The sequence below is a fragment of the Gambusia affinis genome, linkage group LG12 (assembly GCF_019740435.1).
Source record: "Gambusia affinis linkage group LG12, SWU_Gaff_1.0, whole genome shotgun sequence".
NCBI classification, from domain to species: Eukaryota; Metazoa; Chordata; class Actinopteri; order Cyprinodontiformes; family Poeciliidae; genus Gambusia; species Gambusia affinis.
The window spans coordinates 1,948,329-2,069,352 of NC_057879.1; the positions used below are offsets into that span (position 1 = coordinate 1,948,329).

At 38.4% G+C, this 121,024-nt stretch overlaps 2 protein-coding genes across 3 annotated transcripts; both read left to right on the forward strand.

Moving 5' to 3' along the window:
- Positions 1-16,448: 16,448 nt before the first annotated feature.
- On the forward strand, positions 16,449-108,654 carry kcnn1a (potassium intermediate/small conductance calcium-activated channel, subfamily N, member 1a). 2 transcript variants are annotated; one of them, XM_044132983.1, is made up of 10 exons: positions 16,449-18,043; positions 54,233-54,706; positions 59,220-59,315; positions 60,886-61,304; positions 83,721-83,862; positions 85,037-85,147; positions 86,535-86,662; positions 87,093-87,101; positions 95,475-95,544; positions 99,084-108,654. In XM_044132983.1, exons 1-10 carry the CDS (start codon positions 16,766-16,768, stop codon positions 99,387-99,389), a joined length of 3,033 nt encoding a protein of 1,010 aa, XP_043988918.1. In that variant the 5' UTR covers positions 16,449-16,765; the 3' UTR covers positions 99,390-108,654. The 2 variants fall into 2 exon arrangements, with proteins under 2 accessions (XP_043988918.1, XP_043988919.1); XM_044132984.1 differs by lacking the exon at positions 87,093-87,101.
- A 4,787-nt stretch (positions 108,655-113,441) lies between these two features.
- On the forward strand, positions 113,442-119,059 carry ocel1 (occludin/ELL domain containing 1). The gene is made up of 6 exons (XM_044132987.1): positions 113,442-113,635; positions 115,171-116,290; positions 117,368-117,570; positions 117,666-117,837; positions 117,958-118,008; positions 118,322-119,059. The coding sequence occupies exons 2-6, from the start codon at positions 115,172-115,174 to the stop codon at positions 118,436-118,438; spliced, it is 1,662 nt and encodes a 553-aa protein (XP_043988922.1). The 5' UTR covers positions 113,442-113,635; position 115,171; the 3' UTR covers positions 118,439-119,059.
- The last annotated feature ends 1,965 nt before the right edge of the window (positions 119,060-121,024 follow it).

A 121,024-nucleotide genomic window follows, 5' to 3' on the forward strand; every position in this document is an offset into this window, starting at 1 on the left:
GCAGATATTTTTATGAATTTATGTAATACAGCTGTGGCATCTTCGCTTGACTGACAGGAAAGCAATTACAATGGATTGGCCAAAAAAAAAAAAAGTCTGTGCAACAGTCCAACAAGTAGCCACTGTGCTGGACACAGGGCAGACCCAGTCATATCACAAAGCATTTTCTCCCTTTGCCTCTCTGCCCAATGGCCAAGAAGGAGAGAAAACATAAAAAACATGCACAAAAACTGAGAAACGTTCTTTTTAAACAAATACTGTCAAATGCCAAAATTACAGCTGTGTTTGCTACAGCGGTAGGAATGACTGCTTTCAGAACATTTAATAGTATGAAATGAGTCTGCTAAAGCAAGCCAATCCTGGATAAATCTTGCAAATTGAGAAAATGTCAATAATATGCAATTATTACAGCTCTTTCCTTGTTTCAACTGTTTCTCTATGGCACTGATCTCCTGTTTCTTAAAAAAAAAGTAATCTCTGAAAACAGCTCCATTCTCTCTCCTTTCCATTTCTCCTCCTACTCACCACTGGTGGTTCGTTCTGTCCTCTATAGCACCGTGCTGCAGCTCTGTAGAGGACGGGAAGAACCCCGAAATGATTTTACTGTTGTTGACAATACAATGGAGAAAAGCATCATTTTACAAGGAGCTTCTCGCAACTGAAGCAACTCTAAACTGCTATGAACAAATAATATACATGAACAATGATAAATACAAAATTATCAGACCAGAGAAATGATCACATGTTTTGTTACATCCTATTTTAATTAATTGGCAGCCACAATAAAAACATTAACGTAGTTCATCTTACTAAGAATGAATCCATTGTGATTAATTCACAGCAACTCTGACTTTGTGTTAGTCTATCGCAAAATACATTTATGGTTGAAGTGCTTAAAAGTTTTGTACTGTAAGTTCTTCTGTAAGTTGCTGTATGTGAGATCAGCTCTTATCTTATGGGAAATAAATATTAGTTCAGCAGTAAACAGATTTACCTTGAGTTAAAGATACATTTGCTTTAGAGACAGAATGAATCTCTAAAATTCATTCTGTCTTATTTTATGTTAACAGTTGTTCCTCCTCATATTTAGGAAACTATAGTACAATAATGTTGTGTGGCTCAATAAAGAAAGTGTTTTATAAGCATACATGTTTAAAATTTACCTACACACATGGGCGTAAATCCCGGAGGGCTTTGGGGCAGGGGGAGTCCGGACCCCACCAATCATGGAAAAGTCAAGAATTGTGCCCCCAAAAAAATTCTTGAAGAAACGTTTTACATTTAAATAATATCAATATGAATAGGCAAAAGAAATAAAGAATGAATGAATCTGGCATTTATTTCAGAAAAATAAGTAATTAGTAAATACTTTAAACAAAAGACATGTAACACATTTTATTTACATTCACTGCTCAATAAGAAGAAACACATTAACAGTAAAGATCAGACTGCAGTTTGTTATTGTCTTACTTTGGCTGAATCTTGACTAGCTGCCTCATTAGCAAAACTGCTACGCTGCTTTCATAGACTTGAGCTTTTTTGTCAAAGGTAGCAAATATCTCATTCATATTTAAATATTTAACTTTTAGTTAATTAGAAGAGTTTGAAACGGGAGAGAGGGGCTGAGGAGTGGCCGACACTCCCACTGTGTGTGGGAGCTGAGAAAAGAAGAGAGAACGGATAGAAAGAAAAAAAAACAGAAAGCTGTGCCTTTATTTCTCACTGTCTTCAACGTAGAGCCTCTAAAACCACAAAATAAAATCTGAATAGTTTTCTGGATACACCCTGGTGCTGTAAGTGTTACGTTTAAATAATAATACCCCCCAGATATTCATTTCTATCTACCTGCTGGTTCTCAGTTATCCAGGTCATAGTAAAACTAAAAAAGGTTTAAAAATAAAGCAACTTAACTTATAATTTAAACAGCCCATAACTTGTGTTGGGAGCCATTACAATAAATCAATATTTATGAGTAATTTTATTGAGAGCAGTTACTCATGAAAGCTTTTTTATTTAGAACCTTACATTTTTGTAAAGATGTTGCAGAGATAAGATCAGTGAGGCTGAACAAAACTAATATCTGAGCAACATTTGAATTTTAGTTTTACTTCTCAACAGGTTGCTTACTTAGAAAAACACATTTGATGTGCATTACTAGTCATTTTGGTCCTGCAGCTTGAATGTGGTTTAAAAAGTTTTTAAAGTTAAAGGTGGCAAAGTTGCAATGAAATGTAACGTAAAATGTGGTTTAAAAAGTTTTGAAACTACATTTTACGTCACATTTTACTGTAACTTTGCCAAATCCCCCAAAATTTTTCTGTTGATGGTCCCCCCCAATAATGAGAGGGGATTTACGCCCTTGCCTACATAGGTCCTACTGCAAATATCCTGCAGCTATTGTTTTCTCTGAAGCAATTCAAACAAGATGTTCTATCATTCAGTTACGAGAAGTAATAAACAGTATTAACAAAATGGCTATTGAAAAAAATGGATATTGTTCTATAATGGGAAAGGAAAGTCAATACATGAATTCAATTTTATCTTCTGTAAATGGCAGCAGTGACTAAATTGCCAGTCAAGCAGTTATTTGTTGAAAAACACTCTGCGGCATAGGGATAACTTCCTGAAGGACTGGTGTGGACATGTTCTCACCAACTCTGGCATGAAGGGGACAGTCCCCACCAATATTTCCTGCACCTTTTGTTCTTTATGTACCTTCATCTATATACACGTCTTCAAAAAATTAACAGACAGGTAATGCTTTTTAAAATTCCTTTGTAAAACGTAAATGGCAAGTCTGCTCAGTGATCTAGAGCACAAGTTTCAAACTCCGGTTCTCAAGGTCTGGTGTCCAGGAGTTTTTAGATGTGCCACAGGAACAAAAACCTGGAATGAAATGGCTTAATTACCTTCTCCTTGTGTAGATAAGTTCTCCAGAGCCTTGTGAATGACCTAATTATTCTATTCAGGTGTGGTGCAGCAGAGGCACATCTAAAAGTTGCAGCCCTTGAGGACTGGATTGAACATCATCTGACTAACTGTGCATGCTGTGCACTGCAGTGCGCCACATGCGCTGTTGCTTTGCATTCAGTATGGAATATCGGTTCTTGGGGAAATGACACAATCAAGCAAAGAATCTGAGAAGGGGACGTAAAGTTTTGATACTGTCAACACTACGATAGCAAGACAACAAGGTCCAAAGGGATCACATTTCACAGGTCAGTAAAAAGCTTTAATAAAAAATAAATAAATAAATAAATAAATAAATAAATAAATTATATATATATATATATATATATATATATAAAGAAATCGGACAGTAGGTTAGTCATGATAGCTCAACTTTTATCACTTTAACGTACTCTTGCTGGGCAGTTCAGAGTATTTTGGTTCAATTAACACAAAAATAAGGCGACCCATATACATTTTCTGACAGATAATCAGAAGTGCAGGTGTATAAGATGGCTAATCAACCACCGCTAGTGTTCAGGCAATCACTTCCTAATGGTCGCTAAATGGAACTTCAGAAACATAAATCTGCAACTGACAGAATGTTCTGATTGGTGTTTGCACGTCCATTTTTGTGTGGTAAATGTTTTTGTGGGGTTTTTTTAGTGTTAATTCCTGATGGATTTGAACGTGATCTTTGCTCTGCGCTCCCAGGGCTGTTGTTTATTGGTCTGCATAAACCAATAAACGAGTCTGCGGGTGACCTTAAGCTGACAGACTGAGAGAAAAAAAACAACCCTGTTTTTCTACATTTGCCTCCTGGACAAATTGCATCATTTGTTCATAGAACGTAGCAATATTCAGAGCAATTATCAAATAGGATGAAATATTTCATAAAGCATAGGAGCCAAAGTTTGTTAAATTTTAAATTATGGATCCTATTAAGTATAATTAATTTATGGGCCACTATAAAGAGAAATTTGCTTTTTTCTATATATTTCTAGAACTGACATAAACCAAACTAGAGATTTATTAGCAGAGAGAATATACTGTATATTTTACATATCTGTGCTGGGGCTGCATGTGGAAATTAGCATTTTTGCTATAACCTGGAACAATGCATTTTTCCTTTTAAAAGGCTAATGAAATGTTCAACATTGACTCTATATAAATAAACAGAACGTAGCAGCTGCAGATCCTCAAAGTGATTCTTCTATCACCTGACAATAACCAGTTTGGGTGGGCAGTGCCCCCCAACATAACCAGGCCATCACCTTCATACGCAATTCCGCTCGATTCTCATTTGCCTTCATTGCTTTGTCTGGGCTTTCTCCCACTGATAAAGATTAACTTATACATAACATTTTTATTTCTGTTAGATGTTTTCATTTCACAACTTGTTCTAAGAGTTTTAACCAAAGATGCACTAAGGAAAACGGTATATGATTAATTTTTTAGTATTATAAAATCAAACTTGATAAAATCAGCTTCTTCTTCAGTCTGACATTATGAGATTGTCTTTTCTTATCTGACAGTTTTTAATGCAAAACTTAGGTAAAAATAAAAGTGTGTTTTAGGAATAGGCTACTCTTACATAACTGTAGCATTGCAGAAAGCTGCATCACAGCATAATATTGTCACTTATCATTTGAATTGCTAGCTGAGGCTTTGGCTGTACCAACAACTGCCTACAGTAAATGCCCTTCGTGAATATCACTTATAAACGAGGCAAGACAAGAATGGAGGATGGGTGAAAAGGAACAGCACTAAAGATTTGGGGATTACTGTCATTAATAACAAATCACTAAAATGCACAGGATTCACTTGAGGAAATGTTTTTAATTTTGCTGCACATAAAAGACATGATCACACTGACTTCTATGATTTTCAGCTTGATCTGCTTTGATCAGTGACATTTAAAAAAACACAAATCGACCTTCTGCCTGATTGCAACCCTCTTCATATCAAGACTCTTACTGAGGGAAACAATTCAAGGTGAATATTTTTAGTATTTTTAAGACAAAAATCACAGACGAAGGAATCACAGAGAAGAAGCTTAATGAAAGTAAAGGTGTCAAAGATGTCCGCAATTCACTGAGGCTGCACGAGACAAGGAGAAAAAAACAGAAAGCCTGAAATTTGCTGCTCTGTTTTATCCTTTGGAATATTTAGCTTCCCAGTCATGATAAATACTTAGTTGGTAAAATAAATGTTTAGCTTGCTAATTAAATATTTAGTTTGAAACTGTTACATTCATAAATCAATCTGAATAACATCATAAAAATGACTACAAAAAAGTAAGACAGTTTTTCCTCTAACAGCTGGCTAAATAACTTAAAGGTCTGTTAATTTTAGACAAATGGAACCCCATAGATGAAAGTAAGAGACTCTTTAAAAACCCTATGTTCTGTTAGTAGGCAAAGAAATACCTCTGACAATCCCGCATGAGTTAAAAATAAAGGAGTTTATAATAATTAAAAATTCACATTTTTCTTCTTTTTTTAGGGCATATGTAACAGGTGAGCTTACTCTTGTAAATTTCAGGTGATTTATGACTTATAATGTTTGTTCTTGTCAAGAGACCATCTATAGGCTACGTCCCCTATGCAGTCATTTTCCTCGCTCCCATTTGTGTCTGTAATTACACACCTCTGATTAAGTGCCTGAGTGAATAATGCAACCAGCCAGAGGAGTCCTCTGATGCCTGTGGTTTTTCTTCTACCCCTCCCCTTCCCTGCGGAATGCCATGCATGAGGCTCCCCCCGCTGTGTGACCTGTGGGGTGACGGGGAAACCTGCCATCCATGCGCCCGGACACCCTCAATGCCAGCTCCTCTAAAAATAGTGCGGAGGTGATAAATAATAAACCCTCTCCCCATATGCCATGCATCCCTCCACCTTCCTCCTGACTTCAACCCGTGGGCTGAATCGAATGACTTCATCTGCTGGGAACACGTTGTGAAGAAATGCACAGGATAATAATTAGTGGTTGTCATTTAAAAGACAAAAGCTGCGTAAGTGCAGATATGGCTGTGCATGTATTAACTCGCCTCGTCGTGACTTTAATATCATTTAGCAGTTTGGGATGTGAGAGACGTAAAATCAATGCTTTTAATAGCACTGCTGAGACAGGCCTGCATTAGAGGCTGCAGATATATACGTCTATCTTTATAAAAAGCCATTCTATGTTTATGACTCTAGGTTTACTGCTGAACAGCCTCCCTGATCAACACATTAGTTCCTTTAATAAAAGCTTCTCCCACCTTCTCCCCCCACTTAGCATGAGTTCTGCTCCAGCATCATTTTAAAGCACCTGTATAATTTAACACTCCATGCTAAAATGAAAGCAGGCAGTACCGTCCTGTGCAGAGAGGATGACACGACGCTCCCTTCTGTTTTTTCCTGGCTGTCTGGTCACGATTCAAAGCCCCCATAGCGGGGAGCTTTGTGTTGATACTGCTGCAGCTGAAGTCCGCATGGGAACCCCCAACCACCCCCCACTCCGTCCATCTCTTCTTCCTTCCTCATGCAAATCCCAACCACCACCCTACACCTCCATCTCCTCCTCTTCCCATCTCTTTCCATCTCTACCTCCTCTTCACCCCCCACCCCTCAACCACCCAGCTTCTCTCTCTTCCCGTCCTCTCCTCTCTCTCTCCTCCACCCACGCTCAGCTCTCCACGACCAAGAGGCTAAAAATAGCACTAGGAATCCCCGCATCAATTCACAAGCAGAAGGAGGAAAACGTCAGCTCGCACAAGGTCATAAACCTCTCTCTCTTTTTTTTTTTTTGTCAAAGCTCCTGGCAGCGGTTTTCCCCACATGTGCCAGATTCCATTTTGTCATCCTGAATTTCTAAAAAGGTCCAAAATGTATTGATCCTCCTGCAAAATTACATCAAAAACCCGCCTTGAAATGAGCCATAGTACTCCAAGGAGGGAAGAATTTGTCGAGCAATAGTGGAAAACACTCTCCATGTATAAATCTGAGGAGAAAGGAAGGTGCAGCCAGTAGCTGGAACAATAACTGTGCATCTGCCTCCAAATCTCAGAACGTTTTTTTTTTTTTTTTCCATATTCCACGCTGCAAGAGTCAGGAGACTGCAACAACTGGGAGAGCCCCTTTAAGTAGTGAGAGAATATTGATTATTTTGCTGTCATTTGTAATCGCCTTGATGTGTCTTTGCAATCAGAGAGCCTGTGGAAAATCCGTCAGATGAAAGGTACGTCTATTTATCATCCTTTTATATTGACCTTCATGTCATTATTTTGTTTTAAGTAACATCTCAGCTTTTGAGCAGGAAATGTTCTTGTGTGTTTCCGTCTTACGGAGTGATTTATGTGACATACCAGTTGGAGCTGTTGTGAAAAGATCCGGCTGGCGATGCCTAGTCCCTGGCTTACATGTGAATGATGTCAGTTGATCAGTTGAAAGGTGGAGTGGATTCAAGCTGAATTTTTGTGTAAAGCAGGCGTCTTTCATAAACTTCTTTTATAGGGCACAAAATGTGTGTGTGTGTGTGTGTGTGTGCTGGTGGTGTGTGGAGGAAGGAGGGGGGTCACTTGGTCACCTCCTTTGTGTTTGTTGCAGCTCTGATGATGAGACAGGCACCAAGTCTTTGAACCTTTGCATCACTGATGAGCTTTCTCCTCTCCAGCGCTCATCACCATATTGTACGGCTGGACAAACCGAGCCCTTCTCGTCAGAAGCCGGTCCCCCGTCCACCCACGCAGAGCGCACATGTGTTCACCAGTGAGCGCTGACGCACGAACACACGCCCTGTGGCACACATTTTGCACACACACAGTGCATCTAAGAACAGAGTCAAACATTTTTGCACCAGTGTGCCGGGGAACACGCACTCTGCCTCTCACCCACACAAGCACACTCGACTGCATCATAATTGGACTTTGTCTTTCTCTGTTCCCCTCCACTCTGTTTTTGTTATCCTCACCTTCCTCCATGATCTGCTCCTCAGTTTACCGAAGGAGAACTGGGATCCGTGTGAGAAAAGGTTCATGGTACACTTCTTCTTCAAATCTGTGGTGAAAAAAACCCCCAAAAAACCTTTTAGGTGTTTGTTGTTTGGGGTCAAATTAAAAATCGTCTAGTTTGATAACCACTAATCCTTCTGTCATCACCTCAGTAGACCTAGTACGATAAAAGACCATCATGACAATGATCACATATTTATTTTTTTTGTCTGGCAGTGTATATTTTCTTACAAAATGACAAAAATTTTAATTATGTTTATTATTATGCTATTATGTTTTGTAACTTTACTGTGACATTCTACAGAAAAACATAGAAGCACTGTTATTAGAGAGAGCTTTAGGGATGGGCTGGATCCTCTAAAGGGTGGCTGGGTCTAAACATATATGTATTAGAGCTGCACAATATATTGCGAATATCTCGTCATCGCAACATTAGCGTGTGTAATATTCATATGGCAAAGGACTGAATATTAAATAAATAAAGTAAATAAATTCATAATGTTCTGAACTTGCATTTCACATGTTAATGTAATATTTAGCCTGTTGGACAGAATCCCAAGGCAGCAGATGTTCACATTGGACACAATGGACACTGTCCAAAATGTTAAAGGTTAAAGGGCGATGAGAAATGAATAAAAGAATCACATATTGCAGTTGCTATTGTCACAAAATTTACCAATATTATTGCCATTGCAATCTATTCTACAGCCCTGATATATATTATTAATCAGCTGAGCCCCAAAAAAGTGTAAAAATGACTCTGACAGGCTGAGATCGCTCAGGTAAATTCAGAAAGTTTTGGGAGTTTTCCTGATAGTCTGTAGTCAATGTTCTTTCTGTTTAAATCAGAGACGGGCCCTGGTTATGGCAGAATGTATTAATAAAAGGGCCCAATAACAAACTGTGAAAATATTCATAAATAGCTGTCTCTGCATTTGATGCATACTTCATGAAATTAAATAATATTGAACATTTCACTTAGATGGAATACAGATGAAAAAATACTTATATATGAAACCTTTAGCAACTATTGGTTCTAAATATGTGACTCTCTGCAGAAACTTACAGGGGACCAGATTTGGCATTGAGAGTTGTGTCTTACAGTCTTAACTTAATCATCAGGTTCTGTTGGAGCTACAGGCCTGGGCTGCTGCAGATATAGGCCATACCCTGTGAAAGTGCTTCATTATGACTAGAGTACAAAGGATTATATTTTTCTTGGGAAGATCTAAGACATTGGTGATAGTGATGTGCTTTGCTGATTACATTTTAAGTGTCCACTGATGAACATTATTGTTGCTAAATGCCTGTCTACTATTGTATGGAAGACCAAAACTGACATAATAAAAAAGTATAAATACTGTATATATATTGTTTTTCCTTGTCCTTACACATGTGTTTCAGTCAAGAAATTTATATATTTTGTTTTTCCTTTCCTTTATACATGCACTGTCATCAGAAAATGTTTTTCCTAAGCATACATTTTTGTCAAGAAAAGTCTAGATTTTGTTGTGTTGTTTCCTTGTACAAGCATCTCCTATTCTTACTTTTCCTTGTGCATTGGATGCATTATCAAGAAAAGTTAAATGCAAATGAGGGGCGGTGTCATCAGGCTTCAGCTTCTGCTGATTGGTTGGTTAGATACCTGAGATACCTAGCAGGTTATCAGTGAGCTGGAGCTCTCAGCTCGGCAACTTCATTAGAAAATAGTGTTATAACTCCAGAATTTACTATGTTTCTTGTGGACCCCCTGCAGAACATATGTTTCAGTTAGCGCCTCTCAAACTCAGAGGTTCACCGTCGGGGTTTTCATAGTTTGGACAAAGCAGCCACTACCAAAGCAGAAAATATGCAACTTCATGATAAATTAAGTAACGTGGTAAATGACTTATGTGGAAACCATTGTAATATGAATATTATTATTGGTGGGGACTTCAACTTGACTCTCAATAATGCAGATAGATTTCCTCCAAATGCTAATACAAATCCAAACACAGTTCCATAAAACTTGATATCAACTTTTGTCCTGACTGATTTATGGAGACAAAAAAAATGAAAATTGAATTTACTTGGCAAAACGTGACAGACTCCTTTAAATCAAGAATTTATTTCTGGCTGATTTAATAGCTGATGAAATTAATTTGGATATTCTTTCAACTCTTTTAATCAGATCAGAAGCTTATTTTAATTGAAAAAAACTAAATTAAACCGGTACGGAAAAAATATAATTACAGCTTACTGGAAACTCAACTCTTCACTGTTAGTCATTAAAACAGCGGAAGAAAACGTTCAAGAAATAATAATAAAGTATTGGAATACAGCTTACAGTCAGAAGGAAGTTAGTAAAAATTGGGAACTCCTAAAATATGAACTTCCAAAAATGTTAATGAAAACTGGAGCTGAAATAGCTAAAAGAAAAAGGGAAATAGAATCAGAGGTAATCAAAGAAATTATCTTATTAAACAGTATTCTTCCAGAAAATATAACTGAAGAACAAAAGATTAGATTAAACCAGTTACAACTGAACCTAGACAATATTTACATTTCTAAAGGGAAAGGAGCTTCAGATTGAGATGGTTAGATGAAGGAGAAAAAAAACTCTTCTTAGTTTTTTTTAGATTAGAAAAAAGACACCAAATGTCTTACAGTATTATGAAACTTCATATCAATAACAATATCTGTTCAAATCTCTTCTTACTGAAAAGGCTTTTTACCAAGAACTTTGTCAGTCAAGATTTTTTGATGAAACTGTCCCAGAATTTATAAAATGCAACAAATTAGTAGAAATAGTAAACAGCAATGTGATTCCTTGATTACACTTGAAGACATCCAAAAGTCCATCAATAAACTAAAACTAAATAAGTCACCAGGGACTGATGGCCTCAATGCAAAATTTTATATAAAAAGGGTTTTCAGAACAGCTATCGCCATTTTTCCATTAAGTTTATCTTGAAAGTTTGAATTCTGGATTTTTGTGCAATTCTTTTAGTTTAACATTATTAGCCATGACTACTGGCGAGCATTGCTCAATAGCATTACTCATCTTTACAAATGTGTGATTTATTTGCAATGTTGACACGGATTGGAATTGATCTGCTCTGTTCTGACTTTATGGTGAAGGTTTGGTGTTGAACATATGATTGTGTGAGACTGGCTGCACTACTGAGGAAGCTGGAGAAGCTAATGGCCGCTCTCACTGCTCGCTCATGACAGAGGCTGCAGCCGAGCTGCGGAGTGCTGTCGGCATGAAAGACTCCAACAACACAAATGAAAAAATATATATCCCTAGTTGCCATTTTGAAAGAGAAAAAGTTACTAAAGGAGTTTCATTTTAAAATCTGGCTCTTGGAAAGCCAAACATGTCAACATTGATTGTATGCATGGATTTGTGCATTTCTTATTCAGTAGCATTATTTCATTGTTTTTCTCCTTGTTTTTACAATGGTTTAGTATCAACCTGTCAATGGGATTGGAGATGAAATTAGCCACATGGCTGTAATCTCATGTATTTACATGTAAATGTTCATTAGTTTAGTGTTAAAAAAAATTGAACTTAAACCTTTTAGAAATCTACAGCTGCATAATTACTATAAAGGTTGCTACAATGTGTCATGGTCCCTCTTGGCCCTCCTGATACCTTCATTTCCTCTGTTTCAGTTTAAGTTGAGCTTTTCTTGAAGTTCAGATTATCTTTGGAGATTTTCTTCATTTTTCCTCTTCTTTCAAAGGATATTGCTTTTAACATTTCTGCCATCTATCTTAGTAAAAGAGCTGAGTGTCAGAAAATTTAACTCAACATCTTCTGAGAGAGGCGATTTCATCCACGAAGTCTAATTGTTGTAATTTATGACTCCTCTGAGATGTTAGTGCACCCAGGATGCTCTTTGGACATCACATTTTCCAGGTCTTTAAATAGGACCTTATCCCATCTCATCTCCTCTTGGATGTAACCTGGCATGCTCTTGCATTATAGCAATTTGCCAGCCCACTATATCACTCCCTGTGCTTTGTCATTGTCCGTCACGGTAGCAGAAGTTAATTTATCAGTGTTGTCTGGCTTGCAGGACTCTCTTCCTATTTATGGGACTTTATGATGCAAACATATCAGCCAATGTCTAACAGTCATTCTCCCTGGATGTTCCTCTTCTTGAATGATGGCGAGGTTATGTAGTCATTTGAGAACATAAGCAAATCTAAGCAATGATCTTCGCTGCCTGAGATAAATTTCTTCAGTGGGCACAGTGCCCTGCCTCTGCCACTTCTGTGGCTGACAGCCTGGACCTCTCAAGCAAGCTACCTCATGTATCGTTTTTTTTTTTTACCGCCTGCCCTAGAAATGCATGCAGTGTAGCCAAAGCTGTGATGGATTACAACAAGAATCAGAAGAACTGAAGGTAGCTGATCATGAATATGAGCATTCACACAAACTGACCTGGGAACAGTTTTCTCTGGTCAGAGCTCTCCATCGTTGCTGCTCCACCAGACATGCTGTGCAGGGGGCGTTGCTCTGGTAGGTCATTTCTGTGTAAGATGAGAGCCATTGCAATGACATGAAGTAAACTGACAGACTAATTTAAGATGGCTGCTTTACACTTGGCAGTCTTGCATGACAAAGAGAGCTTCTCATGGGTAAATACTAAACTACTGCAATGGAACAAAAGCTTTTTTGTACTACTGTTTTCCAAAGACTGATTGGCCACACTTCCATAGCTTTTCAATATATTAAGTGACATACTCTGATGCAGTAAGGTATGTGTGTGTGTGGGCGTGTGTATGCGTCGGTGTGCGTGGGTGTGTGTGTACTTGTTTAGCTATTCTTCTTAGGACCATTTCTGGCATATTTACTGACCTTCTGAAGACTGATGGGACTCATGGTGACCAAAGTCTGGTCCCGATACAGTGGCCCCCATTATTTAGGTTTTGTGATTAGATTCAGAGGTAAGGCGTAAATTAGATTTTGGTTACAGTTAGGAATACAGTTGGAATGGTTAGGGTTATGTAAAATGTCTAGATTAGACATGAATACAGTTACCAAAGTGAACGGAGGTCAGTACAAAGTCCTGATACAGATATAAATACAAATGTATGTGTGAGTGCGCATGCATATTTGGGACTATTATCTTTCAAAAATAAGTTCTGATTGAAAAAGCAAGACAAATCAAACCAAGCAGTTATTTTCTCCAATATAAGACTATGTTGTTGCACTGCAAAATTTGCCTTAGTAGTCTTTCACACATTTTAGATTACCTCTTTACTGAATTTATGTCTGGACTTTGACTAAGCCATTCTTACACGTGATTATGTCCTATTTAGAATAAAAGTATCCTCACAGGATGATTCCCCCATTACCTTGGATTCTCTTCTGATCAGAGCAAATGTATATGTTTGCAAACAGGACTTTCTATTAACAATTTGTTTCTTCTGCCTCTTTTCCAAAAAGACCAGTTACTAAGTTGATCTTCCAGAGCTACTTGTTAAGATTAATCTTCTCCTCCTCAGTTTTAGGTTGTCTTGGCAGGTTAGTTGCTCCGTCCTCTTTCCATTTTCAATCAATGGACTGAACAGAGTGGTGTGAGATGTTGCTGTAAATGTCTTTCGGACTGTGGGCTGTGTCCCTGCTGTTTGTTTTTGAAAATTTATTTTCAAAAATAAATTTTCTTAAATTCGAAAAAGCTAAAAATTTTTGGTGCTAGGATGAAGTGTTTTTTTATTTGCTTATTTTGCAAAATTGCAATGGAAACACATTTTTTCACGAGTCAACTGATCAACAATGGGACATTACTATTGCAGAAAACCACAAAGAGGACGACAGGAAGTAGTTGGAGGATGATGGCGCAACATGTTTTGTTGTATAAACAAATTTCTTTTCATTATATTTCTTATTCAATGGAAACAGTGCAATTGTGAAATTGTGCTTTTCCAACATTAGTGGAATACTGATGAAGTTTTGCGCACATTTGTAAACTCAGCTTAGGAACTCCGGTGTGATAAACCACCAAGTTATGTTTCAACAAAGGAGACACAAGGGCCCTTTTTTCTCACAGAGTCGTTTAGGTTTGGATTTTTATCCCCCATAACAATACACATCTTCATTAAAAAACTGCATTTTGTTTAAAATTGGTTTGATGTTCCAAAGCACTGAATGGTGACAAACGTGCCAAAAAGAAAAAAAAAAAAAGGAATCAGGAAGGGAGCAAACATTTTTCACACCACACTAAGATGAGATAATCATTTGTAAGCCACTGTTTGCTCTGGTATTTATTTAGCACTACCAAAGTGAAGAGGTGGAGGACTGTTATTTTTCTGATTATATTTGTAAAATATATTTTAAAAAACATGCATCATTTATTCACTGCTCTGTGTTTGTGATGACAAAATGTGAAAATGTTGAATGCCTGGAAATACGTCTGCAAAACAGCATCTTCAAGTGAAATTAAATTTCTTTTAGATTGGAGGCTAATTTCTGAAACGGTGTAATTATTTTTGGGCCCCATATAACAAAGAATGTTGGGTTTTTTTTCTTCTTTTTTCCAGTGGAACTCTTGACGTGTTCTGTGATGGCGCACACGCCTGCTTTAGATGCAGCTCTCTGTCCACTTTCTGTCTCTTTCCTGGTCACACACAGATCCTCACACATCTCCCTGCTTCACCACAGCTGTCTTCTTTACACACGTATCCACTTCCTTGGTTCTGTGCAGAAGTAAACAACCTGCGACCCTGTTTCTCAGGAAGAAGAGAGAAAATAGGGTTTGCAAGCTTGCTCAGTCTGTTGGGTATTTAAAAGTTTAAGACATGTTAAGTTCAGTTGAATAATTCACATGGAAGATGCAACTTTGCTTTTTAAACTAGAAAATGAAACTCAATCTTGCAAAGAAACTCACACAGGTCACAATGAGCAATTGCTTAATGAAAATGATCAGGTTTCTTATGCATCACTGGCTGGGTTCTGCCGCACTTTATGTAGCCGTAAAACGGGCTGGACCTGAAGCCCCCTATGTTGGCAAAGTGTGCCATCGCTGCAGTCTTCAGACTCATCAAAACGCCAAAGAGCTGAGGCAGCTTTAGGGAAGGGATTATTACTTATTCAGAATAGCCAATGTATGATGTAGAAGTTGGCTCGTTTTTTTTTATCTCTGCTCTCCTGTCTCTTTGGCTCAGTCTCATCTCCTCCTCTTCTGTGCACTTTAATGTGGTTTGAGTTATTTATGCCTGTATGTTTCGATTCCAGCATATTCTTATGAAATTAACTAACAAACACAGAGAAAAACCATGTTTCTGACACGTCTTTTGGTTTTAATGCTTCAAAGTATGAGCAGTAACATCAATGGGCATCATTAACTGCTGTTAACATTTACACTAATTCATATTAGTGTAAATTTTATATTTATATATATATATATATATATATATATATATATATATATATATATATATATATATATATATATATATGTTTATATATATATATGATGATCTTAAGTTTAGCTGCCAGCCCCTTGAACATTTTCTGGAGGTACATAGAACTGATTTGATCAAACAGAGTCCACAGTGTGTTAGAATGGCTCAGTCAAAGTCTAGGTCTGAATTTAATTAAGAACCAGCAGCAGAGTTTGAAAAGTGCACTTCTCAGCAGCTCTGGATTCAATCTGACTTGGCTTTTGCTCTATTTGTTAAGGAGAATGGTAATATTCCAATCTCTATATTTGCTCATTTTAGCTGATGTCTGGCATTGAGGCAACAGGTGGTGTACACATGCACACTCACGGAAGAGTGGAGGGGGTGGGGGCGCTGAGTACAAATGGCACACTTTTTGGATTCCATGCATCACTTTCCACCTCATAAATAATATGCTCCCTTTGTGTTGGTCTATCACATAAAATCCAACAATCCAGTCTGTGGTCTGCAGATGTTTGCAGGGTTCTCTATTACAATGCCTGCATGGATTCTTCAAATAATATTCAAACTCTCATGCTTTAAATTATGAGCACAACTCGCCTTCCTTATTTTGTGACAAACTCTTTTAATTATTTAGCCCTTTCATACTTGCGTTACCTTATAGAATATGTTAATACCTAAAGTTTCTGAACTCACATTTCTGCTCATTTGGTGACGTTTATGCAGCTGCAATAAATAAATAAATAAATAAATAAATAAATAAATAAATAAATAAATAAATAAATAAATCAGATATCTACTAGCTTCTCTTTCTGACTGGCTGGTCATCGCCTGGTCAGACTGAAGCAGCTGTTTAATGTGGTACTCTTACAGGAATGTGCCAGGACCAGACCCTGACGTCCTGGCTTACCCTGGTGATTTGATTCATACCCTCATTCACCAATAAATGGAAATTGGATTTGCACGAGAACGTTCACTATTTTCTCAACAGCTCACACTTTGGTGACATATGATGTCATCGCAAATAGAAATGAAATCGCCTCTACATTGGAGCAAAGTGTCGTGTTAGAATCAGACAGGTGACACAGCGGCGGAAAGAATTTCTGACACTGGGTGGAAAAAGTGGAGATCCGCAGCAGACTGACCGTGAAAGCAGGCGTGAACCACTTTTTAGCACCTCACATTGCCTATTGTGGGAGCACCCCACCGGAGTGATCGATCCCTGCAACCTGTGCGCATGGCACGCATTGGACCGATATTGAGTCGAAGGCGGTGTTGTGGCTATACGGTGACGTCTTAAGGCAGGTCCTGGTCAAACCTACCAATGGTACTAGTCGGTCCTACTCTGCTGGGACTGATCGCAATGAATGGGTTTCGGAGCTCTGCACGGCAAAGGAGCACCCACAGCGCGACGAGGCGGATAAGGGGATGCGGCATCGGAACGCGGGAGCGGTCCATCAGCACCACACACCAGACGAAGAGCGAGGGAACAACGAGCAGAGCCGAGAGCAAGTCGCGCCCGTTTTTAGTCTGCCGCCCCCGCCCTCTTCTCACCACAGAGTCCGCACTCCAACCACCGCCGCTCAGCGCCAGAGCCTCCAGGAGCTCCCGTGTGTGAGCCAGCCCCCTCGGAGACCGGTTCACAGCGGCGACCCGCTGCCGCTGGCGAGCTGCGACAGCAGCCGGCGACCTTCACAGCGAGGCGGCGAACACAGCGCCGGTAAGCCGGTGCACCTGCGGCAGGATCCCATTCCCTGGGCCCCGGACGGCTCGCAGCAACCGCCGCCGCTGCAGTCAGAGAGGGAGGCTGCTTTTCCAAGCTGCCACTGCAGTTTCTCGGAACAAGAAGCGAGCCTTCCTCCAAATCAATCCCATCCTGTAGACTCTCTCCCCCCGCAGCCCTCCCCGCCTTTCCCACCACTTCTGCCGCCGCCACCAATATCTTCCTCCTCCTCTCTGCTCTTTTCCCGAAGATCTGGAAGGGGGGATCATTTCCGAAGGAGCGCCAATAATTACCAACAGGCGAACACCGTGGAACGCTGCAGGGGAGGAGGAGGAGCAGGAGGGCACCAAGACCACAGGCAGTTGTTGCAGCCACAGCAGCAGCAGCACTGTCATTTAGGACTCCAACAGAGGGACCCCTCCCCTGAAGGAAGCCGTGCAAACTCACAAAAAGGGCACTCTTTAGATGCACGCGAGTCAAACGAGGCTAAGAAAGCGTTCGAGTGTCAGATTCAGGATCTGCAGCAGCAACAGATCCCACAATTGCGAGCGCAGCAGCAGCTACTGGTGGGAAGCAGCCTGCCCGTCAACTACTGCGCAAGCGGCTCCGGAGAGCTATGTAGAACTCACCGGGCTCCTCTGCTGCAACAGCAGGAGCGGCAGCAGCTGCTGCAGCATCGGCAGCAGCAGCGGCTGCAGCATCAGCAGCAGCAGCAAGGCGCGCCGGGGCTCCGTCCCCAGCCTTCGCAGCAGCAGCACTGTGATAGAGAACGCAATAAGTGTGGACGGATCGCCGCGGAGGGCGGTCAGGCGCAGTCACACAGCCGCGTAACCCCCCCTGCAACACCGCACGCATACGCGGAGAACTCGTCTGCTTCTGGCAGCCACAGCAGCAAAGACAGCCCCAACTACGGCTCCAGCTATCACCTGTGGCCCGAGAGCCCGCATAAAGGAGAGGACAGGATCCGCATCGACCTCCATAAGGTACAGACCCTCCGCTCCCATCAGCTAATTAACCGATCCTGGCAACAAACAAACTGCTGTTGGCTTTTCATTTAATGACCACGCCTGTCATCTGATTTTGATAGAGCACAATATATTCTGGGTACAGTGAGCGGCGTGCGTGCGTGCGTGCGTTTATGCGATGGGCTTCACATTATTTTCAGCGTCGACAGAAACACACTGATGTAAGTATTTCACACGTGACCCAGCATGTTGTGTGGTATTTTGTTTCATTTGGTTAGGCGAGCACGCGAGCGCACACAAAAGAGCAATGGCGCTGTGTCGCGCGCACACACCTGTTCCGTGTTGCAGACTTGTTTTGGGGGGCCCGCTGACAGGAGCCTAATGAAGCTCCCCGGCAGCCGAATTACAGCGCGTTTGTTGCTCCCGCTGAACAGAGGGGGACCAGAGCGGAGGATGCTCCCGTTCTGCCTTCCCGACACAACACACAGAGGCTAGGTAAACCGACACAGGCCTGTACCTGCAGCAGAGCATGGCCAACTTATTCCACTGACGTTGGATATACAGAATGTTCTGCGTACTGAATATTGTGGTCAAAAGTCTTGATACACTTTCATTTATGGGAAAAAGTGCCCTGTGCGTATTTCATATTTCTGTTGTAATATACTTGCATGTTTCTAATCACCAAATTATTTAATATCAGATAAGGATGACCTGAGTAAAGATGTTGAATAAGAGACCAATGTGAAATGATCAGTTTCTCTGATTTTACATTTCATAGGTATATGTTAGAGTAAAATAAATATTGTTCCTTTTATTCTATGAGCTACTGACAACATGTCTCTGAAATTCCACGCAAAAGATTAGTATTTATTTGCAGAAAATGAGAAATGGTTAAAATAACGAAAAAGATGCAGCACTTTCAGACCTCAAATAATGCAAAGAAAACAAGTTCATATATATATATATATATATATATATATATATATATATATATATATATATATATATATATATATATATATATATATATATATATATATATATATATATATAGAATGTACTTTGTTGATCCCAAAGGGAAATTGCTAATTTGATGATAAGGTACTCCATCTGGTATTAAATAATAATACAAATATGACCATAATAACAATAATAATATATGCGTGTGTGTAAAGAAACAAAGGTTCTATGTGTGATGATATACATTTTACTTTCTGAGATGACTGGCAAGAAATATCAAACTCTTATACAGTATTCAAATTGCATAAAGAGTCAAGTCATATTAATAAAAAAGTCAAATCATGCTTTTGTTAAGAGTAAAGAGAGCTATCCAATTTGGCCTTGCCCCACGTGAAAGTCTTTTCCTTCATTGTTAATTAATTAGTCTTATTTCTTTGAGAAATTATTTTAACCCATATCTGATTCACCAGACCTGCAGAATCAAGAAATTACTTAAATAGAAACTTTATGACTGCATGAAAAACAACAAAAACCAAAATAAAACAACACATTGTGCCTATTTAAAGGTTCAGAATAGAATAGAATAGAATTATTACAATAACAGCAAAGTGACAGGCAATTAAAGCAAATAGATTGGAACAAAGATAGAATATAAAATGCATGAAAGCAGAATAAAGAATAAAAATACTGTACAGTAAGAGCAAAATTTCAGCATACACACCATGTAGTTATAAAAAAAAGTAGAAACCAATCTTAAGTGAATGTGCGACTGAGTTGGTTAATTTAAAAATGTATGAAATGTACATTTCCAGAACAGATTTCCAGGACCAGGAGCCCTTTGGGGCTCCTGCAAACCACAGCAGGAGCCATTATGCAGAAATGAAACATGTAGGCTGGAACCTGGTATAGTGGTAGGACTTCCCAGGAGCGGTCAGCCCACCAAGATCACTCGTAGAGTCACGACTGATCCAGGAGATCACTAAAGAACCCAGAGCTCCAACTAAAGCTACTAATACTGACTAAAAAGAATGCAGAACGTTTACCAAAACACATCTTGATGATCCTTTAGAGTTTTGGGTGTATATTCTGTGAACTGGTGACACAACAGCGTAATTTTTGGAAATTGTAAATCCTCTGAGATCTAACCTTTTAAAAAAGGATATCATCCCGGTAGTTCAACATGGTGGATCGTCTGGGGTTGCTTTGGTGCTTCAGAGGAGAATTTCTGACCATCAATCTTTGGAGCGACTTTGTTATAATTTAGACTTGAATCTGAAGATGTGGATTAATCTAAATGCTCAGAAACCCTTCTGCAAAGAAGAGTGAGTTAAAATTCTTCCACAGCAATGTGAAAATCTAGCAAGGATTGCAAATCCTTAGTAGCAGCTGTAGCACCAAGGGTGGCACAAGCAGGTATTAGGTTTAGAAAGAAAGTACTATTTTACACAGGGCCAGGTTGGTTTGGATAAGCTTCTCTACTCAATTAGATCAGAAACTGATACTGTTCCTACTCAAGCTCTCATCTAACATTCAAATCTGTCCAAATCTGGAACATTCAGGTGAAATATATAAGGGGAGAAATACATTTTCAAAAGTTACCTGAAAAAAAGGTTTTTAGGTTTATTATTAATAATAAGTCCTTTTCCTTCTAAACAACTGCACCTATCAGAAGAGTAGTTTATTTAGATTTAAATCTATTTATTTTCACTTCTTAGCCTTTGTTAAAGTCCCCTTTACTGGTCTGCTCAAAGTTTGTCTAGAAACTGAATTTTTAGATTGTTTAAACTTGATTAAAATGACCAGAAAGACATGCTTAGAATATATCACTAAGTGTGTAGCAAACCTATATTATGAGCTACATTACTTTGTATTGAATTCCTAAAAAATATTCACTTTTAGGTGACAATTGAATTTATTGAAATGAACCATCAGTATCCTAATTGGCTTAGAACAAAATGACCAGCGTTGGGTAGAGTAGCCAAAAATTGTAATAAAGTATGAGCAACATTAAAAAGTAGCCATCTAAGAAATTCTTCAAGTTAAAAAATATTTAATGAAAAATCTAACTGTTTAATACTTAAAAATGATGTCATCAGACAAAAATATAAAGTTTTGCGCAAAATTTGCTACTTTAAACACTAGAGTGGAAACATAACAAATTTAGGCAAGAAAAACACTTTCCTAAATATTTTTTTTCTATGTAAACATATAAAACACACTCGCACGCCCACACCCTCACACACACGCACACACACCCCTGCACACGCACCCACGCGCACGCACATACACATGTAATGAATCCAATAACAGTATATATTGATCTCCAAGTTGCACAAAAGCTCAGTAGATACAAAATAACATTAGCACAAAGCTTGTGTACAAAACGAGATATCTCACTTCAACTGAAACTGTAGGTGTGTGTCTGTGTCTCATGCAATTTTGATTAAAACAGGCTTGTACTTCACTTAGTGAAGTTACTCACAGCATAGGGTATCCATTAATTTTGATCAAGTAGGAGTAGTGATATTTTCACAGTAATTTTACTCAAGTAAAAGTAAAAAGTGGAGTGCAGTAAAACTAAACCTACAAGTAATTTTTTTTTCTTCACAAAAAGTTACTCCAGGAAATGTAGCTGACTTATTGTGACAAGTTCTAATCCACATATGAAGGTGAGACAGCATGTCTTAATTAGAACAGATTGATGTTAAAGGGGCAATCTTATATATTTTCCTGGCAAATAGTGCCATTTTATAGCACAATCCGGTATCTATGTTACCTTCAGTTATAAAAATCCTGTAAATATCAAATGTGACTTTAAAGAAATTTGACTTTGCATATTAATACATTGAAATTGGGCTTCTGTCTCTTTAAAAACTCCTGATCTTTCTGAAGCTCCACCTTAATTAAGTCATCACAAAACAGCTCACACCAGTTGAAACATCAGTTCTTGCCAAAGATATCAAAAAATATTTGCTTTGTTTCATGCAAGAAACTTCTGTTGTGGAAAATATGTGCTCTCTGTACAGCGCTATTCAAAATGGCAGCTACTGTCAAATATTTTTAACATTTTAGATGCATGTCAGTCAATTAGAAAATCATCTAAAAGTTCATTTGTAAAAGTTGTTGAATTCAAAGGGTGAAACTCAGTTTTTAGATTTTAAAAATTGGGACTGCTCTTTGAGTTGGAAGCTCTGAGGCTTGGAAACTGCCTCAGTTTCCACGCTTAGAGGAGGAGCTGGGTCTGGAAGGCAGGGCTAAGTCCACCCTTTTATTCGCACAGCTAATGGTTTCCATGGGAGTCTAAAGGATTTCTTAAAGATTCATCAAAGAATCAAGGCAACACATGTTTTTAATGAGGAAATAACATTATATTATGATGTGAAGCTCAAAAAAGTTGAGTTTACGTAATACTGCCCCTTTAATTGAAAACACAAATAACAGATAAAGTAAATAAAAGTGCAGAATTGTTAAGTGTCTGATCTATACAGCAGTGTAGCATTTGAGCATTAGCAGCCTGGTGGTTCTAGCTTGGAACATATCTCTAGACACGTTAGGACTACAACAACCCTGCCAATAAAAAACACCAATCTCAGTTATGTAGCTGCTGCCTTTAATTTAACTAACAATGACAAGAATTACAATGAGTCTCCTGAAACCTGATTCTCAAGAGCTAATACGGGAATAAAAGTTATGTCCTTAAACAATTTGAGCACAGTTAGAGGGCATAAGAAGCGTCCGAGACAAATGAACTGCTGTGTCGTTCAGAAACAGGAAAATAATACATGACTAAAGATCTGCATCATCCTTCAGGTGCTCTATCCAGGGTGGTAAGATTCCAGGGACGGGGCCTTTGATGCGCAACCAGTGAAGGTGCAGATGTGATATTTTAGGACTGGAAGTAGCAAATTCAAATAGCCAAACATTTGGGAATTACATTTTAACCTTCGAAAGCCTTTTTGTTAAACAAAAGCCTTTGAAAGCCTTTAGTTTGGGGTTGTTTATAATTTAAAACCGGCATTTTTGCTAGGTCTTATGTGTACAAAAAATAAAAAAACAGTTAATCTCTTGATATCCTTTTTCATTATGATGGCTGTCAAATTTGATATTAACCATTTTCATAGGGCTTTGGAGTTAGCTTGAATAGAAATGGGGTTTGTTCCAAACTCAGCAAGAACATTTCAGGCAAATGACTGAGTGACAGGAAGGTTCCAACCAGAGGTGGGGGCCAGTCACAATAAGTGCTTAACCCCCAAGTATCAGGTAAAGAAAAAGTAAGGAAAGTACTAACTCAAACTTTGATTATGAAGTCTTGGACAAGTTTGACCTCAGGCTGCATGTGACCTGTTGTGAATTGAATGGCAGTTAAACGGCTAGTTACAAATGCAAAACAAATAATGGGCAAATTGATCCATATTCAAAATAACTAGATTTCATTCTAAAACTATACATATAATTATCAAAATTATTTTTACTATTTACTTCACAGTTTACTCCCTCAGAGCATCAGTAAATGTTAATAAATTTAAAAGTATGATTAAATGCAGTTGTGATCAGTTTAGCGACACAAATCCCACTTCTCTATGTAGCTGCTGTCCTGAAAAAGCCGAATATGTTTTACAAGATTGTGCTTGTGGGGCGGTGACTGTAGTCACCTTCAGTCACAGCCGTACAGTTACCTGAAGAAGACTGAAAAGAAGTTGTGAATACTGTCTTCTCATCACTTTTATTGTTACTACTGTAAACATGGAGTTCAAAACCAGAAAAGAAAAACAAAAGGAAAAGCCAACATTAACTATTCATTGGTTTCTATTTTTGCTTTGGCTTATCAATCATTGTGCATGTTTAACTGTGGAAAGTTAGTTGTTTAGCCTGCAGGTATCAATTCCCCAGATTTATTTGATTTTGATCAAGTTATAATTTGTGCCAGAAAGAGGAAAAAAAATTATGCCAATTCTTTATCTGTTGTGTTAAACCTGGATTTAAGATGTAAAACTATAAGAAGGCTGGGAGTTAATACAGTTAACCTCAACTGATTTAATAAACTTAAGTGACACTTTGTGAAATATGTTGGATCCTCTGAATATCTATAGGTTTAAACAGGAAATCTATGTAATGGAAATAATTTGTCTTGTTAAAAAGGTGTTTTCTGCTGGTAACCCACCTGTGTGACATGATGGAGAGAAGTGGGGATTTTATTGAATTTTTATAGGGACATTTCCATTATGACTTCAGGGTGCTCTCTATCATAAAGCATTTTGCTCTGAGTCTATCACCCAGCACAACACCTGTGTACTTGTAGCAGCTCTGGCAATAATGTCAATGCGACCACTGACAGCACTCATGACACCGACTCCAGGCTGGCAGTAAAAGCATCGGTCCTTCATTAGTTGCTTCTGTCTGCATTTGAGAAACTACTATAGATGGCCTTTACATTTTCTGCATAAGATGCTCTGTTTGGGTGACTCGGGTGATGTTCCAAGTGTAGCTCTCTATGTTAGCGCTGACAGGGATGACCTCTCCACCACTGTGGGCTTCTTTGCAGTTATCATAGAAAAAAAGAGGAAAAAAATGTTGCAGCAATAAGTGGATCAAATATACATAGCTCTGTTGTATTGTGCCAGGTTACAGCTCCACTGTGACATTCTTTCTGTTTCATGTAAAACATCATGAATTTTCAAGTCAAACAGCTCAATGAGGTCATGAGATATTGGTGCGAAAGTCCAAGTCAAGTGCCAAGTTTTTAATGATATTAACAAGTTAAGTTCAAGATCTTTACATTTGTGATTTGGATGGATGGATAGATGGATGGACACATGATGGGGAGATTGATAATTAAAACTCTATGGGGACAACCTTTGGGAATCATTCTGGAAATTTTTTCTCCACCAGGAAAATAATCTAATTCCATACTTTTCCAAATGTATCTATGCTGTGTGGGAATTCTGTATTAGAAATTAAAATAAACGAAAGAGACATTAAAATGACAAAAACATCCCTGACCAAAATGGAATGAGATATTTAGTAAACAATCATTTGAATTACAGTTAACATTACTATATCAGTGTGCGGCATATTGCATGGAAAAGCACTGCTTTGATGATGTACTGGGAAAGGTGTTAGATTCCAAGTGCTGTGGATTGCTTCACTTCATGTAAATGAACTATTGGGTCATTCAGATGGACTTTCCCAGTCCTTGATGACCAGCATGATGTAGATGCTGGAGGCTGAAATTCCAAAGGAGGACACCGAGTGTTCTGAGTATGTCCTGGTCATCGGACATAGAGAAAAATGAGAAAAATTTGGGTTAATTATGACTGATATCAAAACTTTAATATTCAATAATCACCTTGCAATGTTTTCCTACAACTTTAAAGGCCTCATCTTTTCAATTGTAATTGGAAATAATTAGTGAATTAATGTTAGATTTAAGCAAAATGAAAACTACATTTGAGATAGAGTTGACACCATGAAGGTACTACATGTTTATTACATATCTGTATGCTCAGTCTTGCTGCAGTCGATTATTGATGAATCATCAGAGCCAAGTGACATTATTTTTAGAGAGCCACTGTTTATCTTCTCTGAGTGATCTGGTTGGTGAAACATGGCTAATTACCGATGGAAGCAGACGTAACGATGCTCATTTTTTATCAACAAACTTTCTTTCTGATTTTCCACTGACTGGGTTTTACTTTCTCTCACTTGACATTTTCTCCTGGTACAGTCAAAGTGAAGATTTTATATCATATTACAAGAGGGAAGGAAACAACCAGGTGGCCCTGATGAGGGTGCGTCATCTAAATAAGACCACTGGACAGCTTGTTAACTGCAGCTGTTTGCAGAGGCCCATGCGAACACCCTGATACTGCTCCTGGATTTGGGGGAATAAAAGCCGTATTCTGAAGCTGCTTTCTACCTGTTGCAATATAAAACATTGAGTGTAAATAAATGGATGTTGAAAACACAGCTTAATTTATCTGTTTTCTGTTATTTTAAATTTGTAGATATAAAATAATAGTACATCGAGATACTCATAGTGGAAATATGCATGTGACAATGTCTTAAGCCAACATTTTAATTAGAGATTCACTGCTCAGTCGATCCTCAGCTGGCATAATTGTCCAGTTTCTTTTTATTTTTTTTTAGGTCTGACGTGCTGATTAAAATTTCAGTTTTTTTAGGGACTATTGGATATAACAGAAAAAAACAGAGCTGTAGTTTCTTCAGTAGAGGTTCTAGTTCTAAATCATAAAATAACATAATAAAGAAATAATTTTTAGATCTTTTGCCTCTAAGCATCAAATTATATTTTGCTAACTTCCTCTGGTTTTTAATAAGCTAAGGAAATTTGTATCACAGTACAGGCTGTTGATTTGATACACTGAAAATAGTGAATGTTCCAGTCAGTTTTCAGTATTGGACATGATGATGATGATTTCTGGCAGATTGATTGGTGCACCTCTAATTTTAAAATCACACATGCCATTAGATTCTGTTTTCAAATTTTCCTCTCAGTCTGTTAATTGTATGGGATTTCAGAGGAAGACTTCATTCCGATCTCTAGTTTTTGTGAAGTTTTGACATGCTGATGCACATGGTGTTTAAGAGGAATAATAATTACTATTCAAAATATTATTTCAAATCTGCTGACATAAATGTATCTGATGAGCATTAGCTTGACCATCTGATATTAGCTTCCATGAATACTGAAGCTAGCATTAGTAATTTGAAACATTAGTTTTTCTGTATTTGTTCCTTACTTTAACTCAGACTTATATAACGTTGTCATTATACCTAAATCCAGTATGTTCTATGACAGTGACTGAAACCTTAAGATGATCAAATAGAACCATTTTTACTTTGAACCTTTTTGTTATCTGCTAAAGTGTGACCAGGGCCACCAATGTGATGGAACAACCTGGCATCCTGTAGTAAATGATTTTCTCTGACTTCCTTTTTAACACTTCACTGACACTAAAAATAGATAACATTGAGTTTTTTTGTTTTTTTTTTACCTGTAGTAAGAATTTCCACAATAAAAATTGTTGTCTTATAGCATTTAGCTTTGGTGCCTTTACTGATCAGGGAAAAATTGGATCATTGATTTTCCAACATCTTTCAGAGTGTAAATGCAAACAAGGTATCTTTGGTGAGATGAAATGATCATGTATAATAAAACAGAAAGAACTTGTTTGTAAAGATAAAGGATGGTTAAGTTATGACCTCATTTGAAACACTCAGTAGTTTTAAGGATTCAAATATAATTCAGACAGTGTTCAAATTTGTGAAATCTCTTTAGTGTTGAACAGTTGTGATGCTGTTTCTGAACTTCATATAGAAAGATTTCTTATCTTTTCAAACTAAGCAACTTAAATGAAAAGCTGTCTGCACCCAGAGATGTCTGCACAGCAGGGTGCTAATCATAACTGCGAAATTCTCAGAATCAGCAGGAGGACAAACATAAACTTTCTACACTGCTGATGAGAATCACACTGGCACAGTGATGTTTGTATTATAATTATTGCCTTTGCTTTACAGCTCTTCAGCGTAGAATTGGGACAGTAAATAGGACTATTTATTGTCAAACAGACATTACATAATCCTATTTTAATTTTAAAACCAGAATCAGAAAGTAGAAAATGCTTCAGAAACACATTCTGCCTTTTCCTCAGCTGTGTTGTGCTAAGCATACTGATAGGGTAATACATACTACCTATTGATGAATATTTTCCAGCATCATGATAACATCTCATTGACTTGCCTTTAATCAGGCAGCCTCTGCTCACCCCTCCCTTTTGAAATCTCTTAAACAAAGCACCTGTGACCGAACAAGTCTGACCTAGTGTATAACATTACATTATCCCACTGCACACCTCGAAACTCAATAGCAATAGTCCCTGAATAGATGGCAGTTAGTCAGATATTGTACCTACCTTAGGAACATTACTACTGCCTTTGTGGTATGCTGTGTAAGTACTCTAATACTTCACACTTACTGCCATGGCTGGGGTCCCTCCTCACAGAGGGCACTCTAGGTTATAAAGAGTACTAGATTCATTCTCATCTCACTTATTTTGGGGGAATGTGGTCGAAATAGAAAAATCACAAATAATTATATAGTTTAGTCCAGTTTGCATATACCCTTGACCGTTAATCACTTGGTCAGATTCTGAGAACTGGAGATAATTTAAAGGGGCGATATTACGTAGGATGGATGTTTTGAGATTTATTTAATATTGTGCATCTGCAGAGCTTATTAAAGGAGCTGGTTCTCAGTAAAACACTGGTAAAAACATTGTTAAAGGATTAATAGAGGATATAAAGCTTTATACCATGAGCTTTATATCACACGGTAATCATTTTGAGCATGCCTAATCACGCTTCTAAACAAAACTCTGTCTACTTCCACAAAACTCCTCCTTGGAACTGCAGATTGCAGCTGAGCTCCCGCCTCACAGAGCATCACTCCTCCCACCGTCTCTCTCTGCTCCTACAGACTAGCAGCATTAGCAATTAGCAAACACCTGCACAACAAAAACAAAATCTTACCAAGTAGTTTTGGCCTAGTTTCTAGTGCAAATATCTTAGTACACTTGAGATAAGACAGAACTAACATAAAAGTAACTTTGTAGATAGCTTTAGAAGCTTGTTTTAAATAAATAATTCCTTAATACTAATGAAGAAGTACTTGTTCCATTGGCAGATTATTTCATTTATAGGAAGGCATTTTTCCCATAAGTAAAATGATCTGTCAATGGAACAAGTGTGCATATTTTGCTGAAAAGTTACTTTTAAGTTAGTTTATCTTATTCCAAGTGTAATAAGATATTTGCACCAGAAACTAGACCAAAATTACTACTAAAAAAAGTTTTAAAAACATTAAATCTAGTGTTTTTACTTTTTTTCCCCCCACCAGGGGGTCTTTTGTGGGTTCTAGTGTCCCTTATTTGGAAGTAGGCTGACAGGAAGGGGGGAAGACATGCGACAAACGTCGGCTGGGTCCGGGATCGAACCTGCGACCGCTGCGTTGAGGACTGAAGGCCTCCAAATGTGGGTCGTGCTATCCCCTACGCCACCACAGCACGCCCAGCTTTAGTGTTTTTGCAGTGTGGTGCAACTGTGCATCTTCTGAACTCATCAGGAACAACTTCTTGATTCAATGCTCCTAAGAACAGTTGTAAACGGTTGCATCATGGAGGAGCATTGTTGTGATGTTATACTGAAGGCAGAATGCCAGACAGAGCAGGAGCTTCTTAAAGAGACAGAGGCCAATTTCAAGTCAAATTTCTTTTAAGTCAAATTTGATTATTTATCTGTACCATTTTTATAACAACTAAATTTAGCATAGTTACTTAATTGTGCTTTAAAATGTTCCTAGAAGATATGCAATACTACCCCTTTCAGTGCATGAAAAAGTTGAGGAAAATCTACAGACAACATTTTTTATATTTGTTAGAGCAATATCTGTCATGTTTCACCTTTCTGAAATAGGACATTTTTATTGTTCAGTTAAATATGTTGCGCTTCCATGAACATGTTTGTCCAGCTCTGTGTCTGTTTCATAGACATCACAGCAACATTCACATGAAAAAGAGCAGGCAACAGTTGAGCCCAAAATAATTCATACCTTTGACAGAATTAGGTTCAAAATTAAGGGCGAAAATAATTTCCAACACAACATTTTTAATAAAATACAAAATATAACAATAACAGCAAAAAAACAGCCTAGAATAATTAAAAACATATGATACTCCTTTCACTTTGATTTATAATCTTTTGATAGATGCCATTCTCATTTAATATCAGAGTGAAATAAGTTTTCATCTAAATCTCCAGCAATATGAATAATTTTGAGCTGCCCTGGGCTGTCGTCCCCCAAACCCTATCTTACCTTCTTGGCTGCTTCCAGCATTCCATTCTGATTGCATGCGGTCCGCCTGCTCACCCTGCCAGCTATACGGTGTTAAAGTAAACTTGATCCATTATCCCACATCAGCTTCTTTTTCACTCTTTGATCCAGATCAGGAACCTGCAGGTGAATTCTGTCTGCTCTATCAGCGGCCATTGGTCCCAGTGGACACCCTGACCGCTCCGTGGACATGCGATCCCATGGAGCACGATATATAATTCAATAAGTGTTCTGACACCATGTTATCTTTTAGATTGTGTAATAAGTTTTTTCTTTTTTTTTACTCACTCGGTGCAGCAGTGAGCTTTAGTCATCCATGATCCTTTTACAGGTCCACTGATCTCCCATTCATGAGCCTCTGAAGGTCCTGAGCACACTGGAAACACCTCACTAGTTCTTGGTTCCTGCAGTCATTGGTTGTTCTTCCTGGTCATCTGCTTAGTTCCTTAGTCTCCATGAGGCTGATTGTTTTCTACTGTAACCCCTGAGGCCTTCACAGAACAGCTGCATTTTAGACCTTACTACTTTCAAATTGGTACACTGGATTTTATTTCGGTGCATCAGAATTAAAGGAGCTGGGTTCAAATGTGTGCCACAGCTTTCAGATTTTTCTTTGCAGAATTGAAAAATTGTTGGCCTTCCAGGTCATAATTGTGTGGCCCCTTGATATTTGTAGAGGTCAGGGGCCACAGCCAGCCGCAAAGAGTGCCAATTTTACAGTTATAATTATAATTTGTTTGTCACTGTATACATTTACAATGAGATTAAAACCAGCTCCAAAACAGTGCAAACAATGTGGGAAATATATACTTTATAAACCTAAATCTGGTGATATTTACAATATTAAATCAGTTCAATTTATATATACACATGAGGTTCTACTTTTATTACTACTTTTTAAAGTACTTTTAACAGTTCAAACTCCAAATATACCATTAACAGCAGAAACCACAGAAGCTAACTTATGTCTGCCAATCAGCTTCATGGAAGATAAATGGCACTTCTGGAATTTGCTGCTTTGTAAGTGCCAACTAATGTTGTGTCAAGTAGCATTGTGCCCAGGTATGTCAGCTGCCCAAGGAAAAAAAAAGGCAAATAGCTGGATGTTCCATATATAATTTGGACTTCCATTCCTCAGAAAAATCTGCAAATATAGAACTGCAAGTAGTTGAGGGTCCACTGTGATTAGTTTTCATCTCTCACAAAAAAAATCACAGTAAAATACATGAAGTGTGGGATTGTAATGTATGTGAAAAAGTTCAATGGTCAATAAACTAACATCAACTAAAAATAAAATCGGATTAATCGCACTCTGGCACTGTGATTAATGACAATTAATCACTATATTTAACTTTGTAACCCTGAAATATAAATATGCACACAGTTGTGCTTCTTACAGCAATGGTGCCCTAGTTAAGCCCTTCCTCCTGCCACTTTCTAACCAATAAAAATGCAAGAAATTATCTGATTTATTTGTAGCATAAAGCAGATAATGTGGTCTGTCAGTATTCAACAGCAACTAATGGAAACTTACTTCATCACAGATGGATACAAGCAGTAGAAAACATGTTCAGACTGACAGTTAAGATACATTTTATCTCTAGTTCCTGGGTGCTCCACCCCTTCCTGATGTTTTCCAGGTTTTTATATTCATGAATGTTTAAAGGAAGTCATGTTGTATTAAATGTTCATTTACAAACATTCCTCTCTAATCATTCTCTATGGAACTTGTGTGACGAGGTGACAGTCTTTGGTCCTCAACCAGCTGAGTGACCACCATAACTCCTGCATGAGAAATGTAGCGTTACTACATGTAGAAGTGAACATGCAGGCTGGTGATGCAACACAAGAAAGTTGAAAAATGTTCAACTTTTGTTGCTGACTGCTGCCACAGAAAATTTGCTGCTGTTTGTCACTCATAGTGCGTCTGTCCCACAATGGAATGCTGTGAACGAGGTAACCCTCAGTGGGAGAGTCTTTTAGGTCATAATAGGTAGTTTGATTAATCTGTGCTTTGTAATATTAACGTGTTAAAATTTTCAAACTAATGTGTTAACACATTAATATTGTCAGCTCTCATTTAAACAGAAATGTATGTCTTTAGACCTGTTTCCAGGTGGTTCACCTGAAACATGGGAGAGTTTTTAAGATATTACTTTACATAAGGTAGAAAAAAACATCTTCTGTTTCTTAATTTGTCAGTTTGCTGCTTTATTGTTCTTGATCCACCCAAATCTTCTTTGATTGCATGTGCAGTTTTCCTTTCACTGAGATAATGTATTTTATCAGGATATTTTCTGTTTTTTCAGCTGGGCAATTTAAGGGAAATACCGAGATAATTTGCTTGTTGGCTCGCTGTAAAAAAATGGACTTCATCCGATCAGTAGCGTGTTTGTGTTGGCTGAGATAATGTTGAATGCTGTAGCTTGGAACAATTGATGCAGACAGATCTGCTTATGGCCTAATTGACTTGTGGGTTTGTGCCAGCAGTAACATTATGCTGATTTAAACTTTCTATCGGTCATCTCTGTGCTGTTGTTACACGGGCCTCCGTTTGTTTTTCTCTCATTAGGCGTCCTTGTTTCCATTGACTTCTGCACTGGAGTCTGTGAGCACAGCCAACACCTTCAAAGTAAACACATCTCACTGAACAATTAAATGTCAGAGCCCGGGTAGATCCCCAGCTCACATCCCCTGTATGTGACGAAGGAGTGGCCTTGCTGCAGATGCCTGATAAAGGCTAAGGTCTTTCCAGCCTGGAAGGTGCAGGAGTGTTTTGTTTTGCTGCAGCTGACGGCACACATGGATAGTAAGTATATGAACCTGAAGCTCTTTTGATAACCACTTGCTGTTCTGCTTGTTTTATTGTCTGCTGTTTGAAGAGCTACTCTGCACTCTTCTGAAATAGACTTGTGTTACCGTGTGTGTTGCCATGGAGAGATCAGGTTGGTGTTGTGTAGCAGTGTGTCTCCAGGGTGTTGAGCTTGGTCCGAAAATCATGTGCAGGAGATTATCTTTAGGATTTAGACTTTTATACATGTTTATGGTAGTGGGTGTTTAACTCGCACACTCCTGATCCACATTAGGATTCAAGTTTGAGCTTCAACATGCAAAGGGAAGCAAAAATAGCAGAAAACCAAACAGAGTGAGTCATTCAGTTTGGTTAAGTTGACTTAAATAGACCTCATGCACAACACGTCATTTCAAGATACAAGAAAAACGAGATCTAGACATTTATTCAGATCAGTCCAGTTATATAGACAGACATGTCAGTGTTTTCACACCCAATAGTATGGTGTGTTCTCCTTGTTACTGAACAGTGTCAAACCAACCAAATCCTTTGAGTAACCTGTTCCTCCCTTTGCCTGTGGTGGCGCTGGAACAAGAACCACAGAGGGAAATGACACAGATTCTGAACAAGACACTAAGGGCAATTTCCTCCTTCACAAAATGTAAACAAAAATGGAGTGACATCAGATTTTAGTGGTTGAAGAATTTCTCTTTTGTCTTTAGCAAAAGTGCCAGAAAAACCCTCTTCAACAAAATGGCTCAGTGTGAGCCATTTTCCTTGCTGAAGCTAGACCCACATGTTTTGTTTTGGTATTTACCCAGAATACTGAGCGCTGTAGTGCGCTTCGCGCTTTTGGAGCAGTCTCTGATCCGCTTGGCGTTCATGTATGCATGTGCAGTATGTGCAGTGCATGTATGCACTCAAACCAGATGTTTATCAGTCGATCAGAGGTCAATGGCTATTTGCTAAAGAAATCACTGTAGAAAACAAAACAACTACTGGCTGGTGGAAATGTTGCTTCAATAAGATTCATGTCGGGACATTGAGTTGGTCACTCCAAAATCTTCATTATGACTTGCTGGTCTGTTGTGGATCATTGTCCTGCTGCAGAAGCCAAGTTGGTTTCAGTTGAGGTAATGAACAGATGGCCGGACGTTCTCCTTCAGGATGAATCCATGGTTCCATTTATCACAGCAAGTCTCCCCAGTCCTGCAGCAGCAGGACAGTCACAGTTCATCATACTGCCACCACCATGCCTTACTATAGGTATGATGGTCTTTCTCTGAAATGCAGTGTGACTTTTACACCAGATGTAACAAGACACACACCTTTTAAAGAGTTAAGATTTTGTCTCATCAGTCCACAGAATGTTTTCCTAGAAGTGTTGAGGATCATCAAGTTGTTCTGAAAAAATTGAGATGAGCCTTAAAGTTCTTTGTTTCTCAGGAGTGTTTTTTGTCTTGGAACTCTGCCATGCAGTCTCTTTCTAATGGTGGAGACATGACCTCTGACCTTAACTGAGGCAAGTGAGGTCAGCAGTTATTTGGGGTCTTTTGTGATCTCTTGGATGAGTCATCACTGTGGGTTTTGGGAGTCAGTTGAGGTGGTATTTTGGCTGCATCAAAATTTAGTTTAAAAGTAGTTTTAAAATAATTTGCAGGCTCTTCCATCTTGTTTTTTGCTTTTAAATGTTGGAGCTCAGCCTACTACCTGGTTACAAACTACCAAGATGAAATGTGAACACCTGTAGTTTCTTTCCTCACCTTGAGCGTTTGATGATGAGTGTTTCACTCACAGGGGTAGGGCGGTGCCCTCACACACACTAATATTACCTCATGGGTTCAGGCAGTGCTCCACCTGGCTGATGTGCTTGCACAAGTTGAGGTGTATTAAATTACTTACTTTCCATCTGAACACAAAGAGTGGAAAGAGACCATGATGGGGGTTTCCTCAGCTGTCCAACCTGCTGACTTGCAGTCACAGCATATGTTCTCACTCTAGTAGTTTGTGGAATTTTTAGCTCAATTCTCTGACCTTTAGTAATGTTTCACTTTTCTAATTTGCATTGTAGCTAACATTGTAATCTTTCCTAACCTCTGTAGTACACCAAGTTTCCCACCACAGCTCTTAGCTTAATAAACGACCACCTTTTATTTATATGGTAATTCCTGCGAGACGGTGCCAGTAGATGTCGGGCATATAATGTATGACCACAATGCATATGCTTTATGGCTAATTAGGTTATTGATCTGAGGTTGCTTCTGCGTTGGGGCACAATCACAACACAAAGAGCATGAGAGAATGAATAATGGTGGCTGCACGAATATCTTTGTCGTTCATTGCTGAGCTGTGTGTAGGTGTGCACACATGCCACTTAAAACATTGTTGTTTGCAGCTGAGTGGCTGATTCTATTCAGCACCGTCTGCTCAATGGCTTAACATGCTTGTAAAAAAAAAACAGGAAGATGTGGAATCATAGTTTAGGCACACAACGCTTTGCTCGCTGCCTGAACATGTTTCCAAACCTGAACATTCAGGTTTGGAAAGCTTGACTCATTTTTGAGTTATTGCACAGAGCATCTGCTTTGCATGTACTGTATGAATAAGACATTTAGTCCTAGAGATCAGGAATGCACCAATCAGGATCTTTTCTTCCTGATACTGCTCAGTGTCAATGAAGATTAGACTTTTGCCAAAAGAAAGAGTAACAGTCCTATATTCTGTTAGAGTCAATAAAGGCAATGTCACATAAGGGATAATTCACTTCAATTAAGCTTATTTATATAGCAGCATTTCACAACAAATGTCATACATGCACATAGCCAAACTAGCTACTCAAACTTGCTAGTATCCACTTGAATTGTGGGAAATGATATGTATTTACCATTTGAAATGTAGACTATGGGATCTCAACTGAATACTGAATACAGTGTGTTCAGGTACGTGGCGGCCTTAAGGAAACCCAGGATATTAATTGGGTAATTGACTCCATATAAAAACTGAAGCTTTATAGTGTGTAAAATAAATGATTAATGCTCCCTTTTAAATGTATATGAAGCTGCAATCCCAATCTACTAGATATTTAAGGTGAAGAGTGCGAGTGAAAGAGTAGGATGATTGTTGTGTGGGTGTCTTTACACGGTGAATCTCACCACATTTCTCCTGCAGTCTAATCTTCTCTGACAAAACAATGCAATTGAAACTAAAATCTTCCTTGTGTGATTATTATGACATTTATTTCATTGCTGGTCTCGCATCAGTCTGTCAAATAGTTTACAAAAGACCCCGTTTTCCATGCCAGTCCTGGATAACACTTTAAAAAGTTGTGACTTCTCACGCTTCCTCATTTTTCTGCTGCTTCCTTTTAAGACTCAGTGCAAAGCTGCTGCCTCACTGTTCTTTACCTTGGCCTGTAAACGTGTTATGAAGATCTAAACATGAAGCATTCTTTGTGCAACATAAAGTCCTTTCACATTTTTGAAATATGGATTGAATTGTCATCCGTGCAGAAAGAATGTTTGCATACAGTACTGTGAAAAATATTTCTCCTGACAGATTTTTTTATTATTATTTTGGACTGTTTGTAACACCTGACTGATCATAATTTTAGTACTACACAAAGATACACTGAGTAAATGTTGGTGGGTTTTTGACGATGAACAGACTGTTAAAGGTCATACCAAAGGACCTTCAAGTCCCTGAAATCTCTAATTTTGTGTTTGTATTTTCTTTATCCAGTCAGAGACAGACTTTCTGAAAGGACAGCAGTCTGTGTCATCTGGCCGAGTCTGAACTGTTTCATAAAAACACTGCCGTAAAAAGTGCTAAACTACTAGGTTTTTCTCTAGCTGTGAAAATAATAGAAAAAAACAAGGGAGTGTGTCTTAGTTGGCTTTTGCTATGTGGAATGTAAATTACAGCCCACACCTGAATAACCTCTCACCATGTAGAAATTACAAAATTGAAGAAATAGATTTAAAATGTAAATAGTTTGAGCATCTGGTGACATTTTTAGGCTTTTGGTGACAGATTTAATAATATATATTAGCAGTGACGTGCAGTGACGTGCAAAGCTGGTGAGGCACTGACTTAATCATAATCAGATATATAAATGTAGACCACCTGCATGTTATTGATTACTTAAGGAAATTTCGTGCATGTGGACTACGCTGGAGGGCAAAAAGACAATTCTTTTACATGCCATCCATAGTTGCGCTCCCGCAGTATAATAATTCCATTAACTCAATGAAACCTGGAAATTTAGACATTAATTTCGTGCTATGCTCCACAGCAAAGGGAAAACCTGTTGAAGCACAACTAAAAACCACGTTGTGATTATTAATAAGTGATTGCTGTGGTACAAGGAGAAAACTAAATATATCACTGCACTTAACTTTACTGTATGGCTAGCTCGCTCTTACTTACTCTGCAATTGTGGAGTCACAATGTCTGGGATGATGAGCGCCCCCTGCCATGAGGCAAGAGAACTGCCTGTCTCACCTCAAATCTGTTCTCTGCCGTTTCTGATCGCTCCTCAGCACACAAAACAAGTTACACACACTGTTGGTGACAACACTGTACAGTATATACATAAGCTAAATGATGAAAAATCAGTTCATATATGAAATGTTTTTAACCATTTTATTGGCCATTTTATCCTCCTCCTCTATAGACAGGAGGAGGATGCTCCCATAGAATGGCAGCCAGTGCAGTTAGCGAGGCGCTGCGCAATCCCAGGTGAGGCTCAACTCGCTGCTGCTTTACCAGCTTTGCTTCTGAGTGTTTGAATGGGAAAATGGGAAAATGCGAAAATTAAGCGATTTTGAAGAAAGAATAATCACAATTGGTTAAGCTAAGTAAAAAATAAATACCATACAGTAAAAACCACACGGTGAAAATAGCAATATGAATTATTTTACCTTATTTTTCCATTATGACAGGTGACTTGCTTCCCCTGACCGTACGTCACTATATATTAGAGGTCACAAGGCTTTGTGGATTTAATCTTACATCAAAAGATATATCTATCAGGGGCGTGCTATGGTGGTGTAGGGGATAGCGCAACCCACATTTGGGGGCCTTGAGTCCTTGACGCGGCCGTCGCGGGTTCGATTCCCGGACCCGACTGACATTTGCCGCATGTCTTCCCCTATCTCCTTCCCCCTTTCCTGTCAGCCTACTGTCATATAAAGGACTCTAGAGCCCACAAAAGATGCTCAAAAAAAAAAAGATATATCTATCTATCTTGTGCACCCGTTATATCTACAGGCGCACAAGACAATGTGCACCTGCAATATCTACATTGGGTACTGCTAAACAGCACATAGTAACCTCACATGTGTCTGGTGATGCTAAATTCTAGTTAGAAATCGTAACAGAGACTGGTCAAAGCTTCAGATTGAAGACGTGTTGGAATACTTCACCTTTCTTCCTGCCCCAGTGCATTCCTCCGGTTTGTGATTCTGGTCTCTGTAATGTTTGAAACTGCATTTGTCTCAATTCCTGTACAGCGGTTCCAGCCTCCATCATCAGGCTAAAGGTTTTCTCCTTAATGGATGAGCGAGGCTCTGTTTCAGATCCCTGTTTGTCATTACAATTTCCTCTTTAACCCCTTCAAAAGCTGGGCTCGCTTCACCAGCTGTCTGGTTCCTTTTTCTTTGAGAGTCCATTTTCAATCACTTTTCTTCTCCCTAGCCACCTCTTCTTCTCTGACAGACTGGAAAAAAGCCTTTTAAATAGAATCAATTTATGCCAAAAGGCCCCAAGGATATTAGACTCTTAATTTCATAAGTAAAAAAGTAAAAAGTATAAAGAAAAAAAGGCACAGAGGGAAGGTGTCATAGCTCAAGGGTATTAGCTTAATACCTGCAACTTTTATCTTGGCTGTTTTACGGTGTGTTGTGAGTTCTGATTATGGGTTACCCACCTGGAAACAAGACAATGTGCAGTGCAGTAAGGTACAGAAATACATATGAGTGTGTTATGTTTTACCTTGTGTCTGCAAGGTGCAAATGGGCTTTGATTCATGTTTCCTTGTTTCTCTTCATTGGATAAAAGAGAGGTCATCTCATGCCAGATAAGGACTCAGATAGTTTGAGATAAGAAAACCAAACTCAGTGGAGCCTGCCATGTTGTGAGGTCTCTTGTTAGCTTCCAGAGCTCATGACATTCTGTATATTTTCACACTGCCTCTTGAAGATTTTCAGTAGTTTTCCCAGTAGAAAGACTGGTACTGTTCTTCCTAAAATAGGCATCAAATTTTGGAACAGGCAGTGGCAATTTACTCTAGTTAATAATGAATTATTTAAAAAAGCAAAAAACACATATGCTGTGACCCTGAAATCGTCTGGCTTCTCTTATCCTCTTGTCCTCCTTCTTCTGGTCTTGTTGGCTCGTGTCCTCCTTCCTCCATAAATCCAAAGCCGGACGTTTCTAGGCAACTCTCCAGTCAATCTTTACTGACTTTGTTGTGCTATCGATCTGTCCGGTGCTATAGGTTGTCCTGGCTTCTCTCGCTGCAATTGATATTTTTCCCCTTAGGGTGGAAAGAAAGCGCTTAGGCCAGAATTTATAGGGGGTTCATTTTCAAATGACTCACAATCACAGTTCAATGAAAATAGAAGTTGTCAGGTCGCTGGCATTTATATGCCTGATGCAGTCGTTGCTTTTCACAGCACTGAACACGAATCCATAGAAGGTAAAGATTGGTGGATTTTAAGGAGCTTTAAGGGCCATTTAACAGCTGTCACTCTGTGAGGAATGGAGTGATGTTTGGATGTTTAAATAGAGCTGAAGAGTGTAACCTGCAACATGCATCATCATATTTCTGAATTTTATTACAATTCACCGGCCACTTTATTAGGTACACCCTGTTAGTACACGGTTGGTTGGCTTTAGAAGTGATTTGATTCCTGTCCGTGCTGATTTGACACAGTGTCTGAAAAGTTCCTCATAGGTTCATATTGACATGATCGCATCACAGATGCCTCAGATTTGTTGGCTGTACATCCATGATGGGAATCTCCTGTTTCTATATTTTTATTGGGATGTGGTGACCGTGGAGACCAATGGAGCTCAATCAGGAATCTGTTTGTAGATTGTTTATGACACGATCCATTAAGATGGATAGACTGGTCTCTGCTCAGAAACTCCTGAGCAGAGACTTTGAAATGTTTCCAAGTTTCATGCCTCTGCTAAGGCATAGACGCACCATCTTCCTCAGATATATTTCCATCTCCCCTTTAGTTCATTAACTCCCCTCCCCACAAAAAGCAAAAACAAAAACGAAACACCTCAAACGAGCATAAAAACATTTTTGTGAAATTGAGGAAGTTATTTGGAATTTTGTCATTCCCATTAAACTTTTCTAATGCAATAATTCAAATGAGCAAAATTGATGAAAAGATGGCTTATGTTACTGCAGTGCTGTTGCCAAATGAGCCATTTTGATGCTAATGAGTATCTGTGAGTAAATATTGGTATCGACTATATTGAAACATTGGTTATTTTCACCCCTTTAACCAAAACCGCTTATCTCTTACTTCAGTGTAACTTTGTGTTTCTATCCCAATTCATGGTTGATCCTTGGTATACGAATAAGCAATATTTAACAAATGAAATGATAAAATTATTGATGTGAAGCCCTTTACCATATTGCTAGAGAAAACTATTGCTTACGTTGTACTCACATAGGAACACTTGAACATGCTTATAGTTTTGAATCCAAGTGTTTATCAGAACAAAGTAATTCTACATTAGATAATTTCTGTATGTGTGGAGTGACACACTGATTCTGAATGAAACTTTCCCTCATTCATCTCAGTTAATGCGTGAATGTGTCCAAGACAAGTTCTTCTTTGTGATCAAGTCATCAGCCCAAATCTAGCATTAATCAAGCAATCAGGCGTAATGGGATTCTACAGAAGCAAAGGGGCCAATACTGTTGATTAGAGGATGCTTTCAAGAGCTGATTAGCCAAACACTGAATGAACTCTTAGTTCTGTTTTATTTCTATGTAAATCTTAAGCAGGTTTATTGAAAAAACTTTCTCATAAACATCAACTCTGAAAATATAGGAGAGGTGAGTTTGTCATCCACAATGTCTAGATGTTTAGCAATAGAAATTATAATAAGTAATTCTTGTGGTGGGTCCAAGTCATTGTACTGAAAGACACAGGTGAGTCTGAAGTCATTACAACCAAGTCTCGAGTCCCATTCAAAGGCAGGAAGCTCTCATTTCATGTCCACAATTAAGGCATGCAAGCCTCACTTCATATATATATCATATATAACATAATATATGTTAAAGGTTTAGGACTTTAAACATATATTCTTAATCAAGTCACTTAATGAACATCTTATTTAACCAGAGTAATGATATTTTGATATTTAAAAATTAGTTTTGAAAGTGTGTTTTTTCTAAAACAGAAGAACCGGCAAGATGAAGCAATCTTCCAAAATGTCTTAAAATCTATGCTGCAGATTTTAAGACATAAAACATAAATATTAACTAAAGCAAAATGATGGTGGCCACGGTGATAGGAGTTTGTCCTGCAATCGGTGGGTTCCTCCTCTGTCGTGTCCTTGAGCAAGACACTTCACACACATGCACACGCATTCTGTGATCAAGTTAATTTCATTTAACATGATTATGGTGCTGCTATCTGCCATTTTGGATGCGCTGACTTGCTGTGTTCATATTGGAATCGGTGACTTTCCAGGCTGCATTGCTGAATTCATGAGAACAAGAAAAACCTTTTTTTTAAATCTGACATTATGCATTTAGTAATTCCTTTGTGATCTTTGATTCACCAATTTTTTCTTTAAACTTAAATATACAAAATTAGACATTGTTGCCAGTCTGCTTTGATTTTCAGCCTATGTTTTCCTGACTACGTTCACAAAATCTAACAGTCTAGCTGTTTGTTGAAAATCATGTTTTGCTTCTAACCACATTCTAACAGCTGTTTCCAAGCTGAAAAATAGTTTATGTCACTTGAAAACACAACTGAGCTTGGTTAAAATGTCTACGAAGGACATAAGCCTATTACCGAAGAGTATTTCTTTTAAAAGGTATTCGGATCATGGGCTTAAATACAGATTGAACGGAAACGTTGGTAGAACTGTATGTGTCTGTAGACTTCATGCTTATTAAACTTACGCACAGAACAGAGACATCAGATCCAGTAGTTTCATTCTGAAACAGTTGGGAATGCCAGGTGACTGTTGAGGAGGCACCTTTGGGAGATCAGTTAATGATCAACTATTTATTGAACTTCCATTCTGGATTTGTATCATACTGTTTGCTCTTGTTGTTTAATTTTCCAACATATGCTGGAAAGGCTCAACAAAGCATTCTCTGTCTGGTGACCTTCAGCCACTGTCTGTTGCTCCAGTAACTACCTGATAATACTATTGCTCCTCCATCTTTATCTGTCGATCCAAATCGAATCATTTTCATAAGTAGCAGTGGTCTGCATTTCTTCGAAATGCTAGTTTACTACTTCACTGTACTTATCAGTCAGTGGCTTAATTGTAATCTTTTTGTATTAACCTCCTAGAATGCTACTAATTCACATTTAACATTTAATGAGCTGCTGTATTGAGTAAACATGGTGTCAATATTTCCCATATTGTAAATTTGATCTCACAAGATTTAATATCTAATGTTGGTTATAAAATGTGACTGAATTACAGGATAAGTTTTCTTGTTGCTGTGGTTTACAGTTTGTCACTAAGCTTCCAGTTACTTTGTCAATAGATATTTATTTCTTTTTTTTGCATCTTATCGAAAGGGATCAAACAAGTTTGAGAACCAAGATGAACAGTATCCCACTGCATCCTGTTCAGCCTCCAAACATCAAGTTGAAAATAATAAGGTCCAAACCACACTGCTGCATTTGACTTTTCACTCCTCACATTTTGACCTGACCTACAGGCTCCAACTCAACGCTCTGTCAATGTACCACCGGACTCCAGAGAGTAGGTACCAAAAGACTCTCCACTGTAAGCACAGGCCTGTCAAGCAGTAAACAGAATGCTGTAGCCACTGTTTGAACAAGATTGCCTTTTCCCTTTGATTTCTTTCTGTACTTTTGAGGATTTAAGTACACTATTTTTTTGTGAGTAAAAGAGTTTAGTTTAGTTTATATTTTCCCCCAAAGTGGATGTGTTTTACTTTACCCCATAGTTTACTACCTGTCTCATTCATGACATTCCTGTCAAACTGCTGCATAGCTCAAAACAAAATAGACCCCAATTCTGTCTTGGTTGGACCATCAGAGATGCAGTCACTGGGAATCATAAGGCCACCTGAACTAATTTGCTTAATACAAGGCTTGTTGTGTCTCAACACTGGTCCTTAGAACCCACTGTCCTGGATGTTTAGATGTTTCCCTTCTGTTGTGATTAACAGCTTTTGCAGCTCATAAGGAATGCAGGAGATAATGCAGTCACTGGAACCAAGACACATCCAGTTGCAGAGAGGACGGAATTTGAGATTTCATTCATTTCAAACTCTTTCATTTCTCCCATCACAATGGATACTAGAAAGTTTGATGAGCTAGTTGGGCGCATGGCCCTTCAGGGCATCCACTGAACACCAGTTAGAGTGGCAGAGTGGCGGTCTTGCTGCTGCTTGTCCTTGAGACTGTTTGTGCCCACTCTCAACATCATCAGCCATCAGCTGGATGGCGCACACAGAATAGTTCCATGTGAACCCCATTTTCCACTGAGCAGTTCACTATGTGAGACAGAGTATGCAGTCATTTAAATCTACCACTGCTAGGACATGTCTGGCAGATGTTTGCATCGAGTTCTCATCTGTGGACTCTGGAGAGTAAACTACCCCTCGTATGTCCTTATGAAGGACAGAGGGCTTCATAAGGCCCCAGACCTGGGAAACACTGCTCTATTGGACTGAGCTGTAGTGATATGGAGTCTTTCAGAGTAGCGATACAATAATCTCACAATAAAATACAATATTCTGATCACGATATGATATGTATCACAATCGATATAATTAACAGCTGACAAAGTTGCATATCAATGAAAACATAAACAGAGCTGTAATGCCGGACCCTGTTGCATTTCATGTAAAAATCCAATCATTTTTGACTGTTTGAAGGTGCTGTATTTGTGTGCTTGCTTATTATTTGCATTATGATTGTCTTGCTTCAGCTTTTAGAAAGAGATGTCCACCTCCACACGGTGTAAGACTTAAACAATTTACTTCTTGTAAGAAAGCCCTGTTGTTGGTGTTGTTGCCCGGCAACGCGCGTCCATGGTGGATGGAGCTTCTGAATGAGCACAGGAGTGGAGTCACTAAATTTCCAGAAAAAGATTCTGCACCTATAACTCAATTATTATTAGATCTGATCAGAACTCCATGTGGATTACTGTTGCGAAATGCGAAAAGGCTATTAGTTCACTGCTAGTATAACAGAAAAAATACTGTCTTAGAAAAAAGTTGTGATGATTTATTTAACTTAAGAGATTTTGTCAACACTATGGATATTTCATCTACGTTCCATCTACGTAAACAGCCCATCCACTACTAGTGGATGGGCTGTTTTCCATGCATGACTCTGCCAAAAACACCTGGCATTTTACAGTTCTTTAGTGTTAATATAAAACATGGACATGGATTTCAACAGGCGTGATATGCAGGAAAAAAGAAAGCAGAGTATGAAAAAATTTTCAGTTTTCCTCCACAAGTCATGCGTGATGAATGCTGTGGTTGACTCATTTACATTGTTTTGAAATGCTTAATTTTTATTTTATTGTTTTATTCAAGTCAGCAAAGGTGTAATATTTCATAAAAAGAGTTATGCAGAAATCCTGTTAGCAGAAAATATGGACTGTGCACTATGGCATGTTGTGACCCATGGTTGTTTGTGTTTTTATTTCCTTTGTGTTTGTTTTCTGATAATTTTGGGTTTGGTTATTATTGTTAGAAAGGACTTGCCATACTCAGTTGTTTTCTCTGTGGTGTTTGTTGTTTTAGTCAGGATCTTGCTTTGTAGTTCAATTGTTTGGGGTTTAGACTCACTTAATTCTGTTCCTGTTTTCTGATTGTTTTAGTTTTGACTCCTATGTTAATGTTAGTTGTTTTCTCTTTGGTTTGTAGATCCTGGTTTAGTTCAGCTTCCTCTGTGTTGCTTGTGTTAATTTTTCCTCAGTTTTCCTGCTTTACCTTCTCATACAGTAGTTCTAAATCCCTCTGACTGAGCTCATCTGGATCAGTGGAGACAGTGATGTCACAGAAAACTATCCTGTCAGCATCCTGTCCTGACGCAGCAGAGCACTGTGAACAATGGCATTTGAACATTGATCTAAGACACACTCTATTCAGAAAATGGGGACATCAAAAGCAGCACACATTCTTCAAGGACACGACAGAATTTAATATTCCGCAAATTGTGCTTATGTCCTCATGCTTGGACACATATTTTGCAGAAAGCCAGCATACATGGCAGGATAGGAAGCAGCGTGAGAGCAGCTTGAGATCCCCCCCTCCCTAAAAATAACTGAACTCTAAGCTGTTCTGCAGGATGTGCTGCTTTAAGGGACTTATTCTCGTAATTCTGGTATTTTTTAGTATCTGCCATGGTTTGTAACCATGCCAGTGGGAAAGTCGTTTGTGTGGGAGCAGCTGACTGACCTTTCCAAAATCTGAGCAAGGTCTGGAATAAGACTCCAGATTGAAAATGAGTCGATGTTTAGAATGTAGGACACGAACAAAAAGGAAGAAAGATTGCTTGGCAATACACTGATGAGCTCAGAGCAGCAAAAATGATACAACAGAAATCAAAAGTAATAAAATTTTATGTTTTACCACAATATGCCAGCTAGAATACACATCTTGAGATCTCTGCACAACTGAGCATGAAGAGTAAAAAAGGAGATGTAACTGCTGTGTTAACAGCGAATGTTGGATCTGTCACAGAAACCTCATTTAGAAAACTTTGCAGATGGAATCTAGATGTAGGTGTGTTCTTCAGGTATCTGTGGGAAGCAGTATGACCTGGAGGGCAAAGAGGGGCTGAAGCTGATCAACTCCTTTAATGATTTCGATGGAGTTGCTGGTTCTACTCTAATTTTCGAGCTTTTCTTTTAGTTTTGTGAATCTTTCTGATATCTTCAGAAAGATCCATGGTGCTCACTTATGTGATTATTTGTCATACCCCTAAAAAAATTCAGTTAGTATTTTGTTGACCATTGTATAGCTTATTTCTTATCATATGTACTAAATGCCACTAATGAATACACTAGAAGAAGTTGTGGGAAAGTGTTTCAGTAAATAATATTTACTATGATATTTGCTACTCTTGTCAGATGTAACTTGTCTTCCAGTGCAGTGAGAAGAAGTCAGGCTGGTATCACTTCAAGCTTTAATCTGTTACCCATATTATCAGGATCAGTCCACCCTTTATGGCCCCAATTTACAAATCCGTTTTCTAACAATTTTAATTTGCTGGAAATTAAAATCAGGCAGTGTGCATTCCACAGGGAAAGTAAACCCCCCCTCATCTCCCTCCATCAGTTCTAACCCCAATCTCCCCAGGACCTAATTTATAAGACACACACTCATGCACGCATACATGGAATAACCTTGTTGGGTCCTAATTATAATAGCATGGAGTCTCTGTTGAACACTGTGTTATTTGTCCAAACTAAACTGGGTCCCACAGGCATATACCTATGTCCTTTTTTTTTCCTCCATGGAGGATTATTCTGGTTTTTAGCAACTTTTTCTTCATTATCTAAATCCGATGTTAAAGAAAAAGGGTAAGTGGAGGGAGAAGGGATGTAGAAGAGAGTTATTGTGTTTATTATGTATTGAGTAAAAAAAAACAAAAAATTGGATGCTTTACATCTAAACAATGCTAAATAGGGTCTTTATTACAACAGGTTGGCTGCTACATTTCTGGGATATGGGATGTGGTGTTTAATTCAAAACAAGCTAGTCAGACCTTTTGGAGTTGAAGATGGACTCAAAATTAAACGAAAATACTGCAAGTCTTTATAAGAGACTTCCTTAACCAGTGATACAGGGAACAGTCTGCATCTTTCATGCTAGACAACGCTCCATCACATGCATTGAAGTACTCCATCACAAAAGGCCTTAATGGTAAAAGAATAATGTCACGGCCTCCTTTTTCACTTGATCTAAATCTTTTTGAAAACACATGAGTCCTTCTTAAACAGGAGAGTTATGGTAGAGGAAAACAGTGCCGCTCTCTGAACAGCGTCTGGGATGCTGTGATTCCTGATGAACAAAAAATTGATCCTAAACAGATCATGAAATTGACAGACTCCCTGACTGGAAGGCTTGTGTATGTTATGGAGTTGAAGGATGGTTGTTTTAGTCACTGAGCTTTGTTTGAAATGTCACAAATCTTTATCAGTTTTGAGTTAGTTGGTTTTCAACAGACAAAAATGAACAAGCACAATGGAAGCATTTAATTTTTCTGGTTGCAAAAAGAAAATTCTGGACACTAATGACTTTCTTGAATTGTCCATGAAAATGCTAAATGTATTATTATTATTATTATTATTATTATTATTATTATTATTATTATTATTATTATTATTATTATTATTATTATTATTATTATTATTATTATTATTATTATTATTATTATTATTTATTGAGGTGTGAAGAAGTTATTAGAGAAGGTACCTTCTTTAAGGTATTAAAGAAATACCTTCTTTAGTAAGTGGAGGTATAGTAATATTATTAATATTACTTTAATAATATTAAGTTATTAAAGTTCCTTCTTTATAATAATAAGTTATTAAAGAAATACCTTCTTTAGTAATAATAATAATTAAACTAAAAATGTAGAAAAACATGTTTTTTGGAGACACCACTTTGAGCTGTTCCACACCACCGGCCCTTCTGACCAAACTACATTTCACATTAAAATTACATGAGAGTCCTGACATGTTGCTTATTGTAATCACAGGAAGTACAAATCTTCTGGACTATGCGATTGATTGAAACCAAGCATTACTTGTGCACCTCGCTGCACTTATTACAGTCTAATTAACTCCTGCACCTTTTTATTTCATTCCTCAACTGGATAAACTGCCTACTCCTCTGTTTAGGCTACAATAAGTAGATTGAAACAACTTTTTTTCATGCATTTCTATTTAGCTTTCCTCCTTGCTATGTGTATTGTAAGTTTATAAGCCCAACCCTACTCAACCATAAAACATATTTTATTTTGACCCAACCCAATTTCTGGTCAGGTTTTGGCCGGGTCCGGCTCAGCCTATAAAAATGAACTCTATTGGGAAGTTGTTGAGTTTTCTCTGCACTGGGCATTTTTCTGTGTTGTATTTGTTGCTGACTCGTGGCCAGGATTCCCTTGAAAGCCCTGGTAAAATAAAGTTTAAATGAAATAAAAAAAATAAAATAAGGAACATTTCTCGTTGAAAAGTGACACTAAAGTTCAATAAATTACCATCACTATTATTTTGAGCATCCAAAAAAGCACTATAAAAATTGATTGTATTTTTATTGTTATCATCACTACATCTCTGCTGAGAGCCATTCATAATAAGTTAGTAGATGTTCAATATAATATAGTTAAGCATCATACTTTATTATTTATTTTACAGCATTTTAACAATTCTTAATTACACATTCTGAACCATTTGATAGAAGATTTATTGCAGTTTGTTTTTTGACCAAGATAATCAACCTTTTGTTTTTGTCCATTTCTGTTTCTTTATTATTCATTTTACATTGGCTGTTTTACTCCTAATTGCACTGACTGAACAAATGAAAGTTGATTTGACATATTTGACCAAACCTGTGAATCTGTTGGTGTATTTAAGTGCGCTCCACCGGTGCAGAGTTACTAAATGCAATTATAATTATGTTTTGTTTTTTTTTATCTCTGAGTTTAAATAAAGAAACGTTTTAAGTAATTCTCTATCGGATCGGATTCAACCAATGCTCAGCGTCAGATATCAGTATCGGAAGTGAAAAGAGTGGATTGGTGCATCCCTATTCCAAATTTGTTAGGAAGCATTGCAAGACTACATGTAGGCAAAAAAAAAAAAGTGAAATCATGTATTTTCTTTTCAGAGGCCGATGTGATCAAATATTTTCTTATGCATGTGGAGCTTGTAGCCGTGTTTTCCTGCCGTCTTTACCAGCGTTGAGTAATAATCCACATGCTGGTCAGTGATGGACGGAGGAGCCCTGTAGCCTGCTGGCCTGTCACAGAAATCTGACAGCGTCTAGGGTGCAGGGACAAACTCGAAAGGGTAGCCTGGAGCTCTCAATCACTCCCGCCCTGGCAGAGACGCCCGCAGGGAGCTGTCTCCCTTCTTTCATTCATTCTCTTTTTCTCTTCTTTCACTCCATCGTTCATGTTTCCTCCATTTCCAGAACTGCCTCATTTAGTCGCGTTTCCTTCCTCTGTCTTCTTTTGTGGTCTTTTCTCGTTAACCCTGCTGAATCTGTCTCCATATCCACACACACCCATACACTTGCTTTCACTCACACACACACTTACGTGGCTTTTTCCTATTTATATCTTTTTAATCGCTGCACGCAGTCTGCATCACGATCCAACTCGGTCTGGATCCTGGCTTTAGCTAACACACATCTGGGCTTATTTGCACACAGAAATTTGTCTGTCACCTGGCACACACACACCCACACACGCGCACACACCCCTACGCAAGCACAGAAACACACTCACTGTGCTATAATGCACAATTCAATTTCATAAATATATATAAGGCTTCAAAAGTACCGCACTGTGGTGCGTCCCGAAATGAAAGACAGGTTTTCTGTTAGGTCTGAGCTGCCTGCAGAGTGAGACAGACAGAGAAAGCCAGGCAGAGGGTTGCCTTCATTTAAGCTGTTCTGCACTGAGGCTTTTCAATTTGATTATGAGTTTCCATTTCATAGGGCCTGGATGCTGTGTGCTATTTAGAATAAAATTGAGCCATTTCTTAGCTGGACGATCTGCCTCTGCGTCTCCTCTCTGGGGGCAGTCAAGGGCATGCTGGGCCCCCATGCCCACTCTGCCACACTCTTTAGTAGTGTTGTAGTGAACATGCCAAACAAATAAACTAAATAACCGAGCAGCTTTGGTGATTGGCCGAGTGGGCAGGAGAATGGAAGGGACTGAGTGTTTGTGAGTTTGGAAGGTGATGTGAGGATTCTTGCTTCAAGCCTGTGAATGTCTGAGGGACTGAACAAGGATCCAAATGAATTTCAGTAATTTTTTAATTCAATTCAAATATAATTAAAAGAATTATCACAAAGGGAAATTAAATATTCTTATAACTCAATCTGTCCAAGTTTCTTCAGCGTTGTTGTAGATGCTGATGTCTGTGAGCAGGAAGGATCTCCTGTAGTGGTCTGTCGTACAGCAGATCCGTTGACGCCTCTGATTGAAGACACTGTGTCTATGACAGTCTGGTGAAGGGATATTACTGTTTTGCAAGCTGCAACTGGACCTCAGTTAAAAAGGATGTGATGTCATTTCTACTGAGTTCTAGCTTCAAGGGCCTTGGCTTTGTCTTGCCATATTAGGCACATGGAACAGCCTGTGATAATGTGCAATGTTAGCTGACAAAAATCTGATGAATTATGAAAGTAGAAAAAGAAACTTAAGAGCATCACTACTTCGCATTTATGCTCACTCTTGAATGTAAACCTATTTTCTTAAAACAGGTTTTTGTGCCCAGAATTTCTCTATATTGTACCATCGAGGAATTATTTAGCGTAAAAGATTTGGCTGAGTCTTAACTTTGCTTTCATGCAGTCCAGGATCCATATTTCCACTTCAAACATCCAGGATACTAAAAATACTTTGAGCTGGGAGCAGGACTTCAGAGCTATTTAAATCACCAACAAGAATCACAGATTTTTTTTTAACATGACTGACATATTGTGACGAATCAAAGGAAGAAGTGATGCTTTAGTTTCTTGCAAATTAATGTAATCTGGACCCAAAACATAAAAGCTGTTAAATCGTAGGTCTGCGTTCCACAAAAAGAAAATCTATTTTCAGTTTTCTAAAAAAAGCAAAACCAATCTTTTATTTATTTATTTTTTTTGTTGAGAGTGTCAGCACACATCAGCGAATTATGGTCACAGACATTTCTGAGTCTGAAAACAATTTCTGAAGCTACACTTTCTCCTCAAATCTGTTAATGGCATTGGCATTGAAATGATTAAAGATGTAGGGAATTCTAATCTTTGTTGCTAAATGCTATGGTCGAATGAATTATAAAATCAGTCACAAGACAGTAAAGTTCAGATTCCCTCTGCAGGGAACTCTGCTGTTATCTTAATTTGTTGAACTGGTATCAAATTAGCTCTGATTAGCATACTCAGTGATCTAATTTAGTCCAGGCACAAAGAACAGCACCCTGATCTCCACTGCCATATCAGCATCTATCTGCACTGTTTCCTGTCATTCAAACTCAAAGTTCACTTACTCCACTGACTTCTGAAGCATAGAGGGCTTCTAATGGCACAGATTAAAAAGCAATTTAATACAGAAAAGGGGATTAGAAACACTATGGGCTGCACTAATCCTTAACCTTTAGTCCTGTTCTTATTCGCCACAATATGCGGAAGATGATAGCATCACAGGACAAGAGTTAGTGAATTTCCATTAGGGCTGCCCTTCTGTATTCCCACCAGCACTTTTAAAGGCATTAGGCACACTTTGTCAAGGCTAATAAAAAGGTCCAGCAGTGGTATTGCATCCCCTCAACTTGTTTTTTTTTTTTTTTAAGCCACTGTTCCGTGTGACGTTTTCATAACCCATTATGATAATCTGCCCGGGTCTCCAAAGGACCCGGGGCGACAGCCACTTAGATGCTGCTGGGGTGACCAATGGATGGAGTGTTTTACGTCTGCGCTACAAGACGATGCAGAAATGATATTGAGCTTAGAGACAAATTGTCCAGTTCTTGTACAGCCTAAGGAAGTCACTCTCTTAAAGGGGCAGTATTATGTAAAATCAACTTTTTAAGCTTTACATCAAGTTATAATGTCATTCCCTCATCAAAAACATATCAGTAGTGTTGCTTTAACACTTTCACGCATGCTTGAGAAATCATTTAGTCTCCTGTGGCAACCATTCAGCTGTCTAAAACCTCTCAGTGGACCTAGCCCCGCTTTCAAGCTGCAACTCTTCCTCCAAGCTGCAGGTTCCAAGCTTCCAGCTCCCACTCAACTCCTCCCTCAGCTCCTCCAGACTAGCCAGCAGGACTTCTCACACACCTGGTGGAACTACACATGTGCAGATGTGTAGTTCTGCACATGTGTAGAACTACACATCTTATGGTGCACATAACCTCGAACACACTATCCCCATCTAGAATGCTGGTAGTGGTGGTATCATGGTGTGGTAATGCTTTTCTTCAGCAGTGACAGACCAGATGGTAAGATTTGATTGGAAGACAGAAGACACCAGACACAAAAAAACAAACAAATAAACAAATCTAGTAGGGGCTGGAAAAGATGAGATTAGGTCAGAGGTTCAGGTTTAACAAGACAACAGACCTGAACATACAACATATGAATGGTTTGGATTAGCAGAAATGTTGTTGGGCTCAGTAAATGAGTTATAGCGGGTTAAAAGGAAGCTTTTCCGAAATTATTTCAACACTCACTTCAGTTAACTTTTATATCAAATTAGAAATGTATCTGCATATAAATTTTTCTGTCAATAATCATAATAAATATATGTAAATAGTCAATGTTTTCTTCTGCCCTTTGTTATTGCTGGCTGCTACAGCTCTCCACAGTAAAGAGTGCTTGTGTGAAAGGAAAAGGGGGTCATGCCAAGCATTAATCATTCATATCTGTATTTGTACAAAGCACAGATTCAATTTTCTGCACTTTGTATGGTCCACTTTTCGTTATGTGGTTTTATTTATACATCTAGAGCTATTCATAATTAATTTGTTTTTAAAAGTTCCTATTTTGATTTCATTCTGTAGAGGGAAGAGCTCGTCGAGACATCATGTGATACCATCCTAAAAGAAAAAAAAATCTCAAGAAACAGACATACAAATATTTACTATGTCACAATTTTGGATACTTCATAGTTTTGCAATAAAACCTTAATTTATAGTGCCTTTGAAAGGTATTCATATCTATTGAACTTTTACACATCTTGTAGAACTGAAACCCGAAAGTTCAGTGGATTTTTGGAATTTCTTTGTAATAAATCTACGTGTAATGTCAGATACTTTCAAAATATATGTAAAATGAAGCAGCCAGGAAGAGACCAAAATGGAACTTTTGTGACCAACCTGCAAAACACTATGAGGTAGAAAACTAATGTGTTATGTGTTCACATGATTGTGAACACATAACTGTCCTGCCCCCCCCCCCACTACATTATCACAGTGATTAGCACCACGTGATCAGCCTTAGCTGTCTTGCTATTTATGGTGCTAAAATAATAAACTACATTTAGCTTCCTGTCTAAAACTCCTGGAGCTTGGTCATCAAACTTGGGTGTTTGGTGTTAATATAACGACACAGCCTTACGGTGTTGTTAGCTAGCACATCTTGGCAGACAACACCCAAGACGTTGTCTGCCAGTAAGACATATTCAGATTCAGCCCATAGAAATCCAAAGTTTCAATATTCATGGTGACACTTCCTTCTTTTTTTTTTATTTGATCGACCCAGACCATATCTTATCACTCACCATAGCTTTAGTCTGTCCATCTGCACATGGAGATGGACAGACTAAAGCAACTTAACCAGCTTGGTGAAGTTGGTTAAATGTCTGCAGTTACTTTCTGGTTATTTTTTTCCCCTCATGAAAAGCACTTTGAAAAGCCCTGGTTTAGATCAAAACATACAGTACAGACCAAAAGTTTGGACACACCTTCTCATCGAATTCAATTAGAAAGTGTGTCCAGACTTTTGGTCTGTACTGTATTCATGTTAGAATGGGCCAGTCCAATCCAGACATAAATGTTACTGCTCAGAGCTGCTGTATATTGAGACTGAACCAGGGCTTTGTTCCAAAGACGTTTGGGCAAAAAAAAAAAAAAAAAAAAAGTAGTCTAAAGTTGTTCAAAGCTGGTACAGAAAAACCCTGGAAGACTTGAAGATGAAACAGAACTGAAAGCTAGATTAGTTCTAGAAGGTATTGACTGGATGGCACACTTTTGAGGTTTTAATCTGTAAAAATTATTTGGCATAATTTCCTTTTGCTTCACAGTTATACACAACTTTTTGATGGTATGGAGTACATTGTTTGTGGTTGTTGTATAACATGTCAAAAAATGAAAGGGGATTGGATTTTTGTAAGGCATTGTAGTACTGGTGGTTTTCAAAGGGGGTTTTTTTGTTTAAATTTGTGATTCTTCTCAACAATGAACCAAGTATTTATCTGTCTATGTCAGTTGCTGCTCAAACTCCTGCATCAGTGTCCTGTTTAAAAATTGAACCTGTGTGGGTTTCTTCAACCCACTGCTAGATTTTACACCTTGTTTGTTGTGAGAGTGCTTTATTTATTCTTGCTCTTTCTGTTTCCAGACCTCAACTGAGCAGAAGAAGCTGAGCCATGCTGGATCCAAGCCCTCCCTCTCTGAGAGCAGTGGCCGACTCCCTCAGATAGCCATGAACACCTGCAAGTACAATGGCGGAGTGGTAAGACCACTAGTAGGCAGCCTGGCGTCCTCGTCGCGCCGAAACCTTGCGGAGCTCGACTCGGAAACGCAACCCTTGCAGACGCTGCACAGCTCTGGCTTGGAGGTGGTGGTGTCCAAGGGCAACGGCGGAGAGGACCCCAGTAAGGCGTCCAACGAGAGCCTGGTAAGGGAGGGTAGCGGGCGAAGCGGCGGCAGGGCTCCACAGAAGAAGAACAAGGACATTGGCTACAAGCTCGGTCACCGGAGGGCGCTGTTCGAGAAGCGAAAGCGACTCAGTGACTACGCTCTCATCTTCGGGATGTTTGGGATTGTTGTCATGGTGACGGAGACAGAACTTTCATGGGGGGTTTACACTAAGGTGGGTTTTGTGTGTGTGTGTGTTTTTGTGAGTTAGAACAAAGTGTCTGATTTCTGTCATTTGTGTGGATACTGCCATTTTCAGCTTTGTGGAAAGAGATTATTAATGCGAAGTGTATTTTCTGATATCATATGCTTGCCCCACTCACTCTGAGTTAGAATTAATCCAGATAAGTTGGTCCAGGAAGCTGAAACCATGCTCAAGATGGAGCTCGACCAAAGAGTCCTTCTGCTGACCTAAAACAGCTCAGTCTGTATTTGTGTTCAGGATGCAACAGTCTCTGAGTTTGATGTGCTTCTTCTGTAGTGGGCGAATGGTAAATCAGCAGGACAAAATTACAAATCTGACTGAAACAAAACACACCATAAACTGTCCTGATAGCAACAAAGGTAAAGCAAAGATCAAGATTTAGAATATTTAATCTTATTTGATTCTAATCCTAGTTTAACCCTAAGAACTTCTCAGAAAAAGAATGGATCCAGAAGATCTGTCTGTCTTCAAAGAGTTCCATCTGTGTTCCTGTGTTTTAAACATTTAGTGAGTTTCTGGTCAGATAAATGACTTAATTGACAAGTAAGGCCATAAAATAGAAAATAAACAACATCTACACTTTTCATACTTTGTATTTTTGGAGTTGTCAGTCAATCTCAGTCGCTCTTGGACTAACCTTTAGCTTTCAGGACCAACTAGTTGAGCTAAATAATGTTGCCATTAGCAATATCTACTGTAAGAAATATATTGATGGATTTTTTTTCCCTTTAATAGAATTTCATTTCACAAATCCTAAACTATCCTAACAAAGGCTCTTTTATTTGAATAAGTATAGTGCTTTATCAGCTTTATAAGATCCCAGTGCAAAGCAGACAGAGTTAAAAGTTAGAAATTGTACGAAAAGGATTAAATAGTTTGAGACACATCTTCATTAATAATGCAACAAGTGTATGAAAATAGAATGGAAGGAAACATATTTAATGAGACAATCAACAACAGTCATGTGTGTTGAAGCAGTGCTAAAGGTGGCAGGCCACCGGCCCTCCAGGTCTGGATTTGAAGACCTCTGTTCTCTACTATTCTAATGTAAGTCATTCTTACTGCCTGTTGAAGAAATGATTTCAGTCAGAAGGATGCTGCCACCACCATGTTTTAGAAGTGTGGTGTGTTCAAGGTTTGACAGTCATTTAATTTGTGATGGAACTTAACTAAAGGCAGCTTGTAGATGCATTACATCACATTGATGGAGTTTTCACAGTATGTGAAATATGCTCTTTATCACTTGGTGCTGAACCTTGTTTGCAGTTTGAGTGTCCTGAAGTGTCTTTTGTTCTAAACTTAGGCCACAGTGGCATACAGGACACTGTCCTAAACAACCATCCAGCTACATGCAAAGTCATCATCCCAGCTCACAAATAGAACTACTTACATGACCATCAATGAACTGCTTGTGCATCAGTTATGTCCAAATAGAATTGTCACTGAACAGCTTTTCATGGTGTCTCTGTATTTTGATGAAAATGTCATAAAGCGAGACATAAACTGACTACGTCTTTGCTACTGTCTGGTTGTGTATGTGGTAGCGGAATGCCCCTGTTTCTAATACACCAGTGTTGTCCTGATATATTATAGTCATGTGAACATAGCATAAAATATTGACTCTATTAAATATTCAGTTCTTTAAAATGAAATTGCCATAAATGTACCTCTGCTTTTTTTCTTAATCTGTAAAAAAATGAATTGTATAATTACTGGCAAACACCAAAAGTTAACCTTGTTTTAGTCACTGAACAAAATATAGCAGCAAAAAAAGTGTAGGGTTTTCTAACTGAGGAAAAAGTTAGAACACCCTACACTTTTAAAAAAAAATTATCCAGTGTGGAAAGATGAGGTAACAACAATGAAAAATCCAGGAGCTTAAATACAGAAGAGTGTGATTACTAACAGGTGCAGCTGGAAGGGAAGGCATTTGGGTTGATACAGATTGAGACTTTTTCCAGCTGAACGTCTCGCTCTCTTTTGTTCTTGTACTGCTTGAACAAACAAAACAAACATCCTAGTATTTGTGTTAACGGTGACAAATTATACTTTCTCAAATCAACATTGTACATTTTAGAAATTGGAAAGTTCATGTTTCTAGCACTTTTTGTCTTTAGCTGAGAGGGACCAGTGGCTCAGCAAACCAAGGAAATGAGAACAAATAGCGAAAGGATGATCTCAGACATATACTTGGCCTTCAATATGAGCTGATAAATCATTCATATTTATTTACAGCAAATTGCAAATAATGAACTGTAACTTTAAAAAGCTACAGATGCATGTGGGTGTGCATGTGAAAGTTAGGGGGACTAATCCATAGTATGATTTATGGGGATCTAAGAAAATCAATAGATTTGTCTTGATTGTTACTGAGTGGAGCTCAGTCCATTCATCAAGCTGACCTCAGCCGAAATGGAAATGACCCGAATGGTCTTAGTAGAACTGTAAGTTCCCATACCAGACAGGTAGCAGGTTCTGTGGATGGTCCACTTCACAATCTCACATTGCAGAGTGAAAATCTGAGGTTCAGCTAAGGTTTTCTGAGCCCTGAAGCAGGGAAACTGGTAGGGAGACGGAAAGCACTGGGACTGAAAAATCCTTGAACCACTTGCAGGTGGATTAATTGGTTTACCCGATGTTATTTCACCGGGGATTTCTCAAAACAATTTCCAAATGTCTTGAGAACATGTCTCTGAACTGAGGGGCAAGGCAATCTAGTTGATGGCTAAAAATACATTTGGTTATATAGACCACCGAAGGACAGAGTGATGTAGAGCTGCTCTGACTGTCATCACACTGCTGATTATGCGCAATATTTTATCTCGTTTTTATCATTTGTCGCTTGTGCTGTTATTGTAAAAGCAATCTTAGGATCATTAGCCTGCAGTTGAGGGGCCCTTTTACACCAGGGCTGTTAAACTGATTTATCATCTGGCATTTTACCAAGTAGGAGGTGTGAGGACTACCGGTTCTCATTTCCAATGTACACAAATAAACAGCAGCGGCGCTCTAGCATCCAGCCAGTCTATTTATCACAAGCACAGCTCATGCTGGTGGCCCTGCGCTAATGTTAGCAATGACTTTTGGCTCCAACCACTATGTAAAAAGTCCCCCTCTTTATGTCATGTTTTGATTAATCTGTACTTTCATTTATGATGAACGGTGTCCAGATAACATCAGGCTGCACTTACACCTGCACCTGCATGGCTAAGCATCATCTTAAGTGTACTTTTTCTGCAGAACTACATTATCCACTTATACTATTAAGAGTTCTCTGTGCTTGTGTTAATAGTGTGTGTGTGTGCCTGCATGCGTGTGTCTGTGTGTTTCTTTTGTGATGAAAATTTTGTTTCATTTTTGCTTCTCATTTTATATTTTCATCCTAAACCAGAAATACAGGATATTTCAATAAATCTGAATATTATTGAAAACTTTATGTATTTTAATATCCCAGTTCAATAAGTGAAACACATTATATAGATTAAGTTTGCACACATTGATGTCTAAAAGGCTTTCTTTCTGTTAAGATGATCTTCAGCTTACATAAGACCAATAAAAAAATATATATATTCTCAATACAGAAATGTGGGTTTATTGAAAAGCATGTTTAATGTCCACTTATAGGTCCTTATGTTCAAAAGTTCATTTCAGTTTCACAAAGGAGCCAAATATCCAAATATATAGAACATGATTACTAATGCAGTTGGAACCAGATATTTAAATATGTCCTACAAAAAGGCATATTTTATTTTTCCCTGGTATTAAATCAGACTAAAATCTTTCTGTTCTGGGTTATTTAAGATCATCTATATTGCCAAGCAGCATAACTGTTTGAAATACATGTTTTTAGAGAATATCTTATTACTTTATATCAAAATTATTATCAATACAAAAACTCGTTCTGCATTGTCAGGAATTGAACTTCTGAACCACATGTATATAAGACATCTTTTTTTCTGAGTATTCTGGGATTTAGCTGAGAGAAATAATCTTGTACTACCAGCTGAACTAAAACCAGAAATATTTTGTCTAATTTAAAGTCACACAAACAAGATGTTTATGTGTCCTTGTGTATGTAAATATAAACAGCACATGTGGATTTCTGGTTTTAACTTGGTTGTAACAGAACCACGTTGACCTTTCATTACAAATAAGAGTTTCCACTACAAGCTTAGGTGGTGGAAGCAACACTTAAGATGATGCTTTGCTAACTTATGAAAATATATGACTTGGATTTCCTCACACTACATATTTGAACAAAGTGCAACAAAACTGTTGAGAGATCTGTTATTAAGGTTGTTTGTGACCTCCTTTTGTCTGAGGTCTATCCAACCTGGTCTATTATCTTTGTTAGAGACATGTTATTCAGAAATCACTGGTATTGTTATGATATTTAACAACGCACACTAAGTGATTTGTATTTTTATATGGTTTATGTTGATGATATTGGAGTAAAGTATTCTTTTCTGTGTTTTTATTGCAGGAATCCTCGTACTCATTTGCACTGAAATGCCTTATCAGCCTTTCCACTGTTATTTTGCTTGGTCTTATAATAATGTACCACGCCCGAGAAATCCAGGTGAGTCTATTAATAAAATATTAACTTCAGGGGCGGTTCTAGGTGAAGACCATTAGGGGCCAGTGCCCCTGCAGAACTGATCCCGGTCCCTGTTATGCCTCCTGTACTGAATAAATAATACTAAATCAGTTTCTTATGCTGGTATGCACAGGCACAGAAACTGTACGTAATTGTCCTTTGGAGCAAATTTATTTTTACCCTGAGAATTTTACTTTAACAATTAATTCAAATTTAAGTGTTGCATTTTTAGCTTCACTTGATAGGAGCAAAGATTTCATCTGCAGCTTGCAGCTCTGGAGTTGCAAGTGGCTCTTTGGTTCTGTGGCTCACTTAATATTTTAAAGAATGCAGTATTGCCCTGTTTTTATTGCTTCATTCTTTTTTTTGAGTACCCCAATGAAAGAACACACTGGTCCCTCTGGTAAATTTGGTCTAGAACCGCCGCTGATGAACTTATGTATGAGTCTGAATGTAGTTTTGAGATAGTAAGTATACAACTGTAAAAATAAATTGGATTTTGCAGAGTAACTGAAGGAGAAATAGTAAAACATTCTGTATTCATGATTAGATGTCCCCTGGTTTGAATCTCAGCTGTAACTCTGAGTATGCATACATAATCCAGTTTCCTCCAGAGCAGGGGTCTTCAAATCCAGGCCTCTAGGGCCAATGTCCTGCAGGTTTTAGATGTGTCCCTGGTCCAACACACCTAAATCAAGTGGCTCAATGACCTCCTTACTAGGCTGTCAGGTTGTCTAGAGTCCTGCTAATTACCTCATTATTTCACTCTGAGTTGAAGCTGAGACACATCTAAAAGTCACAGGACACTGGCCCTCAAGGCCTGGATCTGAAGAATGCTGCTCTATGCCAAACCAAAAAATATGTGTGTGAGGTTCATTCATTGATGTTAACAATGTGTGGCTTTCTGATTGTGTGTTTCCTTATTTGATTGACAACTGGACCAAAATGTACCGTGCCTTTGGCCCAATAACTGCTCCAGAGACTTGTTGTGGTGAACAGAGAGCTTAGCCAAAAAGCAAGACTACATTCCTGCCCTCATTTATGATCATTTATTGGGTTATGATAGAAAGAATGAGATAGCCGACACAAGCAGCCAAAATGAGCTTCGTCCGCAGCGTGGCTGGATTCTCCCTTAGAGAAGGCATCAGGGAGGGACTCAGTTTAGAGTCTCCACATCTGACTGAGTCAATTAAGATGTCTCTGTCATCTTTTCTGGATGCTTCAAAGCATATTTTGGGTAACTTCCTCTGCTAGGATACTCAGCTGGCGTGGGGACACATCAGGCTTCCCCCTTAGGATCTGAGGGAGGGAAGTCTGGGCTGAAACTGCTGCCCCAGCGACACCATTCTACATAAGCAGATTACGACTAGTATGAGGAAATTGAATTTTAGTTAAGTTTGATTAACTAAATCAAACTTAACTAAGCTGTCTGCATAATGATATGCAGACAGCTAAGTTACAGTTTATCAAATGAAACAATTGTAAGATGCTGTACAGTTTTTTTAAGTAAAAGAAAATACATTTAGCTAAAATGCACTTTGCTTCTTTTCAGCTGTTCATGGTCGACAATGGAGCAGATGATTGGAGGATAGCCATGACATATGAGCGAATCTTCTTCATTGTGCTGGAGCTTCTGGTGTGTGCCATTCACCCCATCCCAGGCCAGTACGTCTTCACTTGGACGGCGCGACTGGCCTTTACCTACACACCGTCTGTGGCTGACGCCGACGTGGACATCATCCTCTCTATACCCATGTTCCTGAGACTCTACCTGATTGGCAGGGTCATGTTACTCCACAGCAAGCTGTTCACGGACGCCTCGTCCCGCAGTATCGGCGCCCTCAACAAGATCAACTTCAACACGCGCTTTGTCATGAAAACCCTCATGACCATCTGTCCGGGAACAGTGTTGCTGGTGTTCAGTATATCCTCCTGGATCATTGCTGCATGGACTGTGCGTGTCTGTGAGAGGTAAACACAGGGCTGTGAATAATGGATGTTGCTAGGTGTAAACCAAGACACAAAATGGCTGATGCACAGTTGTGTTGATTTGTGGATTACTATATGCCTTCCTTCTTCCCTTCCTTCCACGTTCGTTCCTGTCGTGTCTCATTTTCGTCAGTCTTCTCTTGCTTTTTATCACTCACCTGCAGTGGTCCACATGGATGAAATCATTAGCATAGGTCACATAGAAACAAAGCTTACATGTTTGCAGGAAGGCATTCACTTATTCGCCCACATACGACAGCCCTGCTGAAGTGTTTAAAAACACCCTGACATCTGTCTCATTAGCTCAGCACTCACTCCACAACTTCCCACTCCTTGTTTTAGATGAATATTGCTATTTTAGATGGTTTGTCCATAATTCATGAGAGCCTAATTGTTTGTTTGCTGAATGGTTTGTTTTGGTAATGCAGAGCAGCCCCCAAAATCCCTTAACCTGCTTTCCTCCCCCCCAAAGCTGAGCATCTTGGTCCGTCTCGGGAGGGGTGGGGGGGTGGGTATTGGTGAGAGGGGCATCAGGGAATCTCAGTGAAAATGGAGGGGAATGGCAGAAAAAAAACCGGAAAGCTTTCCGTTCTCTTCCTCGCTTTACATTTGCATAGGGAAATGAGACACTAATGTCAGCTTTGATGTTTAAAGTCTGTTTTTGCATGATTGCTTCAGTGATGTTGTCAAGGAGATCTAATACAGCAAATTACCCCTTTCCGGTGGTGTAGTTACAGTAGTTCATATAGCATCACAGGGGAGGGTTTGAATTTGTCCAGGTCCTGACCACAGATGCTTAGTTTCTTCCTAAAGCTCTACTTCCCATCCTTCCCTCCGTTTCCTCTCTCCTAACGCCGTTCTTGTTAACCTAACACTAACCGTTTCTCTCTGCTAGCCTTAGCCTCAGCACTTCAGCTGTTAGCTGGTGGATTTTAATCCTGATACAGTATTTTACATTACAAACCAGCACAGAGGCAGGCAGACATTGTTCTAAGCTTCAATCCACAGTTATGAATAACGTGTGTAACCTTTACAGATTGCTTCAGTTTTTGTTTTCTGTCACACTAAAATGGTCCATATCGTCAAATAAATTTTAAAATCAGTACAAATAACCTGAGTAAACTACAGAATGCGGTTTTCAGAATGGCAATATAATGTTGTAAGCATAAAACCTGAACATATCCAAACCAACATAACTCTGTGAGCACATACAGTTGTCCCTGTTGCCAAATCATTAATTAAATCTGATCTTTTTGGTTCAGTTTCCGTCTCCCTCCCAGGCCGGATTTCTGCCAGAACTGTAGAATCTAGAAGTTACTTTAATACTATCCATCTGACAGCAAATCAGTAGTCTACAATACATTTAGAAAATGCAACATCATGTTCTCATCAAAACAAATTCAAGAACCGATCTGACATCTGTCTGGAAAATGGTAGCAAAGTCATTTCTTAGGCTTTCAGACTCCATCAAATACTGGGAACAGCATGAACCTTCCCAGGAGTGTCTGGCTGATCACAAGAGTCCCTGATGCCTGATCCAGGAGGACACAAAGGAGCCCTGAACAACAGCTGAACCACTCTAGGCCTCTCTTAGACAGGCAATGTGAGAGAAACTCAGGATTTTAGCAAAGCAAAACAGAGGGCTTAGCCAATATTTAGACTTAAATTCAGTCTAGACCAGGAGTGTCAAACTCCAGTCCTCAAGGGCCAGTGTCCTGCAACCTTTAGATGTGCCTTTGCTGCACCACACCTGAATAGACTAATTAGGTCATTAGCAAGGCTCTGAAGAACTGATCTACACAAAAAGGAGGTAATTAAGCCATTTCATTCCAGCATTTTTGTACCTGTGGCACATCTAAAAACTGCAGGACAGCGGCCCTTGAGGACTGGAGTTTGACACCTGTGGTCCAGACCCTCCAAAGTTAAAAATATTCCGCAAAGAGGAGTGGCAAAAAATTCATTTACTGCAATTTGATGGACATATTGTCTTGACATGTTTGAATACAGTTGTTGCAACCAAGGATGAAACAACTTGTTGTACGATTTAAGGTCAATTACTTTTTCTCACTGGGCCAGGTTGGTTTGGATAGCTTGTTTGCTTAATAAATACAATTGTGATTTGATAGCTGCATTTTATTATTTACTCCGGTTCCCCTTACCCAACATTAAGATTAGTTTCACAATGTTTCATATTAGTAAAGGATTCCATGTGCAGTTCTTGGCATGTAAGAAACTAAAAAAATCTAAATTCCTGACCAAAGGGCTGGGCGATATAGCAACCTGTATATATACATTCATATTTATATATTGACACAGTACATCATGTAAACCTGCCATTTCCTGGTTTCTTGCATTGTTCCTTTTAGACATGCACTAATATCATGGCAGCTTATGTTATATTATATTTTCAGGCACCACTTGACCACATCTGAGCTGATAACAAATAGACACAACTGATTTAACATAGTTTTAACTGCTGCAGTGACATCAGTAAAAACAGTCATATAAATAGTTTTAGTTAATCAGAGCTATCATAATTGTCTTAAAAATATATTTTATTTTATTGCCAAACACACTGTAACTGTGTAATGGAAGGAAAATGTGTGTTATGGGGCATGTTTGTACCAGTTCTGGATGTCTATAAACATTTAGCAAAGCAGCTCAAGCTCTGATTGGATGAGGGGCATCTGAACATCAGTTTTTGGCTCTTGCCATCTTAATTGTATTTAGTTCAGGGCTAACAAAGTTATTCTGACACATGAACATGCTTCATGTGCACTGCTTCAGTGTAATTCTCACTGTATGTTCAGGGTCGTTCTCCTGCTGAAAGGTGAACCTCTCCCCGAGTCTTTACTAGGGTTTCTCCCAGGATATTCCTGCATTTAGATCCATCCATCTTCCCATCATCCAGTGACCAGAGACACTGTCACTGGATGACTAGCTGTTAGTCAGTGGATGAGGTGGCTTTAGGGCAGTGGGGCCCAAAGTCGGTCCTCGAGGGCCGGCATCCTGCATGTTTTAGTTCTCTACCTTGTAGTACCAACAACCTTTTCAGCATGTCAGTGTTCTTCTTAGGCCTTCTAAAGAGCCATCATTTGATCCAGGTGCGTTAAACCAGGGAGAGAACTAAAACATGCAGGATGCCGGCCCTCGAGGACCGACTTTCGGCACCCCTGGTTTAGGGTGATATGCAGTATCCGTTTTCTGCCACACATAATTGTAGAATAACAGGATTAATCTGGTGTCTTTTAAACAGAACACCTTCTTCCACATGTTGGCTGTGTGGTTGGAATGGTTTGTGTGAACCTGCAAACAGGGCTTCTTTTAGCTTTCATTTTGTAATGATTTTCTTCTTGTCCCTTTTTTATAACTTTTCCCACAGATTTGTGAAATTTGAAAAACAATTTTTTCCTCTGTTGGGGTATTTTCTTATATGAGCTGTGGATCTTTGCATCTCCTCCAGAGATGGGATTGTTGGCTGCTTCTCTGGTTGTTGCTGTCAGTTTAGATGTACAGCCATGTTTTGGTAGGTTTGCAGCTTTGTCATAGTCTTTCTATGTTTCCATTTAAAGAATGGATTTGATAAATTACAGCCTGCTCACTTCTTCCTTGTATACAGTTTCACTGCCTGCATTTCCACTAACAATAAAATTGCGGAAATAAATTTGCTTTATGGAAACAGAGCAATTTCGGAAAATTGTATGTTTTTCGATAAAAAGGTTTTGCACTGGGAAAAGGTGGTTTTTCAGTTGTATCAAGATAGAGGTACTGTAAAAAACTGCAGTAGAAACACTTTTTTTACGTCATATGTTACCTGCTCTCTTGTAACGCCACAGCTTTTTCCAGTTAACAGATCCTGTTGTGATTGCTCAGGCTAATTAGCATACCGTAGTCATCAATGATGGCAGATAAACATTTTTTTTCTGTATTGGTAAGCTATTTCTCCACCATTAGCACCTTTAGCAGTGAGTAAGCAAGGATGATTAACAGCGCTGAGCCCTGTCTACTGGCTCTGATTGGTTGGAACTGTATGTTTGTTCAGACAACAATAATAGCTCATTGAGGAGGTGGGTGGGACTGAACTTTTCACAGATAATCTCACATAACATACTGTCACGACCAGGTGACAGTTTTAAGAAATACATATTTATATATAACATAGTCTTTAAAAGTTACATCCTGCACCTTTAATGAAAACACTGCAATTGCAAAATTGTGTTTTTTCGACATTAGCAGAGTATAGATAAAGATTTGCTTACATTTGTAATGGAAGTGCAGCTACTGTTGCTTCTCCACTAAATCCTGTTGTGCAGATGGACACCAACGTATACCTTGACTTCTCATCCCCTGATGGAAATAGTGTTTGACATGATGCAGCTTTTCCTAAAATACTCAGTTATCCTCTTTGTCTATAACTTTAAAGATGGCCGTACTGCTGAGTAATCTGTCCGGTCCCTCTGCTCAGCCTCTTGTCCATTTGTGATAGACCTAGCAACTCAAGTCATCTGAGTGTTTCTGCAGATGACAAGACTTGTACTGGAGGTCTGGAGCACACAGTGTAAAAATACATTTTGACAGGACAGTCCCCTGCTGACCTCTGGGTCAAACACACAGTCTGTAGTCTCACAAACTGTGGTCTGTTTGTCATGAAGTTATTTATTCAGGTGATTATGGCTGAATATTGATGTTTGTACTGATCTTGCCTCAGTTCGGGTTTTGCTGACCTTGTGAAAATGAATTTTCCCCTGTGGGACAACAAAAGTATTTGAATTTGAATCTGATTCCACCTGTGCCTTCCTGAGTTTCTTACACACTAAAGCAGGCTTGGTTGTGTTAAATGCACTGGAGAAATCAGGGAATATGAACTCACAGTACTGGCGTACGGTGACCTCTTTACAGTTTTAGGTTCTGAGTGGCTTGTTTATCTTCTCAGTTGGGCCAATGACATTCTCCCCATGATGTTATCGTGGTAGATGCTTGGACAACAGGGCTTGTAGTTGCTAAGCACTGATGAATGAGATTTCCTGGATACTGGAATGAAGATCCTGGGATTGCGCTTTCCTTGCGCAACCCAGGAAAGGTTGCGCTGAACTTGAAGGTGTGATGCAGGATCCCTAATAGCTGGTTCCCACATACCTTCAAGTACTGAGGGTCTGAAACCATCTGGCTGCAGGCTTGTTCTGGTTCCATCTCTCCAGCTTCCTCTCATGACTACTACACATCAAAATGGGGTGAGGTTAAGGAAGCACCAGTCTTCCCTGATATCAATGAAGAAAATAACTGAGCAGTAACCCTATAATTTCCCTGGCTTCTTCTCTTGGGTATCTTCTTTTTCTCATTAAGTCATTCTTTGAGGCCAGTGGCTATGCAGAGTTTTATATTTCAGAAAGTACCACAGAGGTCTGATGGGAATCATTTTGTCCATATAATCTTTAAATAGATGACTGCACACTAAGTCATGACATTGCTGTCATGTCCATGTGACACACAAGGTGCTCCAGTCTGTACCATCCCTGATGTTTTCAGAAAACAAATCCAACATTTTTTGTTTTTATTTTTCAGTCTGGTGGAGTAGTTGAGGAGCTGTTGAAATCATTGAAGGGAGAGAGGAATAGATAAAGATGTTCAGATATTGCTGCATATGCATCCGATGAGGTGTCTGTCCTTAACAACAACTGAGTGAATGATTTAATATGCACAGTTGGCATATTAAATCATCCACTACAGGATCTAAACATCTACAGAAATAATACTGGTGAATTCCTTAGGTAAATAAAATAGACATAATTTGCAGTTGTGTCAAAGTTCAGTACCTGGACTGCAGAAACAGCAGCAGCATGTTCTGGATTACACAAGGTGTTGATGTCAATCCCCGCAACTCTTATTTTTGCTTTGTCTCTTCAAATCTCTGTCTGCTTGTTCAGTCTTAACTTGTGAAAGTCAGGAAGCGATACTGGAGTTGGTTATTATGTGGTTGGCTGTTGCCGCTACATGTCTTCGAAACACACAACACTGCATTCCAGAGAGCCTGGCTGGGTATTTGTCAGCTCATCCTCCAATGTGTGAGAGCTCTCATGTCAGCCACTGTGATCAAGAAGGTTTTAACTTCCTGTTTTTCTTGATCCACTCTGCTCTTGCTCTTCATCTAAAACTCTTCCTATATAACCCATTATTGATTTAGGGTCCAGTTTAGTGCTATTAGAGCTTTTGAAAAAATGTATCTTCTCCCTTTTATTTCACATTATCACAAGGTGACAAAACATGCTAAATTGAGAAAAAAAAAATCATTCAGCGAAAGTAAAACTTTTAATTTCAAAAAGATTTAAATCGCTTGTTTTATAAGAGAAATACAGCAACAAGTTGCCACATTGCACCACAAAATTCTACTCCATTATAAATAAAACAATAGATAACCAAAATGGTTTAGAATCATTAGAAGTAAAATAATTTATTTCTGGTATTATAAGAGGAAAAAGAACAGGAGGGTAACAAATGCCTAGTCTTTATAACCTTGGCTTTGACCTTGAACATAAATAAGAATTTGGTTTTGGTCTATATCGTCCAGCCCTGTCTTCTACTGCACATCTAACTGTATGTCCTCCACCCAGAGTGAGCTCAGAAACCCAGACACTAATAAATTTATGCTTGAAAAGCACAGAGGTTCCAATAAAGCTAAAACAAATTGATTGGCTCAACTACGCAGTCATTCACACTGCTAGAGCACACTCCTAAACACCAGGGCATGTCGCCACTTTGTTTATTTCATTTTCCAGAATAAGATGGGTGGAGCTGTGTATGTATGTATTTTTGTGTTACTGTGAATGGTTATGAGCATGCATGTGCAGTTTTGTGAGTGGGCGTGTGCGTGTGTGTGTGTGTTTGTATAATGTTTTGTTGTACTTTCTATTTCCCCACTATGCTGCTCCATAGGGATACCATGTGAGTCCTTTTTCTCTGGCTGTAAAAAAAAAAAAAAAAAAAAAAAAAATGCATCATTTTCTTCACTGAGCTGGCGCCACTGCTGCCCTGACTGGGTGGGTGGAGGTATTAGAGGGGGGGACAGGGGTAGCCCTTCTAAAACACATGAACTGTCAAACCTAGCAGGCCAAAGCAGAATCAGGTAAGGCCTCTCATTGGCAGGAATGTGCCACTGCTCCTTCTAGAACCAGTAGACATATTCTACTGGCTCTAGAAGCACAGCAGAGGAGAAGTAACTGTGTGAGCAGCACTTTGAAGCAAGCGTCTCTTTGCTAACTGTTGTGCATGAGGCCAAAGAGAACCTGATGGAGGGGGGGGGAGTACTTTAAAGCAAAGTACATGTCACCTTCAGAAGTCTACCAGGGGGCAATCCATCTTTGTGCAATTTGTCTGCCTTTCTTGTTTTATGAAATTGGTATAGATCCATGTGACACAAAAATACTTTCGAGGAGCAACTGCAAAGATTTTTTGAGGAGAAAAGCCCTTTTTATTCTTTTTCCTCACACATTACCATCTCATTATGTCTCCCTCTCACAAAATTGATTGAATCGTGTTCTAATGGTTTTTCAAATACATTTGTTGCTCTTACCCAAATATATTTTGCCTATACAGAATACAGAAATACAGAAACAAAAATCCTATCCAGACTAACTTTATCTTGAATCAGAACAGTGAGCAGTTTGTCGGTCTTGTTTTTTAGACTATTTAAATTGTTTTGTATGATTTTCTTCACTGAGCTGGTGCCTCTGCTGCCCTGACTAGGAGGGTGGAGGTGGACACAACTATTTAAGTAGTTTTTTTGTGGCCCTGGTTTGAACATTGCAATGGTGATGTACAGATTGAGGTTTTACTGGTTGAAGTATTACAGGGTGGGCTTTAAATGAGGGCTTTGTGTTCCCTTGCAACTTAACGTATGTAGACACAACTGTAAAGCAGGAGACTCTTCAGAATGTGATGACTACTGTCCTTGTTTGTTTCACTGTTCCAAATGTCACTTCCCCTTCCTCATCTCCTTCGGTAAACATAAAAAAACAGCATGATAGTTTTCATGTTTACTGCCCAATTCCATTCTTTTAAACAAATCAAAAGCGAAAAGAAGAGGCGCTTGTTTCCTAAAAGTGCTTTGTGTGACTTGTATCCTCTGTTAAATGCATTGAGGCGCTGTCACATTGATCATGCTCCTGTGTTTATGAAAGGGCAGTATGCTGTGAGAGTGGACGAACACGGAGTCTAACTGGAAAATGCCTAGATGGGGGGAATGAAAGTCACACATCCAGAGGAATTGAAAGGGATGGAGAAGTAGAGGGAGTGTGGAGTTGGGAAAAAATATTTTAAATTTACTGTGAATGGATTTAACACTGTTCTTAGTCCATTCTTACTTCTTTCCTAATGCATAACATATTATAAACCTCATCTAAGTTCTTTTGGCTTTAACCTCCAAGTCCCTCTCTCCCTACTCCTCACTGACTGATTTATACATCCCCTACTCTATTCATCTAATGTGGCCTCATCTGCAGTTTCCCCTCATCCTCTCTTCCCTATTCCGATCTTGTCCCCTTACAGTCCTAACCTGCTTTAAACCACTGCATGTGTGCTTGTTCTGCCTCCCTTTAGCCATTTCCTAATTCTTTTTCCCTCCTTGTTTCGACTCTTTTACCTGAAACAAAACCTTCCATTCCTAGGCAGTGTGTGTGTTGCTTCTCACCTCACTGTCTGCAGCAACGTCAAAGTCTCAGAAAGTTTATCTGACTGTCGCTGAGAACAAGGCACCAGATCATCAAGCTCGAGTTACTCATCGGATACACACACACACACACACACACACCATATGTTACATGCATCATCGCACAATTGAAACATAGAATAAGCCAAATAGTCTGACCAGGGAAAACATCCACCATGATGCCCCTAGAAAAGATACAAGGTTTGCATACACCTTGGTTGATTGTGTGCATTTTTGTTATCTATTTTTATTTTTTATGGTGGTTCTCGGGCAGCTACATATTAGCATTATAGGTACCATCTGAAACCTACTCTCTCCAAAAAAAAAATCATATTTTTGTTGAAAGAGTAGAGAGGTTGGAGAGAAAGTGAGCTACACTCCATGATCTAACCAGCGATGTGGGTGGAAATGCAACACATTTCATGAATTGATGCTTGGGATGACTTCAGAGAGCTACACAGTGTTGGTACAGGCGATGGAGTGGTGGAGTTTCACTGTTACTGTGTCCCCTGAAGAAGAGAAGCCCAGAATCTGCACCAAATAGTGACAGTTTTAATAAAGGGGGCGCAGCTGCAGCTGGGGTTGAGGTCGGTCACGCTGTGTTGATTCTGCTGTGTTTTTTGGGTGCTACCTACAGGTAATTCAATGAGACCTTTGTAACAGAAAAACCGCAGGTTTGTTAACACTGGAGACGTATTTATGCACTCCAGGACCGAAGCGTTGACAATAAGAAGCTCATGAACTGCTTCCTGTGTAGTGGCCTTGCAGACTGAGGAGGACAGTCGCAGAATGACACATAGAGGCCTGCTTTAGGGGAAAATTAACAAGTCATGTTTTTAAGTCTCACTTAACTGACTTTGCTAAACAATGACTTTTATAAGATCTCAGAAAAAAGCAGAACTCAATTTTTCATTGAATTATTTTTAATTGGTTACCAACAGATAACGTCAGGTTTATCAACATAAAATGTAGCATCTTTATTTGAGGCGACCACTATAGGTGTGTGATACTTCATGTTTTGGTACTGATTCAATGCCAAGTAAATATTGGAGCAGTATCGCTGAGACCAATTATCGTATCGATACTGATACCGACATTTTTTGTCTACGTTTGACATATTACCAAGCTTCTGACCTTTAGGTGTTTTGTGTTTTTTCTTTTGAATTATTCTACTCACACCTACGACAGAATTTGGACAAAGCTGAAAGGTGTTAGTAACATACTAACATGACAAACAATATCAACAAGAAAATAAAACAAAGATGTGTCCATTTGTTTTCTAAATAAACAAAGTGACAGCTTTATTAAAGGGGGGGCAAATCAATAAAATATTTTGAGGTACTGTTGAGAAACTACAATACGAAAATAAAATAAAATTTCAAGATTAATTTTGATGCTAAAGTATCAATCTTACCACCTTCAGAATCAATCCGAAACTGATACCAACTCAACATTGATATTTTGGATCGATTCACTTGTGATTTATCAGTAATTTTACATAAGTTAGTAACTTCATCTGATCCTAGAATGAGATTACTATCAGTTTGATATTGATCAGTTTTCTATACTGGAACTATCTGAAAGTTCCGGAATTGTAGTAAGTTTACAAAACATGCAATCATAACTCTAATGTGCTCATAGAACTTAACAAAATTATACATATTTTTAATTTCTGTATCTATTTGGCACTGTCCGTACACCCTACACAACAGCAGAAATATTGTCATCAATAACCTACTACAGGACCAAAACATGATGAAAAAAAAAGGACTAACTTTGACCTTATTAGTATGCAACTATATACTAGAAAACTACTAGCTAACTAACACAATAGGGATAGCATGACTAAGGGGGTCTGAAGAGATGTCATATTATAAAATTTTGCTATATTAACGTCAGTTTTTTGGGAGCTTGGTATAAAATATGAATGGCTAAAAATTATACAACTGATCTGTAAGCAATGCAAGAATACTTTTAGTAACCAACAACACTAAAGATGACATCTGATATGGAGCTTCTCATGTGGGTTAAAATAATGGCGTATCGTGACTGCAATATAACTTATGAAATCAATTTTCTATGTAAAAAAAACACACAAAAAATGCTAATTTTAAAATGTCTTTTTGCTTTAGCACCACTTACAAGTGAACAATATAAATAACAATAGACAAGTTAAGGTGGGTCATTTGACACGGACCACAGATTCTTCAAAACACAATTTGTGTTTTCTGAAATCTTTGCTCCATTTAAAAATCTGTTCAGCAAAGAAACGAATGGGGATTCTGAGTTTTCCCAAAAAGAGTCAGCTCAGCTCTTTTCTTTGAGCACAATATTGTGGAAATTCTCATCTGTTGAGTTGGATGCTTTGTGCACTATGAAGTCCAGTACAGTTCTAAATTGTTGAGGACCAAACCATTTCGGTGTTGACAGTCTCCACATTATGGATACACTGTTACTGCTGCTAACACACTCACCCTGGAGCCTGATGCATGGCTGCATTGGCACTAACATATTACAAAGTTTGTACACATTTAAAACACATAGGGGTGTCTGATGCTCTGTCACAGTTAAGGATGATTTGGGCCACATCAAACACTCCAATCAAGACTAAATTTCATTTTTCTCATTCTGGGCAAATTTTTGCCAGAATTAGGGCAAGTTTTTTGTTTGCCGTTTTTGAGTTGGATTGTCATTACTGTCATTCTTAGTTAATCTGCTTATATTTATTGCAACTAGCAGACTTCCAGAGAGAATTGTGACACAGTTTTGTCCAAGTAATTTGTATAGTATTTATTGACTGGCACTTGAAAGACAAACAAAACCAACATTGTGTTTTACTAGTGAGAAATGAAAAACTGACATTTTTTTCCACTATTTTTTCTGACGATCTGCACAACATCAGTAAAATATAGAGCATAATAATAATAGTGTTGCTGAAGATAGTGATGACAATATTCTGACCCATTTTTTTCTTTAGTATTCCACAATTTCACCACCGGTTTGTGAGATTTATTTTATCAACCACTAAAATATGAATCGTGTGTGGACATGAGGACAAATAGAATCCACTCAACTGAGCAGCTACATAATCTATATGAATAGTGTGAATGTATGACATTTGCATAGCATCCTGCAAAATATTACATCTAAATATTCCTTTGGGATATTTCATGCAATGGCATTATGTTGACAACCAGTAAATCAGCTCTGATTAACAAACTAGTAATATTTACAGGTTCAGTCATGGAAAACATGAAGTACAGTGGGCTGCGGCCTGGCCACGCGTGGTTCAGTCGTCACGTATTGTTTTGTGGAACGTGACTCCAAATTATTTGTGGAAAACCCACACATACTTATTGAATTTCTCATAGAATGCATTTAATATATACAGAAAAAATGAAAACAAACAGCTTGGGAAGCTGAATTACCCAGATGCAATGGTGCTTGAAACTGATAGGTTGGTGTTTGCAAAGGAGCCAATTCAGGAGGGCCATTGATTTTCCTTAGTGTTGATTAGAAAATCAACACTAAGCAGATGTTACCTCCTATTGTAGAACCAAGATTGTTTCCACTCTGCGTTTTGATGCATAGTGAACTGTTTTAGGTGTTTGCACTATTAAAATAAACAGTTATAATCAAGTATTCGCATAATTTAGCTATTTGTAACCAGCTGTGGTCGCTAACATAATACCACTGTACAGCTCTTTACAGTCAGCTGTATGGCAGCATTTAGTGGTCATTAGATACTGACATTAATTAATTTCAACCTTAGATGAGCCATGTTATGTTAAGAACAAAAACAGCTAACCAAAAAAAGAAGTTGCCACTGTTTGACCCTAGCTGTTGCTTTCATCTTTGTAGAGACATTTTGGTCCATTGTTTTTAAACAAAAGTAGCTCACTTAATTGGGGAATAATGATATTCATTCACCCACTGTTACCTTGACATCCTACCACAGCATTTAGCACCAACTGAAGGCTGGACTTTAACAAGGCAACTCTTAGTATTCATTTCCATTTCCAAATATTCCTATATCTTCCTAAAATACATCACCAGCATCATACTGGACATGGTGTTGTTTGCTCAAAGTCAGCTCTCCTGGCTTAACCCTCTATGTTATGCATAATGATGCCAGTTGGGAAAAAAAATATTAGGGATGTTTTTTTACATAAACTAAACCAAGTAAACATAATAAAGACAAATTTTAAAAAATATATATTATTTTTTCATTCATTTTGTGTTGACGTTACCCTTTGGCAACACTGTACCATAGTGGAAATTAATAAAAACAAGAGAGTTTGGCTTATTATTGTAAAAACCTTTATTTAACAACTTAAGTCATAGTCTAAATAGTCTCCAGTAGCAATAATAGTTAACAATGAAACTCATTTGGAAGCTAAAAGCAATTTATTTTATTGGCATATTTCATTGATATAAGGGTTTTGATTTGATTTGAGAGTCTTAATTATTTTAAGACATCTTTACCATCTTTACCTTACTGCTTGCAGAAGCTGATGAAACAATTCCTCTCAGCTTCCAGTGGAAGAGGTGGACTTAGAAAACAAATAACTATCCTTAGTATGTTATGAAACTGCCAGTTTAATGCAACACACAAGTAATAATTGTACATTCACCCTCATTGTTGCTCCTGTCCTCACTGGTCTCCCTGTCCTCACTGGTCTCCCTGTCCTCACTGGTCTCCCTGTCCTCACTGGTCCTCCTGTCCTCACTGGTCTCCCTGTCCTCATTGTTCCTCCTGTCCTCACTGGTCTCCCTGTCCTCACTGGTCTCCCTGTTCTCCTGTCCTCATTGTTCCTCCTGTCCTCACTGGTCTCCCTGTCCTCATTGTTCCTCCTGTCCTCACTGGTCTCCCTGGTCTCACTGGTCCTCCTGTCCTCACTGGTCTCCCTGTCCTCATTGTTCCTCCTGTCCTCACTGGTCTCCCTGTCCTCATTGTTCCTCCTGTCCTCACTGGTCTCCCTGTCCTCACTGGTCTGCCTGTCCTCACTGGTCCTCCTGTCCTCACTGGTCCTCCTGTCCTCACTGGTCCTCCTGTCCTCACTGGTCTCCCTGTCCTCACTGGTCCTCCTGTCCTCACTGGTCCTCCTGTCCTCACTGGTCTCCCTGTCCTCACTGGTCCTCCTGTCCTCACTGGTCTCCCTGTCCTCACTGGTCCTCCTGTCCTCACTGGTCTCCCTGTCCTCATTGTTCCTCCTGTCATCACTGGTCTCCCTGTCCTCACTGGTCCTCCTGTCATCACTGGTCTCCCTGTCCTCATTGTTCCTCCTGTCCTCACTGGTCCTCCTGTCATCACTGGTCTCCCTGTCCTCACTGGTCCTCCTGTCCTCACTGGTCCTCCTGTCATCACTGGTATCCCTGTCCTCATTGTTCCTCCTGTCCTCACTGGTCCCCCTGTACTCACTGTTTCGCCTGTCCTGCCCATTCTTATTCTCTGGTTTATAGTCTTCATCATCCTCACTGTCTCATTGCAAAGTTGCAAGCTGCTAATTTTCTTCAACACTAAATCCTAATGCATCCTCACTTCAATAAAAAGGAACTTAGCTTGGTTTTCTTCCTAAGAAACTATAAAACATTGTTGCATTAATGATGTAAATGGAAGAAAGAGTATCAAATATTGTCATATGCAATATGAAAAAGACTCACAAAATGCATGATTATAGCAGACTCCAGAAGATCAATATGCCGGGCTAGCAATACAATGGTGACCTTAATGGTACAGTGTTGCCATACGGCAACATCAACATTTTAACAATTTAGCATCATTAAATTATCAAGTACAGCACAATTAATGACATTGTGCTGGTCATTTATTGTGGTAATAAATGAACTTACCTCATTTATTGTTGAGTATATATTTTTCCCCGGTCAAAAAATGTCATAAAAATCCTTTCTTTTATGATTTCTGAGGAGTCAAATGGTGAGGCCCCTTCCTGTGAAGAGGTCTGTAGAGAAGGGTGTCAAACGTCCCTCCAGAAAATTATGTGACAAATTTAAACATTATTACTTTTCTTAAGGTCTGATCTCTTTCAGTGCACTACATCGTAAAATTGAAGGTACTGTATGTGTGTGGAAGGGCTTCAAGTGATTTGTTGCCAAATTGCAACCCTGAAAGTGTTCATTTTTCTTGTTGTAAATGTGATTTTTATTTTTATTTTGCATTTAGAATACCTGAGCATACAACAGTCAGGTCTTAGAGTTTGGTAAGGTGCAGTTATGATGATCAGACTATTCAATTCCCTTGATTCATAAATCTAAAGCACATTTCTTGTATGCTGCAGGGCCCTTCTTAGTCAGAAGGCACTTGAAAATATACATACTGCTTGGAGTCCACTGGTCCAGTTAGCTATAATTTAGTACACATACAGACCAGTGATGGGCATTTAAGTGATTCAGCGAACAAGATGCTGGCTCAGCTAGAACGATCATGAGAGGGTATGGTGACGATATCCTGAGTGGAGCAGGAATATGTCTGCATGTCCAACAGTGAGTCCAAAAAATAATCATCCAGCACATAGGATGGACAGGTTGCACTGGCAGAAATTTGAAAAGGATTGTATCTTAGGCAGGTATGAGGCCGGTTGTTATCCAGCATGTGAGGTGGACTCTTTATGACACAGGAAATGTGTGGATGTCCAAAATGACCACAAAGGGTCATGCATAGGTACAGTGTGACCCCTTTCAAACTTCATTAAGTTCTGGTGATATTGTCTAAGAGGCATTCTGAGTGGACATCCAAATCATCCATTCTGGGGACTCAGCAGTTCACCTTCTATGGAAACGGAATGCATTCTTATAATCAAGCAAAACCTTGTAAATTAAAAGTTACAAGGCCTTCTATTAAATATTGCTTACATGCAAATTTTTTTTATAGCATTTAATCTAAAGCTCTTTTGGTCTTTATTTTGATAGTTTGTGTTTGAATGTATATATTGTGTATATTAGCTTTTCTGAAGAAGAGCTTATGATCTAAAGAGGAGATGGAAACACATTTGCTGAATAAGTTTTGACATAGCGAACGCTTCTTCCACTCGTGGGTCTGTGTCTAACCAGAGGCACGAGACTCTGAAAGATTTCCATGTCCAGACCTCCATCATGGAGGGTAGGACACTCTCCATTTTTCTGAGGTGTATGGTCCATGCTAGCTTCCAACTTCTACTTCCTGTCTATCACATACACAGCATCAACATCTGAGTCACGCTTAGCATAGCCTGGTTGATTTGCTCCTAATCACTAAATAGAAACAACTAACTCGCCTTTTTTTTATTTCTTTTTTATGAGAATTTGATCAAAATTCTTATGACATTTGGATGGACACACAGCTCTTGACTTCCCTTTTTCTGTTTTGCTAATGGAGTTCATTTAATTAATTCATTTAAAATAGTATTTCAGAGGGTTCATGATGTCACACATTGTAACCAAGTCCCTGATCCCCTTTGAAGAGAAAGGGGGCCATAGCATCACAGGACCAGCACCGTACTTACCAGTGGACATGGATCCGTTTTCTGGCAGCTCTGAAGTGTCTCTTGTTGAAAAGTTAAATCTTAGTCTGATCTGACCAAAGCACACAGCTGCCATTAAAGTTTCAGCATAACTTAAAAAACTCTACATACATGTTTGTGATGGTGGAACAAAAAGACAAAACATAACATCTTGCTCATTTTGTGAGGTGGTAAAGTAAATTTAGCTACTTTTTGAATTATTGAACAGCATGTTTTCTTTTCTGTCCCATTGTGAAGAAAGAGTAATAGCCATACACCTTTTTGTTTTTATACATAGAGTGCATCCAGAAAGTATTCACAGCACTTCTCTTTTACTTTTACCAAATTTTGCTATGTGGGAAAAGCAAAATTAGCAAAAATACAATTGAACAATCCTAAATGTAATAAATGAATTTATTCATAATTCTACCCCATTATGACAATACAGAAAAACATTTGAGATTTTTGCAAATTTATTAATAATGTGAAATTATTAATAAATTTGTAAACAGGAATTTCAGGAAAACAGGAACTCATGGATTATAAATATTAAGTTCCTAAAATCTCTGATCAACTTTAAAAAGGAAAGTATGAATTATAAATCAGAAAAGCTGTTCAGTGTTCTATAATCATCCCACAATCATTGTTTTGTAAAAAAACAACAACAAAAAAGTATTTTTGCGGTAGATTTTTTTTTCCATTCTGACTAACCAAGGTTTTTTTTTTTGCAATAAAAGATTCTTTTATTTTAGGGCCTTTTCACATCAACAGAGGTTGCTGGATTGTTAACTTTGGTCACTTAGGTGTCATATTTTCAGTCATCAACAGTTGGGAATTATTTATTAGTACCAGGCTTGACCGTAGATAATTTGAACAAGCAGTTAATTTTTTTTTGAGAAGAAATGCAGGTCATGTTTTTTCTTTCCTTCTTGTCATTTAGGTCCCACTACGTATCATGTGTTTTATGCAGAAATAGATAACTGATCGCCTTCTTTGAAGCACTTCATATGTGTCCTGAGAACAATGCAGTCAAAGTGGAGAACAAGCTCTAGGTTCCTGACATATCAGTTGCCCTGGAATAGGTTGAAAGTGGTGCCAGCTCTTCTCCATGCTAACCCGAAAACCTGCCACGGTATATTGAGAGCTTGAAAATATTGTTTCCATCACGTCCCTTCTATTTCCATGCTGCTGTCTCTCATTTACAAAGAAGAGAGCAGAGACATCCCCAGTTAGCGCTAATAATAAAAGAGGGAGAAATGACACCTTTAGCATTTCTCCCAGCATACTTCTGGGTTATGTTTACTGCAGAAAGAAGCCCACTGTACTGCACCATGTTCTCCAAGTTGAAAATGCGGCACATTTCAGCCTGCACTGAAGACATGACTCATTCTCCGCACGCCTTCATGCCAAGATGAATGAAGTTTGTATACTAGTCATTTGTAATTACAATATTTAGCCATCTGATCAAGTTTAGCCCCCTGGCAGCTATCAAAGGCCAGCTGGTGAAGTGTCGGAATGCAGGTAAAAGAGACAGGGTTGTCAAATTCAATGAGCATCTCCCTTCCATGTTTCACAAATGAGAGCGTGTCCTCAAAGACGCTTCATTCTCCCGTCCCAGTGCTACATTACGGGCCGGGGGTTTTCCCCTCGCACTCCTGCTCTCAATATACTGGCTTTAAAGCATGCAGGATGCAGACAACTTTTTATTCCTGCATGATACAAAATGGACTGCTTCTGTGCATGTCATCACACTAGAATCCTACAAGCCACACACTGCTGTAGGACAGAACAGCTATCAGGAATTCGTCCTCGTCCCCCCCCCCCCCTCCCCCCCCCCCGACTTTGAGCATGAACACGAGGAGTGGGAGTTTTATGCACTGCAGAAGGCATGAGTAGATGATTAAGAATATTTGGTGGCAATGAACTGTCTTGGAGGAGAAAATTGACTCAATAATTCCTGAAACAATGGTTGTTGTTTTTCTCTAATAGAAAAAAACTGAGCCCTTAGTTTTTCTCTTGTGTTTGGTGGATATCTGGTTGCAGATTTTTGATAGATTCACTTTGGAAAATGCAGTTAACTGATTGAACTAAAATCTTCCTGAGAAAAGACGCACTTATAACAACTTTAATTGTTGTTACTCAGTGTTTGGACATGTTTGAAAAGCCAATATGTTTATGCTAATTCTAGTTTCACTTTAACAGTTATATTATTTGTTGATATGAGAATTGTGTTTAAAGTATTCTTTAACTTTCTGTCAGAGGCCAAAGGTGAGTCATGCAGCATGTGAGAGAGACAAATTTGCCACAGACTAGTTCAGAACAGTCAAGTTCAATTATAAAGACCACCCATTGAAAAAAAGAAATTTACCAAAGATCAATTTCAAGCAAATTATTGTTTCTTTGTGTCTAGGTTTTTTCAGTGGACAAAAAAAATGTAAATTCCATTTTTTATGTCCAAATGAGTAAGTTGTCGTCATTGATCCTTAATTTCTGAGAAATAAAAAAACATCATTCCACAAATATTGATTGAAATGGTTAGTATTGGAGTTAATAATCAGATACAAAAATGTTTTGGAGAAACTTTTTGGTTTCTGAGACTATTACATGATTAAACAATCCCCGGGTCAAATTGACCCACAAACATTATTGCTGCACCTCAGAAACAAATATAACAGGAAGGTTAAACTAAATTTAGCTTGTAGTTTTGGTTAAACTACAAGCATGGTTAGCTTGTGCTTATTTCGTGGAGAATAAATGTTTACTATAAATCAGCAGTAGGTTTGTTTTTTTTAAAACTGTTTTTTACTTATTTGTTAAAACTATCACCATGTGGTGGCAAAATATGAGACTGATAATCTGTGAAAGAAATTACCTCTGCTGCCTTCTTTCTAAGGTCCTGCTGTCATCTGAAAAAACACAGCTCTGTCAGAAACAACCAATGAGAGGCAGGAGGAGGGCTTAGCGCTGTTAATCAGCCTCATTCACTCAAATACTCAAGTTAGTTAGCAAAGCCATGATGACAGCAGATGAACAGTTTTCCTGGAATGCTAAGTTGTTTCTCCACCAGTAACACATTTAGCAGTGCATACATGATGCTGATTGACAGCGCTAAGACCCTCCTCATTTTTGCAGATAGCAATAGTGGCACTGTGAGAAGGCAGAGGAGCTCAGTTTTCATACTAAACTGTCACAACATATTGACAGTTTTAACAAATTTGTAAAAACACATTTTTGTAAAGCTACATACTGCAGCTTTAACTCAGAGTTCTACAAAGCTACCAGTTTTTCCAAATCTAGCAATTGCTGTGACATAAATAAGTGAGACAATAAAATGAATAGAACAGAGCAGGTTTTATTTTCTGTTATTTCCTTAAAGAGTCCCTCTCTCTCACTCCCTGTGGATCTGTGAGTATGTTTGTGCTTCCTCTGACCTCATGCTTAAAGCCTCATCTAGAATCCACTTCCAACCTTTAGTCTTCTTCACCCAATAACAGTGTGTACCCTGAAGTCTTTGGTTGATAGTATGATCTCAACCAATCAGTCATGTGTCTGGGCTGATCAAATTGAAAATCACATTATGATGGGTTCACTGATTAGAAAAAATTGGTATTTTTAAGTTTCCAATCAATCGCTCATGTATCTGGGCTGATAAAATTCAAAACCAAAATCTATTTGTGTCACCAGAACTTTTACTGGTGCATCTTTGCCCTTAAAAAATCTCAGTAGTTAGAATTTATACAGTTTTTTTTCCCATTGGGAGTGTTAAAATAAAATAAAAAAATAAATAAATAAAAAACCTTCTTAACTTCTCCAAGACAGTCACATTGGTTATATTTCAGCAAGTTGAACAAAGGTGCACAAGGCATATTTGCCTCTGTAACAGACTTTTGCATTGCTGCAAAAGCTATCGGAATGCCATCCTCAATCTTGAGCTTCTTCGGTTCATTTTTTTTCTTTATTTATTTGTAACGTTATTTTTCATACACTTTGTTGGCCTTTGATTTGACATTTCAAACATTGCTGAAAGCTACTTTAATGTTTGCTGTGATCATTTGTATGTTCAAAGTTTTTTTTATTTCTTTCAGCACCTTAATCTCTGATGGAGCATTTGTCACACACTGTGACCAATCAGTCAACTGTTTGATTCATTGCAGTAATAGCACCATTTTAAATGCACTGACATGTATTTGTTTAGTTGCATTTATCAACATGAGTTTGAATTGATGTGTGGCACTTTGTACTATAATGTCTGGTAAAAGATGTTCTTACTTTTGAAAAATGTTCTTTGAAACTTAATTTCAATGGTATTTTGTAAAGGATTTGATTCTGCAGCCATTTTATGAATGTCCCTGGTGAAAAATTTAATTTTTTATCTTTCAAGACTAAGAATTTTTTTTTTGTTGATACTGTTTTCAAAGACTTTGAGCATATTGTGTATAAAAAAACCTATTTTCTTTTATTTTCCATATGTCACACTAGTTTCTCTGCAGAAGTTAATTTTCTCTGCCTGAAAATAAGTAAGTTCTTGTGCCAAACCAGTGCTTGAAACCAGAACCACTTCTGAAACCAATAACTGTGGTATAAAAAAAATAGTTCTATGTTGCACCACCTGCTGGGCCTAGGAAAAAGCATCAGAGCTGGAAACGGGTGCATTTATTCTAATTTAGGCCAAAAACAACCTAAATTAGGTTGTTTTTAATCTAATTTTATTTATTTTTTAAATTTTTGACTTAACAAATTAGGTCAAATTCTTTTTAGGTTTTTAAGAAAACGGCCACACCGTGTCCTGATTTCCTATTCGAAATCAGAAATTACAGCATATCAATCAAGCAAGACTTTTCTGGTTCTGTTGCCACCTGGCAACAAGCCACTTATCTGGTAAAAACCACACCGTCCTTATCAGTGTTTTCATAGAACATGCTGTTAATGTATACTATTTGAAGCAACATTCGCTAATTGGATTGTTGTGAGCAACTTAAGGTAATAACAATGAAGTTCTCAGAATAGTCTGGCTCCAAAAACTAAAGGAACATCTTAAAAATAGGTGATGTACATTTACATAATATATTAAGGCTAACAGAAGTGGAAATAAACTGTTTTTCACTGCAGCTATCAGCTATAACATCTTTGGGTGCTGTGCTAGCTGTAGTTAGAACTATGACAGATCCAGGATTCAACATTACATAAACTGTATGGTTTATGTGCGTTGAGGTTAAAATCCCAGTACTTACTAAAGGATATTGTCAGGTAGATGTCAGTGACATGAAAGAAACAGAAAGTTATTTATTTTCAATGTAGTAGTTCAGCGTCATAATGAAGGAACTGTATTCCACCATTAGGTATTCTTACAGAGGACTGAGCTTTGTCCTGCTGGGCCTCATGTCCTGGAGTTGTTCTAATAGAGATAAGAAGTCATTCATCGATTATCTAAAATACTTTGATGGAGTTCTCATGTCATCTGTAACTAAAGATGAAGGTTGTACAGATGACAACAAATATTTGCCTTTGATATTTGTTTTAATGTTTATATGCATTTGTGGACAAGTTCAAAATTTTCAACAAACTACAGGAGCATTATGGCGTCACTCTTTGTCCAGAGGTTCATATGGATCAAACCCGTTTGGAAGCCTTTCAGACCCAAAGATTTATTGGATGTTCTGTTGAATGGTCCACAGCCTCTTTATACATATACAACTAACATTTAAGGGTTTTTCCTCCAGATTCTGTTTCCTTCCTTTTTCTTTCTGTCACTGTGTCTCAGTTGGCACCTACAGAATCATGTTTAGCTAATTTGACCTCAAGTCTCCAGTTTGGTGTGCCTATACATATGGCATATTGAATTCCGAGGTTGAGGGTTGGTGGGAACCTACAACTTTTTGAGTCAGAACTCAAACTTCATGAGGCTTTCAGTGCAGACATAGAATGCACCATCAGAACCGGAACCTGGTTTAGCACAAGAACTTTGGTCTAAAATCCCCACAAACTACTGCTACCCATTAAGCTCCGTCAGTTTGAAGCTAACGCACCAAACTGTTTTAGAGCAGAGGTCTCCCACTGCATCATGCTCTTCCTCCGTAATTCCCTCCGGCCACAGGCCTTGTTTGACTCACAGAGCATCCTGTTCTTTAGCATGTTTGCATTCATGAAACTGTGGCTACCTTTTTCTGAGCACATCTCTCCTTGTCTTTATTGTTTCAGGTATCATGACAAACAGGAAGTGACCAGTAACTTCCTGGGAGCCATGTGGCTCATCTCGATCACCTTCCTTTCTATTGGCTACGGTGACATGGTACCACACACATATTGTGGGAAAGGCGTGTGTCTTCTTACAGGAATCATGGTAGGTTCATTTTGTTTTTATTGAAATATATCAGTAAAAAAGTGGAAGGAAAATTTTACTTTATTACATTTTTTGATCAATCAAAATAAAATCTTGGACTGAGATCCTTAATTCCTCTTTTACCTCGTCTTACACATGTGAATGCACTTTTACTCTCTTGGCATCTATTTTTACCTGTAGCTGTGGTTAATGGCGCCCTGCAGAGCTCACTCATCTGTTCTGTTATTTAGCTGTCTTTAGAAAGACTGAGGGTGGCCTGATAATTTGCTGCGCTGAAAGGTTAAACCAAGTTAAAAATGTACCAGTTACTGTTACTTCTGATTTCTTCTAAATTATTCATTTACTGAAACCAATCTGGCGTTAGGCCTGCACAAAGTAGTGGATCATTATGAAGTGGAAATGCAATGGGTGTTCAAAATCCGAAAAGTGTGATGTGTATTTGTTTTTTCAACCCCCATAAATAGTTTGTTGATGGTGCATTTTGTTCCCTCAGTTTGTAGCAGTGTGGCTTCAGCAGCTCCTTCTGCTGGAAAGGTTCTGTCCAGTATTCTTTGCTGAAGTTTCTCAATTTTCAAGACTTGTCTCAGATCCCCCGTTGGACTCAAGTCTGGACTTTGGCTAGGCTATTCTTAACTATGAATACACTTTGATGTAACCCATCCCATTGTAGCTCTGGCTGTGTGTTTAAGGTTGCCCTCACTCTGTAATGTGAACCTTTGCCCCAATTTCAGGTCTTTTACAACAGCTAATTAATCTTCCATCAGTTCTGACCAGCTTCTAAGTGCTGAAGGATCATGTGCAGTGCTAGTTTTCCAAAAAAACAAACAAACAAAAAAAAACATTTTGTATGTAGGCAAAACTGACAAGTTTCTTATCTGATCATAGTTTCCCCTATGTTGCTTGTGGAAAACTACAAAGGGGCTTCATTGAACAGTCTTATTTATTGTGGGACTAATGAAACATCGATGACTTCCAGTGGCAACTGGTTGCTAATGATTTAGTCAGAAGTATTAAAGCATAAAGAGAGTTGAAAGTGCTTGCATTTTCCACTTTTCAGATTTTTAGGGGCTGCCAGTGTTTTCATAACATTAAAGCAGATAGATATAGTTCATGTTACATTTTCAAATGTCACTAACCAAATGCTTTTGTGTTTGTCATTACATTTAAACAACAGGGAGCAGGTTGCACTGCACTGGTGGTAGCAGTGGTTGCCAGGAAGCTGGAGCTGACCAAGGCTGAGAAGCATGTCCACAACTTCATGATGGACACACAACTCTGCAAACGAGTGAGTTACATTTTCTACCTGCACTTACTGTAGTTTGGTGCAGATTGATTTACAAAGCCTATAAACAAAAGTCCCTCTGTAAACTTTTATCCCTTGACATTTCCTGTTTATTTTATATCCTTGTATTTCCATTCCACCTTTCTAAAATAATGGCCTAAATAATTTTTTCCAAAAGTTTTTGTTTTTTTTGCTGAAATGGCTTTTGGCAAAAACAACTTAGGTCATTATTTTTAGGAAGGTGGCAATATAGAAACTCCTGATAATGTTTTAGAGATCAGAAGATTTAACCAGTGAAACAGTTATAAACTGGAAACACAAGATGACATTCATCAATCAAATTCAGCCAAGTTTCTTTGTGCATCGCATTTCAGGAGCATGGCAGTTCAAAGTGCTTTAAATCATAAAAGCACAAAAATAGAAATTCATACAAAAAACATGCAGTCACCAAGTGAGAAACCAGTAACAGACATTATATGTTTAGTGCCATCACCAACATCCATCACTTGACCTGATAGCCAGAGTAAAAGCATTCAGCTGAACTCCTAGCCTGACCCTAAGATGTTAATGTCCAAAGGCCCTTCATATTTTAATATTACTCATATTCCATGTTGATATTTGGTGGTATCATAATGTTTTCTGTGGCTCCGTGGAAAGAGAAGTCATTCTGATTTGATTCCAGCTTCCCCTGCTTTTTGCCGGTTTGCCTTTGAGCAAGGCATTCAACTCAGTTCCCTCGTCATCGCATATTAGTGTGTGTGTATGTGTGTGTGTGAACATTGTGTTTCAGTGGTCATGACAATTACTATTCATAAAATACAAAACAATTAAATTATAGCAGTTACAGTATATTTTTTTATTTATAGTATTTACCTAATTTAGTTAAAAGTTTTCAAAAGTGACTTAAAAAACAAATCTCTCCTTGTATTTATGGAACAGAAACAAATTAATTTTTAATTTTAACAAGAAGTTCAGAAGCCTCCTATCAGGCAGCTGACCAGCAGTGCCCAGCAACAGATCAATACAGCTAAAGATTTCTCTTGTATTTTATAAAAAAATATTTTAAACCAGCAATGCAGAATGATGGAAAAATTCAACGGATCTGAGAAACACAACAGTAGACACGCCTTCTAACGACAGTGTGAGTTGCAGTGATTTGAATTCAGCAGATTTTCGCCGTGAAGCAGAACGTTAATTTGTACTTTTCCCATTTTCCAGCAGACACGAGAGTACGATGCTGACACTGTGTCAGATAGCTTCCACCAGTTTACCTTTATCTTGTATCTCCCATCTCCCACACGGTCCTGTTTAATCATTCAATCAGAAACTGATACACTGAAGAAGAGCCAGATCTGTGATATCAAATGTCTTTTTCACTCTCGTGCCCCAGGTAAAGAACACAGCTGCCAATGTACTCAGGGAAACATGGCTCATTTACAAACACACCAAGCTGGTGAAGAAGATCGATCACGCCAAGGTGCGGAAACACCAGCGCAAGTTTCTCCAAGCCATCCACCAGTAAGTCCTGCACTCCCGTTCGCTCATGAACGTTTTAAACTGACAATTAAAATCTCTCTGCAGAAAGTAAAAATAAGTTTCAATCTCACTTAAGGTTCAAATATTTAGACCTCATGTTTGATTATGTTGCTAACATGGTGAAGAAAGGTAGCCATAGCTATGTATTATCACCCTGTAGAGATGCTCATACTCACTTACATGTAAGCTTTGACAAATACACACGCACACACACGCACGCCCTCACATGCATACACCCACAGACACTCAAAGTATTGTGATGGTCCTCCGTATTTCCCTGCCCCCTCCCCCCTCCGACCCTCTTTTACCCTGCGCTTACAGCGACAAGTGTAATGGTTTCACTCGTTTTGTGAATGTTGTGAGGTTAAAACTCTGTACTGTGTTCTGTCCTTGTTTTGCTCTATCACCGCAGAGCTCAGAAGTAAGTTAAGTCTTCTATGTATCCTTCTCCTACTGTTTCCTCAACATCCTCCTCCTCCACTCTCCATGTCTGCGTTTGACATGCATGAGGAAAAGAATAATAATCTTGGATGCTGATTTTTTTTATTATTATTTATTTATTTATTTCAGTGTTCCATTTCCTCCCCTCTCCTTCCCATTCTCTCTTGAATGGAATGAGACAAAAAAAAAAGCATCAACATTTTGCCACCAACACTTTGTGTCAGTAATTAAGGGTTGTCTGGAGAGAATGTGTGAAAGAAAAAGCTTCTCGCAGAGAGTGAGCTTGGACCTTTTATTGGCCAAGATCATCCTCATCTACTGCGCAAGTATGACTAATATAGCTGCTCCCGGGGCTATATTAATCGTCATCAGCAGAACTCATCCCACACTCTTGATGGTTTTGTGATGACATTTATCCAAACTGTGCAACATACTGTAGTTGCATAAAAAAGCTGAACTGTTTGCTGTTGGTTTTTGTCTTTTTCCTCTCTAAAATAATCTCAAAGCAAACAATCTACAACACAACAATCAAACTGTGTGTAAAAGTCTTTATGTTACATGTTTTAGACCCTAGTCTGTGTTAGACTGACAATGTTATAACCACAAGGAAAAATATTATGGTTTCAAAGCTGCTAAAATTTCATGCTTGCAGGTTTCTGCTAGTGTTGCTCGTTTAAATTTAAGAGCTTTCTTGAGTTTTATACAAAGACACATTCAATATAATAGAACATTAATAAAAAGTTACACTATTTAGTACTGATCTTAAATGAATTTAAGATTGGAATATTAAATCAGAGCCAAAAAAATTATTTTTTTAATTCAGAAATGTATGTGTAATTTAAAGTATATTTAACAACTGCTTAAAGGTTGCTATTTTAGGCAAGGAAAGTTTCTTTGTATAGATCTTTTCAAGTTAAAGTGCTTTACATGCTGAGAACATAAAATAATACATTATAGTGACATAACAGAAAGCAAAATTGGACTATAGACTAAAATTTATTATGTTTCAGTTAATATTATGGATCCTTCAGACAAGCACAACTCTGAACAAAATAGGTTTTAACTGTAATTTGAAGGAATTTAGTTTTGACATCTGTGTTTTCAGCTGTTTATTCCAAATTAGTTGAGGATAAAAACTGAATACTGCTCCTCAATGTTTGGCTTTGATTCTGGGGACGCAGAGTAGTGTCGTGTTTGAATTGGACCCAAATGCAGAGCAGAGCTGCATTGAAACAGAATATTTTCATAAAATGAAATAACTTACATAACAAATTCAAATCTTGGAAAGTGGGAAGAAAACAGACTGGGTACCAGCAGAGTAACAAAAGGATCTAATAACAAACAACTAAGATCCAGGAGCTTACAGAGGAGCTGCGTTTCCATAGCACATGTGCACAAATCTTTTGGAGGGCGACGAGGAGGGGGTTGTTTGCTTTTTGTAGGTTTGTCACATCATAAAAGACCACCTGGATCTCTTGGATAAAACAAGAACAAACAAAGAAACAATTTAATCCATTATAATTCTCAATGAATAAATTATCTTCAATCAGATTTAAAATGTTTTAAGGCCTAAGCTTGTATCGTCGCAGGTGAGTTAAAACACAGGTCCAAAGTGAAATGGGATTGTTCCTCTGATCAGTGATCTGCATTCAGAGTGACCCCAGAAAACCCTTCCTGTTAGCTGCTTTCACTTTGTCAACAACAAGCACACGGAGAAAAATTCAGTTCACTTCCATTCAAAATACTGTATTGATCCCAAAGGGAAATTACGTGTTGTTGTAGCTCAAAGTAGTTAAAATTCTTCAAAGAATTGTTGTAGAAGGTAAGGATTGTTGGCAGGAAAGATCTCCTGTAGCAGTTTGTATTACAGCGAATCTGAAGAAGCCTCTGACTGAAAATGAAGCCTTCCCAAATGTTTTTCCACATTTTCTCAGAAAAAACCCCCATTTCTTTACTGGATAGTTTTTTAATTTATTTTTATTTATTTTTATAAAGAGTGACAGAACACACGTCAGTCACCATGGAGACCGCGGGCTGTTAGAATGAGATGTTTGTTGCTCTAATAGTGAGTTTGAAATCCGCTCACAAAAGAAAATATGTGCTAGCTTGTAGAATTTTGGCAGACCGTCACATCCAGTAATCATTTATTCAACAGGCATGCTAACTTGCATATTTTGCTGCCAGCATGTGTTTTAAAGCATCACTGTCTTCCAAAGAAATTGGTAAAGCTTCTCATTTATCAAACCCATGATTGTTTTTGTTTTTCAAAGACAGAAATGTTCCTGGAGACTTTTAACAAAGAAAAACTCTTAGGAGAATGTCTTTATGTTTAGACAGCTAATGCCGGGTTCACACATGAGAGTTTGAAATTGTCGGCTTCTATACAAGCCCTGACTGGCCACACATGGTGACAAAATATCTTAGCTGGAGCAGGTTTGGTGACACGGTGTGTGATTGCCAGCCACACGACATGAGCAACACACACAAACTGATTTAACTCAGTAACAGGAAATCTTGCAAAGATCAAATATGAGTTCTGAGTAAACAAATATGGCCGATTGAGAAGAAGCAATGCCGATAGTTTGTGAAATATATTTAAAAGAGAAAAAACAATATAACCGTCTGAGACGTCCACCTGATTTTCTGGTTACTTTGTCTTCTGTGTATCTTGGATTCCCCTCCGTGTTTCTGTCTCCTCGTTTTTGATTGGCTACACATCACATTGAATAAGCTGTGTATTTATTTGATGTCAGGGAACCCCACACATGCTGCTATATCATTCTAAGACAATCCAACAGATGAATTATTCCTGATTGTAGATCACAGCGCTCCCGATGTACTTCTGAGAGGACCAGATTACTCTTAATACACACAGCATCTAAGGAATCCCGCTTGAGACTATCTGAAGAGCCATCCTGATGAACAGGGCATCTTTAAGATTGAGAACATAGGGACAACAATCGGCATAAAAATCTTGCCGAATTAACTAGACATTATTGACAATGCAGAAGTGTTCCTTGAGTCTCAAAAGGAATTTAAAACTCAAAGATCTTGGCAGTTTTGAAACCATGACTACTGTACTGTCTTTTTGCTTTGAAAGCCAGGAGAAATTATGACATATATATTATCACAATAATGAGGATGTGTCCTATTGAGATAGAGTGTCTCTCTCCCTCTCTCTCTGCTCTAATATACTGAATGAATAAATGACCTTGAAAGGCCTACTGTCTCATAATTTGCCAAACAGGGAAATATGTCCTCTCATACATACAGATGATGGCTGGTTGTGATGTCACAACAAACAGACTAGCACATTTTTTTTAATCCAACTTTCCCAGACTCCACTGTGTCATAATGTATCTGATTAGTGACATAAAGCCACAGAATGGAAGGCATCACAAAACATGTCAGGTGTCTCATTGCAGCATATTCAGAATGTCTGTGTTGCTGCATTTTCAGGAGCGTTAACAGGCCGTTTGTTTCTGGTTAACTCCATCTTTTATCTGTGGCATCGCCTTCACGCACATCAGCTTGTGAACATACACACAAACACAGAACAAACTACTGCAGCTCATCCTCACTGTGCACAAAGATCAGTCATTCAACGCTTCCTGAGTGACCAGTGTGAATACATGAGAGCCTACCACTGAGTTGCCTGCAGCACTGACCAAGGGCATGCCATCTTTTTCCTTTTGTTCATGTCTTACTTTTGGATGAAAACGGATAAGAATGCTTTTGTTTTTTGTTTTTTTATTTCAAACTGGATTTAATGGTTTCTCTATGGAAGCATATTGCATTTTTCTGGGAAAACATTTGACCAGTTCAGTACTCAGACTCCTTTATGTCTTAAAACTAGGGGTGGGTGATTTGGCTAAAAATTATGACATCCAATTTATTCTGATAAAATCAAATCTAAATATATTTTCAGTCTAACTGTGTGATTCTTTGGACTCTAAGCCTGACATTAACTCTGCGTTAATGTGGAAAAAAGTAAATATGAGTCATAAAATTTTAATGAATGGTCCCATTTTATTACATCGCTGATTCCTAAGTTCTAAGTGGAAGTCATGGTTCATGTCTTTGACAGGATCTTATCCAACTTAACTGCCTCGTGTTAAAATAACAATGTTCTTCCGAATTCAACAGAATTATTTTTAGGAAAAACTTGGAACAATATCAGAATCATTTTAGAAGGATTGGGCATCTGATCAGGATGCAACCAAAACCCACTGAAGGGAGTATGTTTCTCTTCTGGCCCAATCTCAAAGCAATAGCCAAGGACTGTTATTGATGGATTTATTTAAAAAATCCTTTCTGATATTCTGTATTATTTATTTGTCACTTTATGGGAAAAAAAAATTATTCAGATAATGCCCTTTATTTAGCAAATATTGATTTAGGCATATGTTATCATGTTTAGGTTGCTGATAGTAGAACAAAAAGTAAGTTGTCTTAGGTGAGAAACTTGCTCACAAACAACAGTGTCTGTCATCGCTGTGTTCTTATCCCTCAGCTTTAGTTTGCTCCTTCCCTTGAGGTCAAGACTCCACCTTTTCATATTTATAGGGTAAAAAGTTTTTGAACTGAGTGAGTGCTCACTCTATCCTCTTTTGTTCTGTTATTAAGGATCTACACATTTAAAAACAAAGAATAATTTGTGAACTATTAGCAACAGAAGTAGTTCTGTGGTTCTGGAGAGCTTATCAGCATCCAGAGATAATATTGTATTCCATTTTTGAGAGGTGTGTCTAAAAGAGATTTTTTTGTGCTATTCAATTGAACAGCATTAGAAAAGTCTATTGTAATTTATTGATATTTTAAATTTCTCAATTTCTGCCTTTCTGATTCTAAAATATGATTACATTTTCCTTTTAGCAGAATATTTAATGCTTCTGTTAAGTTAGGTGCTCAGAAATCTACTTGTCGTTCATAGATGCATACTCTTTCCTGCTACACTTGTGTTTTAATTCTATACTTACCACCTAAACCCATGACAATGCTCAGGGCTCTGCAGGTCTTCATACTGTAACTTTGTTGATTTATAGAGTTTTTTTTCCTGTAACTTCTGTGGTATAGTCTGCTGTGTGGTGTTTCAAAGTGGACATATCTAGCTTTTAAATATTTCCTTTTCACATGTAAATCATTCAATTATGGTCTATATGAAGAACAACTGGACTGAATTCCACAGACCCTCTCTTACCTTTGCTCTGACACATTGTAGAGCAACCCGTTTTCCTGGGGTCATAACATTCCACTCCACCCTGTTTGGCCTTTTAATAGTTTGATAGTAGTGATACAGTTATCTACTAGCAGAGAAACGTTATATTAAAGATGACAACAATGGTAGACTTTCTATCCAACATGTTGGAGCCAGAATCTGACCCAGAGCAGGAGAAAGAAACCAGCGAACCTGCAGAACCACCATGGTGTTACTACTTACACCTTCAACATCCATACCAACTACCTATAACATGAAGCATAGTTTAGCTGTGGTGTCCAAGAATGTCAGATACCTTTTAAAATATGAATGCTACCACAATATGAATGAAGTAAAGAAAGCAGGACATAATTAAGGAGTTAGCTGACATCACTGAATGCATTTGGATAATTTTTGTTCCCCAAGACCAAATCAAAGCTGCATCGTTTCTTTTAGGGAAAAATCTGACAGCTATCAAGACTTTACCAAAGTAATTTTTGGCTCACAGTGACCTTTAGATGTAAACAGGTTAGCTAAAGTTATAGGTTATCACCAGCTTTCTTGTCGACAGTGGTTGTTCAGGGCGTCATTGTTTCCAGCTTTTCTAGTCAATGTGTGTGTAGAAAACTTGGGATGGGCGACATAGACTTTTAAAATTACCACCGGTTGTCATGAATTGTGTGGGGTTGTTGGTGGCGGGGATGGACGTGGCACCCAGGTTATGGTGAGAATGGTGGTTTTAATCAAAAACACTGAAATCCAGGCAGCACAGGTGAGCAATGAGACAAGGAAACGCAGACACTGGTAACACTGGTAATCACTAGACAACAAAGGCAGGACATCAGACACACGACACGACAAGGATCTGACAAGGACCAGGGGACACAGGTGGGATTAAATACACAAGCGGTAATCTGGGAACATGAGACACAGCTGGGAGCAATCAGGGGCAAAGGAGATGACACAGGAATTAAATAGACATAGAAAACCAAATCCTCACACTGGTATTTATTGCAAAACAACAAAAGTGATGCTAAAAAGTGTTTAAGAAATTCTCACTGTCTATTTGGGTAATAGACAGCAGATCTGTGTCAAGCCCTAAAATAGGTTAGTTCAGAACATTAAGATGTCTATCACTAACTAGAACAAAAAAACTGTACTTAGTCATAGTTTCAAATATATTCATTTGGACTGACACTCTTCCCAAACAAACTGTGGCTATGGTTACTGAAGTGTTAGTTTTGGGCTTGCAAAGGTTATTAGGGTTAGTTTAACCTGGTCTATACAATCGCAATTGTCATCATGAAACAATTTGCATGAAAATGATTAATAATCCAATAATTACCAATCCTTTGGCAAGTCTTTAAGTTGTTCTTCAGATTGCTAATGCCGGGCTCACACTGGAGGATTTTAATACAGTTAACTGATTTTCAAAACTTGAGATCTCACAAAGGACACTGAAAATTTTTAGGTATAACAGTTTTGTTCATGCAGTGTGTTTTTTTTCAGTCACACAACAGGAACAACACATCACACGCGAATCAATTTCACTCATGACATTCAGATGTCATGTGAAATCTTGCAAAACCAAGCAAGAATTCAGAGTAAACAAACTTGGCTGACTGGACAGAAGTATTGTCAATAGTTTGTGGAATAAATTTAATGGAGAAAAAAACAATACAAAGCTGCCTCCAGCATCCACAGGACTTTCTGGTGCTTCATGGCAAGTTGTTTTGTTTTCTGTGTATCTTAGATTCCTCTCCATGCTTACATCCCCTCGCTTTCTGATTGGCTATACGTCACATTCAACAGTCTGCGTTCTCTTTTGTTGTCAGGGAACACCACACATACTACGATATTGGGTTAAGACAATCCAACATGTCCTTCTGAGATTACCAGACCACTCTTAGCACATCAGAAATATGTCTTAAGTTTATCCTAAGAGTCATCCTGATGATCGGGGGGTCCTTAAGATTAATGGAAGGAGAAAACTAGGACAAAATTCAGCATAAAACATAGAACTAGGCATAAATGTTGAGTTAGTTTGTTTAATTGGCTAGTTGAGCTGTTTGGACTGTAGGACACTTCTTATATTCTTATATATACAGTTAACTTTGGCCCCAACGTTGTCATGAAAATCTAATTCTATTAGTTTGTATATTTCAGAGTCAGAATCTGTGTACCAGCTGTGAGATAACAGTTGGTACACAGATCTTTGTTTCTACAGTATAATGGTAGAGAAATGATAAGATAAACAATAAGTTGCTATGCAACCCTTCTGGAACATTTTGTCACTTTATTGCTGTAAGTTTCTACCATCCAGAGTTATCCTGCAAAGAAAGTTAACTTTTTCTTTTTTGGCTGATACCTCCCTGTCAGGTTTCAATCAGTCGCATATTCAGTGTAGCTGTGTAGAGAAGTAATGGAGCGGTTCAAGCAGTCTATTTAGGGTGATGTGATTTATCATTGTAACTGATGTAAGCTGCAGGATCATGCTCCCAAAAAGAGGGCCGAAGATGTTTTGCATTTTCATTCATATATTTACCAAAGAAACCCTGTGTGTTCTGTGAGGTTTTAACGTTGCTGTACTCAAAACACCTCTCCTAAAAAGTAGCTAGAAGCCTGCCCCATCGCCCACCCCTACCTGCAACAAGACAGTAACTCAGAATTACCTTCCTTCACGTACCTTCTGCTCCCTGCTGCTTCAAAATATATATGTATATATATATATATATATATAAAAAAAACAGGTCTTCAAAATCACTGAAAATGAGTGTAGTATGCTTCTGTACTTCTGCATGTTTTGGTTTGCAATGTATTTACCAAGACCAAGTATGCTTGCTTTTATGCACATCTCCTTGTATTCTATATATACATATACAGTTTTGCAAAGTATATGTATGTGCTGATTTGAAAGATATTTTTACAATGCATGTGTTTTATTTGAGCTTGATTGATATAAGAACACAGCGAATAAAATGTATTTCCCTCCTCTTTCTTTCTTCTTTACTGGCCTTTCTTTCCCCTTTTTTATTCCTTAAAACCACATATCCTTTCCTTCTTACTCACTTTTCTCCACATTTATCATTGCATCCGTCTTTCTCTACTTTGCCTTCTATCTTTCTCCTGTTAACATCCCCCCTTGCCCCCACCCAGACTGCGCAGCGTGAAGATGGAGCAGAGAAAACTCAATGATCAGGCCAACACCTTGGTGGACCTTGCAAAGGTAAGGCTTCTTCACTTTTACAAAACAAAACTTTCTATTCTAAGCTGCTAAAATCTTAACGCAAAGCTGATTTGTACAGAACTATATATCAAAAAAGGCTTATTTACAGCCTTTCTGAACCATAATTTTTTTTTTTTTTTTATCTAAATTTCATATTCAGAAATATGCAAAGTTACAGAAAAGACTGTAAGACATCAGAAACTATAGAAAATGTGAAAAGGTGCATAGATGTCAAAGAGAATTGTAAAGAACATAAGTGAAGAAATGTACACATGTGAGTAGAAGTAGGATCAAGTTAGCCTGGTAAAAACTGACTCCTTGCTTTGCACAGTAAATGTGAACTCTTGGCTGCTTATAAACAATTGCTTGCTGGAAGCATGGACTCTGTTGAAGTTTTAAATAATTGGATCTGATTTTACTCAGTTGCTAACATTTGGCCATGACATATGTAATACGCCAACTTGAATGTGAAGGAAGCTGCGCTATGAAGCTTACCAGAAATTGCATGCACCGTAAACAACCAACCTCCACTGTCAGCAATAAAATTACTTTAACATTCCTTTTGGCCTGACTTGCTCTCACTAATTGATCAATATTTTGGAAACCCTATAAAAGCAGAGAACAATTCATAAACAGCACAAAAACTCAATGTCATTGTTCACAACTCCTTCTTTTCACTGATCGATCCGGATGAAAAAAGTCCAACAGTTGACATGCAGTCACATGGTTTCAGGACGTTCGTATTCACACACACCTTTCATACAATGGTGCAGATCGCCAGGGAGACGCCCGTCCTGTTTCAGCATACTTCATGCCACAAACCTCCTGGGTTCCCCCATCTTCATACTCCCTCCATTTTATAATAAAACGTCATAAAGCTTGCGCCACAGTCTTCCCTACGCAGCCTACTCTGTGAACAACAATGTTACAATTTCCATGCAGGAATTATTAACAATTTGCCAATCTTATTTTCATCATAGTTATTTAGTGAACAATAGTACAGTTCCTCACTGTATCAGATAAAAGTTCCTCAAAAGTATCCATGTCTGAAGAGAAACACCAGCATTGATGTCTGAGTATATTTCTGTATGAAATATGCTCCGACATATTTTAATCAATCACACAGAGCTTTGTCGACATTGTTGCACCAGGTTCTGGTGTTGAGTTCAGCCTCTGTGCAAACAAAATGAGGCGATTTTCATCACATGTTTGCAGTAATGAGAGCTGATTTTGGCACTTCAGATGAAGTATGTTGGGCCTTTAGCATTTTGTAGGCACTCAGCCAAAGTCCTGGCTTGAATATGACTGAGAATCTGTGGAGGAGATTAAAAATTAGGGTGATGGCATGGAGATAGTCCAACCTCAAACACTTGCTTGTCTCCTTTCCTATGAGAAATCAACTTCCTGGTTAAATGAAAAAGAATTTTTTACATCTAAGTCTGCCAGGTATAGTGATAATTTGGAGATTAACTGTATTCTGTTCTGCACTTAGGAGAGCTGGCAGGCTAATAGCTGTAGCCGTGATACATTTAACTTCTTGCAGTACAGAAATATTGAACTGCCAGAGCAAAGAAATAAATTCAAGAGTTGTATCTTGGTATAACGAGACAAAAGTCATTTTAACCAGATATTAGAGCCATTATAATTACTTTAACTGCATTATAATAAGTTTTAAATCTCATCAAAATTAAAATATGTTCTTGTTTAAGCGAGAGGTCATAACTATAGAGCGTAATGTTTGAATGTAATCTAGAGGAAATGAAAGGAGAAGGTAGTCAGCAGGAACTAATTTATTACTTTTTAAGAATCTGTCAGAGGAACATATCTTTATATCTCACTAAACAAGAAAATGTTCTTATTTTAGTGAGTTTAGGGTCTTGTTAAAATGAGAGTTTCTCATATTAACAGGATTAATATTCTCAATTTGTTTCTTGTCTGGCAGGTAAATGTGTCTATAGAGAGGCTAATGGAAGACAATTCAAAAGAGACAATAAAACAAAACAGTTTTATTTATTGATTTCACCTAATAGCATCATCCAAATCAGTAATTATATGTCATAATATGATACATTATTATCTCTTTATAACATTTTCATAAATTAAAATATTACAGCAAAAGTCACTATATCTGAAGTTTTATATTTAGCTCCTAGCTTAATATTTAGTGTAGAGCTCTCACCTGGAATTTCAAACTAACTAGAAAGTTAGTTTTTCTAGTTTTCTGCCTTTTTCAGTTTTCCCTGTAAAAGAATACATTCAAATTTTTACATCTATGTGAATCACGTTTTGTTCATTTCTAATATCTGCATCTAGCTAATGTCAAGTTTACAGCTGTATCATTATTTAAGATTGATCCACTGGAAATGCTCTGGAGGCATATTGACTCTGACATTAAATGTCATTTGGAAGTTAATTAAAATTAAATTTCCAACCAGGGCATTTTATGTATAGGAGATCCCAACATTTTAAGTCTTAATTAAAGAACAATTTGCAGATGATTTTGCTAAAACAACTCACCCTGTTCTATAACACGTACAACTAAAATATTGCATGTGTTATTTTGCTAGATAAATAGTTTCAAGAGAAATATTTGGTCTTATGTTAAATTTTAGTTAGCATATTTAGTTTGAGGCTAAATTAAATATACAATTTGTAAAATAATGAAGGATTTGAATAACATGGTAGAAAATATGATTCTCTTTTTTTCTCTTATGAGAAGCCAATAAACATAAATTATTGCTGTTAATTTTTGAATGTGTAACTTTACAAACCTTCACCACAAGAGAAACAAGCAAGCAGCAGCTCAGCAGCTTCAGGTTTGTTTGTTTGAAGTATTCGAAACTTGAAATATTTGGCTAGTATATTAAAGGGATACTTTGTTGTTTTATTATCTTTTGAGAGATGCGTGTCTGATTTCCTGTTGGAAACAAACTTTCTGGTTGTAAGTTCCTACCTCTGAATCTGCCAGAGGTAGGAATCATTTTAGCCTTGACTGTATTTACACCTTGAAGTTTAAAAATGTAATTAAGCTCAAAAACACACAAACATTCACCTAGATTTTTATGATGCACATAACAACTGTAACAGAAAATTCTTTTGACATTTCAACTGCTGCAGATGCACATTCTGTAACATTGGCCCCTGCTGCTAGCTCTGCAGAACAATAAGTGCCTTTATAATGGAAACCCTTTTAATTACATAAATGGAGCTTCTCAATCAAATGCATAATGTATTAAAAGCCTTCTCTGGCTATAAATGTACTGGAGAGGCTGGTTGTTAAATGTATGAGATGATATAATCTATGCTGACATGCTGAAACTGCGTGGCTCCAGTTCTTTTTGCTTCCTGATACTTTTCTATTTACTGAGTAATGAACTTTGCTGACTGTTGGATTTTATGATGAACATGAAGCTTTTTTTCATGCTTCAGTTTTTAATATTAGTTCATGTCCAATGGTTTTCCGGATTTTGAATTGTGAACCAATTCTTTCTCCTTCTTCCTTTTGCCCTGAAACACATTTCCTCTGTCTCCCTGGTTAGACCCAGAATGTGATGTATGACCTGGTGTCGGAGCTGCAGGAGCGCAGCGAGGAGCTGGACAAGCGGATCGGGACACTGGAGGACAAGCTGGACTCGGTGGCGGGCAGCTTGCAGGCACTGCCCTGCCTCATCTCCCAAGCCATAACCCAGCAGCAGCAGGACTTCCTGGACGGCTTTGTTCACCGCTTCCGGCCTGCCTCGCTAGCATCGGAGCGCTCTGAACGCTCAGACAGATCTTGGACTTCCACCACCCGTAGGCGGCGCTCTCCCTCCACAGCACCACACACGTCTTCTGACAGTGGATAACCTTGAGGAACCCTGTATTAGTCCGCCCTATCAGACAGCACCTTTTTTCCAAACACCCTCCCTCACCACATCCTGGCCTATCCAAAGCCATCCCCGTATCCACTGCGAGTCCATGTCTGGACTAATAATTGACCATATCTTGACCCCGTGACCTGATTCTCACCTCTATTCTCTCTCTTCCTCTTCCTCTGTCTCTTTCTCACTCTTTCTCTTTCTCCCTCTCAGTCTCTTTCTCTCTCTCTTGCCCAGTCTCTGCCTTTTTTCCATTCTCCCACGTCAACTGAAAAAAAAAGAAAAAAAAAAAAAAAGAATCCAAAACCTCTAAAATCCAGTTTTTCTGTGACTGAGCCTGTCAGCACACAGAATTCTGGATTAGAGTTACTCCAAAAGAACAAGAAAAGGCAAACAAATAATGGGGAAAACACAAAATGCATCCAAAAATGTCAAAGAGAAAAAAAAAAAGATTAAAAAATGACAGAGATAATGTAGAGGTATGGTTTATGTTTTAGCCATTGTATGGCTGTTCCTGTTAGCTTTTTTGTAAAAGCCCTTGTATAGTTAAAAAAATGACTGAGTTCAGGGTCGATGGAGTGAGAGCTGGCTATCACACCGGAGAGTCCTTAACCACACGGGGTGGAGGGGATATTGGTCTGTGGAGCAGAGGTCCTCGGATCACCTGCTGGCCCTCTGGGGCCATGAAGGACATCTGTCCACCCATCTGTCCGTTTCTCTGTTTGTCCAAGGAGAGGATCCAGATAAACCATTTGATTTCCTTCACAAAAAGACAGGCGTCATGGATTCTTTTTCACAGCTTAGGGTGAAAGCTTTAGGAGAAACCACGAAAGCTCTGACTCCAGGTCAGTGTCTGGAAATGCACTTCAAGAGGAGGAGAAATGGTCGCATGAAAAGAGGATGGACATGGCATTACTCCAAGGTAGGGGAAATGTACTCGTTTGCCAACTTCAAGGTATCAGCTTCCTTGTTCTTACCAAGGAAGAAAAAAAAAAGAGAGCAACTATCTTTTTTAGTTACATATTGACATGTGATTTTTCAGTGCCTGAATGTATAAATAGTAGAGGGTTATTTAATTACTAATTTCAAAGCTTTTTTACAATGTTAACAGTCTGAATACAGCATTGCATTCCTTTTTCAGATACATTCCTCTCCAAAAATGTAAAGAAACTGTCTTAATGTAATGCATATCATTGCCTCCATTACACCGCAACTCCAAACATCTTTATTTGATTCCTGTTTCTACTAACAGAAACAAATGAAAAGTTCAGAGATGAACATAGAGAATATTTGTTACTATTTGTGACTTCCGGCTCAGTGCTGTACACCACAATGAAACATGATGTATTCTACCTTTCTCACCAGTTAATTAGAGCTTCCTGTGGTCTTGGGAAATTGGCATGGCTTGAATGGCGCTGTTATACAGCCACACATCAGTGGAGGAACTGAGAAACCTACCTGGCTCCTTTGCATGGTTTTGTTGCAAAATAACGAGAGATCACAATCTTCCTGGCTTGATTATTTTACAATGGTTTTTGATTTTATTATCATACTTCTGTTTGTTTGTTTGTTTGTTTCTATCCTTTTTTAAATACATTTTTACTTTTTTAACTAGGATATTTAGCATTTTAGATTTGCCAATCTTAGAGAGTTGCGGTAATGTTAATTCTGTAATGCATTCCCTGTTTAAAATATGAGGTGAGGGTTAAAAAGTCACTATTACAAAAAATATTGAAAGGATCCAAATAAAAGTGTTGAAGAAACTTAGAACAGTGAGCCGATCTGTCTTTAAATGGGAAACACTTCCGTTCCACCCAGCTTTCTTGCTGACTGTTTGACTGTTATCACTCCTATGTCTGAGCTATAAATATGAAATAAAATTTATATTAGATAAATTGGTTGGATTATGAAAACTAGGCCACTAAATGCCAGTTTTGCAACATACAACAAAAAAAGTTTACTTATTTCTTTTCACAGAATTTGAAAAACAACAGTGAATTTATGTGCTATTTTTCTCTACTGTGAAACTATTCCTACATGATGGTTCATCTTCCAGATCTAGATAGGAGGAAGGCCCAATAAAATGATAAAACTGAGAGCTCCAGTGAACCTGTGGTGTATATGATGCATAATTGTATATATAAACTGTGGCTTCTGGAAAACAGGGACATCCCACGGAGCAAAAGCTGTCGCTTTGGTGTCCAGATGAGGCAAAGCTCCACCAAACGTTAAAGGGTTCATCTGGATTTTTTGAAGAGCAGTTCTGCAAATGTATTATTATTAATAAAAGTTCCATTTTCTGCAGTCGAAAGGTGTTAATCACTGAGAGCTTACTGTAAAAGTAAAGATATCCTTGGAGTCCAGATCATCCCCATCATGTTTTAGTGGACTTTAACAAGTTTTAGCAAACTTGAGCAACTAAAACTCATGTTTGTCTTTAAAGTCTGGAGTTGATTGCCATGGAGGTGAGTCTATGGCAGGCCATTTTAACATAAAATCTGTTTAATCTATCTATAATTATGGCAGGCCATTTTAACATAAAATCTGTTTAATCTATCTATAATTATGTTCCAGGGATCTAAGAGTGAGCTTTGACTAGAGACAGATACATTTCGACTCTCCTGAATGATAATTTAAGATATTTGTATTTCTGTTATGACTAAAAAGAAGAATTCAAGACGTCTTCAGTTACATTTCGATGGATCATTATACCTTTCAAGATATCTCAAGTGATGTTGCCAGATTCGTCATCATCCATAACACGTACATCCATAATTACAATTCAAGAAGATTGTAATTAAAGTTACTGGACAAGATAACTATTTTGCCTAGTAGAAATATAGAGAAATTTTAATTTACTAATATGTCTAGCCATAAACCTACCTCAGATATCTCTTGTGAAGTTGATTTTATATTAAAACAGCCTGCCAAAGAGAATAATTTTCAGTCTTTTCAGTGAAGAAGAGCACCTGTTGGCCATTGTGTAAATTAGACTCAAAACTGCCCCCTATAAATATAGGAGGCAGTACCATCAACATGGTACTTTCAGCCTCATCAATGGATATTTACTGCTTATTGATGTCTTCTTATTGTTGGGATCTGCCTCTCCTGATAGTAAGTCACTGAGTCTCACTGATAAGAACTTTGCAGAACTTCTCTTCAAATAAATCTAAGTTGATTCTGACTCTATCTTGAAGTTTTAGTGGAACCTTTGTTGTTTTTGTCCAAGACTGGGCCGTAATCAATTATTTTTCTTTTATTAACAGAACATCACTTTTCATCCTACCTTTATGTGCTTCTTTGTGTTAATCTATTGCATATTCTTCCAAAGGAATGTTGCCATGCTCATGTCTTAAATTGTGAAAAACTTCATGCAGTATGAATGCCTTTGAAAGGCATCGTCTCTTACAAAATTAAAATTTCCAACAAACCCAATACCTGTAAAACTTTAAGCACATAATATAATGCATAATTTCAATACACAATGTATTTAATTTTCAAACTGAACACCTTCTATTATTTTGAATTTGGAAAATGTTTTTAGTTCAAAGTTGAAGAAATATTGATAAAACATGCTTGCATTTTCACACTATCCTGACAGATAAATACAACAGCATTTTAGCTTAAGTGTCAGGGAAATAATGACTTGAACAACATGTCTTATTGATATCATGTGGAGAAAAGTTTGCTTATTTAAAAAAAAAAGCATAGCTGACTCTGCCTTGATAACAAGATAGCTCCTTTTCAAACAATTATTGATTTCTTAATTATTAATTGTTTGTCCTTTTCAAACAATTATTAAATGAACTCACCTCTTAAATATATGTAATTCCTATGACAAAGACTTTTATTAAATTGTTTGAAAAGGAGAGAAAAAGTAATACAGTTACTGATGAAGATTTGTAGTTTCAGAAGATTTTGTGATGCCAACTTATTCTCACCATTCTCCACTAAATTTATTCTTCTCTTAGATGTCCAAAATTCACTTTAGATGTCTATTAAAGTTTTAGTCCAATTATAGCCAAAACATCTGTCAAGAATTTAGGAGCAGTTTAGATTAATTCCATTTCACCATCATATTCCAGATTGCTAAGATAACAGAGGCATGAGGGAAACCCAAAACTCTCCTTAATCATTGGCTGACTTATGTCAGAATGTATGTAAATATTCCCTCTGGTTCTTCTTCCATTGGGAATGCTCAGCAGACCTTCAAAATGAGGCTGCTAGGAGGTATCTCTTCCAAAACACTTCAGTCTCTTCAAGCTCTTTCAGTGTAGAGGAGCAGCAGCTCCATTTACATCGGTCTCCAAATGATGAAGCTTCTCTCAGTGCCTCTGAGCTTAAGAAGCTTCAGTTTTGTCTCTTTCTGTTGGCTTCTTCAGATCAACACCTTCAACTGGCTTCAGAGTCTGAGGCCAAGGAAAAAGTTGGACTTCTCCCTCTGAGTTGGGGTGTAAGTCTTTGCCTGTTCCGATAGTCTGGTAGACTCTTTGGTTGGGGACCAAAGGTGCAACATTTGTTACATTTCCAACTGCTGTGTTTCTCTTTCAGATTTTGTCATTCCAAATAAATCCTTTGAGCAACCTGACTCTGAGAGAAACTTCCTTCTTTGTAGAATGTAAACAAAAATGGAATGGGATCAGAGTTTAGTGGTTGTAGGATTTTTCTTTTTTGTCTTTGGCTAAAGACCTCAAACCATTTCTCCCTCAAATCTAGACTCACACTCTTGTTTTGGTCGTATTTGCCCAGAATGCCCTGCCCTATAGTCTGCTTCCTGCTTTTGGAGCGGTCAGAGAGGTCACTTCAACTGAACTGAGACCCAGGTTTGCAGATGGACCAGAGTTCACTTTTTTTGGTCCATATCAGAGTTTGATAGCACATTTATATCTTCCCAAACAAACACCACTTCCTAGGCAAATGAACTAGAGTTTGATATAAAAAAAAAAAAACAGACTACATGGGGCTGGTGTGATTGCACCCTAAGTTTCTTGGGGTCTTGATCACAAATGATGGTAGGACGGAATGGGAGATGAACAGATGGATTAGAGCTTCATCTGCGGAAAGAGCCTAGTTTAAAAAGCAAAGCTTGGCTTTACTGTTCTCCCTTAGAGAAAAGGTGAGGAGTTCTATTATTCTGAGTTGTTGAATGTAGAGCTGCTGCTTTTCTACTTCTGATGGTGGTCAGTGTACATGGTCCTAAAATCTGATGAGGATGCCTCCTGGTTGCTTCCCTATGGGTTCTTTGCACGTACAGCGTTAACGTCACATCCGCATGAGCAAATGCAGCTTTCTTGAATCCACTTTGAGTTTCCATGACAGCTAGAACAGACAAAGTCGTATTTCAGATGCAAATAAAGCAATACTATGAACATTATTGTCTTCCTACTATAATGGGCTTTTAAGTTTTCATGGATATTGAATCGATCCTGAATTAAGAAGATGGTGAGTTTTAAATATTCGTTGGTACCAGTTAAAGCTAACGCCACACAGCAAAGTTTGCAGCCTTCAGTTCACTTCGGATCAGCTTCTTCAGCATAAAGAAGAAGGTAAATAAAGGAGCCATCCCTGTGTTATTTCCATGGAATCACTTCTGTAATTAGCCTGAAAGAGCAAGTGTATGGGAATGAGTGAGCAGATCAGAACCAGACAGCCGAGCAACTGATCCGCCTGTAAACACTGCAGTAAACACCATCTTATTTGAGCTCTTCACAAGAAGCATGCAAAGGTAATAAAACAAAATCACACATAGACCTTAAGGAACACAGTCATAGTTTTCTAAAAGCAACTTGAACTGTCAGCTGAACTCGAACTCTGATATCAATGCTGCCCTACTTTTAAGCTATGGGGCTTGTTGTGCTTCCTTATGATTCGGAAGCAAAATGCCCAAAACGTAATCTCCCCCGTTACTTGGTCTCTGTTTGACACTAACGACAATAAACACACATAATACACTTGAAAATAAGTACAAAATAAGGTAACAACATTGTCCATTAGAATGGATTAAAATGTTTAGGTACTTAAATAGCACATTTTTATGATAAAAATGTCTGAGAATATTGCCTACTAGCATAACCTAAAGTTAATATTAGCCGCAAAGTTTAAAGAAAGTAGAACTCACCTTCGTATCTGTGAATGTATGACATAGCGTACATCTTAAAACCTTTCTTCAGCTTACTTGTTAGACCTTCGGATCAATGTGCATCATTTATTGTTACCTTGGGCGAGCCCTGCAAGCACCTTGTATAAAATACCATATTCTATAGACCGGAAACGATCGAGCCGCTTTTCCCCGAACGTGGAAGCTGACGTGCAAAGAGCCCATTAAGCTTTTCCAGGCATTTTCCACTGGAAGAAGACCTTAAGGAAGACTGGAAACTTGCTGGTGGGACTAAGTATCCCATCTGGCCAAGGAACACCATGGAATCTCCATAAGGTGTCGTTGAGGAGAGGAGATGTCTGGAGGAGATCGCCTCCTGCGGTCTGATCTCACAGCATTTTTATGGCTATTTCTGTTTGATCAGTCAACCTTATTGAGTTAAAACATTTAGAAGAACATTTCACTCTTTTAGTTCACTTCTCATATTCATATTTAGCTCAAACAGGAATCTTAAAAATCCTTTGAACATCCGACTACTGTACTGACACTCCAACCGATTTACACATCAAAAGGCATCTTCAAGTAGATTTTTTTTTTCACTTTTCATTGTCGATCATATTCATATATTGACAATAAAAAGAACATTGTTTTGATTTTAGTTTTTTTTTTTTTGTCTTCTTGGTGGGGAGTTCTGTCTTTACCATAATAGACTAAAGAAACGTCCCTATTACTGCAAGCAAAGCCCCTGGTGTGTGGGGGTGAGGAGGGCATCAGTCATATTTTTATCCATAAAAAGCTCAGTAGAGTGTAATTTGTAATTTGTACATCTGGCAATCAACTGATGATTTTCTAAAACTCAATCTAAAGCAAGTCTCTATTTAATATAATGCACATTGTTTATGCCACCCTTGAATGTAAAAATGACTTACTGTGGTCACATGCAATGTTACAACAACTCTCTAATTAGGCTGCTAAGCTAACTAGTAGAAGCTGGGGATAGGTTAACTGTACAGACCTGTCACTTGGTAACTCTCAGTGGGAAAGCAAATATATGGACCAGTTCTTTAAGCATTAATGGCTGCAGATGTCATCCTTTTAATGGCCAAAATAATGGCTGATGCTAGCATACCAGCATCTTGTTTGAACAAAAATTGATGGTAACATTAAAAAAACGACTTTGTTTACCAATGAATCTCCCACCATTTGTTAAATGATTCCAAGTCAAATCAAGTGAAACAGTGAAAACGGCAAATCTCCTTCAGCCTTGACTGACCAGAGAGCACTTCATTTTGAGTCAAACTTGAGTTTTTTGAGTGGAACTTAATCAAGCAAGACTGTCTGGGTTTTTTCCCTTTCAACTTGAGTTAATGAACAATGACACTTTACTGTTGCCTCTTTCTGTACATCACTTATCTTTATCCCAATGCTGAAAATATTGAGCAGAGCATTGATTGAAGGTGAATAATGGAAGGATATCTGTCATGAAGGGGGGACTCAGATTTCTACAATCCTATAGAATCATGACTTGTGTTTTACAGATATATAAGTACTGTAAGACGGATGGATTGTAAACCCTGGAGAAAAGGAAAAGTTGAGTGGACCCATTGAACATTTACTGACAGATATTATTTTTGGCTCAAATTAGCAATTTAGAGTGAAAATGGGTGTTCTGCAAATTTGACATCATTGTAGATGTTAACAGCTGAACAGGTAAAAGAGGAAGTGTCTGAGGAAAAGTAGTTGGGTCCAATTAATGCACTGAAAAAGGCTAACCATGTAAATCCACTTACTAACAAATACGGTTCAGCACCAAAGTAAAGCCAGAAGGAATGTTCTGATATGACACAATGGTAACACTTTATTTGAAGGGGTGTGCATAAGACTGACATAGCATCTGTCATGAACATGAAGGAGTCCTCATCAATATTTATGATTGTTGTCAAGAATTGTCATTTGGTAAATAATGACAATTTTAATGCACTTTTAACGCCACTTTTAGTTCAGCTTAGCATTAAAAGTGTCATTATTTACCAAATGACAATTCATGACAACATTCATGAAGACTCCTCCATGTTCATGACAGTTGTTATAACATGTCTATGACAGTGTGATTTCAGTCTTATGCACACCCTTTAAAATAAAGTGTTACCGGCAAAACTTGGTACAGAAGCGACCACTGATAGGAATGGATATGGACTGCTTTGCAAAAAGATGGTGGGTCTAGAGCTAGTATCAGAACTAAAGTGATATCTTATGGACAGAAATGAATAATGCTGAATGATATATGTTGCATGCTGGGTTTGAACTAGGCGAGGTGGTAATATCAGCCGCTCAACATATATCTTGTCTTTCCACATGGTTTTGCAAAGAGTAATGACTGATTTGGGTCCCATTTGAAGTGATGTCCAAAACAGAATGTTCCTTCTGGATACTAAACACGGTAGCTCTACCATGTAAATGTTTTTGAATGATTTAAAATGAAGACCAACAAGATAATATTTGTTTCATTTTAAGTTTGGAAGCTAGGAGGAAACATCCTCTTATGAAATACTTCATTTTGTTCTTACACACAAAAATGAATACCTGCGGAAACACCAGTGCCAATTTGTCACTTCTCAAGAAGGAAGTTATAACTTTTTTTCAAATGAAAGGAATTTGTGATGTTATTCTTACAACTGTAGATGAGTGAAGGTGAAAGCATGGCAGACTCTTTCATTATCCTGACCAGTTGCAGACGGGGCATCAGTACATACCTCAGCTGAATAATAACACATCCCAGCAGCAGTAAAACTGTAACCCAGTCATTGTTCTGTGTACACTGCCACATGATGCATAATGTACATTGTAGCACTGGAATAAATCAACTCTTTTCTGGATGGCAAACGGAATAGCCACGTTTCCAGTATATTCTTCACTGTTTTGTTTTGTTTTGTTTTTTGTTTTTTTTGCAGGTGAACTTTTGTCTCAGTAAGAAGAAATTCAACCCATTAAAACCATTTTCAGTAATGACTATAACCCTGTTTTCTTTGCTGCTAAACATGAGCCTTTTCTTTAAAACAATCATTTCAGCATTATTTCACATTCCCCTTCCCGTGAGGACGGGAAGTTCAGCAGCCTAACACCAACTGTCACACTCGAAAGGATTGCTGGCAAAATGTGTTGACAGTACAGACATCACAGGTTTTTTTTTCCTCCTGTGAAACTGTGAAGCAATCCTAAAACATGATTACAGGAAAACGTATTGATAAAGATGTAAACAGTGCTCAGAAGGGCGCGCAGCTGTCGGGGCGCTGTTCCAGGGTGAACTGTGAACTGCAGACAACACCCACATTCACACACAGTGCCATTAGTGCTCAAATAACAAGTTACTATTCGTGTCCACATGCACAAACAAGGCTCAGCCTGGTTAATTACAGTCAATTCAGCAGGGATTTGGCAGCGGACCGATATCCCGCAAGAGTGGCAGAGTCATTCACCCTACAGTTGTTGCTACACAACCCCATGCAGACACATGCAGCAGGAGAAAAACAAGGAACAGCTCCGGGATGGTAAAGATCATGTGTGACTTTGAATGTGAACCACATTAAAATCTTGCATCCCAGTGCAAATAAAAACACATCAGTCTGGATACAGCAGATGCTTTACCTCAGGAGGTAAACCTTCAGCTGTTTTCTTTTGTAACAACAACAAAAATGATGTTAATTTGAAAAGCAAAATGAAAGTTTTATATTTTTACTTTTTACCAACAAATATGCTTACAATTTAAAACACATCTGGGTAATGCACTGTAGATTTCCAGTGCAGGATTTCACACAATACAAACAATTTTAAAAAATGCACTGTTTTACTGCCGTTATTTTGAAAAATAAAAAGTGAATTCTTCTTTGTGTGCATTTGAGTCAATGACATCATCAGAGGAAGAACAGCTGAGCATTAATAAACTACATGAGAGAAAGAATTGAGGGATTTAGTTATAAATTCAGGATCATTCAGTCTGCATTCAGGCTGCAGGAGGTTCACTCTCATGTGTTTGGTTCAGAGTCTGATCCCAGGGACAATGAGCTGCTACAAATCTGTTGATATTCCTGCTTAAAATCTCCTATCAGATTGGCTTCTGTCCATATTTACGACTCGCATTACAAGTAAATGCTTGATTTTCATTTATCATTTTAAAAAATTAAATGATGTCTAATGCAGTTGGATTGTATGTCGTCGGAACTCATAACATCTCTGCATGATGCTCTGCAATAGTGAAATCTCACTGTTGCAGTCTGCCTTCACAGAGACTTTTCATGGTTTGTTTTTGCCAGTTTCCCTGGCGACAAAGATACATACAACTCATGATTATTCTGACAATTTATTGATTAATTGGATTTTTTTTTTTTTATCTGCAGATGTTTCATTTAACCACTTAAGCCTCTATTGTTCAATATTAAAAATAGACTGAAAGATGCAAAGAATTCAGTTCAGTTGAACATTTTATTGCCTGAAATGCAACAACATTCCTTTAGTGAACGCGTAATTATTTGTAGCAAACGATGCATCTGCAGCAAAGAAATATTTGTATCAACATTTGAAAAGCTTATGCTTGACTTAACATCAATACAGTTGAAATGTTGACCAATTTTAGGATTAACCAATTAATAACTGGATACCAAAAGAAACTTCACAGAAGACTTTTACACTGGATTTGAACCAGTGTAAAAGTGGTTCAAATCACCACTTTGAACCAAAACTATGATAGTCTGGGAGTTTTGGGTGGAACAGATTTAAAGATAAAGAGTTCCATCCATCCATCCATTTTCTTTACACCCTTCTTCCCTAAATGGGGTCGGGAGGGTTGCTGGTGCCTATCTCCAGCTGCGTCCCGGGCGAGAGGCGGGGTTCACCCTGGACAGGTCGCCAGTCTGTCGCAGGGCAACACAAAAACATACAAGACAAACAACCATTCACACAATAAATGAAAATTTAGAGAAACCAATTAACCTGACAGTCATGTTTTTGGACTGTGGGAGGAAGCCGGAGAACCCGGAGAAAACCCACGCATACACAGGGAGAACATGCAAACTCCATGCAGAAAGATCCCCGGCCGGGAATCGAACCCAGGACCTTCTTGCTGCAAGGCAACAGCTCTACCAACTGCGCCACTGTGCAGCAAGATAAAGGGTTATTTAAAAAAAAATTAATTGCAACATTTAAGATTTGTACAATTTTGGCTTAATTACTGCTTTGATAATGTTTTTTTTGTCAGCAAATGCATGTAACAATTAATCAATTACTAAATTACAATCATTTTACAAATCAGTTTCTCCAATTAATTGTTTTAGCTCTATATAGATGTAATGTTCTCCTGCATCAGCTCACAATGCAAAAAAATAAATAAATGAATACATTTGAAACATATAAGCAATTAACAAAAGAACCAGAAAAACACAAATGGATGTCTTTAGAAGAATTCAAGTCAGCTGCCTTATGCCACAGACAAATCCTGTGTGGAAGCCCAGTTTGGGAGGATAAATTTAATCTTGAATAAGTTAACTACAGCAAAACAGAACAGAACATGTTCCCTCAGTGCCACACTATGTCTACAATGAACTGCATTTATTTGATAGAAAATAAAGAAAACTCTGGATGGTAGCTTCAAACATCTAAACACTCAGTGAAAAAAACACAAAGGAAAGCAGCAGCCTGAATGCTAAAGAACAACACGGGAAGGAGCCAGTGTGTGAGGAAGCTGAGGTTAATCTCACTGTGAAAAGATCCTTTGGGAACAGCTTGTGGCAGGCAGGAGGGAAGTTTTTATTAATTTATTAAATTTATCACAGGCCACACTTCTCTGTCTGCATGACCAAAGAGGGAGCAGCAGACGTGGAAGAACTTTTCATTCCACCAAAGGTCTTTTCACTATAATTTCTTTAAGCACCCAACATTTTTGAATTCTTTCTGTGTTTGTGAATGAAAAATATTTACAATTTGGTCTGTTACCCTTCCCTTGCTCTGAGAGATCTGAGGCAGAATAAACCGATACAAATGTTCCAGTTTGTTGAAAGCTGCCACAGTTCCCTGCTTCATTTACCTGTAAAGGCAGCAGAGCGTCGGCCCATCTAAACATCCGGGTTGCAGATTCTTCTCTTCAATCACATTCCACGGCAACCCAGAGTCAGGATGTGCGTAGGTGTCCTGTACAGGTAGAGTCCTATAATTCTTGTCAGGTTGTCGTTCACATGACAGAATCATTTCAGCCAAGGCCAGAAAGTTAAGATCTATGATCCCATCTTACACTTTATGCAGGATCGGATTCAAAAACCTGACTAACTTTAGCCACATAAACAGCCATGGATGTTTGCACTGACAGCTTCCATCGCTCAGCAGAGCTCCATATGCCAGTGCTTGACGATCCGCCACAAGCACAGAACGGGACTAAGACGAGCTGTAAAGGGACAGGAGACAGTGACCTTTCACAGTCAGTACCAGTTAGCAAGCTGCTCTTAAATGTCAGAAATGACTGCAGATTTTTATGAAGTATGTCACAAGTTAACAGGGCAAATTCTTATTCACCCACCTGCACACAAATACAACCCCCAACCCTCCACACACACACACCCATGCACACACATTACTTCTTCCTTTCTTCACAAGGACATTGCATTGTTTTCCATTTATATTACATTAATTTCTATAGCCTAACCCTGAGCACCCTAAATTTATTTATTTCATATTCATTTAGAAACAACAAGACTAATGTTTTAAGGAAGAATTCAGAAATCAATATTTGGTGGAATAACCATGAAGTTTTCAGTGTGGTTCGGTGCAGTGGACTCTCAATGTTTTTCTAAAGCTTTATGTGAACTATGAATCTTACGCTATAATACAGAGTTCCTAGTACTTGCAGGACAGATGCCTCTGCTGGCAGAAGAGCACATGGGGTGAGCGAGCCCAGGGCCAAGGCTACTGGTAGGACTCACTTGAGAGAGAGTGAGTTTTATTATATGTCTTGGTTGCATTATATCGACAAAGCGTACTGTAGTCGTTCTGAATGTGTGTTTTCCAGAGGGGCAGTGAGGAGTGGACTGCAGATGTCCTTGCCTCAAGCTTGATGAAAACCCATGCTGTTTTTGGAAGGATCGCTGGCACAGAGCAGATACACATGCAGTAAGAGTCTCTGGGTCAGTCACGTGTTCAAGGGTGAGACACAATGTTGAAGTGAAGATATGTAACTTAACCGGGGTGGGGGGGGGGGGGGTGAGAAGTTTCTTTACCTTCAACTGCTGCTGTTTGCTCTTTCAAAACACTAAACCAAATTAAAAACCCCAAATACTCAATAAACTCTCTTTGCTGCATTTATTTGTCATCTTATGTAACCATGCACGGCCAAAGGGCGACGGATTAAAAACTATGAAACCGTAAACACGGGAAAGAAGCACAGCAAATTGGAAAGAGACAGTGAGCGCGTGATGGGGGAAGAGAAGCTGTAACACGCAGAGGTTTGCTGCCCTCTAGTGGCACACAACCAGCTCTCTGTGCAGCACAATATGACAGCTGAGATGGGGATGAATTATTCATAAATAAAAGAATGATAAAGCAGTATTTTAGATGGGATGTGACTGATAATATGCAGATTGTATAAACTATTGTCTCCAGGGAAAAGACTAATTTTCTGCAGAAGCTGATAATTCAAAGTGATACTTTTAATACTAATAAACCTCCTGGGCTTTCATATGTACCCAGTAGGCCATGAAGCAGGTAGACAATTAGTTTTATCCTCTTTTTCTAATCATAAAATCAGCATCAATGTGATTTCCAGGAAGTATGGAAGGCATTAATGCATATTTTCCTCCAGGGAACACCAGTTTCCTTCCCTGCTGCTACCTGTCTTCCTCTCCCACAGATTAACCACATAGTGCCAGTCGGCAGCTGCACAGCCGCAGTCAGGGCTTAATGATTAAGCATTTACTCCCCTCACAGCTCCCCACGCACTCTGGCTCGTTGCCTTGTTTGAAACCTGTAGTGAGTCAACTGAGAGACTGGGCCTGGTGGACACCGCTGCCATTTTACTGCTTTTATCAACTATCCAGTTCCTCTGACAGCAGCTACTTAACCCTCTGTATGGCCACAGAGCTGCAGCCAAACAGAGAAGGTAAGGATTTCTCTTTTAAATGTTTTTGCTGTGTTGCTGTGAGTCATGACTAGTCTAGGCTACACTGGAGGCCCGCTAGGCTCCTTCTCTGATTTGTCACATAGTAGCAGAGAAGAGGACGCATTTGAAATGTTTGTTTGTTTCTTTTTTTTTCTTTTTTTTTTTTTTGTCTGTAGGAGTGGATTTAAAGTAATTCTGAACGGTTTTGAGCCAAGCAATACAGACTAATGCCATTGACATTTTTCAACGTTCGGCAGCAACGATTGGTACTTACTCCTGCTGCTGAAACAGGAAAAGCAGTCGTACTGACTTTTTATTGTTACACTGTAACATGATGAAAAGTTCAAGATACACAACCGAAAGACACCAAAGTCTATAACTGTAACTATAGCTACGTTTTAATCACAAAATCGTACAATTTGAAATTATGAACATAAATTTCCTCAATAGAAACACAACAATTAAAAAAACAATCTTGTTTTTTGATTAAAAAGTTTTTGAGCTACGATGAGACGATTTCCTGGCTGCATCAAAACATTTTGCCTCTTGAATCATGTGATCAACAGCCAGTGACGAAGAAGACGACAGGAAGCAATAGGAGGATGATGATTTGTTTTTGTTTTTTCTAACAATGTGCAGATGTCTTCACTAGAGCGCTCAGCGCATCACACAGTTCATAAACAGTTGTGTCCAACTTGTTAAATCTGTAGCTTTTCTGTAAAATCACCAACTATAATTTTCCCAAAACGCCTCATACGTAGCCGCTCCCAAGTAGGTAGCTTGTTGCTCCAACACCTGAATAAGATGTCAACATGTGACTTCAGACTCTGTGCACAAAATGGAAAACAGTTCAAAGGGAATGATTACTGGAACATTTTTCAGAGCCTCAAGTTCAGTTAAAGGGGCAGTATGATGCAAAATAAAAATGTTTGACCTTTACATCATGTTATAATGTTATTCCATTATATACCTGCAGTGTTTCCTTGATTCTTTCATGCATGTTTGAGAAATTCTTTAATCTCCATGGCAACCATGCAGCTATGCAAAACACCTGGATGTACCTAGCAACGCCTTCAAAGATGAAAATCCTCCTCAGAGCTTCTGCCTCACAGAGCAGTCCCCCCAATGATGCCCTCACTCAGCTCCTTCAGACTAGCCAGGAGCAATTAGCAACTATGGTACTGCTGAGCTCTTTATAGAAGAGCTACTGCTCAGAGGACAAGCAAAGTTGTGTTGACTTCCTGAAGACAGAGTGTTTCTTAAAGCGACAGAGGCTCAATTTCAAGGCATTAAATTACAATGTCAAGTTTCCTCTAAGTTTTATTTGATATTTACAGCATTTTTATAACAACTGAAGTTACCATAGTTACCTGATAGTGCTACTAAGTGGCTGGAAAACACAATACCTCCCCTTTAAGTGAAAAACAATATTAAACCAGCAGACAATGGAAGTGGTGCTAATTTTAGAAGCACATATTAATAACCCTCATATGTTTTCTATTCTTGCCTCATAAAGCTTTTAAATGTTTCCACAGCATGAGAAACTGGAGCACAAAATTCAGCAGACAAAAACATGGAGGTGAAGATGGGTCTTCTTCTCACAACAAGACCCCCACCAGTCCAGCAGTGCCTATGTGGGTCACTCACACACCTCCGCCTAACCATGTGACGGACGACAGTGATGAAGACAGCATTTCCATGAGCCGCACATCCAGCTCTCCATTTGATGCTGAAAACAACAAAAAGAGCATGAAGGCCAAACTTAGATCCATCATTCCTAAATCGTTGGGTGGGATCATAAATAAGCGTGCAGGAGAGAGTGATTCTGAAACCACCAGAACTGGAATCCAGATTCTTCCCAACGGGACCAGGGTGAGCCCCCCGGTAAGTCCCTCTCTGGAGCGCAGGAACTGGGATGAGTCGTCAGGGAACTCCACCAAAGATTCAAAGAAGTCTTTGATCAGACCAACCACCCCAGAGTGTTTCTGTCAGAGCCTACAGGAAGAGTCTCTGCTGACCAGCATCCACCCTGCAGAGTACTACGCCGCCAAGGTGGAGGTCTATCAGCAGAAGTACTCCTATTTGAAATCATGGCCTGGTTTGCTCAGGCTGTTGGCTGGGCTCCAGCTCCTGTTTGGCGGCATGGTGTCTGCATGCGCTGTTGCCTACATACAAAAGGACAGTGAGTGGTTCAACACCTATGGGCTCTACAGTGGAATAAACAACAATGGGCTTGGACTGTCTGGCTACAGCTACACAGGGCCTATGACTGCCTTCGTTTTATCTGTAGCTGGAATCTCCTGGATGATTACTCTGAGTTTGCTAGTGACAGGAATGACCATGTATTATCGAACCATCCTCCTGGACTCCTCCTGGTGGCCCCTGACAGAGGCCTTCATCAACCTGGCCCTGTTCCTGCTTTACATGGCCGCAGGGATCGTATACATCAATGACTTGAATCGAGGGGGGCTGTGCCACATGACGATCGGGGTTAACCCCATCATGGCCAATCTGTGTCGAGTTGACGGAGGCCAGATGGCGGGAACGGCATTCATCTTTATCAATATGATCTTGTACTTGGGAAGCTTCCTGGTTTGTCTGAAGATGTGGAGGCATGAGGCTGTTCGGAAGGTCAGGCACAACGCTGACCAAAAGGTAAACCTGCAGAAGCTGATTCTTGGCAGCCTTACTTGCATGTAGGTACGGGATGGATGGAGGACTACTTGCATCACTTTCCCACAAAAAATTATCATCTGTTCATGATTACTAGAAATAGAGTTTTTATGACAAATAATATGCAGTTCATGAACATCAATGATTAGATAGATAGATAGATAGATAGATAGATAGATAGATAGATAGATAGATAGATAGATAGATAGATAGATAGATAGATAGATAGATAGATAGATAGATAGATAGATAGATAGATAGATAGATAGATAGATAGATAGATAGATAGATAGATAGATAGATAGATAGATAGATAGATAGATAGATAGATAGATAGATAGATAGATAGATAGATAGATAGATAGATAGATAGATAGATAGATAGATAGATAGATAGATAGATAGATAGATAGATAGATAGATAGATAGATAGATAGATAGATAGATAGATAGATAGATAGATAGATAGATAGATAGATAGATAGATAGATAGATAGATAGATAGATAGATAGATAGATAGATAGATAGATAGATCTTTATTTATGGGCAATTAATTTTACAGCAAGTTATAATAAAAACAAAACAAAAATTCAACATCACAACAATTAATATTTAGCTTGAAGGTGTGGCACTAAATTCCCCTGCTTTGACAAATGGAGGTAAAAGCACTAAACTTGCCAACCAAATACATATAGGTTCCAATAAGACTGAAAAGGTGAATAAATATACCAGTAAACACATAGAACTTAAAAAAATGTAAAATTCCTCAGTAAGGGACACACCTAACTAAGTTAAAGTTACCATTTAACTTAGTGGCTAAAAATACAAACTGTTTCCATCAACTGTAGCACTATGAGACACTAAATGTGTCAAATAAGAGCAAATCTTGGAATTTACATCTTTCTCCTTAGCTATTTCCATCTTCCAACAGGTTTCTTTTGTTAATTTTGTGCTATTGTGGAAATTATTTGTATTGCAATTTATATTAGATCATTTAATTTGCTGGTTTGTGTTTCAGGATAATGAACAGTTTTTTCCTGTTTTTCTTTTTGCCGCAGGGTGAGTTTAACCAGTCCATTTCCCTAAACACACAAAGAACGAAGCAGATATCGTTTAAGGATGAGCCTGATAAACCTTTGAATAAAGACAGTAACTGCCAACCTGAACTGCCCCCTAATGTCCGTAAATCAAGTATCAGCCCAAACAGAGTTGCTGTGTCCAATCATTCACCCAAAGTACATGTTATCGCAGATTACATAATGTAAGTTCAGAGCTGAACAATTGACAGCAATCACATTTACATCATAAAGGCAGAATGAATTTGCACTCATCATGTTCCGTCTTGTTTCTTTGCAGTAAGTATCCAGAGATCAGATCTGAAGAGGAACGTGAAAAGTACAAGGCCGTTTTCAATGACCAGTACCTGGAGTACAAGGACCTTCACAGAAACATCATTACAACCCTCAATAAGTTCAGAGAGCTGGATACTATGGTGAATCAACTTCCCAGAAAAGGGAAGAGCTTAGAGGTAAGACTGATGGTTTCCATCCTATGCTTAATGATTTTCAGGGTAAATCATGTTTAGGCCTATTTAAACCAGGTGTCCGATTTGGATTGTCAAGCTAATCTATTTCTATATTCTTAACAGGATCAACAGAGGATTCAAAATATTTTAAAAACATATCAAGATAAAAAAAACGTAAGTGGAAGAGACTGCATCAAAACATTTCAAAATATGAACTTGCTTATCTTTATTGATTCCACTAAAAAACAGATTTAACTCTTGTGATGCTCAGCTTGTATGGATGAGAATGTACGATTCCCCAATACTCCTGTAAAATGAGAACTCCCGTAAAAAAAACAAACTCTTCACAGATGTCAAATTATATGAAGTTTAATTTGAATTCATTGACAGAATAAATCAGACAGTATTGGTGGAGTGGAATGAGAAATGAGAGAACGGGTACATTTTACAGAATAAACAGCAAAATGTGATGCATGTGTTTTTACAGGATCCTGCTTTTCTGGAGAAGAAGGAACGCTGTGACTACCTAAAAGCTAAATTACGGCACATTAAAAACAGAATCCTACTTTATGACCAGGAGACCGGAGCCAATCATCAGACATGACTGGGACTACCAAATGTTGTCATTTAATATGTTGTTTGCCGTCTTTTTGTTGTGTACACTAGATATGTTATGCAAAAGGCTTTTCACTCCAAACAACATGATCTTTCCCCTTATGAACACCTTCAGATCTCCAGTTCATGTGGCCTAGGAGATACTAAGAGCTGAGGTACATCAATGTAAACAGTTTTTTTAAATATATTTACATTATTTCATTTTCAACAGATTTGTATGTTTCCAATGTTGTCTTTGTTGTTGTTGCTTTGTTTTATTTGTAGGCTGGGTCAGCTTCTTTCCATTCTGGAAGATTTGTATATTTTCCTAAGCAAAGTATCAGTCTTTAAACCTGCCACCAAATCAAATGGACTAACATAGAGTACCACAGTTAAGCTGAAAACCAGATACTTCTTGGCATTGAGCCCGCTGAAACGTAATGAAGAAATATTCATTACATTTCTTCAGATGAGATCTATTTACCATCAACTTCTCATTAAGCCCATATTTCTGTATTAAATGTTTTTTTATTGGTCTGATGTAATATTCTAATTTTAAATATAACTTTTTTTCATTACTTGTAAGTGGCAATCATCGTAATTAACAGAAATAAAGACTTGAAAACATCAATGTTTTGTGGAATGAATCCATATAATGTGTTTCATTTAGACTATTACTGAAAGCCTCATTTATTTCAGGAACTTTATCACTATTTTATAGATTGGGTAAAATAGCGAAAATAATCTGCCTGATAAATTATTTATTTTTATTTTTTTGATACTTTTTAAGCTTAAGAATTGAAAGTGAAGCAACATGATCTGTATTGAAGCCTGGTGAGAGGTGGAGTTATTCTCAGTCTGCAGTGGTTGGATCCAGACAAAAGAAGTTCATAGGTCACTAAGACTCACTGATGCACTTTTGAAAACAAAGTTTGGTCCATGTTATCTAATCCAGTAATAAACAGTAACAACTGGTTCCAGTTCTTTATAGCACATAACCATTTTTTTCAGACACTGATGGTGGTGAGCTACAGGACAGTAGCCACAGCTGCCCTGGGAGACTGACAGAGGCGAGGGTGCCATGCTTCTGGCACCACCAGCGCCAGACGAGGCAGGTGAAGTGTCATGAGCAAGACACTTCACCCGCCTCATAAACCTTATGAACTACAACTGAGACAGATGGAGCGAGGGTTTGAACCAGTAAATCACTGGATACAGGATGAAGTCCTGCCACTTGAGGCGCTGTCACTGCACTTTTACTCTTTGTTTATGCTATCTTGTGTCTTTAGATTAGTGTTTGCAGTTTATGTTAGCTTTAGGATTTTTGCTTCATCTGTGGTTCCCTGTGTCTCATCTTTGCTTTTTCTCCTTTCCTTAGTTTACCAATATACTTCCCTCCCCAGTTGTTTCACATCTCCAAATTTGGTTCCGCCTGCTCTCTTCCCCTGCTGCCTCTACTTACCTCTGATTAGTCCCTCTGTTTCCTACGCCTCTCTCTCCTCTCCCTCAGTGCATGTAAGCTTTCTTGTTAACATTCTTCTGCACTGGCTTCTTTGTTATTCTCTGTGACTTCCAGTTCCTCAGCATTCTGTGTTGTAAGTTTCCATTTGTCATCTCTTCATTAAAAGCCTTTTTTTTATCTGCAAGCTCTTGACTCACCAACCTAACTCATGATGGTAAGCCCCTCCCCCTTTTTCCTCTAAATGATTACATCTATAGCACAGGTGTCAAACTCCAGTCCTCAAGGGCCGCTGTCCTGCAGTTTTTAGATGTGCCACAGGTACAAAACACTGGAATGAAATGGCTTAATCACCTCCTCCTTGTGTAGATCAGTTCTCCAGTGTATTTTAAATGACCTAATTATTCTATTCAGGTGTGGTGCAGCAGAGGCACATCTAAAAGTTGGAGGACACCGGCCCTTGAGGACTGGAGTTTGACACCCCTGATCTAGAGGAAGCTCCAACTATGAAGTTGGAGTTTCCAGAGACCCCAAGACATGCCCCTGAAATGAAGTTCTTACTCTCTCCCTGCGTTAGTGTAACCGGATCGTTTTTGAGTTATGCTTGTTTTAAGGGAAGAATTTGACCTGTTATAGTTTGTCTTTGGAAATGGATGGTTTCTCTGTTTATTCTAGCAAGAACAATAAACAAAAAACAACCACATTATGGACTGCCTGCTCCAAGTCATATGCAAAGCAAAAGTATATAACAAAACTAAAGACGATTCTTGTTGCCTTAGTCAGAAAGTCACATTACAGTTACATAAGTAAAAAAAAACCTTATGAAGTAATTTATCTGAGGACTGAGCTGATAAGGTCTACACAGGGACAGCCCAAGGCATAAGTAAGTAAAGCAGCTGCATAGGGACCTCCGCACCACCAGGAGTTGCCTAAGAACACTAAGCTACTGTGACGAAACATGTATATATATTAAAAATAACATTGAATGTTGCAAACTAAATGTTATTACATATGTAGAAACTATTTCTATATTGTTTTTTATAGTAGTTTGACTAGTAATGGTTAATCTTTTCATGTTGATGATTGTTGTCACAGTTGGGGTATTAACCTGTCAACTTGTTTACTGCAAATTTAGTG

Bases quoted from the DNA above. Each gene is read 5' to 3' on its own strand.
- kcnn1a (XM_044132983.1), top strand. From the start codon at position 16,766: ATGCGGCATCGGAACGCGGGAGCGGTCCATCAGCACCACACACCAGAC. The intron at 61,305-83,720 runs GTAAACACAGGG...TTATTGTTTCAG, and splicing joins ACTGTGCGTGTCTGTGAGAG to GTATCATGACAAACAGGAAG. The intron at 83,863-85,036 runs GTAGGTTCATTT...TTTAAACAACAG, and splicing joins GTCTTCTTACAGGAATCATG to GGAGCAGGTTGCACTGCACT.
- ocel1 (XM_044132987.1), top strand. From the start codon at position 115,172: ATGAGAAACTGGAGCACAAAATTCAGCAGACAAAAACATGGAGGTGAA. The intron at 117,571-117,665 runs GTAAGTTCAGAG...GTTTCTTTGCAG, and splicing joins GTTATCGCAGATTACATAAT to TAAGTATCCAGAGATCAGAT. The intron at 118,009-118,321 runs GTAAGTGGAAGA...GTGTTTTTACAG, and splicing joins CATATCAAGATAAAAAAAAC to GATCCTGCTTTTCTGGAGAA.